The sequence below is a fragment of the Ascaphus truei genome, chromosome 9 (assembly GCF_040206685.1).
Source record: "Ascaphus truei isolate aAscTru1 chromosome 9, aAscTru1.hap1, whole genome shotgun sequence".
Classification (NCBI taxonomy): Eukaryota; Metazoa; Chordata; class Amphibia; order Anura; family Ascaphidae; genus Ascaphus; species Ascaphus truei.
In genome coordinates, this window is record NC_134491.1 from 28,609,985 (window position 1) to 28,721,703 (window position 111,719).

The following is a 111,719-nucleotide window of genomic DNA, read 5'->3' on the forward strand; positions in this document are numbered from 1 at the left end:
TGAGTTTGATAGCTTAAGGTATCTTTCCTGGTAGAACCGTTCATATGTAAACAATAAATATATATTTGCATAATTTCATGATGTGATCATTATGGTTTCGAGGTGATCCTGTAGTCATCAATTTGTGTTGATATTGTTCAGTAATAGATTTCAGTTGTTGGATTTGCAAGCAGTGGAATTAGATTTTTTTCTGTATTATTTCATAGAATAGGATCTTGTGGAAGGCACTAGGGGGATAATTCAATATATTCCAAAGTGCCAGAAACCCCCATTCAAGTAAATGTTTTTTTTTTTGGCTGATCGCAATGCAATTATGTTAAATTAGCCCCTAAGGCTGCAGCTATAAATACTCAAGACTCCAAAGGACAATTATATTTTATAAAGCAATTTATTTGATGACATCATAACTTTTAGTGACAATGATAAACCATACAGTTAAAACAAATATACAGTACATAATTTGAATGATTGCAGGTAACGGTCATTGCAGTTTAGTGTTTACAACCAATATAAGGAATATCGGCTGAGGAATATATTCATAATATGAATGAAAGGAGTCTATGTTTCAAGGCAAAGAAAAGTGTTATTTCATACACAGTACTGCAATTCACTGCCCATAGCTGTCAAATGTAAGAAGCTTGTTGGCCTTGGACATTGAAACCACCTCAAACCTGGTGGATTTGTTGATGCTTAGAGCAGGGGTGCACAAAATGGGGGCCGCAAAATTTTCTGGGGGGCCGGTGGGGTCACATTGCCATAGCAACGCGATGACACGTGATGTTGTGATGTCAGAAACACCGGAGAAAAGGTAAGGGGGTGGGGGCGCCAGCAGGGGGGGGGGGTGGGAGGGGAAGAGCAGGCAGGGGGGCGCAGACAAAACAGTTTGCGGATCCCTGGCTTAGAGGATTTCAAATAAATTACAGATGTCATACATCTCGTTTTAAACTGGAGGTCCCACGTACCGGGTGAAATGCAAATTTTCTTTTAAACAATGTAATTATTTAGAAAGATTCAATCACAAAGTAACGGTTTTACTTATTTGAATCTTGTGGGGATTTTTTTTTTTTTTTTTGCTTTTCTCCAGTTTTGCCGATTTGATGCATATCAGCTACTTATGTATATCTGTCTGAGTACTGGGGTCTTCATCATTTCTGTGCGATCAAAGAACAGAACAAAAAGAACAATTTACCTGTAGAGTTCATACTGAAACCAAAAGATATTAGATCGTAAAACCCTGCAATAACATTTGTTCACTATTGAAATGTTAACATTTTAAAAAAGGGTCTAAAAATACTTATATTTGTCCACATTTTTTCAGTGTCAATCAGCTACATTAACATCCCACTGTCCTTCACTGCTCAATTCCCCTTTAACATGTGCATTGCCCTAACTCCCCATATCATAAAGGGGACAACATTGTTGTAAAGTACGTCAATAAATTGATGCAAAAAGGCACAGAGGCTTATCCATTAAACTGTGCTAGTGCTGATCGGGGTACTAGCGCACGTGATAGTCCGGATCGGGGCACTATTGCGAGGAAACGCGGATTGCAGTCAATGGGAGTTTCCATGCACGAGTTCCCTAATCTGCACTATTGCAGTTAAATGTCTAAGCCAAACGTATTAAAAATGCCTTGATACATAGACCCCACAGTGAAAATGTGTCCAACGCTGTCATGTCCTGATGCTTGTGGACTATCTTTTATCTGTGAGGGGCACCAATCCCTTCAGAGACGTTACAATTTCACATTATAAAACAAAATACACTGTCCATTATTTCATAAAGATTTTTTTTTTGTTTGTTTTAAGACACCTTCCTTCAAACATCATATTAGTCCTAGAGAAGTGTAAATACAGTATGTCAGGGGAGGCCAACTTCAGTCCTCAAGAACCACCAACAGGCCAGGTATTAGGGATTCCCCTGTCTCAGCAGAGGTGGCTCAGTCATTATGACTGAGCCACCTGTGCTGAAGCAGGGATATCCTTACAGCCTGAGCTGTTGGTGACCCTTTAAGACTGGATTTGGCCACTCCTGCAGTTCGTCATACTGTAGGTTGTAATAGCTTTTAACAGGACCCAAATTAACGTATAGTGTACACAGCTTACAGGTCTCTTCTTACAGGAGACTTCTACCGTATGTGCATTAAAATGTGCCTGATATTGGTTAAAAATAGTTATACTTATCAAATTTGTTTAAAAAAAAAAGGCATAAATCAGAAAGATTTGAACCACTGAACACATCACTGCCATTAGCTTTTTTAGATACACTGTGGCCACAGTTTTTCACCAAATAATTGTCAATACGGCAGATTGCAAAACAAAAACTAATTGAGAGAATTTTAAGATGTGCATATAACCCGGGGAGAGAGAATATACAAATCAATATGCCTCCCATAAATTGAGGTTTACAGACACCCATCAAGGGTAATGATACAGTACAATTATTCGTTCAGTTTGTTTTCCTTTTTTTTTTTTTTTTTGTAAAATAAAATGCAAAAATAAATTCCCAATTTCAGTTCTCCCTTTTTCTTAATCATTATAAAACAAATTAAACAATAATGGAAAATAAATAATACAGTATAATGTAGGTGGCATCAACCAACAGCAAAATAATTGTATTAGCTCTTTTACACTTAAAGCAGCAGTCCCGTGAAATAGTTCATATTTATTCTTACCAAACCAGGGGGGAGGCATTTGTTACGACAGCGGTTTTCAACCTTGTAAGAATTGCAGAACCCTTTAAATGTTTTTATAAAACCGCAAAAGCGTAGTCTAGATATCATATGTATCTAAAGAATATTGAGGGTGTAAGGTGGCATATGTATTTAAAAAAAATAAAGAAATATCTTTTTAATATTACACATAGTTAAAAGCCTTAAAGCACATATTTTAGGTTTAAATTGTTAAATTGAAACAATAATTTACAGGTGTCTTAAAAAGTCATATATATATATTAATCCATTGTTGTCCTTGTGGAATCCCTGGCAGTTTCTCAGCATAGGTTGAAAACCATTTGGTTAGAATAAACTTACTGGTGCTGCTGAAAATATGGGCCATGGTTCCCAAAGCCTAATAATAAGGGTAGAGCGCCACAATATTCACCTAAAGCATTGTCAATCTGGCAAAGGAGCTACAAGCTGTCATTTTAATTTCCCAGAGACCAAGGATTTTACCACTAACTTTCTCCTTCACTGTGGGTTCTGCTGTGCTAAGAATATATAGTTCACAATAAAAACAAACAAGGGGACTGGTGCTTTAAAACAGCATTTCATGTTTGAAAAAATGCTGCAATATAAAGGAATACGGAGTATGGCTGTATGCTTCCATCTAAAGCTTATTTTCCATGGAATTCTGCTTTTATTACATTAGACACATACTGTTATACAGTATATATCATGATGTGCTTTATTCGGTTATACCCTTATATTCATTATTAACTGTAAGTCAGTCAGACCTCGGGTATCATACTTTACAGAAATCACAGAAGTTTAGGTCCGAACATCCTGACTAACCTCGTTTAAACGTTGAATTATATACCATCAGTGAGGATTTGTTAAGATATACTTGAACAACGTCTCATTCTGTAGCAGGGTGCAGGTTCGATGGAGCATCTTACAGGAACTGTTCTGTAGGACCATAGGTGCAAGACTGACAAAAACTGTACAATTATGAATATGACCCTTAAGAGTTGGGGCATACTATGCAACACGTTAATATTGATTTATGCTGTATGTATTTTTTACAGTGATCAACCCTGTTCTAAAGTTTGTCTCTAGCATTCCAAGTCTTCTCACTTTTTGCTTTTTATTCTTAACAAGAGGACAGGCTATTTTTGTATAATTCACTTGTAGTATTACAAAAATATATAAACTTACTTGGGGGTTTAGTTTGGTTTGAAGATAGTTGCCATTTTAGGGTATACCACAGATTTACATTATATATGTAGCTGATTTAATTCAATTCGGAAATATATTCAATGCCTAATTTATTTCTCCAGAATACAGTCACTAGTTTATAATCACAACAATGTGAGGGTGACTTAGTATCTGCTTGGATCCTTGTCCATTACCTTAATAGAAGTGAAACCATGATGAGCCTGTGCACTTTGCAAGTAGAACAGTAATTTGTTCGCCAAATAAACCATATAGACTGGGTCATATGCAGAAAAACTGAGTCACGCTGGATTCAGTTCAAAGAATATGGAGTCACATTAGAACTGGAGAAACAAGAAATCAAATTTCATACCTGATTATTTGATTATTCATTTATAGATTAAAATAAATGTTTGACCTGGACTCTTTGGAATGAGAATAATTGATCACATTAGAGCCATTATTCAGTAAAAGTGGAGTCACATGAGGTTCATTGCAGATAAAATGTGCAGTCACATTAGGTTCACTTTAGTAAGAATATGAAGTCACAACAGGATTTCTGCAAACCGAGTGTGGAGTCACATTAGGTTTACTCTAGACATAATGTGGAGTCTTCAAATGTAAAAAGAATTTGGATTCTTACTCGGCTCATCATAGACTGAATGTGGACCCTTTGGATTGATCATGGACAGAATATAGAGTCACTGTGGGTTTATTTGGTTGACCATGGAGAAGGTTTGTAGTTATACTGTAGATATACAGTAGTTGATGACTGTATGAAAAAGCTGTACACTATAGGCAAATGTGATTCCTAAGTTGAAAGCATCTTAAATTCCATCACCATCATGTAAAATCCATGGCTAAATTCCCAAACAGTAATTGGCAGCAAAAATGTAAGATGAAAAATCCTAGTGTAGTGGTCAGTTGCTTAAGTTCTTGGTACTCATCAGGAGGAAATGCTGGATAAGATACCAATTAGATTGTCAAATCCATATAGGTAACCATCTTCCCGGTTCCCCTCTTGCCAGGGGATACGGTGTTCAAGAGTCTGCCCTTCAGGCAGAAGTGTTGTCTTGCCAAAATCAATCAGCCACACATTAGCCCTGCCTTTCTTGTCATGCACAAACAGCAACGAGCTTCCAATCACCTACACAAAAGTAAAGAAAAGGTCTGAATCAGGTTTGCATATACCTACATCCGGCCACGAGCTTGTCAAAATATACTTTTAACTAGTACCCTGGCTTTGTAACATGCATTCAATTAACAGACAAGACAAAAAGGCATTCTTAAGTGACTAAGATAATATTTTAAAAACACCTCCCTTGTCATATATGTAACACAAACACACACATATAGAGGTCACTGTGTAAATCAGGGGTGGGCAACTCCAGTCTTCAAGGGCGACCAACAGGTCAGGTTTTAAGAATATCCTTGCTGCAGCACAGGGGCTCAATCAGTGGCTCAGTCTTCGACTGCATGACTTGTGCTGAAGCAGGGATATCCTGAAAACCTGACCCCTCGTGGCCCTTGAGGACTGGATTTGCCTACCCCTGGTGTAAATGATATCTATAGATACATATGTTTATATATCTATCTCTATTTATATATACACACACACACACACACACACATTCAGATATAGATTCTGGTAAACCCATTGCCCACCTCATGCCGTTTAAAGAATTCTGAGGATTCAATGATGGCTCTGACTTCTTCCAGTCTGTTCAGATATTTATTCTGCATAAATAAAATAAAGTTGGCATTAGCACTAAGCTATAATAGCGAAAACAACGACATTTTATACAGCACTTATAGTGTATGTAGTATGAAAATGAAATGATGTGCTGTGAAATACACAATATACTTCAGTACTGTAGCCACAGGATAGTAAAGTGACTTGCCCAAGACATTGGGGGTGATGTAACAGAGTAAAATTGGATCAAAATTGACTGTAGCGAGGTCTTTGCTCCAAGTTTTGTGACGCAATTTTAGGAATGTCTTCTGGAGGAGTTCCAGGACAACCAGACTATAAAGGATGGATCAAACTCTGTGTCTTTGTGCATCCATTTTTTATCTTGTATTTGCGTTACAAAATATTCGCCAGGATTAAGCAAAGTAAACTTTTCTGTCTCACAATTTCCATCAAGTTTAGGAAACCCTTTCTTAAATTGAATATGAAAGCAAGCAGAAAATGAAGCAACGCCTCAAACAAATGACTACTTGCACTTTCCTTACGTGAATACATCTTCCACTATTGTTTCTTTTTTTAGATATTGAACTGTTTCCCACTTCAATGGCCAGTGTCTCATCCACCACCGTGGACACATACAGCTTTTGTAGTACCATTTGCACTTGCTTTGCTATGACATCTGTGATCTACATCTACAGTACCTCATATGTCTGTTAATACAGTAATGCCCTTTAACCCTTCAGAGAACGGATTGGGTAGTAGTACTGTAATAATAATATTTTCTCCACCATACTTTTTAGTGACTGAGTTGCCAGAAATGTATTGCAAGGATTCCACCCCAATGTGTTTGACTCTGATAAGTGTGATAAATACATTTCTATGATCTCTAAATAAGTTCACAAAGTCCCACTTACCAAAATAACTGTGTTGCCCTCAATAAACTGCAGAAACACCTTATAAATCTGATCCCGGGTTTTCGTCGTCTTAAAGTTTGTGTTGCACGTTCCATCACCTTTCTAAGGACATATACAAATCCTTTCAATTACAGACTGATAGGTTATTTACTTTGTCATTGTTCCTCCAATCAGCTGTCAAACTGTGCCCCATTTGAAGAGCCTAATCATTCATTCTGTCCGCAAGAGTACATATATTTATTGTGGACAAGTCCAGTAGCCATATTATAACCAACTCTTTTATTGTTCTAGCATAATGATCATTAGAGATTTACTAAGCTTTGTCCAAGTTCGCGAATCAGGCAATATTTGCTCTTTAATCAGAAGCCAAAACGTGTGGGGCCTCATCAGAGTTTGCAGTTTATCCGCCAAGCTTTTTAATCTAGAACTCTGAAATAGGGTTCGTCACCTGCAAAAGCTGGAATGCCTTAAAAAGGCTTGGCGGAACTGCTAATTATTGGTGCAAATGTGGGATTTAGCCATTTTTTTGCTACTTTTTAAGCAATGTGAAATTTGCGACTTGCGTGAAATTTCATGCAAAATACAAAATGTGTAACTACTTTTGGACACATTCGCACAGCTCTAATAATAACTATAAACATGCATTACTACAAATATGCTTTTAACACTACAAAATGACCCGTTTCACATTATATTTCAAAACCACAAAATTATGATTTTCCAAGGCTTTTTGCAGTTTGGAAATGTATTATTTTCATGTCGCTCTGTTACAGGGTATTCTAACAACAATACAGCACAAAAGCACGCTTATCCTCAAAAACTGCATACTTATTATAAATGAAGTTTTATATTATATTGAATTTTTAGCGCAGTATTTTTTGAGGTGCTTTATTAACCCCTTCATTGTATGGTACTCACTGTATATATGGGTGAATGACTATTTATACCCACGTCTCCTAAAATAAAATATTTAATTCCACCTTCTCTTTGTCCAAAATGTTAATTCATTGCATTTCCCAGTACTTCTGCTGATTTGCAGAACAGCGTACTTGCCAACAAACTTCTGTAATGTTCTTGCTGCAGCTGCAAATTGGTGTCACAAAATAAGAATCTGTTTTTCTTATTGCAGACTATTTGAATAAAAATGTTTATTCATGCATCGTCATATAGAGATGTGTAACACTAAGCACATGTCCTCCCTCAAAAATATGGTTAAACATAGTACATTTCTTGCTTTTGCGGAACAGAATGGAGTGTTAAAAGCCTTTTTCCTCAACTACAATATAAACAAAATGTATAACATATTTAATATTATATATATATATATATATATATATATATATATATATATATATATATATATATATATATATATATATATAGACACACACACACACACACACACACACACACACACTCTGGAGTGTCCTCCGGCAAAACTCCACCCAGTAACACAGGTTCCTTCGGATGGAATTGCCCCACTAATCAGGAACGGAATGCAGCTTCACTTCTCTAGCCTGTTTTGTGATGGCACTCAACTGCTTACAACGATGACACAATTCCATCCGAAGGAACCTGTGTTACTGGTTGGAGTTTTGCCGGAGGACACACCAGAGTGTAACACCACAAACAAGGAAGCGGAGTTACGACATCTCAGAGCATTGCCATAGGAGCAGCGGCAGATTAGAGCGGTTTTGGAGAATGAGTTGTACTCATACAATGCCTGTAACACTCAGATTTTTGTGAGTTTTGAATTGTCTTGTCCAAATTTTATTACATTTTTTTAATATGTTATCACACAAGGATCAGGCGCTGTTTCTTCTCTTTTTCTGTTAGGTTACGTCAAGGGAGGTTGTTGTGCCCAAGAAGAAGGCCTCCAGTATCCGGATACACAGTTTTGTTGACCAATTCAGGTCACAATATTGGATTTTATTTATATGTTATTTGGCCATTTTCTTTTCATTTTTTATATTTTTATATATTTATATATTTTTCGTGGCATTACATGTATTTATCAGTTATTTATTGTTGTTAATATTATTAATTAGGTTTATTCTATTTTAGTGTTTGAACATTATTATTTTTCCTGGCGTTTTTGCTTTGCACAACGAGGCGTGGTCTTTCTTTTTCACATATATATATATATATATATATATATATTATTTAAATCATCGTTGAAGAGGTAAAACTCAACCAAATTTTCAGAATTTATCCCATCAAAATACTTTCCTTTTTCAATACAGAATTGTTCCTGTCAAAAAGAATATGTAATCGCCTTTTCCTCAGTATTCAAAGAATGTAGTTAATGACTTTTACAAATGAAAAAAGAGAATACTACTATGACCAATTTGATTGAGAATTTTCACTGATCTCTGGTGGGTCATTCCATCAGTGCTGATCTGTAACTTACATTCTCTACCACCTGACAATTTAATTAATCTGTTCGAGTGGTCATTTATATGAGGGGATTTAGGTACCTTGTTTAATTTCTTTTTAAACATCGTTACACAAACACTCGGTAATGTATGTTTTAAGTAATAACATTAAAAGTTATATTTTAAATCAGAGGTGTGCATTTAAGTGAATTTTCTTTGGGGTACATTGACTTATGTACTTCTTCACTTTACTGAATGACTTTTACAACGATGATATAATCACTGTTTTACACATATATATCGGTGTTTTGTGAATGTTTCAATATCCCATAAAGCTGCTTTCCCGTGCTAGAGAATGTTTTCGTACCATTCATTTGTACAGAGCTAACCTCTTCTCCAGCATTGGGAAGTGGCTTCACCCTATATTGAATAGCAGCCCATGGTAACAAGTGGAGTAACAGACGGTTGGCAATGCCTCAACTCCCATTCAAGTGAATGGAAGTCAATGTGTTTTTATCTGTCCGTTACACTTCTACTCACCATATTGAAATACGGTTCAACATGGTGAGTAGAAGAGTAACAGAGAGGTGTGAGGCTGGTTGTGGAGGGAGCGTTTATTGATTTCAGAAATTGGGTGCCTGAAAGATGGCTGCTCTCACAACCATGTGTTGAAATACCGTGATTGATATATTTATACAAATGTTCATGGAGCATTTTCAGAAGTACAGCTCAACCCCGTTATAGCGCGATCCGTTACCGCTTATAACGCGGTCTGAGCATGGCTCCCGAATTTTAAACCTCCATTTTGCCGTGCAAGAACCTTTTTCAAACCTTTGTTTAAAAAAAAAAAGACTGCACACGACAGCTGGAGAGAGAGGAGAGGCACGTGGACGGCAGAGAGGAAAGCTTCTATGAAGTGAGGAGAGAGATGCCGGTAAGTAAGGTCCTCGCGCGGCAAAATGGAGGTTTAAAAAAAATATGACTGCCGGTGAAATTTTAACGCGATCCCAGATATAACGCGGTCTAGGGGCTGTGGACCCAAAGGACCGCGTTATAACAGGGTTGAGCTGTATATTAAAAAAAGATCCAGAAAGCAAATGGAAGCTATTGAACCTCTTTGCTGCCAAACAGGCCTGAAATGCATTGGCATTAAAGGGGCTAAAGGATTGTTCCCATTTCATTTGAACACTTTGTGCTAAACTTTGAAACATGTTTATGCCACCACATAACACTTTATTTGAAATGCAAAAGGGGTAGGGAGTCTAAAAGGGACCAAAAACTCAAACATCTAGAAGTCTCACCTTTACCCCCTCAATTCTAAAGCCCAAGGTTACAGTTGAACTGATAGTCTCCCTCCACTGCATGTAGCGTGGCTTGGTCACTCCCTGCTGACCATTCTCCTCGGCTGTGGGGGCCTGTGGATCCACCTCAATCATTTTCTTGTACATGTCCTTCCTCAGCTTGGGCTTCCCACGGGCCTTGGTCAGCTCCTCTTCCAAGTACGTCCTGGATGATCAATGCAAAATGAAATGATACATTTATCCTGGTTGTGCAAGGACCAGATCACATCACTAATCCTCACCACAGAAACGCTTTACTGGCAGCAGCTTTCTACAGAGGTTATTCTAAGATGGAAAGTATTACTTTTATTACAGAGGCTAATTCTTCCTTGACCCATGAGTAAGTTTAGGATATATAGCCATGTTCATTGAGAGAGCTCTGAAAGACTGCAAGAAATTGGTTCTTAATTCAGTTAAAGCAGCAAAATGTGAAATCTTATGGGGGGGAAAAAAAAATCTTTTTTTTTAGTATTAGATTATAGACAGTCTGACAGTCTGACAGTCTGACAGTCTGACAGTCTGACAGTCTGACAGTCTGACAGTCTGACAGTCTGACAGTCTGACAGTCTGACAGTCTGACAGTCTGACAGTCTGACAGTCTGACAGTCTGACAGTCTGACAGTCTGACAGTCTGACAGTCTCTCTCTAAATGGAACAAGTATGGAAGGTAATTATCTGAACTTAATATTCTGCAATGTTCATCCATAGTACGTATCTGTACACTGCTAGGTTTTTCTTACATTCCACCCCCACAAACTATAACCTTGCAGCAGCTGTTTAACTTACAACTAATGATGTATTTTATGTTTTTCTAAAAAGCCTTTAGCTTCCGTCCAGCTATTGTCATGTTTCTGAATATTTAATAGACATATAGTGAATGAGCTACTGAACAGTGCCAATAATTATTTATGAACTTAGTATTATTTATATTGGATCTTGTTTATTTTTAAGTGTGGGTTACTTCCCAAACATAAACAAGAGCTTGCAGATCTCTACTTGAAAATTAAATATTCCAGTAATGTCTCTTTATTATAGACTAGAACATGTTGCAATACATAAAGATTTGTGGGAAAGCTTGGATATATTATACAGTATGTATCAGTGTGATAGAGTAACACACCCTTATTCCTGAGGGCCATTAAAGAGTTGTATAAACAATAAACGTGTTTATGTCTTCCTGATTGTAGCAATTAAAATACATTTCTTGTTATTTGCGCAGATTTCAGAAACTCATTAGATTTCATTACATGTTTAATCCTGAGTGTGGGTGCGGTTATCTGGCTCGCAACCTAAAAAAAGACTAAGAAAAATACTAGAAGTTATATCTTGAAATAACACTTATTATACGTTCTAAATTTTCCACATACATTAACTTTGGGTAAGGCACTGTCGCACTAACATACGCAGCTCATCTAAACTAATCCACTACTAACTCAGACCACATAATGTAGAACTATAGATTTAGCTATGGACTCTATCACTATACAGAAATGACCTATGTAATTACTTACCCATTATACAATAATAGTTGAATCCTACAAGAAATTTGTGATAGGTTGAAACACAAAAAAGGGAGAAACAATAGAAATCAGCAACAGAATCATTCCTAGTTGTGGAACAACGCTATACACAAAAGGTGCTGAGAAAGTGATAAATAGAAAATAAATCCAAGCACAACACAAAATATGACCAACCCACTGAAACAGAGGAGTTTCTGCTAATAAGTATCTTAAAAATGTTACAAACTGGGATCAAATATTGAGTACAAACATGGGCACCTCAATAAAAACCTCAATAGCACCGAAAGGAACCGTTTTAAACGCAATAGCGGCATTGGTTGTAGTGCCAAGAGACCCAGCCATTTTGTAAGCGCAGAACAACAACATAAAGCTTACAAGGTATACAATAAAATAACATGAAGTGTTACAAAAAAGTAAAGTTAAAGCTCAAGGGATAGTAGGAATTAAATTGTTAAATGCGGCATATTTTAAGACATGTTCTTAATGACTCTTTTGCATCTCTGTATCACGAACAACTGGTGTAGTTCATTTAACGTTGCGTTATTGGCTTTAAAGATATGCTGTAAGGCATTCTGTTAACCATTAAGTCACTTAGCCAAGTTTTGTGGATCTGGGCCTGTGTTTAAAAGGTAACAACCTGGACAATATTCCAGAGCTTAATATTTATGACCAGTGCTTGACAAATCACCCAAAAATCTACTCGCCGAACCAAAAAATCTACTCGCCACCTAGCCCCGCCCCTAGCCCCACTTCTAAAAAAATGGAATAAATTCCTAATAAGAGAATTGTGTGCGAGTGTGTGACTAGTCTGGGTGGGTGAATGCCTGGGTGGGTGGGCGGATGACTGACTGACTTATTGGGTGGATAACTGACTGCCTGGGTGGGTGACTGACAGCCTGGGTGGGTGACTGGCTGACAGCCTGGGTGGGTGACTGGCTGACAGCCTGGGTGGGTGACTGGCTGACAGCCTGGGTGGGTGACTGACTATCTGGGTGGGTGACTGACTGCCCCTCGACTGACTCACTGACTGCCTGGTTGGGAGGGTGACTGACTGCCTGGGTGGGTGGTAGGCTCAGAGGGGGGGCGAGACTGGTGGGCTAATTCCCATAGGAGCATTTAGTTTTCCCCTCCCCCCCGGCCCCTGGTCCCCACTGCTGCTGCCAGGGGCAGGAGGCTTGCACAGGGGGAGCCGGGTTTGCTGGCGAGGGGGGAGCCGAGTTGGAGGGCTCAAGCTTGCCACAGCGCTTCCCCTCCATCCCACGTTGGAAGCGGGTCAACAAGCAGCATTTGTGGTGCTTCCCCCACCCCCTTGCCCCCGTGGCTGCTGCCTAGGGCGGGAGGTAGGCGCGGGGGGAACAATGTTGTTGTGCGCTCACCACGGCGCGACCCCCTCCGGCCCACATTCCCCTCGCGTACCCATGCGGGCGAGGAAACAGGACCGGGGGAGAGTGAAGAAGGGGGTGGGCAATTGGGGGGGCGGCCACCAGACCCTACTCATCCAAGCCCTGCAGGCCGGACACCCTACTTCCCTGCGCACGGGGATCTCCGGCCAAAGTATTTTTTTGTGCATGCGCCGAGGACCCAAATCGCGCCGCCGCCATACCGCGCCAGCTGGCAAAATTTGTTGAGCACTGTCTATGAGTAATAGTCAACAAGGTCCTAGTAAGTGGCCCAAATTAGTTAAACCGCAACATAAAGTAATTCAAACTTCAGTCCATGAAACTCTTGGGTGACCATTGGAAGAGTCAGACTTTCGTCCACTTTCAATACTCACTCCAAATGAGTGGCTTCCAATAAATCAATAAAGTAAAATCAGAGGAATATGGAGAGGGAAGACATGAAAGAAGAGAAGAGGGACAATGTGTGAGTGAAAAAAAGGTTTCAGAGAAGATGGGAGGGTAGTAACTCAATGGTAGGTAGAGAGAGGGCATGACATTGGAGAAAATATATGGTTTCTGAAAGTTCCCACCTGACCCCCATCTTACAGTCCATAACACAAGGCTCGTCGAAGTTGGTAAGAAGGTCGTCTAGCTGAATATAACTTTCACCATCTCTTTCCACCACTCCGTGGAAGGTAGGAACACAACAGCCCAGATAATCGTTCATTAGCAGTTCAAAGCAATTCTTTTCATTCTCAGAGTAGAGTTTCAGAATTGTACCACCTGCAGCCGCTTTGAAACTCCCTATAAAACAAAGAAGAAATATAAAATTCACTCACTCTGCCATCCAATAAGTACTCAGTTGAATGGGGCTCAGCTCTTAAACATGCATTTATTATTTGGTAGACAAAATAATATCATTATACCAAATACCGGTCTCCGTCATTCAAGTTGTGGGATCTCATAGTGTAATACGTTGCTATAACTGATTTAGTAATAAAACCGATGCACATAAGAGCAGTCATTTAGAACGTCTCCATGCTCCAATGTATAATACCAATTTGTGTGTTGGGCAGTGTGTGCATCAACTTCCTATTAACAAAGAATACAATTATGCTAGGGGCGGAGTTGGAAGTGGAGTTTGGACGTTGCCTGTGGCGCACCTATTTAATATCATATGTCGTGTTAAACTACATGTACATGCCACTTTTGTGCATCGTAAATGCATCAAAATTGTCTGCTATGTTTTTCTTGGTGCAAGAAGATGCAAACATTTCTTAATGCAGTCACATGTATGAACATGACGTACACCACGCAAAGAATAAGAAAGCGTGTGCCAAATGCCAAACAAGAATAATGACATGCCAACATATGCCGCTAATGATTTTAGGTGAGAAATTGATTTTTTTACAAAATGCACTTTTTCGACTTGTTTTCAAAACAAATTTATACATAGACCCCAGTGTTTGGATTTTACTTAGGTAAAGGTAATCTGGCATAGAAACTTGGGTCACGTAAGGAGAGTTTGCCCATGTTCATGGTCCCTGAAATATTACTAGTATTAGAGCGCTGCACTTAAAACAGCATCAAGCTGCCGTTTTTTTCCTCCATTTTAATATGTGTGCCAATACAATCCACACAAGGATAAGTATTTGGCTAAGTTGCCAAATCAATCGGCGAAGATTTGGCTTGGGGGTTCACTAAAAGGCTGTCAGTGTAGTAGAAGAGGACCAAAGATGCAAAGTTCTATGTGGAAGATCATATGACCAGGCAGTCATTAGATACAATTGGTGCACTGCTAGAGAGAGGGCAGGGCTCAAAAAGGGTTGTGCCAGAGCCTGTTTCAGAAGAGGAAGGGGATGTGACTTTGCAAATGGTTGCTACAGAAACAAAAAAAATCTTGTTACTTTATAATACATTAAACATGTCATTGTAACAGGGAACTAACCCTGTCTCAATGAGGCTTCCCTAGAAAGCCTCAGTGGTCTGAGAAATCCAGCAGGTAGCTGGTTAATTGCAGCTAAAATAATTAACCAGTCTCCATCTGGTTAATCAGACCAGTGTAAAAGCCTCCGGCTGTGAAGTAACCAGGAAACGCTTAATTTGATTTCAAGACACCAAGAGAACTGACCACCAGGGTGCAGCAAACCTAGGAATCGACCAAAGGCTGGCCCTTCAACGAACACCCATCCAGACCCAGATACTGACTTGAAGGGCCACCTGCTTTGAGGTGCCTCTTGACACTTTGGAGTGATAGGCTGGCAAGAGGCTTTTCCTCCCAGCATCGATAGGGACTGGGTAAGAGAGTTAGCCCTAACACAGGGATGGACTGTTTGTTTATTGTTGTATGCTGTGCATTGTTTAAAAGGGACAGGCTAAATAAAATCATGTTTTAATTTCCCCAAAACTGTCTCTCTGAGTGTACCTCTGCACATGTCTCATACAGTGATTTAGTGTTGTTAAAAAAAAAAAATGCTACAAGTATTTTCTCATAGTACAAAACTGATTTATTAAAAAAACACACATGTAGGATATTGCTTGGACTGCAGCTTTGAGGCACACCGATTGGCTTACGTGGCGTTACCACTGATGTAAAAGAACATACACATGATAAAATGATAAAAGGAGAAAACACAGGCATTGCACCTGTGACATAGATCTCAGTTTTTTTGGTGCCTATTAAAATGTTTACTACAAACTTCTGTCATCTGAAGGAGAAAGTGGTACAAAGTATGAATATTATAATCTCCTGCATACATAAGTAATTCTAAACAAATAACAATATACAGATAACAAAGAAAGCAAAAAAGATATAAAAGTTTTTTAGAGAAGATTATATATACATATATCTGTCTACACACACCCACACACACATCTACACACCGTTATAATCTTTAGCCTTGATTACAACCACCTGCTGTATATAACTTACAAACTATAATGCATGACATCAAGTGCGGACTATCACAAAAAAAAATAGAAAAAATAGGGTAACCCCAATTATCGAGGCCACTACCAGGCACTATGGAGTGTGTTTAGGAAAGAAGGTTTGACGCCGGTATATAGGTGATGCAGGTAATAAGGCAATATATATGGGTATCTCCGATACTAACAAGGGGAGTGGGGTACTGGAAAACCGGTTAGAGGTACAAGGGGACACCTCCCAAGGGGGCGCCCCCAAGTAAATCATGGCCCGGCTACCAATATATCCTCACCTGTCTCCCCTGTGTATCGCGTGGAGGTCCCTTGAAAGCCGTTCCTGTTTGCGGCTGCAAGCGTGATCCTGGAGGTCCCTTGAAAGCCGTTCCTGTTTGCGGCTGCAAGCTTGATCCTGGAGGCTCTGTGTGCTGGGATTCTGCTTGCTGGCGTCTGCGTGCCCCAACCAGATATGACGTCACAGATGAAAAAAATAGAGATTGCTTCCGAGGTTCACAGCACTGTGCTGTGAACCTCGGAAGCAATCTCTATTTTTTTCATCTATCACAAAAAAAATCCTGCTATGCTATATAAGTTGACCAATCATTTTAATTGCAAAGGAAAAGGGAAAAAATGTTCTTTAAGTGCACATTTTTGGAGCAATTTAGGAATAAAATATAAATTATTGATATTGTGGACGATGGTAATACTGTATGAGAATAAAACAAGAACCATCCTTGGGCTATGTACTGGGAACATACCAGTACAGGCAGTCACCTGCATAACGCAGCTTACCACATACATCGTTATTGCACAGTGCTTAAAAAGGCATGCCGCATCTACAGCTAAAATGCTCAATACAGTGATTTACACAATAGTTTTTCCATATACAGGGGTAGCAGTGCTAAATGTTCCCTTGGGGTACAGTTCTGGGTGGTTTATCGTGTTTTCAAGCTCCACCGCATTCAAAGCATAAAAAAACAAAAAAACATTTCTGTTCAAGTTACACAATTTACAGCATGTACAGGTTTGCATAACTAGCTGCAAATGGTTTACCGAGACCCTGTTCAGAGTGATAGTACACAGAGTTAACAGAGCATTATGGTTGTGGTTGAACTAGGATTATGGATAATATACACACACACACATAACAGTGCAGGGGGCATAGCTATGGTAGGCATAGGTATATATTGGCAACAGTTGCTATTTCTATATAAAGTTGCCATTTCATACTACAACGGCCCTTTTTTCATTCTCTTTAGGACCAAGAAAATTGGAACTTGGTTACTATCCCCGAACACCTTCTGTGACACATTGTGTATTATTTTATTAATTACCGATATTTTTTATCTGCGCCCGTTATTCATTCTGTCTGATATATACACGCTACGCCCCTTCCTAGTTTTCAGAGAGACGATCATCACGCCGCTGCTACTCGGCAGTTTTGCAAATGTTACTATCACAGGTATTCAGGGCTTTATGCATACCGTGATAGCAACGCTGTCAAAAATGGCAATTTAAACGGGACGGCGATTTTTTTTTTTATCGGCGCTAAGTGCATAAACTCCATAGTCGGACGCAAATGCACTGATTTTATCACTGCTTTGTGAATAGGCCCCAAAGTGGGGGAATCATCAAAGAGGCTAAAGTGCAATATTTTAAGTATTGTAGACAGCAGTAAAAACAGGGTAATGGATTAACTTTAATGAAATATAAAAATGATATTGATAACTATATATAAAATATAAAAATAATGATAAAATATAAAGATTTAAAAGTGTTGGGTGACAATGAGAAGATCCATAGTAAAAAGGCTAAAAAAAAATAAAAATCTATGAATAAAAAGAAGTGTGATACAATAAAAAAAATGTTTTATTTAAAAATGTAAAAAGAAAAATTAAAAAGAAAATGACCAAAGAAAGAAACAACGGTTAAGGTGAAAAGAGTTGGGATAGGACGAACTAAAAATGAATGTAAAAAAAGATAAAAATATATCAAAGAAACTTCAGAGTCTTACTTAATGAATAATGTGACTTTTTCTTCTATAATGCTGCAGTACACACAATTACGCAAAGCACTACAGTACTTACTCAATAAGTTCCTGTCTCAGAGTTTACAATCTAACTGCTGGTGCCTAAGGCACATAGGGGTAAAGTAATTTGGCCAAGAAGCTCTAGGATTTTTTTTTTTTTTAGTATGTTCTTGTATAGCGCTGTTAGTTTTATGTAGCACTTTACAGAGACATTTTGCAGACACAGGTCCCTTCCCCTTGGAGCTTACAATCTATGTTTTTTTGGTGCCTGAGGCACTAGGAGACTTGCCCAAGGTCACAAGGAGCCGACGCTGGGAATTGAACCAGGTTCCCCTGCTCCAAACTCAGTGCCCGAGTCAGTGTCTTTACACACTGAGCCGCTCCTTCTCCTATTAAAATAAATTGTTCTGCCCTGGAACAATGTACGAATTATTGTATTTACAATTAAGTATTTTGTTACAGAAAGCCAAAATCTCACTCTTTGGATCCACAGGCATAGCTATTTAGGATTATTTGTTTTCTGGTAACTTGTGTATGATTTTCTTTTTTATCCCAGATTAATTGCCTTGGTTTCCCCAGCATGTGTTACGTCTAGTAGAGGGATTGTAAATCATTAACAGCAACCCAAGGTTAGGGGCCAGACACTGCTTTTGAACACAATTCATTAGGTTCTTCCCAATGCTGCTAATCTGTAAAACACAAGCACTACCTGAACTGCAAAATGTACAGCATTTTTACAATGCTTGTTTGAAGAGTAGCACGTGTAAATTCCACACCAAGCAACCAAAGGAGAAAGATTAGATTGAAGGGGAAGCTTTTAGGCTGGTACAGTATATATGGCATGCAGTGGTTGAGCTCTCTTGAGTGTTTATCTTATCGACATCGTTCCCGTTGCTCTCTTGCGTAAGAGTAATAGCCACCTCATTGTTTCTGTGATGTGATATGACCTGGGCCACATTTTATAACTCTGTCATGGTGAAAGTAAATTCCCCAAACTGACTAAAATTTAATGTGAGCTTTTTATCAAATCGGCGCTGTTTTTCAGTGCAACACAACCCTGCCTAGAATATTATATGGACGTAGGAGAACCAACAGACGTGTGCTTCTTTGTGTTGTACTGTTTTAGTTGTTCTTTTCTGCTAATTGACAGAAAGGAATAGAGCTCTAGAGCTATACTGTACTGGTGAATTCAGCCTGAAGTTAAAAAACTGATGAAAATGGTTTAATTTTAATTATTGGAAAACAAAAGAACAGATCCTGCGCTCCTACCAATTTGGGCTAAAATATACCAGTGACATGTTTACATTTATATGCTACGTCTGTGTGACAAAGGAGTCATTTGGCTGCATCTTTTCATCAAAACATGATTCAAACCTGCCAATCATGTCAAGGTAGACTCCGTTTCGCAGGTACCTACACCGAATATTTGTAATTTCTTATTGTCCTGTGGACTAAACGTTGTGAAATATGCGAGTGCCCTGAAGGGGTTAAATAAATTAAGCATATGCTTTTGTGATTTAGTGCAATTAAAAGCTGGCCAAAGCCAGTATCAGAGTTCCCTTATTATAAAGGTAAACTGTGAGTGCACAGTTGAGTGTCCTCTCTTATGGTGGCCTTTCTTTCTCCCACACTCCGCGCCCTGATGACAGGGGTGGAGGTGTGGGTTTATTCCTCTTCTCTCTCTGCCATGCACCTTGGTCATAGCAGGGACTGTCCGTTCGAGAGAGTGGTGTACAGGCTAGGAAGTCTATGATATGAATGACATGTTTGATCAAGTATGTAGACCATATTTCTTGTAGCAGGGGAGTACATATTAGGGCATTTGACATGTGGCATATAAATACAGTACTAACATATACAATGTAATGCACATCAAACAGATGACAAATCAACAAGCAAAAATACCTGGAGTAGTAGGATGCTCCTATAGATAGGCAGTACAGCCACTGCCAATGAAATATGCAATGAAAAACATCCAAGCACACACTAATATTTTTTAAAAAGGGATTAGCTTAATTTATTGTGACATACTCCAAGCAACGTTTTGGCCAATCATGCATTGGTTGGAGGATGTCACAAAAAATTAAGCTAATCCCTTTTTCAACAACATTGGTGTGCGCTTGAACTTTTTTCATTGTATATAAATGCTAAACCATTTTAGAAGGGAATACATTCCTTTGTAATGAGGAACAGTGGTTGTGACTGGTTCTGCTTAAAGCATTGTGCAATTAAATTGTGCATCAAGCTGAAATGTCAGAACATGGAGCAGTGAACAATGTATTATACTGTAGGCAAAGATACTGATAGATTCTGAGGACTGGTATGTGGGTGGGCTGTATTTCGTATTTTTGGGGGGGAAGGCTATTCGGATAAATATATGCAATAGTGGCATATATTAATTTACACTGATAGAATAGTTTGATTACTGCATGAATAAATCTGAATCACCTTTACAGTATGTGTATTACAATTGTATCCTGTTATAGTTCACTAATTTATCCATGTAGTAAGTGCATCATCAGGGGTTAAAACTAGAATCTAAAGAGGTTAAACCATTATCAGAAGGACATAGAAACTCAGCAAATGTGTATAGGATACTGACAAAGCTATCGAAACTTTTTACTATGTTCCTACAGTAATTTATCTGTATAAAATCAATCTAAAAATAAAAAAAGTAAATAAAACAATCTGATAGCAAACTACACACAATCAGTCAACCACTCTACATCAGAAAGTCCATACTTCATGTCACTTTCAGCAACCATACACACAACTTGCCCAATAAGAATCAAACATCAATCACACACCTGAACCTGAAAAGCAGCACACGGACGTGGCAGATGAACACATTAAAAGGCAACTAACAATGAACCAAGCATAAGTAATACAAAGTTATGCAAGAAATCATTGTGCATATGTGGAATATGTGAAGAACGGCCACTGAATAAATTATTCTTGTGACCTGAAGTAAGCCACTCGCATTACATCTTGCTTTGGGAGGCATGAGGTTACCTAGGGCGTGAAGTAAATCCTTTCTTCAAAGGACGGTCGTCTGTCTGTGTGTGTGTTCTTGAAAGTGAGTCCCCTTACCTGTGTGCCCAGCAAGTTGCACCCAGCGTCTTTTGAAGGGGCTGATGATGGGAAGATTCACAATCGTTCTAATTTTCTGCCAGGATTTATTCTGCAAGAAAAACAAACGATCAGAATGGCATGGATTAATATACCTTTTGGTTTTCAGTGTTTTCCTTTAGCTTGTAGTCGGTTTTTAGCTTGTATTTATTCTGCAAGAGCAGGGAATACCGGGATAATTAGTAGAAAAACAATTAAACATATGGAATCTCTCACAATATAAGGCTGAGTCCAGGGTCAGCGCTTGCATGCTGACGCTTGTCAGTGAGCCCCTGCAGCCGCAATGAGAGCGGCTTTAGCAGGGGCTCGCGGATGCGTCCGCAGACGTGCGGAGGCGTAGGTCTTATACAATTTTTAGTTTTTCGCGCTCACGGGAGCGCAAGGCCGTTCACGTGAGCGGTTCGCCCAATGAGGGCGAACCAGCTCAGTGACGTCACTGGCCCGCCCCCCGACACGCCCCCGGCGGCGTGCGAACTAAGGCCAGGGAAAGCACCCGCTTTCCCTCAGCCTCAGCACGGCTGCAGTCTCTATGGACTCAGCCTAATAAAGGGTCAAAAATAGCAATAGGCAAAGCTAAACAAAAGATACATTAAGTATGATTGATCATATTACAATACTGTAACTACCATTGAGATTTCGGTCAACTCCTTACATGATCCATTTGCCCAGGCACTACATCAACGTATGAGTCGTTTAGTTATCTAATGTTCCTATAACACGAGTTAGAAACCAACATTGACCCTTTGAGTGCCAGAGGGGCCGATCCCAGGCAGTATTGTGTCCTCAGCTTGTGGGGAGAACATGCTTAATAAGGCCGCCCCAACTGCACCTCAGTGTGTGCAGACAGCATGAGTAATAACTATCAATTGCTGTGGGGGGCTTCCAAAGTCACACCCCATAACGCCTTGCTGCTGTGGGTGCAAAGCATTGTGGAAGTCAACTTTGGCAGGTCCTGTTATTATTGACAGGTATACCCCCCACGCTAAGGTGCAGTTTCGGGCCTTACTAAGTGCACAGTCACTAACACAGGCGCAGGAACCCATTATATACTATTTGGGATCCGCTATTACAGATTTTCATTTGGTGAACCCCTTTGTCACACCTCACAAATCACTAGGGGTTCCTGCATTCCCAGTTGGGAATCACTGGTCTAGCCCATAAGCAGAATTTATTTCTATTGATTTAGAAAGGCGACTGGGTCAAAGGGAGGCCCTCCTTTTACAGGCAAAGCATTATTATTATTATTTTAAGTATTAGTATAAGCAGCCCATCCTATGAGATTTACAAATCAGAGCGCTGCATTTTCTCAAAATACAAACAATCAATTCCCTGGGCACAAGTTCTACTATTCCTGACACACATGTAGCCATCGCAGTGCTGGGGGTCCAACGTCACCATATAGCCACCGGACCTCCGGCACTTTTGTGTCATGCGACGGCTCTTGCAGTAATCGCGACTAGACTAGCACCGAAAGTGGAGGGGGCTGCACCACTTCTGTTTTGATTAGGCTGGGCACTTCCATTGGGGCAAACAGCCCCGACTTTCCCTAGAAAACGAGCATATGCCCATACGTCATTAGGCTAATGTAAAGGTTATTATGCTGCGAAGGCGTCTTGCGCTTACTGGGAAAGGAAAGGGTTAGGGTAATATAAAGGTTATTATGCTGCGAAGGCATATTAGGGTTAGGGTAATATAAAGGTTATTATGCTGAGAAGGCATATTAGGGTTAGGGTTATATAAAGGTTATTATGCTGCGAAGGCGTCTTGCGCTTACTAGGAAAGGTTTCAGCTCCATTCATTTTAATCTTCCCTAGCAAACGAAAACCGTGGCTTCACAACTCCACAAACCAAAACAGAGCATTGTTATCATGGGCCTCTGTAATTTTGGGACTCTAAACCAGAGGTGGCCAAACCCAGTCCTCAAGGGCCACCAACAGATTAGGTTTTCTTTCAGACTATCCCAGCTTCAGCACAGGTGGCTCAATCAGCGGTTCATTCGTCGACTGAGTAGCCCGTGAGGACTGGAGTTGGCCACTCCTGCTGTAGTGCATTTATACGGGTAAAAACAAAGTGAGCAAAGATTACTGCCATTATTTCACAGTCCAGGCGCGGCTGCTCCTTTATTACACTTCTGCTTGATAAAAATGAGTAGTTTGCCTTTTTTTGGTTTGTATTTGGATAGTTTCTTTACAAGTTTAGTAGGAAGGAGCGTTTAGTTTCATATTGAAGGAGCAGTTCCTGCCCCCAGACTCACCTTGTTTGTTTACGTAGGATGGGAAGCAGGGGTCCCGGGAGCTAAACCGTTAATTTCAAGCTTCTTGGTTGTGTAAATCCCCTGCATCACGTTGGCCAATAGGAAGCCACAATGGACATCACAGGAGATTTAACCCGCCATTTTTTGTTCACCTGGAAGTTAAGGTACCAGTGCTCTCTTTACAGGTATGTAGCTCGGGAACCAGAAACATGGTAATTTCAGCTCCGGGGACCCCATGGATCTCACATACATAAAAAAAGGGGGGATGGGGTACAAAATAAAATAAAATAAAAAAGACCTTTAATACAGTACATACAAATAATAACATCAACAAGCCCTAGGCCTAGTTATAATGAGAGCAGTGCTCTCTATTATCACTTGTTGTGTTTATCCTTAGCCAAAGAGTTCAAGTCAATATACAGTATGTTAAGACATATAGATGACAAAAACAAAAATGTGACAACTTATTGCTCACACTTTCCATTCAACAATTTCTGTTTCTATCTTAAATTTGCTTTATCAGCACTATATACAAGTTAGTCAGTTGGAAAACAATAACTCCCAACATTTTTGATTCATATTGTAAAAAGCATAATACCCCAGCGTTTTAAAACTGCAATCCCACGTTACAGTCCAGAAAACAGAATTTAGTTAAAAAAATGTTACAGTCTAACTGGCTTCCCTAAACAAATGTAACTGTGCTAACAGCAAAGGTTTGGCTGCTTTCATTTGATTTGAAAAACTAATTACAATCTGTTTCTTAGGGGCCTCTGAATAGGGAAGTGTTTGTCAATCAAGTGTATTAGTTACCCTTATCCCACCCTGTCCTTATCAGAGGTAATAAAGATGAGAGGGAGGAGAGGTAGGGGAAGAGAGGGGAGGGAGAGGGAGGAGAGGTAGGGGAGGGAGAGGGAAGAGAGGTAGGGGAGGGAGAGGGAGGAGAGGTAGGGGAGGGAGGGGAAGGAGCTCTGGCTGTACAAGCACTTGCTGAATACCCAGTGTTTATGTATCAGGTGTATAGTATTAGCCGCGGAGCTACTCATATGCTTTGTTAAGCAAGTGTGTTTTAAGGTGGGTCTTAAAGGTGGATAGAGAGGGTGCTAGTCGGGTATTGAGGGGAAGGGCATTCCAGAGGTGTGGGGCTGTCAGTGAGAAAGTTTTAAGGCGGAAGAGGGCTTTAGATATATGAAGATATATTTAATAGCTTTTCAAACCTTTCCCAAGAATCTAACATCATAGGATACAAAATGCACATTGTTGTCTGCAGGGTCAAGTCACTCTCATACATAAGGTTCTCTCTCGTAACACTCTCACTGTCGGCCGTTGCAGTTTGCGCAATGCTTTTTCAGGGAGAAATATGACTTAACGTTACATTATTGGCCAATGATTGCTTAGACTAGAATAAGGCTGCATGATGTAAAGCTCTTAGGTCTAAATTCAGTTTAGAAATGCTATCTCACAACAATATAACATTCCTTCTTAAAAGATGAACTTCCTTCTTGAAAGATGGACAAAATTAGAATCAACTGACAAACTACTATTTTGGCTATGTTTAAAAAAAAACAAAAAAAACATCATACATCAAAAAATACTATCAAACCATTAAAGACTTTTAACTTGTGGTATTTATTCTGTATTCGTTTTGTTTTCAGTCATGCCCAATGTTCTGCTGTGATACAGCAATCGTCAGCATTACATGAAAACTACACATAGAGAACTTCTGAATTACTTCATTCAACCTGTGCTAAATTTAGATGACAGCTACTTAACCTATATTTGTATTTACAGTATACTGATCCAGAGTTCAACAAAAAAAACCTGTGACACATCAAATGAAGTCTAAATAATGACAAATCGGATTTCTCCCTGGATCAACATCCTTCCCATGTTTCCTTATTTGGAATATCCTTGTATACATTTCCTTTCTAAAAAGATATCCAACCTTTTTTTGGATATATCTATTGTATCTGCCATCACAGTCTCCACGGGTAATGAATTCCACATTTTAACTGCCCTTACTATAAAGAACCCTTTCCTTTGTTGTGGGCAAAATCTCCTTTTCTACCACCTTAAGGGTTGACCGCTTGTCCTTTGTACTGCCCTCGGGATGAATAACTTTCTTGAAAGCTCCTTGTATTGACCATGAATATATTTGTATATGAAATCCCCTCTTGCCTAGCTTCTTCTCATAAGTCAAATTTTCCACCCCCTTCATTCATTTGGTGGCCCTTCTCTGTACTTGTTCTAGTTCAAAATTATATTTTTTATGGTGTGATGCCAAAACTGTACTCCGTATTCAAGGTGATGTCTTACTAATACTTTATATAGTGGCATAGTAATGCTTTCTTCCCTTCCGTCTATACCTGGTTTAAGGGTATATAGGGTAACGGGTGCTCCAATAGTCCAGGAAATAGATTCAATAATCTTCATCAAGAATATCATGGAATAATGGCTTTCCTTATTTAAAGAGGGTATACTACTAGGTGAGTAACAATAATTTCAACTTTCTTAGGCCTCCTGAAGGTAACAGAAAAATGATGTCCTCACTTCGCCACACCCCATTGGAGACAATAGTATAATAAAAATCCACAAAAGAACTCACCAAAGTTTATAGTAAATCTTGTCAAATAAATTCCTTGGAGGCGTGTCCAGCTGCAGGTATGGATCAACACAGCAGAGAAAATGCAAAAAATTCATAAAGCAAAAAAATGCATAAAGCAGCGCATTGCCCAGAGAAATTGGGAAACAGGTGGTATAAAAAATGACAAAATGGCTAAAAATGACCCCCTATTATAGTGCCAATCATTATGTTTAATTTAAAATATTGGCGCCAAAAAACGGGTGCGTGTGACGTCATTACGGGTGTGTGCACACTCCCGCGAGCGTGTCCGTCCACGTGTATGCACAACCCCATAGCGAGCGCGTGCACGCTCCCCCGAGCACCCCGCTATGAGGGGTCATGGATCCCACACTACCCCCGCTCCCCCAATGACACCAGTGCTGGTTCGCCTATATGACTGAGGAAGGAGAGAAAGGGCACACACCCGCAATCGGGCTCGAGGAGACACATGCACTGTGGCTATAACAGGCGCGTGCACTTCCTTCCAAGCCGAGTCAGACAGAGACCCGATCTCTCCCCGCCCCCCAGTAACGTCAACATAAAGCAAAAAAAGTTCCAAACATATTGACATCAGTTCTGCATTAGACATCCCTTTAACAGTACCATAAAGATAAACATTAAGTTGACACAGAGATGCATAATAATACAGAGGGGATATAAACATGAGGCTTTACAGTTAGCCTTTGAGGAGGTGGCCTCTATTGATAGACAATCCCTATTTGACAAATTGAGAGGGACATCCCGAACGAATCAAGTAGATTTAAAACAGAACTACGATAAAAGGAAGAAAAAAAATATAATAAAAATGTATACAGAAACTCTTCAAACAATAGACATGAGCAGGAGAATATTGTTAAGGAGATTGGGATGTCATCAATGTTTATAACCCAATGTAATAGAAATAGTGATGAGATTCAGTACATAATGCGCAAACATTGGGACCTTTGATGGATGGATTACAGCCCGAGGAACATTGTAGACAAGGGCCCACGCTTCGTCTACAGACGAGCAAATACCATAGCCACATCAGTATCCCCTAGTATTGTTAACACTCCTGAAATTTCAGCTCATGATTTTACAACTAAAGGCTCCTTCAGATGTGGGGGTTGTAAGATCTGACACTTGATGAAACCATCATCTTGTTTTTCGGCCTCTAATTCTAACCAAACATTCCCTATCAAGTCTTTTATTAATTGTGATTCACAATTTGTCATATATTTGCTAACCTGCGGATTGAATTATGTAGGTCGAACTACAAGGGCTCTTAAAACAAAAGTGATGGAACATCAGAGACTAATAAAGAAGAAAGACTGTTCACACCCCGTATCAAAGCATTTCATGGAGTGCCAGTTGGGGGGTATACGGAATCTAACTGTTATGGGCATAGAAAAAGGTGACATTAAAAGAAAGAGGAGGTAACAAACTCAATTTGTTAGACAGAAGGGAGGCCTATTGGATCTTCATGTTGAAGACACGGTCACCTTATGGCCTCAATATAGAGTGGAACCTCAGTCACTTTTTGAACTGATATGCCGTTCCCCCCCCCCTTTTTCTCCTTGATCTATGGTATCATATGAAGAAAATTATGTTATATTTACTGATTATTTATTTTTCCTGTCTTTTTCTCTCCCTCCCTTTCTTTTCCCCCCTCGAATGTACAATTATTAGGGTCTTATTAAAAGAAAAAGGAAATCTTAAAAGAAGTTTAAAGCTCTTTATAAATTGTTCCTTGAGTCACCGATTGATTATATTTCCTTAAGAGGATTATACAAATTTATAAAATTATTTTTCTTTAGAATATTGTAGACATTGAAGTCATCAAGAATAGACATGTATAACCGAAACATACAATAGCTGGTCCTCAATTAGGAGGTGTATTACACATAAGTAGATATTATATTCTAAAGGATATTCTATATTCTACATATACAGTATATATTTATTTATAGCTATTTTAAAAATCTAACTCATCCTCAGAAGTCAAAATTCAAGTAGTGTATATTTGTTTTTTTCTGGGAAAGAGGAGTTTGTATCTAGTTTGTTTGTTTGTTTTGTGTAAATGGTGTTTGTTTTTGCCTTAGGAGGGACCATCTATATGAAAATTGGGATATATGTTTAATCAAAGATGCCTTCAGTATTTTCTCATACTGTTAGTAGGTCCCAACTTGCCAATTATGTATCTCTGTGTCAACTTAATGTTTGTCTTTACTGTACTGTTAAAGGGATGTCTAATGCAGAACTGATGTAAATATGTTTGGACCTTATTTTGCTGTATAATGATGTTACTAGGGGCGGGGAGAGATCGGGTCTCTGTCTGACTCGGCTTGGAAGGACGTGCACGCGCCTGTTATAGCGACAGTGCATGTGTCTCCTCGAGCCTGATTGCGGGTGTGTGCCCTTTCTCTTCTCCCCTCAGTCCTATAGGCGAACCAGCACTGGCGACATTGGGGGAGCGGGGGGAGCGTGGGATCCATGACCATGGGGGAGCATGCACGCCATGACCCCATGACCATCCATGACCATGGGGGAGCATGCAAGCGCTCGCGATGGGGTTGTGCATACACGTGGACGGGCACACTTGCGGGAGCGTGCACGCGCCCACAATGACGTCATGCGCACCCGTTTTTTGGTGCCAAAATTTGAAATTAAAACATAATGGTTGGTACTATAATAGGGGGTTCCTCAGGCAGCACACCATACTCCTTCATAAAGCACGTTTGGTGTGAAACGGGTAGGAGGTCCACACCTTTTTTGTAATCCTGGTTGGGCAATACATTTTTCATACCACCTGTTTCCCAATTTCTCTGGGCAGTGCGCTGCTTTATGTATTTTTTGCTTTATGCATTTTTTTGCATTTTCTCTGCTGTGTTGATCCATACCTGGTTTAATGCAAGATAACATCTTATTTGCCTTTACAGCTGCTGCTTGACATTGGGCACTATTACTAAGGCTGCTCTCTAGAAGCACCCCTAAATGCTTATCCATCAAGGATTGACCTAATTTTGCCCCATATAATTTGTAAGTAGTCTGTTTATTCTTGCTTCCTAAGTGCATAAACATACATTTATCTGTATTAAAGTTTCCAGTTTACCCAAGTCTTTCTGCAGATAAAATTACATCTTGCTCTGATTTTACTACCTTACACAATTTAGTGTCATCAGAAAAGATGGAGACTTTGCTCCCGATGCCAACCTCAAGGTCATTAATAAACAAGTTAGAAAGCACGGGTCCCTGTACCGATCCCTGAGGTACTCTACTCACGACTTTAAGCCCAACAATAAGCTATTATTACTTTAAGATGAATAATACTGCCTTTTAATTGTATGTACACTCTTCTGAATATACTGGAGGTGCCAAGCAAAACAAAACAGGATTGAAACTAAGGAATCTTTTCATTCCATTCCCCACTATAGCCCTCCACTATAGCCCTCTTGGTGTATTTTTCACTCCTATGTAGTAGTAAATACTCCTATATACAGTATGTAGGGAATTATTCTGTGTAATGTGGGTTTCTATCAGTCTCCCGTTGCATAACTGAACCCTGCACTGATTTATCATAAAAAAGTCCTATTGAAGGCAATGGTTTTGATTACTGTGATAAAAGTAGTGCAGTTTTTGCACTGGTTCAGGAACAGTTTTGCAGCCAAGAGACTTTGATGCATAGAGCTCATAGTATCAAAGCACTTTGCTCCAAGTGTATCAGTTTGGTAATTGGCGAGTGTAACCTGTAAACAGACATGTTACCCAGTGCACATATTATAATGGGATGTATAACGTTCTCAGGCTATCGTGCTAGATGGGAGAAACCTTTATGCTTATTAGACTGGGCCAGATGTAGGAAGTTTGACAAATAAGATTCTTACACAGAGCAAAACACTTAGGCTCCGTCCCAGCTGGCGCTGAGCGAGCGGTGCTTGCCGTTTTTAATTACATAAATGTATATGTACAAGCCCCTGCTCACGCGGTGCCTGCGCGCTCGTGCACGCATGCTCACTCAAGCTTGGCGCTCGAGTAAACAATTTTTTTTTACTTTGAAGCGCGCTCAACTTGCCCGCAACGCCCCCCGCGCGCGCTTGCGAAATAGCCAGAACACCCGGAGCTCATGCTTGGAGAGCTGGTGACGTCACCGCTCTCAAGCATGAGCGCGGTCAGCGCCAGCGGAGACGCAGCCTTAGCAATTGCGCCAAAGCATACTTTCTTTGCATTGATATATTCTCCATTTAAAGGTTCAAATCAATAAAAAATAAAAAATTTCAGGAAAACAAAAATGTACGCAATCTCAGACACACACATTACTCCGTATTTCCTTTTTTGTTACATTTGTCCTGAGAGATAATACATTAAATACAAATCATTAGGCAGCAAAACACTTATTTCCTATTCAAATAACCATTTACTAGCATATAATAAATCTCAGTTAAATCATTACAAAGTAGTGAAGAGACAACTAAACAAAAAAGGTGACGATGACATGTAGCCATGCAACATATGGTATGACACAGATTGGGCCTTTAATGAGCAACTGTTTACACATGTCCTGTAAGAACACAGTGGGGTTATGCATCAAAACTGCACCCGATTTAAAAAAGAGATAGGCCCCATAGAATACTGTACAATATGATTTTTTGCTTCCATAAATTTGATGCATATTGTTGATCCAGTTTGTCCCAGTTTTACAGCCTGGCATAATATTATAACACATAATGGGAATAAGCGCTTCAGACATAAAACAATAGGGAAAGTTGTCACTACCCCGAAGAGCTTACAATTAAAGTGGTAAGTGGGGAGAACATACAGAGACTGAAGGAGGGTGTTCTGGTAAGTGTGTCGGCAAGGGGTAAGGTGAGTGCATATGAGATGTATAGTGGAGCTACCCATATGTTTCGTTAAAGAGATGTTTTATAGGAAAGGTCTTAAATGTGGATTGAGAGGTGCCAGTTGGATATTGAGGGGAAGGGCATTCCAGTGGTGTGGAGCAGTGAGTAAGGCTAAGGCCCCGCTGCACGCGCCCGCACGGCAAGCTTGCTTGCCGGCGGCGCGTGCAAGTCACTGCACCGCGATTTGCGGTCTGCAGTGAACTGTGTTGCGTGCTGGGGGGGGCGTTGCCAAACGGGTCGGGTGGGCAGGGGCAATGACGAGGGGGGGCGGCCATGTTGTGTGTCAGGGAGGAGGGGAATCCGTTCTAAACAGGGACTCATTCTGGCCACAATACATACAGCTCCCAGCAAATTAGGAAATAAATAATAAAGCAGAAGTTTGTTCCCCCATCCTGCTAATGGTTTCGGACCTCTTGCGTCCCCCTGTCCCCCCCCCCCCCCACACACACACACACACACTTCCCCCCCTACCTTTTGGAGGGAGGGAGAACCATGCACGGCTGCCTCAGACTTCCCTCACAAGCCGCCTCCCTCCCGCTGTAGCTCCTTCCTACTCCCCTCATTGGTTGACGCGTGCACCACGTGACGCGTCAGCGTTGCAAAGCACAAGGAGGTGGTAGCTCCAGCAGGCTGACGCGTCACAGTACGCAGTCAGCCCTGCCGGATGGAAGAAGCGGGGACAAGGACCATTCGGGTAAGGTGCTGGTGGCCTGTAGCCGCGCGCGCCGCGGGACCAAGGCCTAAGGTTTTAGGCAGGAGAGGGCTTTAGATACAAAAGGAGTAGACAGGGTAGCGAAAGATTAGGTCGGAGCAGAAGAGTGTATATCCTTAAAAAAGAGTGGAGGAGAATTTTGAAAGTGATAGAGAGTTTAATAAGAAGCCAGGAGAGGGATTTCAGCAGGGGAGACGCTGAGACAGATTTAGGAGTAAAGTGATTGTAGCAGCAGCGTTTAGGATAGATTGTAGGGGAGACATGTTCTGCTGACCATAGCTACTACAATGGTACATGATCTCCTTGAAATACATGAAAGTTTTTTACATGGTACAGAAGGGAAGCATATCTGAGAGAAAGAGAAGTGCTAGAACAAGAAGTCATGCTTCAAAATGTGCGGTTTTGAGGTTTAGGGGAAACGTAAGGAAGTATTTCACAGAACGGGTGGGGGATTTGTGGAATAGCCTCCCAATAGTGAAGGTAGAGGCCAATACAGTAAGGAAATTAAAATATACATGTGATAGACGCAATGTTATCTTAAATATGGAAAATAATAATCTAATAGTGCCCGAGACTGGACTTGGCAACGGATATTGACAGCCTTTTTTTGTTGTTGAGGGGGTGTAAACAATCTTTTTAGTACATACCACGAACATCTGTACGCATAGTGCGGTGTATTTTTGTGTGCTACAAAAAAGAAAGAAAGAACTGTTCACTATACTTTCTCTTGAAACACAAGGATCTAAAACAGTTTTAGTGAATGTAGCTGTAGCAGCTAAGGCTATTCACCAGAATGGGGCATGTGCAAAACCCCTGTTGACATCACACAAACAATATACCTTTCTACAAACAATTTTGGATGCCAAATAAGCAACATCTACCTATGGGAATATATCGAGAGAGAAAAAGTTTTCATTTGCGTCAATTTGCTCCTGCTACATATGGATATGACCGTTTAACTGCTGAACAAGGAACAGTATAGATTCTAGCACTTGCTAATGCGCTTACAGTAAAAAAAACAAACATTTGTAATAGGGATAGGTTAGATTTACCTATGCGTCAGATTAAATAAACACATATCTGAGCAAGTGTATGCATACTCCTATTACTAAAATATGAATTATAGGTGTGTTCATACGGCTTGTAGATACTGTACATAAAACTGTGTAGATAATGACAACTTTATTTGGAATCAGAGTGTTTGTCTAAGTAAAGACTGAGGGCCCATCTAAGGAAAAGTATCAGAGAAGGAGGAAGGGAGTGAGACAAATCCTAAATAGCATTATAGGTAGTAAAAAGTATATATTTATATTAACTGTGAAGAGTCTATTCTTATCCCCAAATATACAGATGTAGTGATAACACAACATATCCCGTTAAACTCAGACTAACTACCCCAAGAGCTTCCCCAAGATTCCATAGCAGTGATAACACTAAATGTATACCCCCTCATCACACTAGAGGGTACAATTAAGCTGGTTACACCTCTAATATAAACATTTCAGTGATCATAAAAGAGTAGACATCTAGATAAGTGAATTTTACATCAACTGATTGTAGGTTCCTCAAGTGAAGATTTCTGAATGTCTTGGCATCTGAAAATATAATCGAGGCAGCCCAACAATGCACAACTAAACTAGGGGTACAATTGTCATAAAACAGATTTTTGAACTGGTTATAATTTTTTTTCAAAGATACACATATAATGTGTTAAAGGAGAAACCCAGTGAACTATGGCTTTAAAAATATATGTTGGTAAAGGGTACCATATTACTTTTGAGGCTGGTGTTTTTTATTTTTTATTAAAGGGGCTTACTTTTCCATCTTAAATTTCTGGGGAAGCAGCCGGTGACCTGAGATATAAAAATGGTGGCTAAGGAAAGCATATTATAGGTAGAATATAGGTCGATTGAAAAGCATAGGCTAAGATCATTAGCCTTTTATGTCCCAAAGCAGCTGACACTAGTAAAGGTCACAGCAACTTTGGGATAGCTGTAAATTAAAATGTAAAATGTTGTTCTTTATAATACAGGATGACCCTGTGGGACTCAAACCCCCCTATGTACAAAGTAAATTGTACCAGATGTATCTAAGAAAAAATCCTATTAATTGCAATATTTTTGGCCCCCAGAATTGCACCAATTTTGCCTTTATACATATGCTCCTTATTGCTTTAGATAGGATTGCACATTAAAATATAAATATTTTTTAATGGGACAAAGTTTGATATTTGTTCTTGCTGGATTTCGAGTTAAAAATAAAATTTAAAAAAAATCACCTATACTTTCACTGCTCCTCCTTTTGGCAGCCGAAAAATGTTGGCATACTGCTTGTATAACTAAAAAAGGTGTAACTTGCAGGTTGAGTTTTGCTACTCGTTTGGGTGGGGCATTTATGAGTAACTTACAGGAATGCATTGTGCCGAGGCGAGATCAGACAGGTAACTACAAAACACAGGCAGCTATAAGTAAATAAAATATGTACCAAAGAGCACAGACTTCTGGTAAACTTTTAACTTGCCCTTTTCTCGCTCTCTGATCAACATCAAATATACTGCATATCCAATTCCACATTTTATTGTTCTACAGTAATAAACAGTTTCATCAATTGGTTCTGGCATTTTTCTTGTTACAGTAAGTGTTTCTCACAAATACAAAGAGAGTGTTCAGCTAAATTTGTTTGCTTTGTTGCAAATTTTGATGCCATTTAGGAGACCAACATGAGAGTACTTCAAAGATGAAATTAAAGTATATAGAGATTTAAAACATTCTAAGCTCTCTACAAGTGTTCATCTTCACTAAGGCCTCGGGCATGGTCAGCGCTTATGCGCTGACCCGTGCTGAGGCAAGGATAGGGGTACTCTGTCAACAACACTAATGGGTTCGACCAGCGTATGAGTAGACTGCGATGGAACACCAAATGACAATATGTCATGACGTAATGATGTATACAACGATGCTGATGTTACAAACAAGAATCAGCACTGAGGCACACAGTCATCTGGGGTGTTGGAAGGGGGTATAAATAGATTCTGATTTCTACTATCATACAATTACTATTGCTAAGCTGAAGAGCCCTGCAGGTCAGAAACATCAGCTGTATCCATGACATCTGCTCTACAATAAACCTGCATCTTCATAATTTGGTGTGCCAGGCGCCTTGCAAGGGATTATGAGCCATATCTACTAAAAAGTACTGGAATGTGTCTTATGGAGTAGCACTGCTTATTAAATATAGCCTGTGTGTGTGTGTATATATGTATATATACAGCTCAACCCCGTAATAGTGCGATCCACTACAACGCGGATCCGATTATGATGAGGTGTCAGCGTGGCTCCCATTTTTAACCCCCCCCCCCCCCCGTGTGTTTGTTTTCCTCAGTTACAATCGCTTTTGGAAGGAAATATCTACTTTTCTTGTTTTGCTCAAGAACATACATACATATACACACACACACACACACACACACACACACACACACACACACACACACGTAAATATCTACTCTATTAAACAATTCCTAAGAGCATTACCAGGCACGTAAATGCAGTGTGGAATTCTGACATTCTAAATGTGATGGGTGATAGAGAAATAAATGCTATTATGTATAATATTCCTCCATTATCATTTCATTGTAAAAAAATAATAATAATAATAACATATTTCAACCTTATCTGATGGACAGCAAGAATTGGTATTCAGAACAGAACGTGTCCTCCCATGCGTTTCACACACAAATGTTGCACTTTCTGTTCTGAATACCACTTCTTAATGTTCTAATAAAGACTTTACTATTTTTTCACTAGCTGGGTTCCTGTTTTGTCCTTTTTGGATGTTTTGGATTTTTCGTGAGTGTCCTGGAACACTGTTACAGTCTTACTTGTACTTCCTGCTTTCGGTGGCACCCGGGGGGAGGGGTGGGAGTAGGTTTCTTCATTGCCGCGGATGTGCATTTTGAATCTCCACAGACGCGGGACTCAGAGCTTTATGAGAGGGTCTACACTAGGAGGTAAGAAGTTTCCTTTTGCCTCGAAAACCCCACACTCATTCCCCTGACGGAGCGACAGAACACAAAATCCCAGCAAGCTATTTTTGGGAACCCCTGAGCCCCCACAAAATATATGACGGAGCGAAACAGATTTCTATCATTAATGGAATTTTACTTGTGTCGGGATTCGGACGTACCATTCCTCCCCCCGGTCATTATTTACCTTCCCTCACCAGAATCAGCAAAATCCAGAGCTTACGACAGCACTACTCTCCACTTATCTGAAGGACATCTCACCTACAGATAACACACCACCATATTTAAATGTTGTCCATGTACAAGTTTCTGTTTTTTTGTACCATAGAACAGAGGCTAGGAACCATTTGAGGGTTAAATACAGATATACATGCATTCATTTTCACCCCCTGTATAAATAGCCCAAGAGCCTGGTGTCAGAAAAAAGGCAGCCAGTAAAAACTCCCGTGGTGATGAAATATAACGGCTCTGTGTGAGAAATAGAAGCAATGACCCTACAGTTCATACACTGGTTGAGAGACAGAATTGAGCAAAGTCATTTTAGACATGTTTGTACAGTATTGATCATTTTGGTCTTTATTTAATCGCTTTGAAGAGAGACAATCCTCAAAACTCCACCATGGGTCCCACAGATTACTTACAGAGGTAGTCAATGTTATTGCACACTGCAGCTATTATGACTGAGCCACATGTGCTGAAGCAGTGATATACTGGAAACCCAACCTGTTAGTGGCCGTTGAGGACTGGGGTTGGCCACCTCTGCTATAGATGTTTCAGGCTCGTAAACAATACACGAAACTGCAGTGCATGAACTATAGATGTTAATGAGTGCGTTTGTTAAAATATTCTACTGTGGCAGGATACTCAACAAAATGCAGCAAGCAGACATCAACATATAGCAGTGTGAAAGGGAAGTGGTTAGCAGGTTAAAATGCCATATGAAGGGAGGGATTCCCCTCGCACAGTGTAAGAGATATAAATAAAGTATATGGTATATAGTCATTTCTATGAAGGATGTTTCCTAATCTCTCTCACCTCTATGTCCCCTGTATTCCGTTCTCCGGCTCTCTCACGCACTGCGACCCATATTAAATATAGTGAGAATTCCACAGGAATGGAAATTCATGCATCATTAACAGCGTGTTCCCCTTTTCACCATACTGAATAAACGGAGTGTGTGATACCAGCTAATGAAGAGCACACATCAAGCAACAGGGGGAAAAAAAAACTATTGCAGCGCATCTAATTTGTCTGAAATTATAATTATTTACATTTTTATTATTATGTTTATTTGCTTGTCATCTCCCACAATCCCTGCCTGCAGTGGAAGCACTATATGCTAAAAGATAATGGTAAACGACAGGGTCGCAGACCCGTGTGAGATGTGAATGTGCCACAAGTGATATTTTTATTTACTGTATCATTTATTGGCTAAACTACAGATTAGTAAACAGGGGTCCATTTTTATAAATAGAAGTAAAAAAGCTTTATCAAAATAAAGTAACCTATTCACAGTGATGAATTACATTTTATTTTCCTATTTTCTGTGCCCCACTCAGTATCACTCACCAACACTGCAGCTTATTCAAAGGGGCAAAGTGGAAGCCGTAATCAGCTCTCGACTGCAACAACTAGTTCTACTACACGTGTTGTGTCAGTGCAGTGTCATGTAACTAATCTGTCCCATTGCCCCAGCTAATTGAGGTTTCAATCATCCATATAGACGTTCAATCATCCATATAGACGTTCAATCATCCATATAGACGTTTCCATAGTGTCTGCCACATGCAGCCCTGTGTACAGTATGTGTTTGTAACTCATTCATTGCAAAGCTCTGAAATCTATGGTTTCATCAACTGACATCAACCCTGCAAAGATTATCTAGAACACCTTGTACAGAAGCAGAAAAATAAACATTGCACAAAGCTGCATGCAAGGTGAGCTAGCAGTTGTTGCTGTCGTGGATGGATTACTGTAGGTATGCTTTTCTGCTTGTTCTGTATACAAATGTCTCCTTCAATTTGTCATTACATTCCTATTTTTTTTTTTTAAATTCTGATAACACTGTATTGTTAAATTAGACAGAAGTGGTCCATTTTGGAAAATATGTTAACAAGAATTATTTGCGGAGGCTCTTATAAGTAGCCTTTGTGATTTTTGGAATAAAACCTCTCCACGAATTAGCTGCGATGATAAAAGCTTTGCTTTTGCGTTTTTTCTCAGTTTGGAATAAGTCTGCAAGTCGGTGTCTGGTAACCTAATTTAAGTGAGCCACATACAGCACAAATGTACCCTTTTACTATGTTCAAAAGTGAAGTATATTGCACTCATTTGTTAAAAGTTGATCCTGCAAATGTTTGTTAACACTGTAACGTGGAGGTTACCATCTCACTCTGTCCTTTCCAAGCTGGTCTTTGGCTGTGTGCTTTAAGTAACATATTGAAGCTGTAACAACGCAAGACTGCACACTTAAAATGAACCACTGACAAGGACATGTACAGTTCCCTACTATGCTACTGTATTCTGATACCAAGCATTTTTATCTGCTACGGTTACTGCAAACTGTAGGCTTCCTCCCCCAGGCACATCAAGCTTCTCATTAGTATAAAAACAGAGCGAGGACATTGACTGCTGCCTTTGCCTGCTTCATATCCTGTTTCTGCTTTCAGTAATGGCCAAGGGTGTATCTTACTAATCTTCTTTATAAAAAAAAAAAAAAAGAAGAAAAGAAAGCAGGTGTATCCTTCATTCACATCCTGTTTGTACCACAACTACAGCTGGGTTAAGCCGTCAAGTAACAAAAGCTTGTCATTAGAAGCAGCATTTAATTCAGTTACAGAACTACCCAAACCTCCAGCCAGTGCTATGTACCAAGGTGACCCTATTAATGCTGTGATCCATGTCAATGAAAACCTTCAGTCAAACTTGTCATGTTTCGTACATTTGACAAAAGTCTCAGGTTTATATTGGCTCAGGACAGGTACATTTTATTTCTGTCCGAAAATCAGAGAAACACAAATAATGTTGTGCATTATAAGCTGTTGTTAATTAACACTTATCTAACTCATCCTATTGCTTCTTACAAACACTCCAGGTATCACTTACTGGCACGAGCAGATCAAAATTGTTCCTTTTTAAAGACTCACATAAAGGGGCCTATTCACTAAACAGTGATAAGTGGCTTAATGCACGTAAAATGCCCTTATAGCGTGATATTGCCTGCTTTGCTATTCACTAAACAGTGATAACAGGGCAGTATCGCTCTATAACGACCTTTAACACCGAGGAAAAAAAGTCATCCGACAAGCCAAAAAAAGCCCAAAATTGCTTTATTTATTTTTGGCCAGTAACTGCTAATCACTACGTAGTGATAAGCATATCGAACTTTAAAATCTTGCAATATTTTGTCACCAGCTAAAGGCTTGTGCTAAAGATATTGCAAGATGCATAAAAGCCTTTTATTTTATTTTTACTGCACAGGAGTGATACCGGAAATCAAGGGGGTGTCCACAGGCCTCTGAGCGTGTCCACAGGTCTCCGCAGGTCCCCTCCAGTAGGGGGTAGTTGCCTAACCACCCACCCTGGGGAAACTACCCCCACCCTTCAACTCTAGTCCTCAAGACACCCCTAACAGGTCAGGTTTTCAGGATATCCCTGCTTCAGCACAGGTGGCTCAATCAGTGGCTCAGTCAAAGACTGCACCACTTGTGCTGAAGCAGGGATATCCTTAAAACCTGATCTGTTGGTCTTGATGACTGGAGTTGAGAACCCATGATATAACCTATTTAACTCCAGATAAGTTTTTAAGGAGAATTATATGCACAAATGTGTATGATACTGTAAATACAGAAATATGCATTATAAATGCAGAAATAACTGCAGCAACCATTTCAACTATTTTATCCTCCCCCCAGGTAGAAAATACAAGATATATCAATTATATAATACTAGGAACATAGGGGACATTTATAGACCAGGATATGTAAAAGGCTCGAAAATGGAATAATATTGTATTGTATGTATTGTATGTCTTTATTTATATAGCGCCATTAATGTACATAGCGCTTCACAGTAGTAATACATGTGGTAATCATATAAATAACAAATAATATAAATAACAGGTCATGGGAATAAGTGCTTCAGACATAAACGTAACATTTAGGAAGAGGAGTCCCTGCTCCGAGGAGCTTACAATCTAATTGGTATGTAGGAGGAACGTACAGAGACAGTAGGAGGGCATTTTGGCAAGTGCTTCTGCAGGGGGCCAAGCTTTATGTATCCTGTGTCTAGTAATATCTACGCTGTTACTCATTCTTCTTAATAGATTAAAATATTTCAACCTTTAGCACTGCCAATGTTACAACTTGTATAATGTTTTCCTCTAAATCTGGTCACTATGGGAGTGGTTAACAAACACACAGATACCCAGTAAGCTCATTTAAGCCCCAAAAGTTACCACAAAAAATATATATGTATATAAATGCCAAAAAGGAGTGCTACTGGGCATGGCAATATATACTACAAACAAACACAAACAGAGCCCAGTGCTACATCCAATGGCAAAAATACACAGTGAAATACCTATATATCTCTTGAATAAAAGGGTCATTTAGTTTAACACTTTGGCCAAAGCATTGTAAGCCTGTGAGCCCCTCCAAGGCATGACCATAATTCACAGGTCCTAACACTGATTAAAATTCTTAATAACCTGTACAATACTAGGAAGAATGATCATAATTAATCTGTCATAATCAGCTGCATGGTTCTAAATCTGATTGAAATTCTTATTTCACAAATCAGAAAAATGGCTACCGCTCACCTAAAGTGTCCTATTTAACTTATGTGCTGGTAATCAAAAGATAGGGTGCATACAGGAAGGGTATGTACTAGAAAACGGTGAAAGGACACAGCAGTGTCCTAAAAGATTCCTATTTGCACTCGCTAAACCAGAAATGCTAGGCTGGGAAAGATTCAATCCTTGGAGTAACCTCCATAGCCATACATAACCAATATTAAAATCACATTTATTTAACATATATACAAGAAATCTTCATAATTAAAATGCCACTATGTGGCTCAAGGGGGGGGGGGCACAGAGAGAAGGATGAGTCGTCAGTGAGTGCTTATAAACTCATCTAGACAATGAGAAACTCCAATTATATTCAGGGCAATGTACACATAATATATACTCCTTCTTGAGCTCTCTACAACAATTCACTGTATGCTAGCAGTTCTGCGAGTACCCTATATACTATAAACGGAAGTCCACAAGGGTAGAGATAGCTGCTGTATTGGTAATCCCCTATGGGGCTATTTAGTCCTTGTATGGCGTCACCCTATATAATATGCAAATAACAAAGTGTATGCACCCCCAGTTCTGACACTTTGTAAGCATGTATCAGGTATATGGGGTACCGTAATAGTAGTAGTATGTTTTTGCAAGTAGGCTAAATTAAGGCGCGCCGTCCAGTTTGCAGTTACCCGTCAGGGCGTCACTATCATTGACATGGCGCCGCCACTACTTTAAACAAGTGCTTCGCTGTGCCTGGGGGTTGGTGCAGCCTTTTGTGGCTATAAATACCAATGCACAAATGGTCTACCACAGTATTAGGCTTCTTCTTGTAAGTATACGACCTGATAGTCTCTCAGAGCTGTGTGCTCGCTCTCGATCTCTCTGTGCTCACGGATGACGTCACCGGAAGTGCGTCATCACGTACCGACGTACGTTTCACGCTCGTGGGCGCTTCGTCAGGGCAATGGGAGTGACTATTCTAATCTCCTCCCTGCTTTATGTACTGGAAGGTCGGAGGCGTGTGTCGTCTCTCGTCCAATCCAGTAAGTGTATAACTAGGGGGACAGGTGTATCTGGTCTTCCATGATGGAGTGTAATGATGGTTGTCCACCTAGCGTGTACTCATGTTGCCTTGGCAACTTGTCTGAGTAAAGAATGAGATGCTATGTGTTCTCATATACTGCAGGAGTGGTTTCACATAGTCAGTCTGGCATGTGTTGTGTGATTTCTGTAGTGAACACATATATATATATATTGAAATCGAAAGGTCAGGAAATGGCAGACTCTCAAGGATGATTATACATTTAGCATGCTATGAACCTCTATAAGTGGTAAGTATATGTGTATTTTGATCTTGACCATTTGTCATAGCAGTCCCAAATAAGTATAAATTATGGGGTTATTCATGTTAGATCTCTTTTGGTGTGTCAGTAGTGTAGAAATAATACCCTGACTAATGTCCACCTATAGAGTCAATATGGACGTCTTGAGCTTAAGACTCTATTTAACTAAAACTCCATCCGTGTCTACTGGGCTAGGTGGTAAAGTTATCACATATTCACCCCATAATTTATAATGGTATTGTGGACAACGTGATATCAGTAGTGTAGGAATGATACCCTGACTAATGTCCACCTATAGAGTCAATATGGACGTTCTTGAGCTTAAGACTCTATTTAACTAAAGCTCCAGCCGTATCTACTGAGGTAGGTGGTTTAGTTATCTCACACTCACCCCATGATCAATAGTGGTGATGTTGACATCCTGATATGAGGATTTAACTGTCTCTGTATAGTAAGAGTGTACTTATTTGGGGGAGACCGCTATATGTCAATACGGTCATGCTGGGGGTAAGTACCCCTGCAATTGCCATCCTGCAAATCATCCTTGTTAGCCTAAATATTGTCATCCTCAGATGTTCTGACCTATTCAAGGGTTATATATTTTGCATGCTATGAACCTCTATAAGTGGTAAGTATATGTGTATTTTAATTTTGACCATTTGTCATAGCAGTCCCAAATAAGTATAAATTATGGGGTTATTAATGTTGGATCTCTTTTGGTGTGTCAGTAGTGTAGAAATAATACCCTGACTAATGTCCACCTATAGAGTCAATATGGACGTCTTGAGCTTAAGACTCTATTTAACTAAAACTCCATCCGTGTCTACTGGGCTAGGTGGTAAAGTTATCATATATTCACCCCATAATTTATAATGGTATTGTGGACAAAATGATATCAGTAGTGTAGAAATGATACCCTGACTAATGTCCACCTATAGAGTCAATATGGACGTTCTTGAGCTTAAGACTCTATTTAACTAAAGCTCCAGCCGTATCTACTGAGGTAGGTGGTTTAGTTATCTCACACTCACCCCATGATCTATAGTGGTGATGTTGACATCCTGATATGAGGATTAAACTGTCTCTGTAGAGTAAGGGTGTACTTATTTGGGGGAGACCGCTATATGTCAATACGGTCATGCTGGTGGTAAGTACCCCTGCAATTGCCATCCTGCAAATCATCCTTGTTAGCCTAAATATTGTCATCCTCAGATGTTCTGACCTATTCATGGGGCAGATGGAAATGTAACCTTATAAAAATGCCGAATAAATATACCCCTCATTGAGACCTCCTGGTTGCAGAGTCTGCAGCGTGAATATCCATTGACACTCACGCTGCATCAGACGTCTATCCCAGTTACCCTTTCGGGGACCCCAGGGTAGGTGTTCAATCCCGCAGAAGGTGAGGAATTTGGGGTCACCGTTATGCTCACCTAGTACGTGACGGGCGACGGGGGTGTCTTTTTTATTCCTTATAGACCCCAGATGTTCTAGGACCCTTACTTTTAGGGCCCGATGTGTCTTTCCTACGTAGCGTGCGCCACATCTACACGTAATGAGGTATATAACCCCTTCAGACAGACAGTTAATATGGTTCTTGATGATGTAGGCACTGCTTAGTGGTTGTGGAATGGTTTTAGTTACCTTCATATATGGGCAGGCCTTGCACCGGCCACACGGGTACGACCCTGTGGGTATCCTGTCTCCCAGCCATGTTCGAGGTTTAGTTTCTCTGTAGTGACTGTGCACTAGTCTGTCCTTGAGGTTTCTCGCTCTTCTGCAGGTCATTGTTGGTGTGTCTCTAAGGACTTGTTTCAAATCCGCATCATTAGTAAGGATATGCCAATGTTTGGCAAAGATCTTTCTCAGATCCTGCCACCGGTTGTTATATGTCCCAATATATCGTATTGTTTTGTTTGGTTGTGTTTGAAGGCGCTGCCTGTCAACTAGAAGTTGGGCTCGAGGTGTGTTATTGGCCCTCTTTTTTGCCCTGCGGACGTTGTTTTTGGAGTAACCACGGGAGGTGAATCTAGCAGTCATATCATCAGCCTGTCTCCTGAATTCATCTAAGGTTGAGCAATTCCTGCGTAACCTTAGGAATTGTCCCGTGGGGATGTTCTGAATAATGTGTTTGGGGTGATGGCTATCAGCCCTCAGGAGACTATTGGTCGCTGTTTCTTTCCTGTAGATAGTTGTTACTAACTTGCCGTCGTTCTGTTTGCTGATGGTTAAGTCAAGGAAGTTCAAAGTAGTATCATTTATGTCAGAGGTGAGTCTTAGATTATGATCATTGGTATTAAGGACATCAATAAATTGTTTCAGAAGGGGGGTGGGGCCTTTCCATAAGAGGAAGATATCATCAATATAGCGCCCCCACCATTCTATGATGATATGACTGCTAGATTCACCTCCCGTGGTTACTCCAAAAACAACGTCCGCAGGGCAAAAAAGAGGGCCAATAACACACCTCGAGCCCAGCTTCTAGTTGACAGGCAGCGCCTTCAAACACAACCAAACAAAACAATACGATATATTGGGACATATAACAACCGGTGGCAGGATCTGAGAAAGATCTTTGCCAAACATTGGCATATCCTTACTAATGATGCGGATTTGAAACAAGTCCTTAGAGACACACCAACAATGACCTGTAGATGAGCGAGAAACCTCAAGGACAGACTAGTGCACAGTCACTACAGAGAAACTAAACCTCGAACATGGCTGGGAGACAGGATACCCACAGGGTCGTACCCGTGTGGCCGGTGCAAGGCCTGCCCATATATGAAGGTAACTAAAACCATTCCACAACCACTAAGCAGTGCCTACATCATCAAGAACCATATTAACTGTCTGTCTGAAGGGGTTATATACCTCATTACGTGTAGATGTGGCGCACGCTACGTAGGAAAGACACATCGGGCCCTAAAAGTAAGGGTCCTAGAACATCTGGGGTCTATAAGGAATAAAAAAGACACCCCCGTCGCCCGTCACGTACTAGGTGAGCATAACGGTGACCCCAAATTCCTCACCTTCTGCGGGATTGAACACCTACCCTGGGGTCCCCGAAAGGGTAACTGGGATAGACGTCTGATGCAGCGTGAGTGTCAATGGATATTCACGCTGCAGACTCTGCAACCAGGAGGTCTCAATGAGGGGTATATTTATTCGGCATTTTTATAAGGTTACATTTCCATCTGCCCCATGAATAGGTCAGAACATCTGAGGATGACAATATTTAGGCTAACAAGGATGATTTGAAGGATGGCAATTGCAGGGGTACTTACCACCAGCATGACCGTATTGACATATAGCGGTCTCCCCCAAATAAGTACACCCTTACTCTACAGAGACAGTTTAATCCTCATATCAGGATGTCAACATCACCACTATAGATCATGGGGTGAGTGTGAGATAACTAAACCACCTACCTCAGTAGATACGGCTGGAGCTTTAGTTAAATAGAGTCTTAAGCTCAAGAACGTCCATATTGACTCTATAGGTGGACATTAGTCAGGGTATCATTTCTACACTACTGATATCATTTTGTCCACAATACCATTATAAATTATGGGGTGAATATATGATAACTTTACCACCTAGCCCAGTAGACACGGATGGAGTTTTAGTTAAATAGAGTCTTAAGCTCAAGACGTCCATATTGACTCTATAGGTGGACATTAGTCAGGGTATTATTTCTACACTACTGACACACCAAAAGAGATCCAACATTAATAACCCCATAATTTATACTTATTTGGGACTGCTATGACAAATGGTCAAAATTAAAATACACATATACTTACCACTTATAGAGGTTCATAGCATGCAAAATATATAACCCTTGAATAGGTCAGAACATCTGAGGATGACAATATTTAGGCTAACAAGGATGATTTGCAGGATGGCAATTGCAGGGGTACTTACCCCCAGCATGACCGTATTGACATATAGCGGTCTCCCCCAAATAAGTACACTCTTACTATACAGAGACAGTTAAATCCTCATATCAGGATGTCAACATCACCACTATTGATCATGGGGTGAGTGTGAGATAACTAAACCACCTACCTCAGTAGATACGGCTGGAGCTTTAGTTAAATAGAGTCTTAAGCTCAAGAACGTCCATATTGACTCTATAGGTGGACATTAGTCAGGGTATCATTCCTACACTACTGATATCACGTTGTCCACAATACCATTATAAATTATGGGGTGAATATGTGATAACTTTACCACCTAGCCCAGTAGACACGGATGGAGTTTTAGTTAAATAGAGTCTTAAGCTCAAGACGTCCATATTGACTCTATAGGTGGACATTAGTCAGGGTATTATTTCTACACTACTGACACACCAAAAGAGATCTAACATGAATAACCCCATAATTTATACTTATTTGGGACTGCTATGACAAATGGTCAAGATCAAAATACACATATACTTACCACTTATAGAGGTTCATAGCATGCTAAATGTATAATCATCCTTGAGAGTCTGCCATTTCCTGACCTTTCGATTTCAATATATATATATATGTGTTCACTACAGAAATCACACAACACATGCCAGACTGACTATGTGAAACCACTCCTGCAGTATATGAGAACACATAGCATCTCATTCTTTACTCAGACAAGTTGCCAAGGCAACATGAGTACACGCTAGGTGGACAACCATCATTACACTCCATCATGGAAGACCAGATACACCTGTCCCCCTAGTTATACACTTACTGGATTGGACGAGAGACGACACACGCCTCCGACCTTCCAGTACATAAAGCAGGGAGGAGATTAGAATAGTCACTCCCATTGCCCTGACGAAGCGCCCACGAGCGTGAAACGTACGTCGGTACGTGATGACGCACTTCCGGTGACGTCATCCGTGAGCACAGAGAGATCGAGAGCGAGCACACAGCTCTGAGAGACTATCAGGTCGTATACTTACAAGAAGAAGCCTAATACTGTGGTAGACCATTTGTGCATTGGTATTTATAGCCACAAAAGGCTGCACCAACCCCCAGGCACAGCGAAGCACTTGTTTAAAGTAGTGGCGGCGCCATGTCAATGATAGTGACGCCCTGACGGGTAACTGCAAACTGGACGGCGCGCCTTAATTTAGCCTACTTGCAAAAACATACTACTACTATTACGGTACCCCATATACCTGATACATGCTTACAAAGTGTCAGAACTGGGGGTGCATACACTTTGTTATTTGCATATTATATAGGGTGACGCCATACAAGGACTAAATAGCCCCATAGGGGATTACCAATACAGCAGCTATCTCTACCCTTGTGGACTTCCGTTTATAGTATATAGGGTACTCGCAGAACTGCTAGCATACAGTGAATTGTTGTAGAGAGCTCAAGAAGGAGTATATATTATGTGTACATTGCCCTGAATATAATTGGAGTTTCTCATTGTCTAGATGAGTTTATAAGCACTCACTGACGACTCATCCTTCTCTCTGTGCCCCCCCCCCCTTGAGCCACATAGTGGCATTTTAATTATGAAGATTTCTTGTATATATGTTAAATAAATGTGATTTTAATATTGGTTATGTATGGCTATGGAGGTTACTCCAAGGATTGAATCTTTCCCAGCCTAGCATTTCTGGTTTAGCGAGTGCAAATAGGAATCTTTTAGGCCACTGCTGTGAAATTCTTATTTACCTGGACAATACCAGGAAGAATACTCTGTATTAGATCTGTCGCAGTCAGCTGCATGCAAAGACCTGTGACAGGAAAATAAGAATTTCAATCAGATTTAGAACCATGCAGCTGATTACGACAGATCAATTATGATCATTCTTCCTAGTATTGTACAGGTTATTAAGAATTTTAATCTGTGTTAGGACCTGTGAATTATGGTCATGCCTTGGAGGGGCTCACAGGCTTACAATGCTTTGGCCAAAGTGTTAAACTAAATGACCCTTTTATTCAAGAGATATATAGGTATTTCACTGTGTATTTTTGCCACTCTATGTAGCACTGGGCTCTGTTTGTGTTTGTTTGTAGCACTATGGGAGTGGCCGAATAAATCTCTCCTACCCACACACAATATCATTTGGCATCACCACCATGACAATATTATCTGATTAGTGACATCAACCTCATAACACACAACAAATTATAAGAAGAGAAAGGAGAAGCCTGCTACATAGTGGCATCACAGGTTTCCAGCCTAATGTTATTGAGCATTGTTTTAATTTTCACATTTTCTTTCTAACTGCATCAATTACCAACATTTAAACATGTCAATGCCATTGGTTCAATTTGGTTCTAGGAGAGACTGCAGCATTAAATTATATCTACCGTACAGAGCAAGAGCATAATATACAGATGTAGCAAAGATTATTGCACCCGCGGATAATGCAGAATATTACAGATTCTCCATAGCATTCAATGTCGGTGATAACACATAATATTACAGAATATCCCATTATAAACGTAGCACATTTGCTACATCTGTACTTGATTAGACCACATTGTAACGCCAGGGGAATGTTTCAACAGTTAAATTCATTCAAAAAGAATGTTTATTTAGGCATGGGCATCATAGTCATCGGGAAAGCAATATAGTTAAATGACCCGCAATCCTTAAACATTCAAAGGATTTGCAAACTCTACACCTGCTTGTTTATGTCAAGTCCAGAGCCACATATACTTCTCTAAAACAACACCCCATTGGAAGGGCTACATGTAGTTAGTTTTACCTGCTCAGTTGTGTGTAATCAGACTTAACCTCTTCTGAGATATGTAAATGTCAACACTGCATACGACATTGTTATCTAATGGGGCGTTGTGTTTGCCCTTTGGAAAAAACCACATCCTTTGGTAATCACTCACTTCAGTAACCAGTCACTTTAAACAAAGCGATTACATTTCGTTGGACAGTGTATGAAAAACCTTAATCTCTCCCTCCCGTACAATTTTACTACCCCTCTCGTATACCCTTTGCAATCTTACATGCAAAACACTGGACTGAGATGGCAAATGACTACACGCTGTTAAATCAGCAATCTCACTTTGCACTGATGTAAGATGATACAGTATCTGCAAGGCTCACTGTGAGGTGCTTTATAAGTTATAACTCATTTTCATAAAAGGTATGTTATTGATAAACGTAATGAACCAGAAGTACAAAATTCTCTGGTATTTGCTGACACTTCATTTCGGTAGTTGTACATGGTTGAAAGGGTATATATCAGTGCTATGTCCATGATGTGGGTGAACACGGTTTCTTCAATAGACAAAAAAAAAAAGGTTCATAACTTTTAAATAAGGAAAAACATAATCATGTGACCATATGTCCAGCTGGTCTCAGCTGTTTTGGAGGTCACTGGCTCCTCCCTCCCAGGGTTCAAGCTCACCCCTCCCAACTTTCCAAGTAAGCAGGTTTTCTTTTCATGCAGCTGGTTGTGACAGGTTCAAATGCTGGGACCATTCTTCCTCTAATTATAGAGGAACACACACATTCCCAGTAAGCTCAAACCCCAATACTCAAGCCTTTGACACATATACACAATTATATATACACATATACATATATATACATATACACACATACATATTTTTTGTCACTTTTTTTACCCACCATAACTTAAATAAGTATGGTAAAACCCATCCTCATTTTTTGCTTCATTTTTGCATAGCCAGTATAACCAAACCCACACTGATGAGACCCATTAAGGTCGAAACGGCTGTCTGTGGGTGGGTTTATTGGATATGCATCTGAACCCTGGCTGTGCTAAAAGCTGTGACAATGCAGCAATCTTAAGCCTATAGGGAACCATGTTAAAAATGGTTTTGAAGCAAAAGGTGACACTGTGTGCTCATTTGCATGTCATTTCCCAGAATCCCTTGCTGCAGTGGAAGTGCTGTGTGCTGGGTGATAATGGCGAAAGGCAGGGTTGCAGACCTGTCTAAGACATGCAAATGAGCATACAGTAATATTTCCATTTGCTGTGGAGGGTTTTTGTCACTTTTTTTACCCACCATAACTTAAGTGTGTGTGTAAGTGTGTGTGTGTGTGTGTGTATATATATATATATATATATATATATATATATATATATATATATATATATATATATATATATATATATACACACATATATATATACACATATATATATATATATATATATATATATACACATATATATATATATATATATATATATATATATATATATACACACACACACACACACACACACACACACACACACAGCCACCACCTCACCTGGACTCCGTCGGAATGGCCCTCAAGCCGGCTTGTTGGTTCTCTCCCCTGACTGAACGGAATCCGAAGGAGCTGCCCCTCCTACCTCGGACCGCGGGGATGGCCACCCGGGATGCCCAAGCCAGCTGGTAATGGTAGAGACCTGTGTACACAGAGCCTCCAGCTATCTCACCGGGTGCCTGCGATTCTTCCCGCGTAGTTGTTACCAAGTTCCATGCAGGGGGTGGCGGCTGATGGGAAACCGGCAGGCGATCCACACCTCCACGATGGTCGTCTCCGTCAGATGTCTTCCTCTCGTTGTGTACAGGTGTGTATATGGGGTCCCGTCTTCACACTGGCTAAACCGGATCCACTAAGCAACTCTGGAGGACATCCTCACGATGGAACAGCTGCTATGCGTCACATAAACCGGATAGGCGTGCTTCAATACCGGTAAATGATGAAGGTAAAAAAGGGGGTAGAAGGTAGAGCACTGCAAAAAGGCAAAGGGCTGGAGGCAAAAAAATAAACTATTTATTGGGCATATTAGCCAAATGGACAGACACACAAGATAAAAACTCTGATGCGTTTCCCGCCGTGGAGGCGCTTTATCTTTGAAAATAACACTTTCTGTTTTTTATCGGTTTTAATTGGACGTACAAAATGATCCGTTAGTGTTATTTGTTCGGTATTTTGAGGTTAAAAAATAAAACCGAAACCCCTAATTATAATACAATTAATATTTTAGAACTTTAAAAAAAAAAAAAAAAAATTACAATTTGGCTTGTGGGTCTTTGAAAACATCATGCACTCAGGGGTATGTGGATAGCCTTAATTGGAACCCTTCTGATAGGTAAGAGTGCCCATCAATGTAATAGAACAGAATGATAAATCACGGGCATGCTGCACAATGCTAATACTGTCGGTATAAGACACAGCAACAACTTACTCTAAATGTGAAACTCCCATAACGCAACACATTTAACTATGCATGACAAAGCTTTAGACATTTTAATCAAATTACATAGTAACCATGAATCACAATTCATAGCTGATCGCTTCCCCTAACCAAGCACTGAGAAGTGGTTATATGAATCGATTAAAGGATGGATGATATCGGAGAGTCTTCAAGTTTCCTATGTTACTGCTAATTATCAAGCTCCGATAATGCATCTAGTGGTGAGCAGAGATTTCCATTTTAATGTAAATTAAAGTGCTGGTTAAATTATCATTGATGTCACACCACTACAGATAAAAGGCAACATGCAAAAGCTGTGCACTCAAAATGCAAAAAAAACCATTGTATTCTCTCACATGCTTAAGCATGCGAGAGAATAAAATCCTTTTTTTGCATTTTGAGTTGCCAGCTTTTGAATGTCATGTTCTGTGTCAGTGTTGGTAAATTGGAGCATTCACCTTAGCTGGAGGCTCCATCCAATATTGTCTTTCTATTTTTGATTTGCTTTATTCTTTTTTTGGTATGCTCAGTCATACTTCTTGTATACCACTGCAGATCCCACGTATAAATGGCAACGCTCACCAATAAGTACAAACATGCCTTGCTGAATCACTTGTAATGGTGTTTCCCCCATCCTCTGGGAGATCTGCATATTACAAGGCGTGTAGTGCTGGTTTCCTGCTGGTTCACAGGATGCTGAGCTTTCCGCCGGTGGTATGGGGAAGACAGGACAGGCTTTTGGGGTGATGTTTAGTTCTTCTCTCGGTGGTTCAGCGCCTCCATCTCTTGCAGGCTCCAGGAGTGCCGGAGACAATCCCTGCAGGATAACCCTCTGCTACTCCCCCTGATAGATTGCAGTCTCAGGCAGGAGTATATTTTATAAACTGGAAAAACTTTATTCTTCAACTTGCAGCATACAGTCAGCATACACTTGGCCTCTAGCCTTCAGGTGGTCCCTGGACTCAAACCCCCAGGCATGGGCCCCAAGGGTCAGTCCTAACTTTTCCCCTACTCCCTAAGAGTAGGAGGTATAGTCCTCACTCCCACTCCCGTAAGGGAGGGGATGGAAGGTGGCCAGAGCCCTGCGCACACTCTTCCGTGGGACAGACTCTCTCAGGGGAGAGACAAATTACTACATTTGGGAAGTACATCCCCTTAAGTACTCTAAGGGAGGGCTTAGGTCTGAGCCCAGGACTGGGCAGCATACCGGCCTTGTCCCGCACCCCGTCACTCAAAGGAGCTGCTCACTGCAGGGGAAAACACGGATTGGGCCTAACACTGCCTGCACTGCTACCAGGTTTGACATGTTAGGCAGTTTAGATTAGTAGCCAAAACCAGACAGGGCTACACACTAAATAGGGTTTTCACAGAAACGCAGGGGATCTAGGCAAATAAAACATATAATTAACTCAGTCAAAAGGACTAAAACAGCAATTGCTTTAGTGAATTCTAACAGCAGTTGAGCTATATTATTAAGGCAAAATGTCTAACAAATAAATACATGTAAACATAAGGTGTTTGCATCAGTAAAATAGGAAAGCCAAGAAAAAAATTGAGACAATAAAAAGGCTGGATAAAAGGTTGCAACAACACACCTACAATGTGTATTGAAAAATTAAATGCACATACCAGAACCCACTGAGGAACATACACACACATATATATATATATATATATATATATATATACATATATATTCATATATATATATATATATATATATATATATTCCAAAAATTACCAGGTTTGACACTGGCAAGGAGAGACAGAACACCGAATAATTCCCAAAACATATGTTTTACTACATAATCGGCACCGCAACCAACCGACGTTTCGGTCCTCAGAACGGGACCTTCTTCCAGGTAATGCAGTGGGAAACATATGTTTTTTTAATTATTCGGTGTGCTGTCTCTCCTTGCCAGTGTCAAACCTGGTAATTTTTGGACTATTGATCCTGTATGGGATAAGCATCTGTCTTTATGACATGGAAGGTGTAGTGCATTTCTGGATTTCTGTGTATGTGTGTATGTGTGTATGTGTGTATGTGTGTATGTGTGTATGTGTGTGTGTGTGTATGTATATGTATATACATAGGTGAGACAGGACAGGGGCTAAACAAGAGAATTAACCTGCATCGCCACAGCATCACACGCGGAACAAGAGACAGTCCTGTTGGCGAACATTTCTCTGACTCTGGCCATAAGATGAACGATCTGAGGGTTGCCATACTCAAAGGTAATCTTAAAACCCCGAAAGAGAGACGGATGCATGAATACAAATTTATGCAACTGTTCGGGACACTTAGCAGTGGCCTAAACAGAGATCGAAATTTTATGAGTCATTACTGACACTAGCGAACTCTCTTCCCATGAGCGCTAAAGGCCATGTCTGTACATACTGTGCTATATGTATGCACACACAGCTGTCTCTCACACATACTAATACCCCGTATTTTTCCATCCCTATACACCAATAGGGACCACATAGTATCCACACACACTTTTAGTTGTGCTACAAACTCTCACATTTCCACACCCACCCACACCATTTATATCCCCTCTCACTCCACACACACCTTGTGTAGAGCACTGTTTATACTGTGGGCTCTCCATTCATTCTTATTCACACTGATACACATACACACTCTTTCTTCACTTGCTTTCAGTAACCCTTTGACACCTCTAGCCATAAAACACATCCACATCGGGGGAAGGACCAGCACAGATAACATTCCAAGAGACACTGTTTTTAAGTAATCCTTGCTTCATTCATTGTAACATCGCCGGAAGAAGAGATCAGTGTATCTCGAAAGCTCGCACAAATAAAAGCATTTCGTTAGCCACAGAACGGTATCATCTATTTATTTTTTTGAATATATATATATATATATATATATATATATATATATATATATATATATATATATATATATATATATATATATTTTTTTTTTTCACATACACTGTACACATTTTAAGTTATGGTGAAAGGCACGGTTACAGACCTGTCTAAGACATGTGAATGTGCTCACAAGTGATCTTTTTATTTGATTATATATATATATATATATATACTGTATATACACACACATGTAGAGGTATCAGTACCGTGTTAGCCGAGCTTATCAAAAAATAAATAGATGATACCGTTCTGTGGCTAACGAAATGCTTATATTTGTGTGAGCTTTCGAGATACACTGATCTCTTCTTCCGGCGATGTTACAATGAATGAAGCAAGCAATAGGTATACTTAAAAACAGTGTCTCTTGGAATGTTATATTATATATATATATATATATATGCAAATACAACTGTATGCTCATCTGCATGTCTTAGGCAGGTCTGCAACCCCGCCTTTCCCCATCATCACCCAGCATACAGCACTTCCACTGCAGCAAGGGATTCTGGGAAATGACATGCAAATGAGCACAGTGTCACTTTTTGCCTCAAAAACCATTTTTAACATGGTTCCCTATAGGCTTAAGCTTGCTGCATGGTCACAGCTTTGAGCACAGCCAGGGTTAAGGTGCATACCCAGAAAACCACCCACAGACAGCTGTTTCGACCTTAATGGGTCTCATCAGTGTGGGGTTGATTTTAACTGGGTATGCAAAGAGGTTATGGGATAGGCTATACCATAATACTGAGTTAAGTTATGGCGAGTAAAAAAAGTGACAAAAACCCTCCACAGGAAAGCAAATATGCAAGAGGCCTCTTTGCATACCCAGCTGCAGTGGAAGTGCTGTATGCTGGGTGATGATGGGGAAAGGCGGGGTTGCAGATCTGCCTAAGACATGCAGATGAGCATACAGCTGTATTTGTGTGTGTGTGTGTATATATATATATATATATATATATATATATATATATATATATATATACATATACACACACACACTTTTTTTACAGGAGTATACAACATATACTTTATCTCAGTGTAGGTTAATATACACTATATAATAACCAGAATCCCAGAGCCCTCTGCATACTGCAGTGTTGTGATGCATCGTGATTTGATATGAAACTAATGACCTTTACATGTTTGACAAATAACTGCTTCCCCATACTAATTAAAAACCCTTTTAGATTGATTCCTTAATTCCCAGCCTGTATGCATGACATTTTTGTATCCTGGCGACTTACCTCTGTAGTTCTCCCCTACAGACTGTCCCGATGTTAACAGAGATAGGGGCCATTGCACAGTCTACAGACCTCGTTTGTAAGATATTTATAAATGATGGTTTCTGGATTTGCCTACTTATCTTACAGCGCTCACATACTCCAACATCTGCATCCAATAATGTTAATGTTGGTCCCAAGAATGCAGCAAAGGATCCAGTTCTTCCTAGTCTAATTTGGCTACTAAAATGCCACACTAGTAGGATGTTGTTTGTTTATTGGCAATTGTTTCGGTGTACATGGCACATCAGACATGCCTAAAACTATCTTGTGACTGCACACCTAGCTTTTATTCTTGAGCCGATGTAGCATATTATCCTTTGGCCATCAAAGCATTAACTTACAGAATGAAGCAGCTATGCAAGTGATCTTTACTTTCCCTGGCACATAGCTACAAATATGCTTCTGCAGGCATCTTGCTATGTTCTTTGTTTTAATGATCAGCGGCGGCACAATAGGGTTTGATTATACAGCAGACAGTGTAACTGAAGGAAGTTGAAACAGATTATAGGACTGAGTTTGTCTGGCTGCTCCAAAAACCACTTTGCAAAACTGCTTGCTAGATCCCACCCTCTCCCCAAAGTAATAACAGCTGGGATAATAATGGCGCAGACCTATGATGCTGCAAGTTGGAAACACTCTAGGTAAATAATATTGATCGGTAATTGAAGGTGTAGTCATAAACATTTGCAAAAATGAATGGTCAGTTGGTTAAAACAATCAGCTCCGAGCAAGCAGCTTGTCCCAATATTCCCTAAGCAGCGCTGGAAGGCACCTTACAGCCCATTCAAGTTAATGGACCAGATGGTGTCCTCTGATGCTGGAAGGAGTCCTATAGCGTAGCCCCCCTTAGAAAGTGCGTATATATTTATTTAACTCATTTTACTGTTGTGACGGTAGGGGTAGCCAGTCTTCGTAATAAAAGGTGAAGCCCCGCTGGTTATCCCTAAAAACCGTGGGTCCCCAGTAGCTTAGCAGCATCATAATCCGGGGACACTGTGTATTACAACCCTTAATGTCAGTTAATAAACCTGGGATTTCGAGAGCGGGAGTGTAAGGGGGGTATTTGGGTGAAAATGTGTTTAAAACATGTGTACAATTTTGGGGGGCAAAGATACCGGTTGTCTAACCTGTACGCTGACCCTTCCAAACCAAGGGATGTAGTGGTCAGGCTTCACTAATATAAAGCCAAAGAGGCTATTTTGAAAGCTGCTAGAGAGGCTTCACCGGTAAGAATGCAAGAGGAAATTCTACAAATCTTTTCAGACCTGGCACCAGCTACTCTCCAGAAAAGGTGGAATCTCGTCGACACTACCTCCATTTTGAGAAAACATCTCTGACTGGTCTACGGTTGTCAGAGACAACCGGACGCACAACCACGCAAGATCGACTCCTCCTGAATTGAGTAAAGTTTCCTGAGACTGTATCTGTTTATTCTTAAAAAAAGTCTCACACTAACCATGTGGGATTGTTTGCATATGAATTTAATGTTTTTTTTTTTATTCTTGGATGGTCAAAATGTTGGTAATACAGAATGTTAAGAATTTAAAAAGTTTATAAAGTTTGCAATGTTATCTAACATGACAGTTCTATGTTTGAATGTTCCTTCATATAGCTGCTGGATGATCTGAAGGTTTTAGAGTACTGAACATAGGTAGGCGGCTCAAAAAGAGGTGTACAATGCCGCTCTAAAAAACAGGTACAGAGTGCTGAAAGTGAAAGGTCAGTTCATCCAGAACACAAACATATCTGTCTAGAAGGCCACGGCCAGAGACAGAGCGGGGTGCGTATGAAGATCACGGGGTCCAGACACAGGAAGGAGAGTAGAATGTTGTGGCTGACCTGTCCGACACAGCTGAATCAATACCACCGATCTTGGCCTCACACCCAATTTCCCATTCCCCCCTACGAGGCTAGCAACCCTGGACCAGTTCTCCTAACTAAGTCTAGGAGTCCCCCCCCACCCCCTTAGTCGCACTCTGCAATATTGCTCATGGTCAGAAAACTTAAAAAACACTTTCACATTCCTGAACCACCAAGTTGAATGGGGCTGAAAATTACAGTATATCCCAAAATGTTGGGGAGGCTTGAGTACTGGAGTTGAGCCCCATGGGTTACCAACAATACAATATCCCCACACACAATGCCCAACACCCGCCGTGATTACCCCCAAAGTAGGGTGTAATATTCATGCATGTGTTGTATGTTAATGCTGATACAGTATATACCTATTAGTGTGTGTACGGTATATGTATATGGGGGTGTAATAGTGTGGCGACTCTCTGAATATTTTGGACAAAGACATTTTTTATAAAATGGCTCTTCTTCCTTGAAAGGTTGCAGAACCCTGATCTAGAGCCTTGGTATACAGGGCAATGGAAGGAATGGTAAAATCCACACATAACAACATATATTTTTTTTAAACTCAGTTAAATAAAGCAAAAAGTTTATTCCATTTACTGTTGAAGTTAATAAATATAAATCCCTCAGGATGTTATACAAGAAGAGGTGTATTGTTCTGCACAGGCACCATCCCTGGCAGCAAAGGGGTCAAATTTTTGCTCTTCAATGCACAAGTGTGTTTTAATCTAAATTCAGCATGACCTTTGGCCAGTCACTTTATCTGTGTGCTCCATTAGAAAATAAAATCATTCTGCTAGTATGGCTCTATAGTATTTAGTGCTGCATATACCAGTAATGTTTACAGTAGAGTTGAATAATTTAATATTTTAATAAAAAATGTTCGGATTTTCAGATTTTTCCACTGAACAAAAAAAGGCTCCGACTGCCGATTTAGGCATCTGAGCCTAAAATCTGTCTGCACAAATGTAGCAACAGACCTGCTCAAGTATGGAAAACAAGATAATTCAACTTCATGTTTCATGGATCATCACGCTACAACGAGTCTGGATCCTGGAATATGCCTGCTGATGATGTACGGGCAAATGAAAACACATCAGCACTTGCCACTTAATTTTCCAGAGTTTTCTAGCAGAACCCAACAATCAACCACCGAGGGCATGGAAAATACATGTATGTGTGCAGAGGCATAACGTCAACGTAGCGGATGCAAGTGAGACATTTTCATGGATCGAAACTCTTCATCCCTGCACACCGAACCATTGCAATGTATTTTTAAAGCTCCATTATCACTTAGCAAAATACTGTATTTTGGAGTGCCCACACTGTGAAAGCACTCACCCATGTAACTCCTCTATATTTTTACACCTTTGTTTTAGGCAATTATGTTATTGCTTCAATACTGATTGAGTCACATATGCTGAAGCAGGGATGGATTGAGACACTTGTTCTGAAGCGGGGATATCCTGAAAACCTGACCCGTTGGGGGGGGGGGGGGGGTCTTGAGGACTGGAGTTGAGAACCGCTGCCATAATTTGCAGCTAAACTACAATACATAAAATCAAGAGAGAATTGTAATAGGAAAAAAACAAAACATTTTATCCCACTGCCATTAAATATACCCCCTACTGCCCCCCCCCCAAAAAAAGGATCCACCACACTCCTCCACAAAAAAAAGGTGGTTTTAGGATTCACAATATGCCGATTAGATCTTGTAAAATACAGACAGTAATAAAACAACACTCTTCACGATTATTTAATTAGAAGATAATAAGGGGTTCCAGTCAAGAATAGTTATTCCCAATTTGAAGTCCCAATAGCAGATTGTAAGGTAACTGATGTGAGGGGGCTTACCGCTTTTAGGAGATAAAACAGAAGAAGAGGAACAGATTGGATTGGACAATTTAAGAACAGATGAAAATGATTATTACAATAGTAGACATAGAACACAATGGCAAGATACAGGTGTCCCAATTAATCAACCTGTCAACCATAGTAAAATAACCACATACTACCTAAACATACTTAAATATGTTTAAATAGCCAAGGAAACCTAGAATACCCCATCAGTGATAAAAGTATGATGGTACCACTACTTTACTGCACATTAATGGGTCCATTTGTTTTTGTTACACGTCTTTCTAAAATATTGGTGTGGGAGCTTTACCACCATGTTTTATACTTACAGTATAGCCAGTCTCATTCCTATTGCCTTGCTTATTCTTCACTCACGTTAAAATAGAATAATCAAATATTATAGTCAGAATTACATTGTCCACATTTTCTGTCAAGATATTTATTAATTAAATACTGTATTCTGAAACTTGTTTTTAGGATTAGGTTTAAGTATCTATACTACTTGTGATCGTGATGGATGGTAGGAATAAACTTGTGCAAGCAAATCTTAAAACATTCATTTGTTACTAGACAAACATTTAAATAGCCAAGGACTAATTAGGTTTTGTATGGTCAACTGTGCGAACCTGTTCTCTCTCACTAGGAGGTTTAAAATAGGAAGGATCCAGTAGTATTACCTACTTGTTATCACTTTAAGGGCTCTGTATCAAGCTCAAAAAAAAACAAAAAAAACAAGTGTATGTTGTAAAGTATGTCGCAAAATGTTTCTTCTGATTGTGCCCAAGTTATGTATAAAAATACAAAGATTATAGCATAAGTATTTCAAAGAGGATTCAGTGTGCCAGAAAATAATACAATAGTATACTGTATTAAGTAATCAATACAGTCAGACACTAAACAAAAATAATTGAATAATATAGTGAAGTTGAGGGAAGGCAGGAGATCTGTAGAGTGGTCTTCAATGGATTACAATACATGTTGGGCCATAAGACACTTTCCAGAATGGCCTAATAAATATGGCCATTTTGAGCCTATTGAAATGAATAGGTTTTATGGTGTCTTCCAGGCCGGAAGGCATGTTATCGAGTAGCACCACTAAATAAATATGCCCCCTGCTATGAACTATTTATTTGAAGGAGGTCATAAAGATGTCTTCTAACACAGGTGTCTAATGGAGCAGCAACTCAGTAAACATGACTCATAGGCCACGAGTCAGCAAAGTGCAATGTGGGATAACACTTGAATGCGAGTTATCACCATATTGATGACTCCTAGTCATAGTGTCTGTGAAAAGTGTTTGTATTGGAGCCATTGCTTCTTCAACCCATTTGTTGCAATGTGTGTACTGGAAGGTTTTGTAATACACAGTATTTACATTTTAACAAGCACATCATACAGGTTAATCTAAGGCTGCGTTTGGGAACAGTGCACTGTGCAAAATATAGTCTTTCTTAATCCTTCTCACATCCGCATGTTGATAATACATTATCCAAATTAAATGCTAATCACAAAGTCCTGACTTCTGTCCCATTTACACAGGCAGGGGATTTGCAACCTCAGTGGATTTACAAAAGGATAATGAAACTGATCGTCCGCCAGATGATACTGAGCTCAAGGTCAAAGTGAGTCAGAAGAGCCATCTAAAACAGGATGCTAAAAACTCTACATCATTAACAAGCAATGTGAGACAGAGGTTCACAGGCTGCTTTTTTAAAATATCTTTAGTAGTCCTATGATTTAGAAACAAAAATATTTCACCCAAAAGAATATCCATATTAGCCAACCACCAGCGAACCAGGAATATGGATATTATTCCACATACATTTCTATTTCTATACAGTAGCATCAACCATAAACACAATGCATCACAAAACAGATATTAGAAGACAGGGAATTACAATGTACATTTATCAAAGTCTGATGATACTAAAGCAGCGGTGCATAAAGTGGGGGGCGCGCCACCCCCCTAGATTGTCTGGGGGGCGCGCGGGTGTTACAGAGGCCCCCCCGCTTCCCCGAAGGCATTTAAAATAAATGCCGAATGCCGGGGATCGCGCGAGACCTCTGTAACTTTTAACTTACCTTGAGTTCCAGTGCTGTGTCTCCATGGCTACCGGTGTCAAGTGGCGCGGTGGGTTCACTTGACTTCACATGACCCCGCTACTTCATTTGACGCCGGAGCCGTGGGGGGGGGGGGGGGGGTTGCCAGAGGAGAGAGGAGACAGGGGGGCGCGTGGGATGACAATAACTGCAGGAACTTCCAAAGTCACGCCCCACAATGCCTTGCCACTGTGGATGCAAAGCATTGTGGGGAGCAACTTTGGAAGCCCCTGTCGTAATTGACACAAATCGCACCCATGCCAAAGTACAGTTTGGGGTCTTACTAAGTGCACAGTCACCACACAGGCTCAGAAACCCATTATATACTGCCTGGAATCCGCTATTACAGATTTCACTCCCCCCCCTCCGCCCCCCCGAAATCACGGTTGCGAATACCTGGTCTATTGGAAACACCATTTAACTCTGTTAAACTGATGTCTAGACAGATCACTTGCCCAAGATTAAAAGATGCTAAACTTCATTCAACTTGTGTAATGACTAAATGTTTATCATCCACTTCAAAATTGTAAGGGTTCCGGGCAATTGGAATCACCTGGTTCTGGACTTACACTGCAGTCTGCTTCATGCTGCCTTCTATGCAGCTCTGTCCCTATTGGCTGCCCGTGCTATTTCAGCCTTCCCATCAGGAAGGGGCTGAGTATAATTCTGGAATCGCTGTATTCCTGGTAACCTGTGCTTGCTACATGAATTTCTGTTTGGCCTACCTTGGGTCTTCCCGTGCTAAAGTGCTGGATCCCCAGCACTAAAGCTTCTTGGTTCCTGTGGCCTGTCTGCATACTCTGCGTCCAGATGCCTTCATCACTTCCTGCCCTGCATCTGGCTCATCAGAAGCAGCCCTGCTTTGCCCGCCTGGCCTTCGTGTGCTGAAGCTTCCAGTCACCTTGTTTTCTTATTCCGGAGGACCTCCCATGCTGGAGCATCTATGCTTGATCCCCTTGCGCTGTAGCTGTTCTTTTCCGGAGACCTTTCCTTGCGCTGAAGCACCAACGCTGAAGCCTTCCTTGTTCCTGAGGACCTCCCATACTGGATCCCCTGCGCTGTAGCTGCTCTGTTCCGGAGACCTTGCCTTGCGCTGAAGCGCCTACGCTGAAGCTCTTCGCTGAAGCCTTCCTGGTACTGACCCCGGCATGTGACAACTACCTTCGATCCTGTGCCGCCTGCCTGGATAACATTTACCCTGCCTTCCCCAACCCCGACCTGGCTACCCACGACAACGGAATTCACAATCCGGACTCGGGTTCGCAGTCTCAGGTCGCTGTTTACCTATCCCCACCTCAGCCTCGTGGTCCGGTCCAGGTTTGTAGTGAGCACGCCCGTTACAAGAATACCCTCAGGCATTCAAAAAAGTCACAAAAAAGTTCTCAATGGTGACTTAAGAATGTACTAACTCATAAAATCATATGCTTAAAATGAGTAATGTGCAGGGAGGGTCCTTGCAACATTTTAATCACATTTTTTGGGAAAAGGACACAGCCACGTTGAAATTTAATGCAACCCACTAAATTTGCATATTGTGTTTCCCCCACTCTCTTGATATTTTGCTTAAATGTGACACAATTAAACACAGAAAGTTTGCATATTTGTTTCAAATATATTCTCCCCACATATAATCAATGTATTTATAATATAAAGTTTATATAGTGCCCTTATCCAGGGCGCAGTACATTAGACAGTAATACAATGGTGGGGTTACATATGGAACATTTCATGTGATGAGCAGAGAGTAATTGTTAAGATGTCATTGTGGTGGGTAGGGTTTGGAACATTATGGTCAGGCTATGGCTTATGTGCATTGAGAGCTTGCGTGGTTGGTGGGCAGGGGTTGGGGTCATGTCTCTGAATTTAGTCTGGTGGCATGCTGATGGGTTTGACAATGGAGCTGATTGGATTGGTGAGGTGAATGACATTTAGGAGGTTTTGGAGACATTAGGAAATGGTGAGGGTAGGGGAGATCATAGGCATCAGGGAGGGTAGTGTCAGGAATGTGATGGTATAGAAGGTTAACGGGGGATCATGGAATGCGATGGAGAAGAGATTACAGTAGTTTTGAGTTGGCTTCTAAAGATAGTGAGGGGGCAGATGGGCTGTAGTGGGGGAGAGAGAAGGCAAATGATCGGAATCGAGAGGAGGCACAGGTTACTTGGGGAGGGCGCAGAATGAAATAATTCTTAAAGGCAGCGTTAATCCCAAAATAGTAATGTATTCAGATTTTTCACTATTACAAATGACGTTCTTCAAAAACCACGGAGAATGAAATTAAAAAAAAAAAAAACAGTGATGGCTGCAGGGTTTTTAAAAATAAATAAAGTGCTTCAATTATTGCCTCAGTCTAGCTCTAGCAGTTTATAGCATCTTATTTGGGCTGCTATGGTGCCTTGGCTTGTGTTGTTAGACACTGCGAAAACAAGCTGTTGCTATATACAGTATATTGTATATTGTGAATAGTGCTTAGTATGAGAGGTGACATTCCATTTAGGAACATTCAGTTGCAATAAGGTGAAAACACTAGAGTAACTTGTGTAACCCTTTCCATATGATTTTGAATAATTAGTTCCTAATGAAACTTCTGTCTGCTAGATTATTTAAAAAAAAATTTTTTTTTTTTTAGCTAATCAGTGTTCTTTACTAACGGGCAATGGATGGAAAGGAAGTAAACATAATTATGCCCCTTTACAAAGCATTAGTAAGACCACAAATTGAATATGGAGTACAATTTTGGGCACCACTCCTTAGAAAAGACATTATGGAACTAGAGAGAGTGCAGATAAGAGCCACCAAATTAATAAAGGGGATGGACAATCTAACTTATGAGGAGAGACCAGCTAAATTAGATTTACTTACTGTAGGCGGACGCTCACAGAGGTATGCAAGGGAGACTGATTATAGTGAAATTAAATAAGCCTTTTATTGCGCCTTTTCCTTAACATCAGGAAACCATCCAAACAAGGGGTAAACAAAGCTTCTATTCACTTGGGAGTATTTCTAGTGAAATACTATGCAGTTCACAACTCCCTTAGATAAGCATGTCTCCCAGCCCCAAACATATAGCATGAAATAAGCAGATATAGAAAGTCTCATAAATGAAAGTCTTATCTGTTCCTTGTGGTTTGGAGGGGAAATCTTCTCTGTCCCTGGTTCAGCTCCCTTTTCCTGAGGGTGTGTCAGCATTCAGGTTTAGAAGTTTCCCCTGTGTCTTGAAAGCAGCTCTGCTGTTTCTTCTGGCAGGGCTCACGACTGTTTGTCTCCAAGTTCAGCTCAGGTGTGAGCTGAGGAGTTTTACTTCCTGTCTCAAAAGACAGGCTTTTCTAAGCCATCTAATCAGGCAGGTGGTGTTTGTTAATTGACTACCAGCAGTTAACCACCACACTGCTGGATTAGAGGCACATTACCTGAACAGGGATAACTCCCCTGTTACACTTACATTAGAAAAAAGACGTCTAAGTGAGGATATGATAACTATATACAAATATATTCGGGGACAGTTACAAGGAGCTTTCAAAAGAACTATTCATCCCATGGGCAGTACAAAGGACTCGGGGCATCCATTTAAGTTGGAGGAAAGGAGATTTCACCAGCAACAAAGGAAAGGGTTCTTTACAGTAAGGGCGGTTAAAAACGTGGAATTCATTACCCATGGAGACTGTGATGACAGATAGAATGGGTTTGTTCAAAAAAAGGTTGGACATTTTTTTTGGAAGGGGAAGGTATACAGGGATATACCAAATTAGTAAACATGGGAAGGATGTTGATCCAGGGAGTAAGCCGATTGCAAATTTATTTTTCCCCTTATGAGATATCATTGGATGATAGAACACTGGGTTTTTTTGTTTGCGTTCTCCTGGATCAATAAGTAAGTATAGATATAGGATAAAGTATCTGTTGTCTAAATGTAGCATAGGTTGAACTTGATAGACGTACGTCTTTTTTCAACCTCATCTACTATGTAACTATGTAATGTAGCGTCGGTGGGGAAGCACGTGAAGATATTGCAGTTAAGTTGGGGTGCACTCTGGTTACATCCTTGCACCAAGACAATGAGTAATGAGAGGCAGGCTTGTCCTTGCCTAAAAGATTTTACTTTGAACAACACAACAAATACAATAGCATAGACCAGGGGTGGGAAACTCCCGTTCTCAAGGGCCACCAATAGTTCAGGTATGCAGGATATCCCTACTTCAGCACAAGTGGCTCAATCAGTGACTCAGTCATTGGCTGAGCCACCTGTTCTGAAGCAGGGATATCCTTAGAATCTGACCTGTTGGTGGCCCTTGAGGACTAAAGTTGCCCACCCCTGGCATAGATAGACAATGCACCCTCATGGGCATTTCTATAGGGGAGACGGAGGTAGTATGTCCACATTACTTGCAGCGTGCCACCATCAAAAAATACTAGAAATGAAATAGTTTGCCAATATTTCAAAATAAAAGTGCAATTATTTTTATTAATATTTCTCTAAAAATCGGCAATTACAAGTGAATTGCATAATGAAGAATGTGATCAGGATGAAAAGGGAAAGGCACATTTCTAGAAAATGTGTACAATTATTGACCACACTGATGGGACTGCACCTAATGTAATTTGCCAAGCTAGATAATGAGAAAACAACTGAACACTTTCCCAATGAGTCATATGACAATGGGAAAATAAATCTAACTTATACAGTTCTTTGACTTGATATGCAGGACTGCAGTATGTTTTATTACAGGAAGTATAGTTTTACTAAAGGGCGTCCTGTCTTTGTTTATGAAACATACGGGAGATAGATAGATCATTTTAAATAGGTTTGCAAATAGGAGAATGTAATAGTAATTAATCTCTTCAACCAAGTAACATTACAGTGAAATCGCTAAATATGTTAATGCCTCACAGTATTAGGATTAGATTCAGCCAGTTTAAAGTGGCAGCTAGAGATGGTGGTTCTCCAGATTTTAAAATTTCCGAAACATGATCCAAAGTCCTAAATATGCTTTTCATGTTCAAAAACTTGTACTGCCTGTTCCCTGCAACCATTAACATTGCAGCATGTACTGCAGAAATTCAGTTGATTGGACAATGTCCAACATATTTTATGGAAAAATAACAATGGTGGGCACTCTAATACTAGATGGTAAAAACAGATATATGATCCGGTGCTACAACAGGTCAGCAGATAATCTGTAACCCCAAGAGATAAGCATACAAAGGAGAGAACATGTAGCACTCAGAAACACTGATCAAATAAGTCAGCTGAGCCGGACGAAGGTACATCCTGAAACTTTGTGCATCTGTTCTTGTGTACATCACACTGCATCAATACATTTTATTGATAAGCATACCTTATTGATCATTGTGTGTGCGCGCTACAGGTTTCCTCTTTTGTATACAATATATTTTATGGGACATGGACTTATAAATTCATATCTTCAAGTGAAATGGATTATCTGAAACGCAACGCAAATATTTTTCAAAACTTTCACCAGTACGAGATTAACTTCCTGTTAAAGATCCATTAACTCTACAGGTGCAATTCCACCGGAATTTTACTTTGCGATAACCACATCACATTTACACAATTAACACAGTTACAGGTACTATCCTAATGTCTCTCCACTAAATATGAGGGAATTCTCAGTAGCTATGACATCTCCTGAAATCCTGTATTTGTCTCATTCACTGCATCTATTGGAGGTGTCCCTTACAATCCCAAGGCATGCATACTTTTTCCTTTGCATAAGTGGAAGAACATTTTCAGAGACTCAAGGACTGCAGTTCATATTCAACTTAGGTACAGTAATTAAAATAGTGAGGGAGAGGAGAGGGGGAGTGAGGGAGAGGAGGGGGTGAGGGAGAGGAGGGGGGGGAGTGAGGGAGAGGAGGGGGGGAGAGAGGGAGAGGAGGGGGGGGGGAGTGAGGGAGAGGAGGGGGGGAGAGAGGGAGAGGAGGGGGGGGGAGTGAGGGAGAGGAGGGGGGGAGTGAGGGAGAGGAGGGGGGGAGTGAGGGAGAGGAGGGGGGGAGTGAGGGAGAGGAGGGGGGGAGTGAGGGAGAGGAGGGGGGGAGTGAGGGAGAGATGGGGGGGGAGTTAGGGAGAGGAGGAGGGGGGGGGAGTGAGGGAGAGGAAGGGGGGGGGAGTGAGGGAGAGGAAGGGGGGAGTGAGGGAGAGGAGGGGGGAGTGAGGGAGAGGAGGGGGGGTAGTGAGGGAGAGAGGGGGGGGAGTGAGGGAGAGAGGGGGGTAGTGAGGGAGAGAGGGGGGAGTGAGGGAGAGGAGGGGGGAGTGAGGGAGAGGAGGGGGAGAGTGAGGGAGAGGAGGGGGGGGAGTGAGGGAGAGGAGGGGGGGAGTGAGGGAGAGGAGGCGGGGAGTGAGGGAGAGGAGGGGGGGAGTGAGGGAGAGGAGGGGGGGAGTGAGGGAGAGGAGGGGGGGGAGTGAGGGAGAGGAGGGGGGAGTGAGGGAGAGGAGGGGGGGGAGTGAGGGAGAGGAGGGGGGGGAGTGAGGGAGAGGAGGTGGGGGAGTGAGGGAGAGGAGGTGGGGAGTGAGCGAGAGGAGGTGGGGGAGTGAGGGAGAGGAGGGGAGAAGCAGATAAGGAAGGGAGCATGTATGGGGAGAAGCAGGTGAGGAAGGAACATTTGAAATCCTGAAATATTCTGTACATTTGTGTATTTTGAACATGTACGGCCCGAATTAAGTACAATGTATTCTAAATCAGGCCCGTCATATGAAGTGAGTTTGACACCTCTGCCTCAGGCAATTATACCAGTTCTATCACTTAAAACATTACTGTCAACCCCAGGTGGACAGGGCAAGTGACATTGTTTTGTAATGTATTAACATTGCAACAATTTTCTAAAACAAAACCACAGATCACCTTTTACAGACTCTCAATACACCAGACGACACAGGACATGAAAATACGGTACATATTAAACAATGGTCTGAGAGCTGGATTTAGTTTTACCTAAACCATATGGTTATAGGAAACAATACCAGGATGGAGTTACCAGCACAGATTTCTTAAACTCTCATACACTGGAACTCAAGCCCTAATGAATACACAAATAAAATTGACATGGCTAATTATTTCCTACAGAGTTGGCTACGTATCAGGATAACAGATTGACAATTTTTCATAAAATATTATAGCAGTGATAAATGTGTCCTTTTGTTTATCTTTTGTGGTGTCTATGGCAATTCCTCATGGTCATTTCAGTCTTAGGCTGAGTCCATGGTCAGCGCTTAGGTGCTGACCCGTGCTGAGTCAGCTTGTCAGTGAGCTCCTGCAGCCGCAATGAGAGCGGCTTTAGCAGGGGCTCGCGCTCACTTCCGCAGGCGTGCGGAGGCGTAGCTCTTAAAAATTTATTTAGTTTCGGCGCTCACGGGAGCGCAGGGCCGGTCACGGGAGCGGTTCGCCCAATGAGGGCGAACCAGCTCTGTGACGTCAATGGCCCGCCCCCGACACGCCCCCGGACGGCGCGCGAACTAAGGCCAGGGAAGGCACCCGCTTTCCCTCAGCGCGCCTCCGCACGGCTGCAGTCACCATGGATTCAGCCTTAGGCTGAATCCATGGTCAGCGCTTATCCGCTGACCCGCGCTGCCGCTTGTCAGTGAGCCCCTGCAGCTGCAATGAGAGTGGCTTTAGCAGGGGCTCAAGCACGCTTCCGCAGGCGTGCGGAAGCGTAGCTGACAAGAATTTTTTAGTTTAAGCGCTTACGGGAGCGCAGGGCCGGTAACGGGAACGCAGCTCCGTGACATCACTGGCCCGCCCCCCGACGGTGCGCAAACTAAGGCCAGGGAAAGCACCCGCTTTCCCTCAGCCTCCGAGCACCTCCGCACGGCTGAATTCTCCACGGACTATAATTCTATTTGTACGTCCAGCAGATGGATTGCTGATTTAAAGTCAATTGTATTCTTTCTGCCCCAGCTGCAGCAGCTAAAGATGTAGTGAATGGTTATATTTAGATATTTTGTAAGGCCGGATTTCGGATTTCCCTATGCTTATATCTGGTGCTTTTAGCCCTCAAAGACATGATATAGCAATCAAGGCAAGATTTCAAATACAAGACTTGTGAAGCACAGTGTAAACAGTCATATAATAAAATACACAATAGGATTTCCCTGATATTCACATTAGCATGCATCAGTTGTATTTTTTTTTTACATAATTTTCCTTTACCTGTTATGCATCAATAAATAAAAAGGTTGAAGTCGGTATTAAATGTACAAGACTAAGTGGTGGAATATTAATTATTTATGGGGTGTTAATGCAGTGTGATTGCTATATACTGCATCTATGTTACTTGAGTCATAAGTAGACAAGTATTTATACAAAGCCTGAGTCAAACAAAGCTCAATTTGCTATGACCCATAATGAATATTTCCATGAATTGATGCTGCCTCACCCTCAGGAAGCTGCAGTTGGAGATCAGTTCACACTTTTTCAATACACTTCACCAAGGTGACTACTGTATATATCAAGAAATTCTAACACCAGGCAGCGAGCGGTAAAAGGACAGCATAATCCCATTGTCAGCAACTGTGTAGATTGTAAAATCTACAAGGCTTGGATTGAATTATTTTTTATGTATTAATTATAATATAATTATATATAAATATACAATAGTAAAAATGGTCTGAAGAAGGTAGACTCAAGAGGACATCAATGGTAACATAATCTCTACTATATAACATATACTATATAGCTAACAGATGTGTCTTTCTTTGCAGCATGTAGCAGTCAAATATCTTTATCTCTGTGCATATCAGGTAGCAGTCAGTCTGTGGGGGTTATTCATTAAACTGTAATAGTGCCGATCAGGGCACTATTGCACAAAAACGCCAATTGGAGTCAATGCAAGTTTTTGTTCTTTAGGACCCTTATTGGAACGATCATAGTTAAAGGAATAATAAAATCACCTGTTTATTAGATAGCTGTCAGATATTGGTCTTTCTTTTCATATCAGGTAGTGGTCAAATGTCTGTCTCTTTTCTCATCAGGTAGCTCTCCTATATGTTTAACTTCTTGTCAGGCATCTCTCAGATGTCTGTTTCTCTTCCTACCAGGTACAGTGGGCCTCAGATGTCTATGTTGCTCTGACCAGGTAGGTCTGAAACGTTTGTTTCTCTTCCTATCACGTACAGTAGGTCTCAGATGTGTTTATCTTTCTATGAGGTAGCTCTGAGGTGGTTGTGTTTTTCTGATCATGTAGCTTTGAGATTGCCATTTCTCGTCTTATCAGGTAGCCCTGCAATGTCTGTCTTTCTCTTTTTATCAGGCAGGTCTTGGATGTCTGTGACTTCTTATCAGGTACAATACGTCTCAGGTGTCCGTGTTTCTCTTCTGATCAGGTAGCTAGCTCGGAGATGTCTGTGTTTCTCTTCCTATGAGGCAGCTCTGAGATTTTTTAATTTTACTTATCAGGTGCGATTTCTGTCCCTTTTTACAGAATACAGGTGCCAGGTGTTGGCCTCTCTTTACAGTATATACTGTCAGATATACAATATATACTGTCAGATATACAGTATCTGACTCTTCTTGGCAAGAAGCTCTCACACATCTGTGCCTCTCGTTGCAACAAATGTCTGCCCTGAATTTATATTCAAGGTGGATTCTCTCTAAACTACCACAAGCAAAACCACCTCATACATTGCACCAGAGAGCTTGAACTTTCAACAACATTTGAAAAGTGCAGTTGAGCTTACCAGCAAACTAAAACATTGCCTTTGTCTGTATTATTATTAAAATATATTTGGTCATGGTTTTATGTGCGCACAAATACACAGTTTAACATTGTTAATGTCACCTACATCTTTCGTATTTGTCCATGCGAGTACTGTAGAGATTGTGAATAGAGGAGTACCTGAATATGTTGGACCTAAAATAAGTATATTTTTTTAGCAGGAGGGGACGCACCACTTAAGCTACAAATCAATCCTTTTGTTTTCTATGATGCTATACTATATGATTGCTAGTGTCGCTTAAAGATGCAGATATTACAATGAAATGATGCACTGTGAGATATTAGAAGTACCGCCTTATGTAGTATGTAAAGTCAGACTGTAATTAGTTGTAGCTGTGAGTGCCTCCCTTGCAGTTTCTGTATAAGGAACTCAGTTCCTCTACAAGAAGCAAGTAGCTATCCAATGTCAGCAACTTTATATGATACATATACTTGTGAGTGTTTTCCCCCCAGCTTGTAGCTCTCAGTTTAATACTACTCTTCATAGCGCCCCTCCTTGTAAGATCTGTGCCTCTGTATTCAGCTGTTAACTATAATAAAATCAGGTACCTGTCCCAGGTCAGTTTCCCCCTTGCAGCAGCAGGTGTGTATCACATATCAATGTCCCCCTTGAAGCAGGTACAGTATTTATACAACGTCACTTCCACCCCCCCCCCGTGCACTAGGTGCCAATCATTTGTGAGTTACCCCCCTTCCCCTCCATGCAGCAGGTGACAGTAACATCATTGTTCCCCCATGCAGCAGGTATGTCACTTGCCATTGCCACCCTTGAAGCAGATGCATGTCACATATCAGTATCGCCTTTGCAGCAGGTAGATGTCAGTGCCCATCCCTCCCCCCTGCAGAAGGTACCTGTTACATGTCAGTCGTCCCCCCCTTGCAGCAGTTACCTGTCACGTGTCATCCCCCCCCCACACTTGCAGCAGGTATCTGTCACATGTCAGTGCCCCCCATTGCAGCAGGTACATGTCGGTGCCCCCACACCCTTGTAGCAGGTACCTGTCACAAGTCTGTGCCCGCTCCCCCTTGCAGCAGGTACCTGTCACATGTCAGTGCCCCCCTTACAGCAGGTACCTGTCACATGTCAGTGCCCCCCTTACAGCAGGTACCTGTCACATGTCAGTGACCCCCCCCCTTGAAAAAGGTATTTGTCACATGTCAGTGCCCCCTCCGCCTTGCAGCAGGTACCTGTCACATGTCAGTGCCCCCCTTGCAGCAGGTACCTGTCACATGTCAGTGCCCCCCATTGCAGCAGGTACATGTCGGTGCCCCCTCACCCTTGTAGCAGGTGCCTGTCACAAGTCTGTGCCCCCCCTTGCAGCAGGTACCTGTCAGTACCCCCCCCCCCCCCTGCAGCAGGTAGATGTCAGAGTTCCCCCTTGCAGACGTCACATGTCCTGGCCGCAGCTGCGCAGACTCACCAGGCTCTGCTCCTCGCTATGCTCCAGGTCCACGTTGCCCTGGCTCTTGCTCTCGGTGTCGCTCAGCAGGTCGTCCTCAGAGTCCTCCAGCACGGAGGAGCCGGTAGAGGACAGGGATGCGGTGGATACTGAGAGCCGCCGGCTGTTGAGCTTCAGCAAGCCCCCGGTCCTCAGCCCGTCCCAGCCGGGCAGCAGCGCCGCACTGGGGCTGGGAGGAGGCGGCTCCTCGGAGCTCGTCACCGTGAGCCGGGGGATCACGTGGGCCTGCGGCGGAGCCTCCCAGCTCCCTCTCCTCGGCTCCTCCGGCACCTTTCCATTGCTCCGGTGCCAGCTCCCGCTTCCCATCCTCCTCCGTCTCCTCAGCTCCCTCTGGCCGTCCCTCTCCGCCACACACCGAGTCTCGAAGAACAGCCGCAGCTCCCCAACGCTCAGCCGCTTCCTACCGCTCCCCGCATCCGGGGACGGAGGGGGCTCCCCCGAAACCCCTGTATGGTTCATCCTGGTGCCGCTGGGACCCTCTGTAGGAATCATCCAAAACGCGCGAGCGCGGGGGGGATCGGGGACAAAGTGCTACTTGTAAAGTAACAGCTTGTCATATGGAGGAGCTCAGTGAGGGCTGCTCCTGCTACTGCAGCACAGTGAGGAGTCCTGCTGCTGCTGCTCCTGCAGCACAGTGAGGGCTGAGCACACTAACCTCAGCATTAAACTCTACTACTCACTTCCTCCTTTCTCAACCTGTGCTAGGACTTGTGTGTGGGAGGGCTGGGTTTGTTTTCTTTTTGTGTGTGTTAAGAAGTAACAATGCAAAAAGTAATTAATCACTGTGTAATCTCAGAGTGGTGGCTTATTCTGTACTCTACTAAACAGGTTTTGCAACTCTTTCGAGACTAGACAACGTGCACAACTTGTGCTGTCAAACAAAAATAAATATATTGGGGTCCATGTATCAACACAGATGTGCAATTCTAGGGCGAAAATAACTGCACCAGTTTTATCAAACAACATTTTATTTTAATTTTTTAATATAGTGCTTTTTTTGCACCACTTTTGTAATTATTTTTAAAAGGGCTTATTGATCAATCACACTGGCCACTTTGCCTGTTTACATGTAGCTGAAGGTGAACCATGTGCTTATTAGGAACTGTGTATTCTGTCCACTTATTATTCTGCCCTTTTATTAGCGCCTGCATTGAAATAAAGTGTAAATACTTTTAACGTTTTCTAAGCAGCCGAAATGCATATCCGTTCAAACCTAGCGGCTTCAAGTCTCAATACCTCTCATTCTCAGATTGTTCCATAGAGGGTCAGTGTCAGAACGTTCCCCCTAGTCTAGTCTCAATGTCGCATCTGACAAGTATATTTTTAATCGCAACAATTTTGAGGTATGGACACCACTATAGTCAGAGATTTCTGTGGTATGAGCACCTAGGGGACAGTTCACTCACCACATAAGTACCCCTTACAGTAATTTACAATTAAAAAAATTATCTCAACAATTCTTCAAACATAATAGGCTTCATTCCAACAATTAAAAGAGCTACAGCAAAAGTGCCCCACGTGCTCCCAGGAAATAGCAGATTTAAAACACTGTGGGATTGCCTTGTTGTTTCTGATTTTTGGGGATAACGTTCTGCAGTATATACAATAATTTATTGGGGTAACTACAATAAGAGCCCTTAGCCTTGCTTTTTGGAAATATGGATTCAAATATAACAGATGAATCAGACTGATCCTCCTTTGAAATTAGGTCCTAAGAGGTAATTGTATTGTATTGTATGTCTTTATTTATATAGCGCCATTAATGTACATAGCGCTTCACAGTAGTAATACATGTGGTAATCAAATAAATAACAGATAATATAAATAACAGATCACGGGAATAAGTGCTTTAGACATAAAAGTAACATTTCGGAAGAGGAGTCCCTGCCCCGAGGAGCTTACAGTCTAATAGATAGGCAGGTAGAACGTACAGAGACAGTAGGAGGGAGTTCTGGTAAGTGCGTCTGCAGGGGGCCAAGCTTTATGTATCGTGTTCAGAATATCCACAGTGCTATTCATATTCTTCTTTAAGCAAGTGTGTCTTAAGGTGGGTCTTAAAGGTGGATAGAGAGGGTGCTAGTCGGGTACTGAGGGGAAGGGCATTCCAGAGGTGTGGGGCAGTCAGTGAAAAAGGTTTAAGGCGGGAGAGGGCTTTAGATACAAAGGGGGTAGAAAGAAGACATCCTTGAGAAGAACGCAAGAGTCTGGATGTGCATAACGAGAAATTAGGGATGAGATGTAAGGAGGGGCAGAAGAATGTAAAGCTTTAAAAGTGAGGAGAAGAATGGAGTGTGAGATGCGGGATTTGATCGGAAACCAGGAGGGATTTCATGAGGGGATATTCTGAGACAGATTTAGGAAAGAGTAGAGTTATTCTGGCAGCAGCATTTAGGATAGATTGTAGGGGAGACAGGTTAGAGGCAGGAAGGCCGGACAGCAGGAGGTTACAGTAATCAAGACGGGAGAGAATGAGGGCCTGAGTCAGAGTTTTAGCAGTCGAGCAACAGAGGAAAGGGCGTATCTTTGTTATATTGCGGAGGAAAAAGCGACAAGTTTTAGAAATGTTTTGAATGTGAAGGGCGAATGTGAGAGAGGAGTCGAGTGTGACCCCTAGGCAGCGTGCTTGGGCTACTGGGTGAATGATTGTAGTTCCAACAGTAATGTGGAAGGAGGTAGTAGGGCCAGGTTTGGGAGGAAGTATGAGGAGCTCTGTTTTAGCCATGTTGAGTTTAAGGCGTCGGAGGGCCATCCAGGATGATATAGCAGAGAGACATTCAGAAACTTTGGTTTGTACAGCAGGTGTAAGGTCAGGTGTTGAAAAGTATATTTGTGTGTCGTCGGCATAGAGGTGATAATTAAACCCAAAAGATGTTATTAGGTCACCTAGAGAGAGTGTGTACAGAGAAAAGAGAAGAGGTCCCAGGACAGAGCCCTGGGGTACCCCCACAGAGAGATCAATAGAGGAGGAGGAGGTGTTAGCAGAAGAGACACTGAAAGTACGATGGGAGAGGTAGGATGAGATCCAGGATAGAGCTTTGTTCCGAATACCTAGAATATGGAGAATGTGGAGGAGAAGAGGGTGGTCCACTGTGTCAAATGCTGCAGAGAGGTCGAGTAATATGAGCAGAGTGTAATGACCTCTGTCTTTGGCAGCATGGAGGTCATCAGTTATTTTAGTGAGGGCTGTTTCGGTGGAGTGAGCAGTGCGGAAGCCAGATTGTAGAGGGTCTAGGAGAGAGTATGTGTTGAGAAAATGGAGCAAGCGAGAGAATACAAGACGTTCAAGGAGTTTAGAGGCAAAAGGCAGGAGGGAGACAGGTCGATAGTTAGAAAGACAGGTAGGGTCAAGCTTGCTGTTTTTGAGTAATGGTATAACTGTTGCATGTTTGAAGGAGGATGGTTCCATATAATAATATGTTCTTGTATAGCGCTGCTAGTTTAACTTAGCGCTTTACAGAGACATTTTGCAGACACAGGTCCCTGCCCCGTGGAGCTTACAATCTATGTTTTTGGTGCCCGAGGCACAGGGAGATAAAATGACTTGCCCAAGGTCCCGACACCGCGAATTGAACAAGGTTCCCCTGCTTCAAACTCAGTGCCAGTCAGTGTCTTTACTCACTGAGGCACTCCTCCCAATAACAGCAGGTGCATGGAGGTGAACCATATATAGCACACAGAGAAACCCTGAAGAAGGGTCAAAAGAACCCAACTTATATGCACTCATTGCAAATATTCTAAAGATTTCTGGCAATAATAGCCCATTAATGAACTCCTAAAGGTCAACAATAAAGCCAAAGAAGGAAGGATAAAATAAACCAAAATAAAAAACGTTTATTACATCAAATTCATCACATAAATAAGTTAAAAGACGTAAAATATTCCTCATTGGGGAGTAATCAAGGACTAAAGGAATATGGATCAACTATCCTTAAATAGACTTAGTAGTCGTACGTCCTTGGATGCTGCAGTCTCTTAAGTCAGAAAAGCAGTTATTGATGCTCATCAGTATAGAAAAGAGTTACAAAACCATTTCTAAGGATTTGGGGCTCCACCAGCTTTACAGGAAATAGTTTAGTTGAAGTCATTGCTGTTCAAGGGGGCGCCACCAGGTACTGAATCTAATGGTTCACATACAGTTAGGTCCGGAAATAATTGGACACTGACACAATGTTCATCATTTTGGCTCTGTACGCCACCACAATGGATTTGAAATGAAACAACCGAGATGCAATAGAAGTGCAGACTTTCAACTTTAATTCAAGGGGTTGAACAAAAATATTGTATGAAACGTTTAGGAATTGCAACCATTTTCATACACAGTCCCCTTATTTCAGGAACTCAAATGTAATTGGACAAATTAACACAATCATAAATAAAATGTTCATTTTTAATACTTTGTCGAGAATCCTTTGCATGCAATGACTGCTTAAAGTCTGGAGCGCATGGACATCACCAAATGCTGGGTTTCCTCCTATGTGATGCTTTGCCAGGCCTTTAATGCAGCTGTCTTCAGTTGTTGTTTGTTCGTGGGTCTTTCTGCCTTAAGTTTTGTCTTCAGCAAGTGAAATGCATGCTTGATCGGGTTGAGATCAGGTGATTGACTTGGCCATTACAGAATATTCCACTTCTTTGCCTTAAAAAACTCCTGGGTTGCTTTCGCAGTATGTTTTGGGTAATTTTTCATCTGTAAAGTGAAGCGCCGTCCAATCAACTTCGCTGAATTTGGCTGAATCTGAGCAGACAATATACCCATATACACTTCAAAATTCATCCGGCTGCTTCTGTCTAATGTCAAATCATCAATAAACACTAGTGACCCAGTGCCATTGGAAGCCATGCATGCCCATACCATCACACTGCCTCCACCGTGTTTTACAGATGATGTGGTATGCTTCGGATCATGAGCCGTTCCCAGCCTTCTCCATACTTTTTTCTTCCCTTCATTGTGGTACAGGTTGATCTTAGTTTCATCTGTCCAAAGAAGGCTGTTCCAGAACTGGGCTGGCTTTTTTTTATATATTGTTTGCCAAAGTCAAATCTGGCCTTTCTATTCTTGAGACTTATGAATGGTTTGCACCTTGTGGTGAACCCTCTGTATTTGCTCTCATGAAGTCTTCTCTTTATGGTAGACTTGGATAATGATGTGCCTACCTCCTGGAGAGTGTTCTTCACTTGGCTGGATGTTGTGAAGGGGGTTTTCTTTACAATGGAAAGAATCCTACGATCATCCACCACTGTTGTCTTCCGTGGACGTCCAGGCCTTTTTGTGTTGCAGAGCTCACCAGTGCGTTCTTTTTTTTCTCAGAATGTACCAAACTGTTGATTTGGCCACTCCTAATGTTCCTGCTATCTCTCTGATGGATTTTCTTTTTTTTTTGCAGCCTAAGGATGCCCTGTTTCACTTGCATTGAGAGCTCCTTTGACCGCATGTTGTGTGTTCACAGCAGCAGCTTCCAAATGCGAATGCCACACCTGGAATCAACTCCAGACCTTTTACCTGCTTAATTGATGATGAAATAATGAAGGAATAGCCCACACCTGTCCATGAAACAGCTTTTGAGTCAATTGTCCAATTACTTTTGGTCCCTTGATAAAGAGGGAGCTAAATATTAAAGAGATGTAATTCCTAAACCCTTCCTCCAATTTGGATGTGAATACCCCCAAATTAAAGCTTATAGACTGCACTTTAAGCCCATATTCATTATTTAACTGTAACTTTAATTTATTTTGGTACACAGCCGAAATAACAAAACTTGTATCAGTGTCCAATTATTTCCAGACCTAACTGTACCTTTTCACACATAGGTATTGAATGTTGAATCATTTGTGGATAACTAAATGTTGAAAAAGTTTCAATTTTTTGTGTCATTTGTTTGATCAGTGTGACGGTAACTTTGTGACAGGCTATAATAATACACACCAAAAATACCTGGGTTGAACTGAACACGGCTGAGATATGATAAAATATAATTTATTCCTTGAAAAAGGTGAACACACGAGATTATACAAATAACAGACAAAATATAGGCACTTACTTAAGATGGAATGATGAAGCAGTCATAATTCTGGACTGGCAGTTCATACAGCAATCTTCAAAATCACCAAGACACGAAAAAGACAATAGCCATAGGCTGGGCCTTGTTTATATACAATTATTTCCCATTGAACACAACTTAAACCCAGCCCCTCTCATAAATCAGTGGTGAGGTTGACAGTTTTCCCCAGAGTAAAACTCCTCCCACCCAAGGACGTTTAAAAACTGCTTTTCCTATCTAAATAACTTCATAACTTCAGTTCAGTAGTACTTACTGGCACACGAGACATATTAATACATGACGCTCCCAATAAGACTAAATATTACTGTGTAATACTAAAATTAAGAGAGATATTAATATCTGTCTCTTAGTACCTGCTAGACATCATGTGTCTGTAACCCTTATGTGTGAATCAGTCCCACGAATAAACATATGTAGCTTTTAGCATGTTCAGCCGAGGACATCTCATAATATTCTTATATTTAATAAGGTCACTCATTCTGATATCTCCTTGGGTAACCGCACCCCTGGCCCCCATAACCCCTTGTCAATAAATCCTTTGAAGCTGGGCCTGTGTGTAGCGAACATTTGTCACAGGTGCTATATTTCACACCCAATGCCCCAGACCTGGGTCCTAGCTGTCTCCACCAGCAATATACCCTTGGCCTGCCAATTAGGTATTAACATACTGTACACTAAACCCCCTCTGTACTTTTCACACCCAACTTCAATCAAGCCTTTTGAAGCCCAGATATTTCTGAAAAGACACCACACATATTTGTATTTTCCTAAACTGTAGCTCATTAACCCCTTAAGCATCCCGCATCAATCCCAGTGTATGTGTGAGTGCAAACACCAGGATGAGACAATACATTTATACAGGGGAATAAACAGTTGGATACTGAAGCAAGGTAAAAACCACATTACTGGACCCCAGTCCAGTTAACCCCTTGCTTCCCGGGTGAGAGTAGAGGGTGGCCAAATGGGGTGTAACCCCTTTAATCCCGGGCCAAATCCTCTCTCTCTTGACAATCAGGTTATCTTTATCTATTATTAGGACTTAGATTAAGATCTAATGACATTTTAGGTTTGAAATATGTGAAAATCCTTAGGGCTTCACAAACTTGCTCGCCACTGTACTTGTAATACTTGTGAGGGCTTGAGCTGTTGTAGCTCTTTTAATTGTTTGAACAAAGCCTATTTTGTTTTAAGAATGATTGTTCTGGGACATTGTTTTCAAGTATATTTTTCAATATCAGATGAATCAATTAATTATGTTATTAATATTTTTTTATAAACGGTGATATCCTTTCAGCAGGTTTTGCTGCTTTTCTTCGAGGTTCATGCCACCAGAGTTTATGGTTTTTTGATACTGGTAAAAAGCAGAAATTACAAGATGTGTTTCACTGACTGGCCCTACCTAACTTTTCCCATCGGCCCTTCCCAAATCACAAGCTGCACACCCTGAGAGAAATTAAAGCAATTGCCTTAATACACTGAAGCTGGGAGACTGAATAAATTGCCTTAAGATATCTTCCCCATGGTGGTGGAGCTTGATACTTTCTGTTCTTTATCAAACGTATTTTCATCGAGCAAGTATATTGCTTTTACATACATTTTGCAAATCACATATGAATCCCTTTGCTGCCTAAGGAATCTCAATGAGACATATTTTGTTTGAAAAACTGCATAAAAGTGAACTCGCCTTTAAAGCAGAATCCCCCACATAATCCCCGATTGTACGGATTGGGAACCAGTGATCCCCTGAAGCAGAACCACATTACTTTAAGCTCGAGGACCTCCTTGGTCCTGACACACCTGTAAAGGTATAAGTGTTTCTTTCTGGGTATTAAATCTCCCACATTGCGCAGACCAATAGGAAGCCACAACAGATGGCGTTGCGGTTTCCTATTGACCCATGTGTCGCGGGAGATATAAACCCCATTTTGTTACACCGGAGTAAACCAAAACACCGGTAAGTATCTCGGTAACCAGAGAAAATAGAACGAGTTGGCACCAGAGACCCCTAGCTCCCGTTCTGTAAGAAAAATAAGGGGCTATTATAAAATGAGTAGGTGGGATTACTGCTTTAATCTTTCCACAGCTTTTTGATTTAAGTGCATTTAAAATCTAAAACAAAACCCGCAAGGCTATGTTACTAATGTTGCTATGGCAGCTAACAAAGCAGTTTCTCAAATGAGGGGGAACACCCACTCACTTAACAAGAAAAAACCAAGATGTTTCAAGAATGGCAGAAACAAAAGTAATACTTGTTTAACGCACTTCTGTTTTTATTTTAGAACTTTTCTTGCTTTCCTTAAACAAAAATGAGGAAATTTTCGATTTTTTTTTTGCTAACACAACAATAAAACCATATTAGGGACTGTCTGGAAATTCAGGACCATATGTATTAAGCAGTGCTATGTCAGCCTTAGGCTACGTCCATAGAGGGGGGAGCCGTGTGGACGCTCCGCGAAGAGCCCCGTCATCCTCAATAAGGATGTCTTTAGAGGGGGCTCCTGCGTGCGTCCGCAGGCGTGCTGAGGCGTTGGGATATTCAGCCGACAGCAGAGCCTATTTCTCAGCGCGCCGTCGGCTGAAAACACCCAATCAGCACGAGGCAGCGTCATGACGTTGACGTCGGCGCTTCGCAGGCTATTTACCCGGCGACGTCACTGCCCCCCCCTCCCCCCGATCGCTCACGCTGGCTCGTCTGCCAGTCCATGGAATCGCTCCTGACCGAGCAGGCGAGCTTCAGTGTCAGCGCTGCTCAGCACAGCTCCCCCCTCTATGGACGTAGCCTTATAGCACCATCAGACCTTAAAACAGCAAATAGATACCGTGTATATATATTTTTACCTGAATCCCTCCCCCTGTTTTTGTGCCAGTTTTGACACACAAAAAAAACAATAGAAAGCTGCAACGTTATCTTCAGAGGAAACTATAGGACCAAATGGGAGCTCCGCGGGATCTTCTAGTTCCGGTAGCATAAAAAAGGAGCAGCATTGAATGCTGCTTTAGAGCTCATCAATTTTCAGGGTTGTGTGGGAGGGGTACTGCAGAGTTTAATCGCACTGCCTCCGTTTCAAGGCACCCCCTGACTGCTGATAAATTAACCCTTATATCGCCCTGGAGAACAATATGGCTGCCAAATCAGTCTCGTCTCCAGAGACCAATATAAATCTGCAATGTCATCATGAGATTTGTGTGCAAAATAAAGCAAATTGGACTTGGTAAAATATTTGCACCTGGATTGAAAACTGGTGAAGGATAGACAACAGAAGGTAGTGATAAATGGAACTTTTTCAGGTTGGGCTAAAGTTGTGAGTGGAGTACCTCAGGGATCAGTACTGGGACCCCTGCTTTCTAACTTGCTTATTAATGACCTTGAGGTTGACCTCGAGAGCAAAGTCTCCATCTTTGCTGATATCACTAAATTGGAAAGGAAAAGTGCTTGAAACAAATGTTTTCTTCCCAGTCACCTTTACTAAAAGCTTGAAGTGTCAGGTACAATTGTGAGTTTCTAACAGCAAAATAAAATAACATGTCAATCGAGATGTTGTTACAGCTTTAACATAAGGGCTTTAATCTTTTCTAAGTAAGGAGTAGGTTACATATCACAGGAATTAAAAATGTAATAATAGATGGCACTTTAAATCCTGATTTGGGGGTATCCAAGGGAAGGATTGAAAATAAATAAGCGCGCAGCTCAGATGTAAATGCAGAAAAGTTATCCAGCATGGTTAAACTGGCTCTAAATGAATTTCTTTTAGCTGGGGCTCGGTGATTGGTACTGTAGTCCTCACAGAATATAGGCAAACCCGGGGCTTAAAGATTGGGTTAAGTTAACAATTTGGGCCATATTATTTAAGCAGTCTTCTGCCATATCACACCTACAGTTCTCCTGTAGCACCTCAGAATTATTTCCAACACCGTAGATCACATCCTTCTCCTAACACGTCACTTGTAGCCCTATTTGAGACACCTCTCCCTGAGCAGTTTACAACGTTAATGCACCATACGTTTTGTATATGTTTTCTCCCGGGAACACCTCTCCCTGAGCCGATTAGGCTACGCCCCCTGTGCCACAGAACGCGCCTTACAGACTGCAGATCGCGGTTTTCGGCTGTGCATGCCCCGCCAGAACACCAGGCGCGCGTGCAGCAGCCTCCCGCGGGACCTTAGCTTTGGCATACAGTGCTTCCACTGCAACCAGGGATTCTGGGAAATGACATGCAAATGAGCACACAGTGTCACCAATTTCCAAGAACAAACACAGATGTGTACTCCTCGCAATCAAGATAATTAACTATGTAACAATGTCATGAATCCAAATACTCAGATCAACAATACTCTTAATCATGTACCTGTATCTCATGTAACAGAAAAGCAAACTAATTGTGGTAAAAGGGGGGAGAAAAAGCAAACATATAGAAAATACTAAACCATCTGTAAATACAAATACAAAAAGAAGGCAAGAAGTACTTGCCTCTGAAAAAGGATCTTCACATAACCGTATGAGTCAGGATGAAAACATAGCACAAGATGTGGCAGGGAATAGAATTTCACACCTACTGTTGATTTCACTGACTAATCAGCAAAAAAAATAGAGAAGCCAAGCTTTCTAAAGCAGAATTGGAGATCAAATTATTTCCTGCAAATGTTCTATTTAAATTAAGTGCATGTATAAAATATGAAGTGAGATTTTACATAACCAACAAGATAAATAAGGATATGTAGAGTTCATTGTGATACAGTACGTTTCTTTAGCAGCTCTGTTATATACTGTATACACAACTTTCAAGAGGTAACAGTTTTGACCTTCATATAAGAAACAGGCCAATCAAGCAAGAAAATGTGAATCATTGCAATATGTGTATGTGATGTATTCTAATTAGTTCCTTGACCTTTACAAGGCCTCATGTCATGAATACAATGTATCCTTCTAAATAATACAAAAGCATGCATGAAAGTCTATCTATGCAAACAAACTCATCCAAAGGCATTTGAAAAATTGTTCAAGCAATATAATTTAATAAACACTTATTGCGCAGTTATTGACCAGGGCAATTAAGTCATTTTCCTAAATGCTGATTAATAAGATCATGCACTGTGAACAAAAGCAATAATGTCTATCTTATGTAGCCAGGTATCCCCTGGGCTACTAATCCTCTGCCTAACACATAAATCCTGGTACCAGCGCAGGCAGTGTTAGGGTTAAATCTGCCCATGCTCCTGCAGTAAACCACTCCCTTGAGTGACAGGGGAGTGGGCCTAAGGCCTGGGTACTGCCCTATCGGGCTCAGACCTAGGACCCTCCCCTGGGTACAAAAGGAGCTGCAGACTGTACCCTAAAGGGGTACAGATTAATATATTATTAGGCCAATAATTTGTTTTTATTTTCTTGCTTTGTATTGAGTGTGATTTTTTTCTGTGTTTGTTTATTCTGTGGATGTAATTGTTTGTCATTTTGCTGCCTTATTTTTAACTTTTCTTGCGAGTGATTTTCTTTTTTAATTAATGATGTCTTGTGTTGGGTAATGCTTTTAATGGTTTTGTTGCCGAGTTGTTTTATTATTTAATTGCTTTGTTGGTTAATGGTGGAATTAATTCATTGTTTTGTTTGTTAATGGTGAAATTAATTAATTGTTGTCTTGGTTAGTGGCTAGTGTTTTAATTTATTGAATTGGGGTGTTAAGGTTTTTTGGAATGTTTTATTATTGTGTCTTTTGTGCATTAATGTATTTTGATTTGGGTGCACATTGAGTGTTATAGTAGCTTATCATGCCCATATTATTATATGGGTATGAATGATGTACTACTATAACAATCAATGGGTATAGTGGGTCCGGGGTGGGTGGTTAGGCCTCCTGGGTGGGTAGCGGGGGACAAGGAATAACCCCTTAATTACTATAGCGGTTATTAAGGGCCATTAGAATGTATTTTGCTATGTATTTTTTCTGGCAACAGAGGACGAGGACACCCTTCATATTGGCAGGGGTAAGTAGAACGGTTTTATTTACTTTATTTATGCTGGCTAATGTTGTGTTTAATAATGGGCAAATAATCTATTATCCGTATCTTGGTAATAGTTATTTTGCCCATTTCTGTACTGTATGTGATTGGTGGGGGTGAGGGGCGGGGGAGGGGGTGTATTGATTTAAATGCAGGCCATGTTTTATTTTTTTAAATACAGGATTGGTACCGCAGGCCAGCGGGGACCACCCGAGGACCTCCGGATGCCCATGGGTACCACCTGAGGACCTACGGGGGACAGCCGCAGGAAAGAACCGGAGGCCCCACAGTTGTGGGAACCTACAGGGGACACCCATGGGAAAGAACCGGGGGCCCCACGGCTGTGGGGAGCTACGGGGACCACCCGAGGGCTCCCCAGACCCCCGTGGGAACCACCCGAGGGCCCCCAGACACCCATGTGGATGACCTGGAGACACCCAGACACCCACGGGGAACACCCGTGGATCTCATTGGGGCCCACGGGGACCACCTGGAGGCCACAGAGCCTAGCGGGGACCACCCAGAGGCCCCCCGAAATCCATGGGTACTTCCGGGGTGCACTGTGGGGCTGCAGACACCCGTCAGGACCCCTGCCGGCCTGGGGTATTAATCGTGTGTGTAAAATAAATAAATCATGGTTTTATGGGGGGGGGGGGCACAGGGGGTGGGTGGTGTATTAGATATTGTAAGTTTATTGGGGGCCTAGGAGGTGGGTAGTGGGCCTGTTGTGTGTGTTAGTGTTTATTGTGGGTAGCGGGGGTGGGTGAAGGGGGTATTAGCCCCAATGAGGGGTGTTTAGGCCTTGTGGGGGGGGGGGGTAGCGGGAGGGGTAAACCCCTTCATTACCTTAGCGGTATTAACCGCTAAGGTAATGAAGGGGTTAAGTACACCCGCAACCCCCCCGCAAGGCGTAAACACCCACCAAGGGCCAAATACCACCTTCCCCCACCCCCGCTACCCACAATATGCCTGGCACGGGTGGTTAACCCCTTCAATGCCTTAGCGATTAGCCGCTAAGGTAATGAAGTGGGCTGGAAATACATTGTTATTGCATGGAATTCATGCCGGGGGTCTCCGGGGGTGGTATTAATGGGTATCAGCTCCGGAGACCCCGGCATCAATCCGATGCAGGAAAAAGGCCTGATTTTTTTCTAAGTCCCGTCTCGCTGCTCATCGCCGCTTCTCACCACCCTCCCACCAACTTTTTCTGCCGTTTGGATTTGGGGAGAAAATTGCCATTTTAGAGCCGTGATAGGCGTCGATAACCTACTCGCGGCTACTAGAATTGCGCGAGTTTATGAACATTCTGAAAAGCGGCGATAAGTGGCTTTTCGCTGCTCACTCAGCGATTTGTTTTTGAACAAATTTTTTATCGCCCACTTATCAAGGCTTATTGAATAGCAATAGGCATTTTGGGCGATAAGTGCTCGATAAGTGGCTCATGAACGCCTACTGCATAGGCCCCTAAGTAGTTTCTAAGCTTTAGCGCTATTATCACTAACTTTTCATTGCAACTCCCTCAGATTGTTGTATTAATATTCTTTGGCAAATAGCTGTATTGTCTCTTTTTAGGTGCACCCTGGTATTGTCGTTCTATATTAGTTTTTTTGGAGTGTGCACTACCTAAATTGTATTTTTAATAGGTTAATCACAATTAGGCAACATACTGCCATATGGACATGTTATGAATTGTTCCCCAAATTCTTTGGGAATGGTGACTTGGTGAGATTTGTGAAATGCTTTTCAGGCTTGAAACCGAAGCCGGTTGCCTTGCTATTCCAAACAAAGCAACTTTGAAAAGCCCGCCCGCTCTCTTTCAGCTCAGACTCAAGGGGAACACACAATCTGATTGGCTCACGGCTTCCTATAGTATTCCCTGCTTCATTCATAAAAATAGAAGCAGACCGGACAGCCAATCAGCGCGTGGGAACTTTGGCTGCTTGACAGTCAGAGCTTAGCCGGGTAGAAAAGCCAGACTAGCAGGAAATTTGAAATAGCCAAGGGACATGCGCAAACCTGCCACATCTCCCCCCAGCTATCCCAATGCCACCCGCTGGGCAGGTGCCTCTGGGTCTGGCAGAACAAGTGGCATTCCGGAGGACTGCCATTGATCTCCAGACCCAGTACTCCGTCTTTCCCTGCTAGTCAAATGCTGTTCACACCTCTGGGCATCCTCTGGCTGCTTTGAACTCCGATATCCAGCAGACATACCGGCGCCTATGGGTTTGCACGGGCTGCCTGTTTGGACATCGGTTCCGAATGTTTAAACATATTAAAACTATATTTTAATACACTCGGAGTCTCTGGGTACAGGGAACAGAAGAGGGAAAATTTACTCTTTTTATTTCTGTCTACATGATGTCCCCCCATGCTTTCCCTTTGACCCAGGTTGGACTCTCAGAGTCCCTCCAACCTCATGTACGGTTGGGTACCCACAAACCATATATTGTTTGTGGGTCACCGTGGCACTAGCTGGGGTACCCCCTAGGGATTCCCTCAGCTACAGGAATATATTTTTATCCCTGTGCCTCATTCTCCTTTCCGAGTTGTGCTGAAGCAGGACGCCCTAGTGGTGAGTCACGCTTACGTTTTCAAGGGGAGGTATTGCCGGGACAATGTGCCTATATGTATCCGAGAATCAGGCATGATTTCCGGGTACATTTATTGGGGAACCGGTAACTATGGACATCAACCTCCTAGGCACATTCGGACAACGGTTCCTCCGCAAACCCCCTTGGAAACTCATACCCTAGCAATCCCTGCTTGATTGCATGCCCGGAAACGGAAAAACACAAACAATGGTTTTATTACAGACAGTATAATGCAGTAATACAATGTTACTGGGCCCAAGAGCTAACTCTCTTGGACCCTTATACACGGAGCAGGGGTAACCAAACGGGCTTGACCTTTATTATATAGCCTTGTTACCCCCTCCCGTCACAGGTATATTCAATGGGGACCAAAGGGGCAGTTTGTGGGATCAACATTAGCATAATGAAACATGCACACAATTAAGTGATTAAACATTCTGAAATAACATGCACTCTTTAGCCAGTCACGTCCTATGTGTAGTGTGAGCAGGGAAATCGTGCTCTTCTGTCCAAACCGACCATGAATGTTGAAAATAAGGCTGTGTTGTAGAACATTTCCAAATGCAGTTGTATTGCCAATGATGTTCCCCCCAGCAATAAAATAGTTTTAAAAACCCACCACGGTATATACTCTATATATAGAAATTAGTTTTCTTAAAAGCTTCTGTGTGTGAATATGTTTGCACAAGTTTTAACAACTTTATTTTTCCAGACGAAATAACTATTAATTAAAGAATGGAATGTACAAATGAAGACATCACCTGGAGGCATGGCAGCGAGCTCTCACTGGTACTGTAAGTACTATTGCTGAAACATACAGAACACCTACAAGCTCATATTGAACCCCCAAAATACCCACAACATATATATAAGCATATAAGTTTCACAGAGGAGTGCTACTGAGCATGGCAATATATATATATTTAAAACCAGAGACATAACATAAAACACAGACAAAGCTCAGTGCACATCCAGAAAAACTTATATACGGTACAGTGCCTCAATATACATGATTAAATAACTAATAAATAAAATGGTCTTATAGTTTAATATTTTGGCCAAATTGTTGTAAGCCCTTGAGCCAACTGCACGGCAGACCACGTTTCAAGGGTCCCTAACACTAATATAGATTCTTAATAATCTGTGCATTGCCAGGAAGAATGATTTATAAGAAATCTGTCAATATTTTATTTATTAGTTATTTATACATTGTGACAGTCCAAAGATGTTAGGCAGCTTTCTGCCCCATTTTAGGTCAGAAAGTGCAGGAATAGTTAAAAATGATCCATTCCACAGCTTCACATTAACTCGGGCTGCTGGATGGAAAATCCAGACCACAGATTACAATGGCTCTAGTTCTCCCTCACCTGCTCTTCTAATCACATGCACAGGTATTTAGAGCAGAGAGGTTTTGCATTTCACTCTCTCTCCTTAGAGCCTGGGGGCTGGGGGTGTCGCTGCTCCCCTGAATCCAGTTCGGGGTGGACGGCCCCTTCAAGTATCACAGTACCAGAGGATTTGCCTGGACACTTGGGACCGAGTTCCCACCACGAACAGATAAGACAAACAAATCTTTATTGCTGTATCTAAAAGACTATGCTTTATCTAGTGACCCTAAATGAGAGGGCATTCTTTTAAACTGGGGAACCAGGTTAGTTGGCCCAGCAGTAGTTAGAGGCTGATTCTGATGTGTAGTTAGATCCCTGAATAGCATAGGATTTGGTTTATTTGATTTGGTTTGGTTCTGAAAAGTGACACTGTGTGAAATGCTATAACACTGATATGAGTAAACCGCTGAATGAAAAGGTCTGAGTGCCTCTAACCTACACATCTTAAAGCTGCAGTACCTTACTTGGATGAAAATAAAGCAGGCAGAAGCCTGAGTTAAGCAACGTAATACTTTGCATGTTCCTGTTTGTTGTATAATTAACCCTAGAAGACTGTGTCGGGAAGAACCCAGACAGACGTCAGTGCTACAAAAGAGGGGCGTTTGTCACATATGGTGGAGAATGCGGGTCGACACTAAAAAGTCTGTGGGTTTGCAAATAAATGCGGGGGTTTAAAATGGCCGCCCAGCTGAAGTAAAGTACAGATGCTATGAGTGAAGTCTGTCCCACTGTGTATATCAGTTGTGCTTCTAGCATACACAGAGAATGTGCGAAGTGTGGATGCAATAGCACCCTGAACCCAAACAGAAAACCAAAATGTTTTGCTGAAGAGAAAAAATTTGCATCTAGCAAGTGCTGTTTGTAAAGCTAATGCCTTTTGCTGAAGTGAGTGAATTTGCAGCTAGCAAATTGTCCCTGCCGGGTTTCTAAAATGGCCGACGTGAGATGTTTGTTTTGTAATGCACGTAATCATGAAAAACAGTGTCCCTTCAGGCCATACGATGATGATGATGACGACTCGTATGTGCCCCCTGGAGGAGAGCCGTACCCACAGATGAATTTAGTATGCTGGGCCTGTCGTGAAGTAGGTCACATGGAAGATGTGTGCCCCAAAATTTTCAAAGACAAACAGCTGCAAAAGCAAGTAACGCCCTGTGAGTGCAAGCAAAATGTGGAAGCTACTAGTGAGTGTGTGCCCAGTACCACTGATATCTCTGGAGCTAATAAAGCAAAGAGAAAGAAGAAGAAAAAGAAAACTGTTCCTCAAGTTATAGGGGAAGTGACCGAGCCACTTGAACCTGCGCTGTCAGGACATGCGTCAGAAAGGCGCCGAGATGTGCTGCAGACCGGAGTGACCAGCAGAATTGTCACGGGAACAGTGGCAAAGGAAAAGGAGGAGCAAAGGGAAGCTGAATCCTTGATCCAAAAGAGGCTTTGGTTTCTGCACTCCAAGCTGCCCGCCATGATTATGAAGTCCTGTGGCAGGGATTGATGAAGGAGCGAGAATGTTTGAAGAAGGAGCAAGAAGCTAACAATAAGGAGCAAGAAGCGAACGCCGAGTTACAGAGGTGTATACTCCCAGCTTTACAAGAGCACGAGGCTTTGAAGAAAACAGAGTCTCTCTTACGGAGTGAGCTGGAAGAGGTGACGACTAGTCTGGAAAAGGCCAACACCATAATTGCCACCATGGATGGAAAACAGATTAAGTCTGACAAATTGATTGCTATCCTAAAACAGAAATACGGGAAGGCTCTACAAGAGGTTCATGCGCTCAGCACAGAGGTGCAAAAGTCATGCCTGGAGGGCCACGGTCTGAACGCAGAGCTGGGAATGTTGAAGCAAACCCATGAGATTGCCCTGTGTGATTTAGAGACTGTAAAGCAAGAAAATGAGAGTCTGAAAATGAAAAATTCAGACTTGAGTGACCAGATCAGTGAAGGTGATAAGAAGCTTCACCAAGCAGGAAAAGTGGAGAAGCAATTGATCCAGGAAAAGTTAGAAATGCAGGAAGCTCTGCAGAATACAGAATCAGCGGCGATCCAGGCTACACAAACTGCAGAGCTCCAAAAAATGGAGGCGCTGATGCAAACCCAGAGGAAGCACCAGGAAGAGGTGAAGACCCTGAGGGAGGTCTGGCAGGGTCAGGTTGAAGAGCTGCAGAAGCAGATGGCTGAGCGAGAGATACAGTTCGCCAAGAGGGAGGAGGTGTCCATCCGTCAGGTGGTCTGCCTGACATTGCGCTATGAAAGCGAGATGGCCGATATCTACAAGCAGCTGGACCACACGGCAAATGAGGGGGCCTGGCTGCAGATGGAGCTGGACAAGACCCGGAAGGAGCACCTGCAGCTGCAGGTCAAGAATAGAGAAAATGAAACAGAGTTAAACCTTGCTCTGAAACAGATGACGGACATGGAGGCGCAACTCAACTCCAAAGAAGTTGAATTAGCAGCCGCACTGAGTGGGAAAAGAAATAAAGAAGGACAGGAACAAAGACGCTACCAGGACATGGGACAAGCTGCTAAAGTGGTTCAGTCGGGCTATCAATCCTACCTCCTAACCAAGCAAGCTGTACGTTCCTATACGTACCTTCAATGCTGTTGCAATATTACGATTTGCTATAAAGATGAAGTGGGAGAAAGAAATTCCAAGGCTAAAAGAGAAACGGTCACAAAAGGAGACCAGGGAAAGTAAACTCAATGCCCTCACTGATAACACAAGGGAAGGAGAAAGAATTGACTTTGATTGTGCTGCTGTTATTCCAGAAACAGATGGGCACCTTCCTGAGAATACTGAGAATATTGTCCCTGATCTGGGATTCAAAAATCCAGATCCTCAATTTCATGTATGTTGTCCAGATGATTATCAAACTAGTGAACACACCCAGGCCACCACAGAAGATGTTTTAGCCAAGTGGGTAGCAGTTCATGAAAACACAAACTTGATGAAAAATCCTGATGACATTGTTAATATGGACTACGCTTATACAGAGGCAATTAGGTCTCCAAAACCTAAAGGCCTGGTAATGGCCCGAAAAGGGAAATCAAAGATTTCTGATGAGAGGAGACATCTCAGTAAGAAGAGCCTAGAAGGTTCAAAGATTGACAAGAAAAAGCGACTAAGGTCAACGCTGCGCCTGAATAGTTCCAGATCTCGCCACTCTGGACCACAGTGTGGAGCCAAGGAGAATCCAGTCCGAGTGTCTCGTCAGTCGCTGAAGAAACAGTCCAGTCATTTGCAGGCTACAGTGGGTGTTGAAATAAAGTCAGAGGATGTAATGGACTGGAAGTCAAAAAAAAAAAATGTTTGGGGAACTGACCGATATTTGTTTTTATTACACGTGTGAACTATGTCACGGACACTTAACTTTGCAAATAAGCTAGTGTAGTTATGCTATATTAGGCATCTAGAATAAGCATTTTGTAACTATTGCAATGTGTGCTAGACATTTATTTTTCAAAATAGTTCCCTAATAGAGAGCAACAAAATATGTTTGCCGTGGAAAAAAAGTTCATATTCGGGTCATGTGAATGCTTAATATTGTACTGAGGAGTTAGCTCAAGTATTTCAGGTAGGACGCTCACCCCAGTGAGGTCCATGGCCGCTCACCTCAGTAGGTGTGAGCTGGGGAGGGGGATATGTGACATAGTCCAAAGATGTTAGGCAGCTTTCTGCCCCCTTTTAGGTCAGAAAGTGCAGGAATAGTTAAAAATGATCCATTCCACAGCTTCACATTAACTCAGGCTGCTGGATGGAAAATCCAGACCACAGATTACAATGGCTTTAGTTCTCCCTCACCTGCTCTTCTAATCACATGCACAGGTATTTAGAGCAGAGAGGTTTTGCATTTCACTCTCCCTCTCCTTAGAGCCTGGGGGCTGGGGGTGTCGCTGCTCCCCTGAATCCAGTTCGGGGTGGACGGCCCCTTCAAGTATCACAGTACCAGAGGATTTGCCTGGACACTTGGGACCGAGTTCCCACCACGAACAGATAAGACAAACAAATCTTTATTGCTGTATCTAAAAGACTATGCTTTATCTAGTGACCCTAAATGAGAGTGCATTCTTTTAAACTGGGGAACCAGGTTAGTTGGCCCAGCAGCAGTTAGAGGCTGATTCTGATGTGTAGTTAGATCCCTGAATGGGATAGGATTTGGTTTATTTTATTTGGTTTGGTTCTGAAAAGTGACACTGTGTGAAATGCTATAACACTGATATGAGTAAACCGCTGAATGAAAATGTCTGAGTGCCTCTAACCTACACATGTTAAAGCTGCAGTACCTTACTTGGATGAAAATAAAGCAGGCAGAAGCCTGAGTTAAGCAACGTAATACTTTGCATGTTCCTGTTTGTTGTATAATTAACCCTAGATGACTGTGTCGGGAAGAACCCAGACAGACGTCAGTGCTACAAAAGAGGGGCGTTTGTCACAACATGTATATTTACGCACTGTACCGTATATAAGTTTTTCTGGATGTGCACTGAGCTTTGTCTGTGTTTTATGTTATGTCTCTGGTTTTAAGTACTATTGCTGGGAATATTGTCAAAGTAAAAAAAAAAGCTTATACACTAATGCAGTTTTTCCCAACTCCAGTTTTCAGGGAACCCCAACAGGTAAGGTCTTAAGGATATTCCTGCTCTAGCACAGGTGGGTCAATCAGCGGTTCAGTCATTTTGATTGACCCACCTGTGCTGGAGCAGGAATATCCTTAAGACCTGACCTGTTGGGGTTCCCTGAGGACTGGGGTTGGGAAACACTGCACTAATGTGTGATAGCCATTATTTTTTAAGTGAATAGCATCAATAAATCAATAATGGCTATCACTGCTTTGCACAAACACCATTGATTCTTTATACAATCTACAAATTCATATCTAACAAGATATAAGCATACGCTTATATGGCTTCGTGTTAAAATTGATAAGAAACAAAAGGTGACACTGTGTGCTCATTTGCATGTCATTTCCCAGAATCCCTGGCTGCAGTGGAAGCACTGTATGCTAAGAGATAATGGTGAAAAGCAGGGTTGCAGACCTGTCTGAGACATGTGACTGTCTCACAAATTATATTTTTATTTTCTATCTAAAAATAATGCTACTGCTATGTAGTAATATTATATATTAACTTAAAATATGCTGAAATGTTGGAAATGCAGAGATGTGTTATAAACCTGGCCCTTGTTTCCCCCCACCAAATTACAAATCATATCACACACAAGTATGTTCTGTAGATCATGAATTATGGTACACTTAAAATGATGTAAGCACATGCAATGCAAAAAAACAACAACAAAACCATGTTCATTTAGAGGGTTATTCCCTTTTTCGGAAGGATCGAGCAAATAGAATGTCCAGCCCCATACTGTCACTGTCCAGGACACTGCTCTGACCCCCTTTGTGCCCCTTGGTCAGGTTAAGAGTAACTGTCTTGCTCCTACTGTTTCATCCCACTATCAAAGTCATAGGGACCAAAGGTTCCAGTGGGCGGGTACTTGAAAAGCTGGTCAAGCACTACAAGTAGATATCCCATTCTTTTCCCAGTTGGAAGAGTAAGATTATTTGTCGCTGTCACCAGTGGGTGATATGGGTTCTGATTGTATATGGTTATATGTACTATCGTAATGTATGACCTGTAATATTATCTTGCAGGTTCCTGACTGAAGGATGGTGCAATAAATTTTGTCCCTAGCGAGGGCGTTGAGAATTTCACCCATGGGAGAGTGTAACAGGGTATGTCTCTTTCTACCTGTCTTTCCCCCTGTTATGCAAGTCCCTGCTAGCTGCAGGCAGTAACAGGTTAAATCTGTGGGCTTGTGACCCCCCTTGTGCTCCTCTTTGATGGACAGGAGTGCAGTGGTGACTCATTCCCTGTGTAAGACTATCAGGGATAGGTATAGACTATTAGGGCTGGGACCCGCTGCGCCCGGTGGCGCGGGCGGCCGCGTGAGCGCAACTCACTATTGCTGTTTAGCCTCACGATCCGGTCCCAGTCCCTCCTCACTGCCAACTAACTACGTACTGTGACGCGTCAGCCAGCAGGGGATACCAGAGAATTGTGTTCCCGTGCGGTGACGCGTCACATGGTACGCGAGTCAGCCAATGGGGAGGAGGGGAGGGAAGGAGCTAGATGGGAGGCGCCTTGGGCGGTGAGCAGGGAAGGAGCTGCAGGTTAAAGTGTGTGTGTGTGTGTGTATATGTATGTGTGTGTATGTATGTGTATATGTGTGTGTGTGTGTGTGTGTGTGTGTGTGTGTGTGTGTGTATGTATGTGTGTGTATGTATATGTGTGTGTGTGTGTGTATGTGTATATGTATATGTGTGTGTGTGTGTATGTGTGTGTGTATGTATGTGTGTGTATGTATGTGTGTGGGGGGGTGGACGGCACCACGATCAGATCCCGCCCCCCTCCCTCCCACTCCCGCCCCCCTCCCTCCCACTCCCGCCCCCCTCCCTCCCGCTCCGGCTCCCGGCTCCCTACAGACCGCATATCGCAGTCAGTGTCTGTCAGCGCCCCACCTGTCTGCAGTGCGGGCACGCTGACTGAGGGAGCGGGGCCTTAGCCTGTCCCTTCTGCTTCCTGTATGAGAGGCAGAGCCAAAACTGATAGTCCTGGTTCTGCTCCTCAGGGGGTAAGGTAGCTAAGGAGGGGATCTTGGGGCCTCAAGCCTCTTGGATCTGATCCAGAGAGAGAGAGCAAGCAAGCGAGCATGGAGGAATGTGGTGTCCACAGTAAAGACCAGTTCATTATACCTTGTCTGAGCCTGGAGTCATTCATAGGGGAAAGAAGATGCCTATGGGGACCCATTCTGTCCCTGGCAGGATCCTCATAGGATGTAGGAGCTGCACCAGTGAACCAAAAGCTGAAGCCTGACCTGTTGCCATTCCCCAGTACCACCGACGGAGAATCAAACCTCCTGTGAACAGGTATGCACCACATCTCACCCCTGTAACTACCAAACCTCCCGGGGGGTGGGGGGGCAGGAAGAGGTGTTTCACCAGTTTAATATCACAAATGCAGTTTTTATCCCTTTGATCACTCCCAGCAGGGCATTGCATCTGGCAACGAGAAGGTTAATCGCGGTGCCTCAAAAATGAGGTCTCAATGTATCTTTCCTAGTAAAATATCTCATTAAAAAAGATATGTAGAATCTGACACTAAAAAGCAAGGCAAACTGCCTCTGCTAGCCAAAGAAGAGCAGAATTATTAAAAATAAGGCTTTAGTAACTAGCATCCTTTGTACTGGAGGAAGCAGCTGTCACCAATCCAATCAGTATCTGCAAAATCGCCCACACAGAACTGGCATGTGGGAGGTTACACAGGTCCGTGACATGGGCTGCTTCTGGCTTAGGAAGCACAGTGGCAAATGTCCAGAAAGCCTGTATAAACTCACCATTGTTAGCAGGTTCCAGGTGGGGTTTTCAGTTTTCTACCTTAATTCTAGTTTTGGCTGTATAAATCAAGCTTCTTCTGGGTGATCCTCCTGCTGTATAAATGCTTTATTGGCAGTTTTTCATGTCATGCTTTTCTATGCTTTGTATTTTTTTATTATTTAGTTCATCCACTTTTAGTAAAACATACTACACTATATAATATTTTTTCTTAAGAAATGTTTCCATTAATGTGAAGTTGCGCTTTTTCCCCCTTTAAAAAAAAAGTTTCATGAGCAAGCTCTGTAGCATAAGGGGTTGCACTATTATGCTAAAAAAAAAAGTTTTGGTCATTTGTTTAGCCGTTTGTGCTGTCTATATTATCACTAACCTGTGTGTGCCTTGTATATACCTGTTCAAACGGGGTCGGCCCCAGGTAAGACAGGATGCAGGAGGATGCAGACAGGAGCAGTTTCCCTCTCACCTGAGTTAAGGAGGGGGACCTGGCTATATACTCCCCCTGGTGGAGATCTCAACGGCCCCGCTTGAGACCAACCTATGTACAGGCACTTATATAATGAAAAGGGCATAACATATACAACTTAACTCTGTACAATAAACATTCTAAACAATATTGAATATTTCAGTGAGCAAGGTCATTATAGATACAAACCAGCTCCGAGACAGCTGCTGAGACTCATAGAGACTTGCCCCTAACGAATCATATGTCATTCTCTTTGGAGGGCATCTCACTCTTTGACTCCAACAAGCCTTTTCTCTGCCATCTTCTTGGTTCGAGAGTCTACCATCGGCTTGAGGCCCTGGCCCTCTCATAAGGCGTGACTCTTGAGCTACATAGTCTCTAGTAGGAATGAAACTTGGACTCGTTGGATCAAGAGGTCGACTTGTTGTAGCCGCTGGGGAGGGTGCATATATGACAGGCCTATTATCCACTACTTCTTCTCGTGGTGCCCATCAGTCACAGTGGGTATCTAAGAAAGTACCTTCCATTGGATCTGTGTTCTCTTCTATTAAAGCCTCCGGGGCTCCAAAGGAATCTTCCTGCTCTGGTGAAGGTATTACAGCAGAGGGTTCAGTATCACCCCCCCCCCCCCATACTTGGGGAATTGGTACCAAATGATTTTGGTGCCAGACCTTTATTTGGCCCTCTGAGTCCCTGATGCAGTAGATGGGAAGCTTAGGCATCTGTGATTCCACCTTGAAGGGAGCCTCTCGCCATCAGTCGGCCAACTTGTGCTTCCCCGGTATTCCCAGGTTCCGTAGAAGGACCGTGTCTCCGGGCTGAAGCTCCCGATACCGTACTTTTCAATCGTACCGCTGCTTGTTCTGGTTTAATTTGTCGGCAGCTTCTTGTGCCAAGCGGTATGCCTTCTGGAGGCTGTCTTTCAGCCGCTGCACATACTTGTAGTGGGTCATGTGTTGTACCTCGTCAATAGACTCTCTCAGCCGGATATCCACCGGTAGTCTAGCCTCCCGACTGAACATCAGGAAATAGGGTGAATAACCTGTAGACTCGTGCCTGGTGCAATTATAGGCGTGCACCATGTTCCACGTGCTTGTCCATCTGGCCTTCTCTGAGTCCTTCAGTGCCCAGCATATCCAGTACAGTTTGGTTGAACACTTCTGGAAGGGCATCTCCTTCAGGGTGGTAGAGACTTGTGCGAGACTTCTCAATACTGAGCAGCTTTAGGAGTTCTTTGATCAGCTCGCTCTCAAAGTTCTTCCCTTGATCGGAGTGCATCCGATTTAGGTAACCCGTAATGTATAAAGTATTTCTCCCACAGTATTTTGGCTATTGTAAGAGCTTTCTGGTCCTTGGTAGGGAATGCTTGAGCGTATTGGGTGTAATGATCTGTCACTACAAGAAAGTTCCCGATACCCTTAGAGTCTTACTCGATGCAGAGAAAATCCATACAGACCAGGTCCATGGGACCAGAGCTCATTATGTGGCCCATTTGGGGCTGCGCGTGTAGGCAGGGTTTTCTGCTGTATGCACCGCTGTCACCTGGTGCTCCAAAGATTCTTGCATCTTGGGCCAGAACCACTGATCCGTTATAAGCCCGAACGTTTTGTCCACTCCCAGGTGTATGTGTTCATCGTGTAGGGATCGTAGGACCTGGTAATGCAACCTTCTGGGCAGGACTAGTTGTCTCCTATCAGGGTGGTTGTGATAGGAGATGACTCGGTAAAGGAGACCATGGTCTATTTGAAACTTGTCCCATTCCCTCATGAGAATAGCGACCATGTCTGCGGGTGCACACTTCACTAAGGAAGGGTTATTTTCTTGGATGGCCTGGCGTATGGCTTTAGCCACTGGCTCTCGTATCTGGTGGACCACTAGCTCCTTCCAGCTCAGTATGGTATCTTGGGTTACGGACATACCTTCGGGTGGCAGTATGCTGCAGGGAGTGCCTTCGACTGACATCCCAAGGAGTTCACTACTGTGAGTTCGAAAAAGGTGGCTCTATCCTCCCCTATCGCCGCTGTGGAGCACATTGCCCGAAACCCAGGGCCAGGAATCTCCTACCACTCGCCATAGTCCGATGTGGAACTCAGGCCAGGCCTTCTGGACAGGGCATCGGCTCTGACATTCAAGGGACCGGGCTTGTACATCAGAGTAAACTAATAAGACAGAGCCGCTATCCACCTATGGCTGGTGGTGCCCAACTTGGCGGAGGTCAAGATGTGTGTCAACGGGTTGTTGTCAGTTCGCACCTCGAAGGAGACCGTATAGATAAACTACATAATTATCTACTACAGCCCACTTGAGAGCTAGAACTTCCAGTTTGTAGACTGGCTAGTTCTGTTCACTGGGGATCAGACTGTGGCTGACATAGGCTACTGGCCGGAAGCCCGCATGGTATTTCTGGTTTAATACGGCTCACAGCCCGTTGAAGTTGACGTCCACGTGCAGGACGTACGGTTGTTCTGCATCTGCATAGGCCAAGACAGAAGCTTCGGTGAGGCTTTTCTTAAGCTCCACAAAAGCCTTCTCACAGGCAGAAGTCCACTTGTCCCTGAACGGTGTTCGCGGGGATACTAATTTTTGCCGAGGTTCTTCCGGGTAGATTTTCAACAGATTGTTGAGGACTTTGACCTTGCTGGAGTATCCCCCTACAAATCTTCGTTAATAGCCGCAAAACCCCAGGAAGGATCGTAACTCCATCCCGTTCTTTGGTCTGGGCCAGTTCACTACTGCTTCGACCTAAGCGGGGTTGGTAGCCACCCCTTCTGCGGACACGATGTGGCCCACATAGGTGACTGAAGTGCAGCAAAAGCGGCATTTGTCTAGAGATAACTTCAGACCTTCCTTCCTAGTCTGTCCAGGACCTTCAGAAGACGTTCTTCGTGCTCCTCTAGTGTCCGTCCGAACACAATATCGTCCAGATAGACCAGACATTCTTGGGGGTTCATGTCCCCGATAGTCCTTTCCATTAGTCTCTGGAAACTTGCAGGTGCACCACAGGTGCCTTGGGGCATTCGGGTGAACTGATAAAACCCGAGGGGGCAGACAAACGCTGTCTTCTCCTGGTCTTCAGGGTTCATGGGTACCTGATAGCACGCTGAACCACTGGCTGCTAGATAATGCACTGAGGATCTCTTCAATCCGCGGCAGAGTATACTGATCGGGGACTGCGATTCATGGTGCGGTAATCCACACATGAGCCAGGGATTCCACTTGCTCAACGGGGTATACTTGACCCAGGGCTTGACCGGCGTCAAACCGGTTAGCTTGAGGCAAGATGTTCTGATAGACACTGTGAACTGACGAGGGAGCGAGGACTTCCACTCCTTCATTTCTAGCACCACTTTGACCTCTTTCTTTGCATCCTCTTCGGGAGTGGTTTCTAGGGGAAAATACCAGTCTGTGTCATCCTGACCCGGATAGTTAGGTACAGCGGCCATGTGTCTCACTCCCCCTGATGGAATCTCTGTCAACCCCTTTTCCAGAGCCTCCCGAGCAGAGATTCAATAACACTCTTCCTTGAAGACCAGATGAATCCGTAGGGACGATAAAGGTAGTTCTCGGGCGTCTTGAAGGAAGGCCCAGATCAAGGATCACACTACGTTCACGTTGGTCCCTAATATGATGGGGGAATTTGGATGTTCCCGGGGTTCAGAGAATACCAAGGCTTCCACCTCCATTGGGTGGGTTTTGTTGGTATTAAGCTGCGGTATATCCAACCGTACTTGAATCACGCCGTCAATGGGGTATTCTTCACTACTGAGGCCCAACAACTTAATTTTCTCAGTTGACGGCATAGGCAGATGCTTGAAATGTAAGTCATAAAATGGCCGGTAGATGATGATCACTTGAGAGCCAGTGTTCAGCAATGCGGAGGTGTAGATTCCCTCCACTAGGACTCGTATTATGGCTGCAGGTCCTACTCGAGTGCAGGCCTCTGGTTGGGGCTCCTTCTGAGGACTAGGCGCAGGGACACTCTCCGAGGATGTGGACAGCTGTTCCACCGAGCGAACGATGAAGGCCATGGCTCCAGGGGTGGAAGTTGTTGTCTTTGGGCACTCCCGTGCAAAGTGGCCTTCTTTATGGAAGGTATAGCAGCGGTTACCACTTATTGCACTGGGACCAGGATTGGAAGCCGAGCTCCGAGGTGTCTGAGGGGTCTGTCGTGGAGGACCCTGGGGGGTACTTTCCTCAAGGTTCTCCTTCATACTAGGCTTCTTGGATCAAGTTGCCTTACTCTCTCCTTTGGAAGATTCCCGAGACATATTGGGAGTATGGAACTGCAGGATAGTCTCTTGATCTTGTATTCGATCCATCAGATCTTCAAAATGTGGAGGATTTTCTGTAGAGCTAGTGTGTAAGCGACTCTCCCAGCAGGAATTGCTTCGTTCGGAATTCATCAAGCTCAGACACTCGAGTGACCTTCTTATTGATCAGGGTTCACAGTGCCAGTTGCAGCCATTGGAGGAACTCCAATAATTCTTCCCCCTCCCTTTGTTTGAGGGTGTGGAACTGGGCCAGTAAAGTGATTGGGTCATTCTTAGTGCCATAGGCTATAGTCAAGGCCAGGATTAGAGTTTGGGCATCAGCTTCCACATGACCCTCGCGATACAGTCGCACTAAATTGGCAGCTGGGGGGCGCAGACACTCTACGATCTTCTGTCTCTTTACTGCGTCAGAGCAAGACCATTCTGGCAGCACTTGTACCGCATTGTCCCTCCACTCTTCAAACTCTTCCTCTCCCAGCGGCATAGGCCACACGCCAGAGAAAGCTTTTAGCTTGTGAAAATGATGGGCTTGGGATAACTGCGCAATTTTCAGTAAGACTTCCTCTACATCAGAGCCTTCAGACGAACGGCGACTGCGACAAGCCGACCGGCAGCTGTGGGCTAACTCTGGACTAGCTTCATTCTTTTTGGGGCTGTCTGCGGTAGCTCAAATGCTAGCCCGGGACTAAAATCTTCTATCCTTATTGGGAGATCAGGGTATATGAGCAGGCACCCCCCCGGCGGGGTTCCTGGAAAATGCAAGGCCCAAGGCATCATCTTCGCTTATCTTGTCGCTGGTGGCCACAAGAACTACTCCATCTGTAGGTCCCATTTTTGGCCTAGGGATCAGGCCGTGGCTAGCCCAGGAAAGCGCCTCAAGGATGGGCATTCTTGATGTGGGGGAATGGTGCCTGATGGGGAGACTCATGGAGCTTCACGGCCCACTTACTGTTTGGATGGTACAAACATGGCTGCCTATAATTTGGATTCTATTTCTCTCAGGCACCCCAGGTCTGGATCTCAGCAGCGCCTCCAAATGTAGCCCCCTTTTCTAAAACCTAAAGGAAAGACGCGGGCGACTATGCGTGCTGCTGTACCTGTATGCTCACAGGAGGCTTAAGCCTCTGCTTCTGGGAGCCTGGGGTGAGTTCTATCTCCTTGCGTGCAGCGCCTCCACCTATGAGGGATCCCAGCGTTGGCAGGATAACCCCTCACAGGAACCAATACAACCACAGTAAGCAATAACACAACACAGTGTATATAACTGATCTTTACTGTACACAATACGAAATACATATAACACACACTAATAGGTAACAACAGAATAGTGCAGTGACCCCAAACACTGAGTGGTTCCCCCAAAGTTCTTAATGGCACCAGTGGCACCAATAACTCCTGGTGTCCGTCACAGCAATCCCACCCAAAAGTGAGGTACGCTACCCCCTGTGAATGTTGGCGCACGTTGGGTATGTGCCTGGGTACTCCAGAACTCAGGTGCAGCTTGCAGACCTGGACTGAAGGTCACAAGCAGCAGGGCCTCCGATAGTAATTCACCTCTCGCCTCGTGGTGAGAGCTCCAGCCTGGTCGCAGATTGCCATGTGGCCGTCCGCCCACCAGCGCAGCAATAATAATAAGGGGGAAGAGTCCCTATCTGGGGCCTTCCGTGCAACACTGATCTCAAGTGGCTCAGGGCCTGACTGGGGCCTAAGGTGCAAAGTCTACGCCTAGTCCTGGACACTACCGTCATCTTTCGCTCCTCCGTCAGGACTGCCTCACGTGCTCCCCTCACACGGAGGATATCCTGTCCCTCTCACTGCCAGAATCCAACTGTCTGGAATCGGCCATGTGGTTGTCCCTCTCCCTAAGGATTCTGGGACATGTAGTCGAATCGCTGTATATGCAGAGCCATTCTAAGATGGCCACCGCACTCCTGATACTGCTAGGATGACCAGGCGTCCAGGTTTTGCTGGGACAGTCCCGTTTTTTTCTGTCCTATCCCGGTTGCGGGTCTGTTTTGAAAATGTCCTGGTTTATGTCCCTGGTCCTGGTTTTTAGATGCGGCGGCGTGCGCGAGGCGGTAGCAGTGAGGAGGATGCGCAGCCGGTGAGTATTTTGAATGGTAGAATGAATGCCGGGGGTTGGGCTTTAGACTACAAAATGCCGGGCCGCAGGGGATTGGATGAAGGAGGATGTCAGGGGCGGGGCTTTGTAAAAAGCCGGGCCGCAGAGGATTGGTTGGAAGTCAGAGGATGCCGGGGGCGGGGCTTTGTATTGGGGGCGGATGTAGTGAGCAGAGCACACTGAGCTGCTTCTCAGTGTGTGTGTGTGTGTGTGTGTGTGTGTGTGTGTGTGTGTGTGTGTGTGTGTGTGTGTGTGTCATAGGAGGAGAGGAGGGAGAGATATGAGGAGGGAAGGGGGAGATATGAGGAGGGGAGGGGAAGGTATGAGGAGGGATGGGGGAGATATGAGATATGAGGAGGGGAAGGTATGAGGAGGGATAGGGGAGATATTATGAGATATGAGGAGGGGAGGGGGAGGAGATATGAGGAGGGGAGTTATGAGGCAGTGAGGGGAGATATGATATGAGAAGGAGATACGGGGCGGGGAGGAGGAGATGTGAGGATGTTGAGGGGAAATATGAGGAGGGGAGGAGGAGATATGAGGAGGGGAGGGGGAGAATAGAATGCAAAAAAATGAAACACCGTTACAGATGTGATGAAACTTACTGTCCCCGGCACCGTGGACGAAAAAGCAAAAGTCCTCGCCACTGGGGACAGTGCCTGCGGGGAGCGATTGCAGCCCGAGAACACTAGGGCTACGGCCCCGCTGCCTACACTGCATGCATGTCTGCCAGGCTGGCGGTGCGTGCAGCCGTGTCCCCCTGTCTGCAGTGAGCTACAGGGGGGGCGTGACGGGGGAGTGACGGGGGCGCGGCCGTGATATCACCCGTCAGGTTCGCCCTCATTGGCTGAACCGCCGGGGGGCGTGGTCTAGCGTTCCGTCGCGAGTCCTGATCTCAATTCTCCTGATAGCACGAGAAACTGTCGGCGCAGCGCGACGGCCACCCCTCGCAGCTAGCCCGGCCCCATTGTGGGGCGGCTTTTGACCCTGCAGCGTCCGCCACAGCGGGGACCTGGCCTAATGCTTCGAGTTGTGGGGTTGTGTGGGGGTCATGCTTCTGAATGAGACCCCCGCAGCGTTAAATCCTTCCATGCCAGACAGTCTGAAAGAGCTGTGCAGAGAGAAGCAGTGTCTCTCCGTGTCTCCCGGAGCAGCTTTGTCTCCCCGAGAAGGTAAGAAGCAGTAATAAGCAATCTGTCCAGCCTTGTGATGAGAACTACAAAGTATCAATGCCCTAGGTACTCATCCCAAGGGGTGAGTGGGCAAGGAAAAGCCCCCTGTGAACATGCACTCCTTGAGTAAGGATAATACAGAGTAAATGCCTGTAAGGTAAATGGTGAGGTTAAAATCAATGTATTCAGTCCATAGACTATTTACAAATAAATAGGACACTTGTACATGTACAACAAAAATATATCTCCAAAATATGACCCTATAAAATCACACACCAATGTGGTAACTGGAAGGATAGGGTATTGTCTCCCCCCCCCCCGTGGCAGAATATACAACTGCAGTCCCTATATCCAATTTTCATACACCAGTAACAAACAGTGGAAAGCTGCAGCGAGGCCACAATAGCGTGTAGCTGGAACGCCGCCAGCAATAACCACAATGCATATGTCAATATGGTATATATGTGGATGGGGATTGAGAGATCCCAAGGGAAAGGGAAGAAAGATAAAAACACAGACGCTGGGTGACAGGTGACTGGAAGGAGTTAATCGATCCAGTACAGATCCTGCTGGATAGGCAACACAACAGCAGCCTTGCACAGTGGATAGACAGTAGATCGACAAGAATACTAATGACCTATACTATCCCTATTTGTAGGGCCGTGGGTGAACGGACAGGTAAATAGGGGAGTATAGTTAGTACATCCCTAGTAGTAACATTAGACTAGTTGGAGTAGTGCAATGCACCCATGCTAGCCATTGCGGACCCTAGATAGCTGTGGGTGCAATGTACCTAATATTGGTGGATAGTGTGCACTATGATCGAGTACACACAATACTCTCCCTAATCAACAGTAGTAGATATTAGAAATATCAAAACATAACAATGACCCTATATCTAGTGTAATAAAGGGATGCTAATGGCCTGTTATGTCCCTGCTGCTAGGGGCAAGGTGAGCGGACAGGAAGCTGGGTGATTATAACCAATACATCCCTAGGTGTTCAATTAAACTAATTGGAGTAGTGTAATGAATCTACACTGGCCACTATAAATCCCGCATAGCACTGTGTATGATAGTGTGCCTCATATTGCTGGAGGATGTGTAGTGAATAGCCCACACAATATGCATTGTGGTTATTGCTGGCGGCGTTCCACCTACACGCTATTGTGACCTCGCTGCAGCTTTCCACTGTTGCTGGTGTATGAAAATTGGATTTACAGGGAGTGCAGTTGTACATTCTGCCACCGGGGGGAGACAATACCCTATCCTTCCAGTTACCACATTGGTGTGTGATTTTATAGGGTCATATTTTGGAGATATATTTTTGTTGTACATGTACAAGTGTCCTATTTATTTGTAAATAGTCTATGGACTGAATACATTGATTTTAACCTCACCATTTACCTTACAGGCATTTACTCTGTATTATCCTTACTCAAGGAGTGCATGTTCACAGGGGGCTTTTCCTTGCCCACTCACCCCTTGGGATGAGTACCTAGGGCATTGATACTTTGTAGTTCTCATCACAAGGCTGGACAGATTGCTTATTACTGCTTCTTACCTTCTCGGGGAGACAGAGCTGCTCCGGGAGACACGGAGAGACACTGCTTCTCTCTGCACAGCTCTTTCAGACTGTCTGGCATGGAAGGATTTAACGCTGTGAGGTTCTCATTCAGAAGCATGACCCCCCACACCCTGCAGCATTAGGCCAGGTCACCCTGGCTACTGCAGCGCCCGCTTAAGTTATTCTTACTCAAGGAGTGCATGTTCACAGGGGGCTTATCCTTGCCCACTCACCCCTTGGGATGAGTACCTAGGGCATTGATACTTTCTTGTTCCCATAACCATCCCTCAGTGCCCCCTGAGTTATTATTACCTTTGGAGGCTGAGCGGGTCTCTTCATTTCTGTTGTTACAACCTTTTGATGATGTAGATGCCCGAATATGGATATCTACGTCACAAGGGGGAACACTAGAGGACCATATTCAGTCATCTACATCAGGGGTGAAAACAAGTTCAGGAAAAAAGAAGCGGTGCAACTCCCACGCAGGTATAGACACAGACCAGGGTAAGGACACTCAAGTGTAGGCTTTATTGACACCCGACAGCCCCAAAAACCATGACGCGTTTCGCACGGTACACCATGCTTTGTCAAAGAGATGTTCTACACTTGAGTGTCCTTACCCTGGTCTGTGTCTATACCTGCGTGGGAGTTGCACCGCTTCTTTTTTCCTGAACTTGTTTCCACTCAACAAGCAGGAGCACACCGGATCAGCCACAAGTCATGCTACATGAACAGTGAGTACAAACACTTATTAGGTCCTTGACCCATATAAGACTTACCTCATTCAAGAGGCTATTGGGGGGACCGTCACACCACTGGTTGGATATGTGTATCATTCAATATTGACGGCTGTTCATCAAGCAGATTTTACTATTGCTTTGGTCAGCATTGAGAAGCGCCACTAGGGGGTGTGAGACTCCCATTTTCCCTACAATCAGGGGTGAGCAAACTTTTTATGCCGAGCCCACCTTTTCATCCATGAAATTTCTCGCCCCCCCCCCCCCTGCCTGATGTAATCAAAATCACATGACGTCAGCGTACGTGAGCTGGTTCAGCCAATGAGGGCGAACCAGCTTTGTGACGCATCCCCCACGCGTCTACAATCTCCTGCAGCCAAGTTCACAAATCGCTTGGGCTGCAGGCGTGCACGCAGGCAGTATACTGGTATTGGATCACTGTTTATTTTATTGTTGGCTGGCATCTGGTAATGTTTTTTTTTCTGGTGCACGAAGGCAATCCATTTGAGGGGGCATTCATCCACCTCTTTGCTACCTCCCTTCCCTCTCTCGTCCCCCTTCTTTTCCCCTCCCTTTTTCCCTTCTCTCGTTTGCTTTCCCCAGTATCATCTACTCCTACCTACCAGTTTCATGTATTATTTATTTATTCCCGTTTTAAATGTTGCCCAGGGATCAGGGACCTCCATAACCAAACTCAAGGGGGGTACTGATGAATCTCCCCTGATGATCAATACTCCGAAGTGACCCCCCTGACCCAAAGAAGAACCCTCAGCCCCCCAAAACTCATCCTCCCAAGCCCCTCAATTCTGCCATCTCTGCCTGACCTTCATCCCTCCGTTTAGCCATTGTCTCTCCCTCCCACCAGTGTCTCTCTCTCTCTCTCACCTTCCCCCCAGTGTCTCTCTCTCACCTCCCCCCAGTGTCTCTCTCTCACCTTCCCCCCAGTGTCTCTCTCTCTCATCTTCCCCCCAGTGTCTCTCCCTCTCCCCCCAATATGTCTCCCACCTCTCTATGTCTCTTTCTCCCCCTCCCCTCAATATGTCTCCCACCGCTCCATGTCTTTCTCTCCCCCTCCCCCCAATGTGTCTCCCACCACTCCATGTCTCTCTCTCCCCTCCCCTCAATATGTCTCCCACCGCTCCATGTCTCTCTCTCCCCCTCCCCTCAATATGTCTCCCACCTCTCCATGTCTCTCTCTCCCCCTCCCCTCAATATGTCTCCCACCTCTCCATGTCTCTCCCTCCCCCTCCCCTCAATATGACACACAATCTCTCTCTCTCCCCGCACGCAGCCTGCGCCCCCCTAACTAATCTTGCGCCCCACAGTTTGCGCACCGCTGATCTATATCATCAAGAGTCCGGGCAGAGGTCTGCAGAGAGACTGCGTCTGTCAGACTCCTCTGCGCAGCTCGACCAGGCTCATCGGCCTGATAGCTGATGGGTTTGAAGGATTAACATTATGGCGGTGCTGTTCAGAAGCATGAACCCCTACTGCGTTAATCCTTACTGTTTTCTGTGCCGCAATCAGGCGCGGTCACGGTACCCTAAGCGTTTGCAGCGCTGAAAACAGCAAGGTTGGTCACATCTGTATGGAATAAACTGGAGAAAAACAACGGCACCAGATTTATCAAAGAAAAGGCTCCCCAGTGAAGCGATGAGATTTCTAGCCTTGATAATCCGGGCGCTGTGTTTTTGCGTCAGTTTTGCCAGGTTTCGCAGCGGGGAGACTTTGACACGTAGCACCCACAGTGTGCTTATTTCCATGCTATGATCTAGAAGTTGTGCCTGCAATTTACCCACTGTAGTACAGGTGACTAATGTGGGTACTAACCTCTGTAGGTAGAGCTTACTTCCTTTGCTCCAGTTTCATGCAAAGTGGCCAGTCCCACTTAGTTCTGTGGGGTCTAATAGGGTTCTCAGTTCAAGCCACAAGGTCTCTGCAACTATAAGGAGATCAACATGCTGTGTGGTACCACAAGTCCATCGCACAGTCTCTCTACTTGGCCAGTCATCACCTCAGGCACTTCTTGCTTGATCTCTAGTGTACCTATGGCCCCTTTCAGTGAGATCGTATATCAAATCACAGAAGGAGAGTCGGTCGCGAGCTTCAAAGGGGCATGTTGTGTCCGATTTAAAAACTAAGAACAGTGAGGCATGCTGTTTAGAAGGCATGCGGTCTGCTAGGCCTCAGCATACCATACGCAGACACCAGGCCTGGCATGACCCAAGGAAAGTCTGTATTTTTATATGTATTGGGGTGCTTAGGGGTATTTTTTATATGTATGGGGGGGCTTGGGGGTATTTTTATATTTTTATATGTATTGGGGGGCTTAGGGGTATTTTTATATGTATTGGAGGGCTTAGGGGTATTTTTATATGTATTGGGGGGCTTAGGGGTATTTTTATATGTATTGGGGTCTTGGGGGTATTTTTATATGTATTGGGGGGCTTGGGGGTATTTTTATATGGGTTGGGGTATTTATTATATGTATTGGAGAGGGCACTTTGCCCCCACCCCCTGGGAGATGTGTATCTATGGTGTGTGTAGGGTGCAATACCTGATGGCTCACAGGAGGACTGACCCTCCGCTGCTGGGAGCCTGGGGTGTATCCTGGAACGATGCTCTGTAGCGCCTCCACCTCTACGATGTAGAATGACCCAGTCACAGGACAAAGCAGAACAGTTTACTAATGCAACTAATATAGTTACACCAGGCCTTGCACGGCCGTACCTTCCAATACTCTGCCCCCTCTCAATGGAGTCACTGTCCCCCATAGTACCTAGGGGCCCTTGGGCACCCAACCAACTCGGTGTCCACAAGGTCAATCCCCCCACCCAATGTGTGGTAAAGGGTTGCCCATTAATGTGTAAAGGTGAGTTGGTGCACTTTGTTGGGCACCTGCCAGGTGTGTCCAAACCCGGGCGCGCAGATGCTGTAGTTGATGATGGGATCAACAGATCCGTTGCCGTAACCCGCAAAGCCTCCGCCTCTATGTTGGGTGGTGTCCCGCCTGGACGGTGTCACCATAAAGAGTGTCCTTGATGGAGATGGTGGTGTTACGCCGGTGCTGCCCGCAGACCAGACTCGTCCCTTATACTGGAGGTGGGGACGTATATGTGCACGCACCCACAGCAGAAGGAGTGTGTCCGGAGTGTGGTGTTTTGGCAGGTGTGAATAGGTGCAGCAATACTTGCCGGTACAGAAGAGACGAAGTCGTTGCCGTTAGCCAAGGTCGGGGAGAGAGAGATCCGGGAGGTCGAGGTCCAAGCTGTGGTCGAGGGATGAGAGAAGCTGCAAGGTCAAGTGGGAGCCGGGGTCTAGAGCCAGATAGGAATGTTTGCCAAGCCGGGTCACAACCTGAATAAACGAAGACATAGGGAGAGCCAGAATAGACGTCCGTAGCAGAGACTATGTCGAGCAATGTGGGAAAGGCAGGACAGGCATTATATAGTGCGGCTGGCGAATAGGAAGAGGGGGCAGACCTGGAGGAGTGCATGGAGCTGTCCTGGATAGGCTGCCTAAGGATTAATGCAGGTAAGCAGTCTTGTGACATGATTGATGGCTGTGTGTGTGTTGGGGGCGGGACCTCACTGCAGGAGCAGTGAATAAATTAACTTGGTCCGGCGTGCGCTCCGTAACGAGGGGGAGAGCGCGCCCGTGAGCCAACACCGCCACCGGAGTCCCAGCCACCCGCGGGACAGCGGGGATGAAGGGGGAGTCCCCCAATCGCGGGAATCGGACGGGACCGGCGAGGGGGGTGTCCAGCAGCAGCGGGTACATCGAGAGGTAAGGGGGGGTCATGCTGCAATTGCCGTGACCCCAGAATCCTCACAGGTGGTCTGGTCCCAGACCACTGGATGCCAGGATGCAGCGTGTCCTGGCTGTGTCCCTCACTATTATGCTTCAGTGGCAGTGTCCCTATCTATGGGCCTGTCCCTGCAGCAACCACAAGCTGAGGGGAGTCTGGGCCTAGCTGGGGCCTAATAGGGGGTATCTGGCCTAGTGCAGGTGCTACATACACCTGCACACATTACCTACCCCTTCCTTGTCCCAGTTCCGACTGGCGTGGTCTTCAGCGCACAAATTGTATCTATCTGCATGCAGGGGAATCCGGCCGCGCGATTGGCTGCTAGGCGTCGTGTGTTTGTACAGCCCCATGACGGCTGGGAAGTGTAGTTCCCCTGCGGAGCTATTGGGTGTAATGGCCACCACAGTGTACCTCTCTGCGCATGCGCGAGTTTAGCAAGATGGCCACCGCATCTTAGAATGCTACTGCGCATGCGCAAAACATCACCGTGCATGCGCAAAACATCACGCGCGCACCAACATAGCGGCGCCCTGCATTGGGAGCTGCATGTAGCCTCCGGCGAGCCTGTCACCCACTCACACCTCCCCCGCAATGCTGTTTGCTGTAGCGGGGGTACTTAAGCAAAGTTTGCCTTTGCTTAAGTACCTCTGGGATGTCTGGACCTCCCTGGATACAGCGCACCGGCAGATAAGTACCCCCCTCCAGCACCTACCAGCGGTGTGCATGTGCTTCTACATATGCTGTAGCGGGGGTAAACAGGGCTTACGGGGGACCAGGAGGACCTGGGTTACATATGTATATACATATGTGTGTGTATATGTAGCCCCCAGTCCCATATTTAACCCCCCCCCCCCCCCGGGCCCATATTTAACCGGCCCCCCAGGCCCATGTCGAAAATATTAAAATAAACAGATTGCATTGTAATGTTTTTTTCTGTATTAACAATAACAAGAAAACAGTTAAGTAAAATTTGCGCGCTAACATTTTTTTCCCCGTGGTAGGTGCATTTTGGGTTGGGGAGGGGCCCCTGCTCCTTTCATTTGTCCTGGGCCCCATGATTTCTGTTGGCGGCCCTGACTAAGTGTGTTATATATAGCACTAAGTTAGACACATTTCTTCAATCAACAAATACATAATTCTCCAACTTACCCAACAAATTGCTCCATAAAGAAGGAACATAAATCAAAATTCAATAAATACACAATTTATAAGATTTTTTTTTCCCCATCAATATTTGGAACTTGGGAATATACTAACTACAACATATATTGTTTTCTTCTTTGGATATCCATAGTCCAATTTAACATCTACCCTACATTCTGAACATTAACATCCACGAAATATCCAAACAGAACATCAGCTGCAACTATAAATATTAGGTTCATCTATAATCTTTATTAAGGTCAGGGCATACCAATGTGTTATTATTGATTTAGTGATAAATATGTTTTAATTTGTTTTAATTTGTATGTAGCCCTCTTTCCCCCTGACTAAAGAGACTACCGGTACTGCCGTTACCTGTTGGCTCACAGAAGGCCTAAGCCTCCGCGAGCCTGGGGTGGTATAATTATCGCCTCGGTACAGCCCTGTAAGGAATCGGGGAACATGTCCTTTGCGACGTGTTCCCTCCTTACCTGTGTTTGCACAATCCTCCGAACTGGCACCAACACATGCGCGCACCCCGCTCTTCTTACAGAGCGCGCGCGCATGCGTAGCTCTTCTAGGACTGCAACGGAGCTTGGCTCCGCCCCCCGGATGTGCAGCGCTCCTCTCGTGCACGGCGCGCCCACCTGACGTTTGTGCACCGCTCCCCAGCTGCGCGGCAACTAATTCCTTGCCACTTGTCTCCTGCAGCCTATCGCGGCTCCCGCTAGGGCCGCGCCTCCACTCTGCCTCCTGTCTCATTGGTTCCTGCTTCCTATTTAGACCCTGCTCATGCTCAAAGTCATTGCTGAGCATAACTCTTGTGTTCCTGCGTTCTGTTTTGCCTTGCTACTACCCTGCTAGT

The 111,719-nt window shown here is 42.9% G+C and overlaps 1 protein-coding gene across 4 annotated transcripts; it reads right to left on the reverse strand.

Moving 5' to 3' along the window:
- Positions 1 to 369: 369 nt before the first annotated feature.
- On the reverse strand, positions 370 to 72,832 carry LOC142502746 (inositol-trisphosphate 3-kinase A-like). 4 transcript variants are annotated; one of them, XM_075614157.1, is made up of 9 exons: positions 72,121 to 72,832; positions 21,128 to 21,218; positions 13,680 to 13,893; positions 11,702 to 11,725; positions 10,152 to 10,356; positions 7,529 to 7,558; positions 6,476 to 6,577; positions 5,537 to 5,608; positions 370 to 5,018 (listed from the first exon to the last, which is right to left on the reverse strand). In XM_075614157.1, the coding sequence occupies exons 1-9, from the start codon at positions 72,649 to 72,651 to the stop codon at positions 4,818 to 4,820; spliced, it is 1,470 nt and encodes a 489-aa protein (XP_075470272.1). In that variant the 5' UTR covers positions 72,652 to 72,832; the 3' UTR covers positions 370 to 4,817. The 4 variants fall into 4 exon arrangements, with proteins under 4 accessions (XP_075470272.1, XP_075470274.1, XP_075470273.1 ...); XM_075614159.1 differs by lacking the exon at positions 7,529 to 7,558 and having other exon boundaries at positions 72,121 to 72,825; XM_075614158.1 differs by lacking the exon at positions 11,702 to 11,725 and having other exon boundaries at positions 72,121 to 72,824.
- Positions 72,833 to 111,719: the final 38,887 nt, after the last annotated feature.

What these genes read in the sequence shown, in the direction of transcription:
- LOC142502746 (XM_075614157.1), bottom strand. Translation starts at nt 72,651, where the DNA reads ATGATTCCTACAGAGGGTCCCAGCGGCACCAGGATGAACCATACAGGG. An exon ending in ATAGCGAGGAGCAGAGCCTG is followed by an intron (nt 21,219 to 72,120) that starts GTGAGTCTGCGC and finishes TTTTTCTTGCAG; the next exon opens with AATAAATCCTGGCAGAAAAT. An exon ending in AATTCTTTAAACGGCATGAG is followed by an intron (nt 5,019 to 5,536) that starts GTGGGCAATGGG and finishes ACTTTTGTGTAG; the next exon opens with GTGATTGGAAGCTCGTTGCT.